Below are 134,112 nucleotides of genomic sequence, written 5' to 3'. Positions count from 1 at the left end.
TTCTTTAATTTTTTCTCAAACTGACATACCTACTGATTGGGGCATATCCATGAGATTACGACACAAAATAAAAAACAGAGACAATGCAGTTCGTTTGTAAGCAGCACAAAAGAGCCTTGCAGCATACGCATTAGGTAAAGCGCCATCCACATGGCATGGTGCTGCTGGTGAAACTAGTACATTTAAAAAAAATAAATAAAAATTGAGAAAAACAACATTGGAAACCTCAAGGAAGAGGGAGGAGGGACAGTTTTCCAGAGAAGCTCTCAGCCTTGAAAAAGCAGCTGGAACGGAGGAAACGTCTTGGAGAGAAAAACACTTATTTCATCACTCATCATGGAATCCCAAATTCACAATGTGAACGCACATTCGCACATTCTTCCACGTTCTGCAATCGCATATGCAGTTCAGGGCCGCAGTGGTCAGGATCCTCCCGTTAATGGTAAATATTCCAAGTTGTCTGTTCTGCACATATGTTTCAACGTACCATCAAACTCCCCAGTTATGTGGTGTTTCTGGTTGTAAAGGTCCTTCCCCTACATGTTGTGCGAGCGCACGTGTGCGTCTCCAAGATGAGGACGTCCTAATCCTCCATCGACCACTGCAGGAAGTGTTCTCACGGTTCACGGGACCATTGCCTGCTTCTCGTTTGTTTAAAAAAAAAAAAAAGAACGATTAAAAAGCAGGGACGAAGTGCCCGGTGCCTGTGGCCGAATGTCTTCTGTTTTACCGTTTAGGGCCTTTTCTTCCCAGTTCTACTGTCGATCGAACCTTACACAAAGCGTACAAAGACATTTGATTGCCTCCTGTAAATCCGAGGACACTAGACAATTTCCCCGGCAAAGCGTTACAGCGAGTTGGGACCAAGAGCCGGGTCGAATTACGATGCTCTTATCGTTTATGTTCACACAGGCGCGCAGGTTGATTAGAGGACACATTAAAAGGACAGGAATATATATTTTTTTAAAAAAAAAAAAAACTTGCTTGACTTCCTAGCAACCCCGTTCCCTTAACTTTGGGGAGCGAAAAGGACCAGTGTTAGGCTTCCAGAGAAACGTCCGTATTCCACACTGCAGCTGCTGGGGCCTAACCAGCGTTTACGGAGTAATTTTGGTTGTTTTCGGAAAAGAAGATTGCATGATGGCACAGTGAGTGCCGTTGCTGTCTCAGCGCCTGGGTGGTGCGAAAGCACACGGGTTCCATCCCTGCTATTGTTTGTGTGGGTTTCCTCTGGGTACTTTGGTTTCCTCCCACAGTCCAAAGACTTGCCGTTCAGGTGAACTGGTGACTCAAAAAACACCCATTGTGTGGTAGATGGATGAGAGACTCGTTATTAGTCACTGTTGAGAAAAATGTGTGCTAAATGAATAAAGGTAAATGTAAGAGGTGGTGGCCTGTTTTTTTCCAATGTGGAAAAATAAGTGAAAGCATCTCACTGCCTACGACCTACAGGACAAGTTAATTTTTCGACCTTTAAATACAGAGCAGGCTGCTCTTGGTGAGGAGTTTGCTATTTTCACGCAAGGACAAATTTCACTGAGAGATTAGGCCAAGTGGGAGATGCCAGATCAGGCGACTGATGATGCTTTTGGTAGGGAACAATGGCGGGACTCCAGATGCCAAACTAACACCAATCTGAGAGACTAATGGAAACAAGCGTTTGTGCTTGGTTTGTTTTCCTGAATCCTGAAGATGATTTTTGCCTCGTGCCAAGATGAAATTGAGAAATTGTTCAATACACATTTATTGATAAATGAGTGGTTCTGCACAAGGGTTCGTTCCAAAATGAGGGATTCTGGGTTCCCTCGTTGCTGTTTCCGCTGATTAAGAAATCTGCTCGGTTCAGTTCAGTTCAATTTGCATAAAGCTGCTCGGTGGTTGTGGGACTGAGTCCGGCACAAGAGGACAACAAGAGCCGAAGCCAACTGGCTGGCATTTCTCAACAGAGGGAGCCAGAGCACTGAACAACTGAGTACTGGAGATACAGAAATGATTTTTCTTTTAAAAACCAAGAGAGAAACACAATGCTTTTCTAAGAGTATATAAGGCCACCTGCAGCTGAGAAGAAGAAAACAACAAAACTCCCAATGCAAAGAAATGGGAAGGGAAAAAAAAATGTCAAGGAAAAAATAAAACCCCAGGGCACCTGAGTACTGGGGCAACCACTCCTGCCCAGCATGGGTGGAACAGTTGAATTCTCACTTTTGAGAGCTTCGGTAGTGCCGGAAAACAAAGCTCGGTTTATGTTGGTCTGGGTTTCTCGGTTGACCGCTCCTTGGGAAGCACAGTCCCAACGGGTGCCAATTTGCTTTCGTGCACGGGGTCATGTTACCAAGTAAGCGACTTGGATGTCACAGGTCCAAACCCAAAGAGCCTGACAAGTTTCCTGGGCACATTTCTCGAGACGCTGTGAAAAACCAAACCTGAGAGACATCTCGAGATTTCTAAAAAGGGTTAAAAAGGGAAAGAAAGCCTGACGGGATATTACTGGGAATGGATTCCTCCAGCTGAAGAGATCCTTTTCTCACCATTTCTCTGCCCCTTCCTCTCGCTCTTTTTAGACATTTTCTGGAATTTTGTGCAGCACAAAAGAGCAGCTGACTGAAGGATGAAGAGAGAAAACGTGTTCTTGAGGACTAATGAAACCCTGAGCAGCAGAGGCTCTGTCCGTTTTCCATTCTGAAAAGACACTCCCTCACAGCCGCGCCGGGGACCTCTTTACAGTCGTCTCGGCAGCCGAAAGGAGTTTAGTCCCAGTTGAAGAGGAGCGAGAAGACAGATTGAAGGGGAACAAGAGGACTCCCTGGGGAGAGGTGAAGGACCTCTACACGTCTTCAGCAAGAAGCTGTGTGAAATGCTCTTTGTTTCTCTGACGGGGAGGAAAAGAGTCCCCGGTCATTTGGGCGAAGCGGAGAGTAACTGCAATAGGACGTAGCTCCGTCTCGAATCTGGGAAGCGTGAAACTGCCCTTGGACGCCTTTCCGCATATTCTGTGCTCTCCAATGACGTGGATTCAAGACTCAGACCGTTCAAGGGATGTGGAGGACCTCATCAAATTCATAAATCCATATGGATGCGAATGTGGCCTTTAACAGATTAAAATGGAAAGTATCCTTTTTACATTTTTACTCATTTGTATGCACATTCAATGTTTTAATTCAATCTACACCACATCCCTATAGCCCCAACTGTGAAAAAGCCCAAGAAAAAACCTCAAGACGATTATTATTATAAAATAGTGTACATTTTATGGGTTGTTTGTAAAGGTTTGACATTCACGTGGGACATTAATATACGCGTATAGTACACGGGTCCTCATCTTATATACACAGTTGGCGCCAGGAGTCTATTCTTCATTTCTTTTGTTTGCAACTCGAGCACTTCAGAGTGACAATAACGGATTAATCATAGACATCCCTTGGTTTATTTCGAGGTTAGCTTCTTTAAAAATCTCAGACATAGCTATAATAGATTAAAAAAAATTCTAACATTAACGTTTTCATTAACTTCAAGCTACCGTGAAAGTAAAACTAATTTTAATCCTCCACACACTCCCATTCAATGCTGACTGTTGACCCACTCATCGCATAAGCAATGAACACTGTAGAATTGAGAAGAATTAAGATGATCCCATATTCCTTTTGGGTTTGGCCACTTTTTCCTGCCATCTATCAGCTGGTTGCACAAATACAGGTTGTATTTCTTCTGCTGCACACTGAAATTTTCTAAAGTCTAAACACAATTAAAAAGTAAACTGAAAATGTATCTAATAATTTCCTATCCAACTATTTGTCACACAAGGAGGTTGTGTACAAGTATTCAAAGCGCTCAAACCTTGCAGACCTTGACATCTCAGCCTGATGATGACTCTAATTTCACCCGTACCATGTTCTTACAGTTCCTCACGATTAAGCTCTCTCTATCACCTGGACCTGGTTCTGTTCAATCTGTGTTGCCAGGAGTAAACAAACAAACAAACAAACAAACAAACAAACAAACAAACACAAGGCAACCTGCCTCTTTTGGCCCAGTGCTATCCTTGTGAAAAGAGTTTCCTCGGGTCTAAAGAAGCTCACCTTGATGAAACATCAGTAACTCAGGGCAGTGGCCGCCCATATAGTGTTTTCAGTACCGAATGGGCATGTTCGGATGTCATTCATCTCCCCATCAAGCCATCATGCGTGACATGGAACCCACAGTCTCCACTCCCCAATCTCATCGCTTCAGGGGCCTCAACATCTACCGCAACTTCCATCCCCGCGCAAGCAGAGGGTCCTAAGCAATGACTTCAGAGCTTCCTCTCCAAGAAAGCTGCCGACCTTCACAATTTGAACCTTAGATGAACCTTGGTCTTCTAGCAGTGTCCCAAGATTCCTCCTTTACTTTCAACTTCTTATAAAAAAATGAATAAATTATAATTAAAAAAAAATTGCATTGCCCTCCAACCCAAATTCTCAACTCTTACATCTTAATTAAACAGAAGATTTGGGGGGTAACAAAAGCACCTTTTCCATATAAAATATTTTAGGGCTTATGCTTTTTGCAGCATTTTTTCTTTGAATTTTTCAGTACTTTAATTTTGTCCAAGATGAAACAGATGGAGTATAATGTTATTTAACACCCAAGGGCACAGTTGTCAATTTGCTGGGGAGAAAGTGTGGATTATTGATGCGACGGTAATGAAGACAGGTGGGATCAGTAGCTCAGCTTGTCTGTATGTCACAGTGATGCTCCCGCTCTACCTTTTTGTGCCAGGAGATAAACTTGGTCAAGTGCAGCTTGACCCCCGTAGTAGGCCAATCAACCTGTCAGGTCTTATTCCTGGCTCAGTTGAACCGGTAAGGAGACTTAGAGCAGCAATCGCAATCCTCTTAGCCATCCTCAACCTCTAATTCATCAACTTTGGTGTTAACGTGCGAAGACCCATCACAGGAGCCCAGTTCTCTCTTGGTGGTCCTCCCTCACTATTCTAGCGGTTTCCAGGTCACAGCGCTGACCTGTACTTTGCGAATTCTATTCAAGTGTGGTTGCCCTATTTTTTCTTATTTTGAAGAGCGATACTCATCCTCAGGCAACGCAAAACGGAGACCCCCAGCAGAGGCAAACTTGCAGGGGAACCGAGGTTTTCAAAACTCAGTATTTATTGTTGCCATGCACTTCGCACAAAACGTGAACACTTATAATAAAAACAAAAAAAAAATGTGAGCAGTTCTGGAGGAGGTGTCCTTCCACACACTGGCAATTAATGTAAAGAAGTGGTGGCTGTCAATTGACAATGCCAAACAGCAAACAGTATAACACGGTAATCTCATCTCCCTCAAACCTTGTTGCTGATTATTTTTCAAAACGTGACATTGATCTAGGGATTATGGGTTAATACACTCATGGGGAAAATAATTAAATCTTTAGTAATGTCAGTTGTTAATGTCGATAGTTTGCTATAAGATGTACGTCCATTTGGAGAAAAGTGCTAAATGAATAAATGTAAAGGTTAAAAAAAAAAAAACCCTTAAAAATAAAACACTTTATTGTGCTGAGTCCACCTGTCAAGAGCTTAGTCACACATAAAAACAGACCATGAAACTCTCATTATTCAGCTCTTTGCTTGTGGCAAATCTACAAATAATAAACACATCAGTAATCTCCCTAACATTTGCATCCCTTTACATAAAAGAAGCTGCCCTCAACTTGCAGTGCCAGTACACTTATGTTTGTACGCAATTATTTCACGGGCTTTTGGCATTACACCTTCCACTAGTACAGTCAAACTACACTGAAACTAGTCTCTTCGAACGTACCAAACCAGCTGATGAGTTACTACATGCCTTTCTTTAGTAACAACTATTGAATACAACTCACTATTACTAAAAGCTCAGATAAGTACTTTTGTCCATCCCACATGTTTAGGTACTGTATAATTTTTAACTATAAGAGCTATATTTATTAGATTACTGTTTCTAATAGGGGGCACAGTAGCACAGCAGGTTTGGCCGGGGCCTGCTGCGTGGTGGGTCTGAGGTTCAAGTCCTGCTTGGGGTGCCTTGCAATGGACTGGCGTCCCATCCTGGGTGTGTCCCCTCCCCCTCCGGCCTTACGTCCTGTGTTGCCGGGTTAGGCTCTGGCTCGCCACTACCCTGCTCGGACATGCCGTTGTAGGCATTGTGTGTTTCTAATTTATAAGACAACAGAAGTCATCGGTGATTGAATTACAGCACTCTAAAATCAGACACTAATTTGAGGGCTTGTGTTAAAGCTGCTAAAAATACAACACATTCCATGTAAGACTTTGGGTGCATTTCAAACTACTTGACCGCTGTCACTTTTCCCTTAAAAGTCTGAATTTTGCTGTACCCAACAAGTGTACATTAAGTAAAAACTTGTGGTCAGGTGACTCACATTCAAACAATTTATGAGCCGTCAACACGACAGTAATAAAAACAGCAACTTTCAAAGGTCCGAGTGACCTGGAACCTCAAGTTAAATAAATATGTAACACCATACCCTATAACCAACAAAAAGTCAAACAAAAATAGCTGCATTTATTTAAGGAATTTGTAATGCCAGCAAAGCAAAAGAGAAGCGCGTGGGGTGCGCTGTCCCAAGCCTACTTGAGGGCGTGGCACCGATGCGTCAGTGTGCGAGGGGAAACATCCAGCAAGACTCTTGCCAAGAGTCACGAGGAAGGCTCTGGCCTCTCCCAGGGCTGCACATCAGCAAGGAAAAACCCATCACAGAAGCCAAAGCTGTGCTCCTGGATGAGAGGCGTGGCCTGAAGCTCCTGCCAGGGGTCTGGCTGTGCCAGGTACGGAGCCACATCCTCCACGTGGGTCTGCTGGGAGTCTTCCAGGGTGCTTTCTGGCACCTCGCTCGACACGCCGCTCATTTCTTGGTACCTGCAAGCCTGTTCGGCCACGTTTCCGCGGCAGTGTCCCCTGCTGGCTGGCTGTCGAAGCTGCACAGATGCATCCGTCTCGCACCCCAGCAAACTCAGGGCCACGTTGATGTCCAGGTCCTCGAAGTTGCTCGCTCGGCCGTTCGGGATGTTGTCAAACTCGGAGCCCCAATCCAAGATTCCCTTCAGCAGCTCTGACCGCCTTGATTCGGGCAATAGCAGCAGCGAATCAGAATGCTGCGTGTACTGTGCGGTGCATTTGCCTCTGGTTCGTACCCCAGCTACTGTGCTGGACCTACGGCGGACTGTCTGACAGTTCCCCCCGCCTGATGTGTGGCATCGGCTGTACTGTTGCCCAGCAAATTGGTTGGCATCCTGGAGAAGGGGTCGAGGGCTCCTCCGTCGCCAGGCATTGCGGTGGCCCGACAACATCCGGCGGCACTTGAAGACACCGTCGACGAACATGTGGGAGCACTGGGGGTCGATCTTCCAAAAGCCTCCCTTTCCTGGCTCATCCTTCCCCCTGGGCACTTTCACAAAGCACTTGTTGAGGGACAGGTTGTGGCGAATGGAATTCTGAGGGGAGAAGGAGCTGTTAGCATGGAACTTCACGAATGCAGGGGCTGAACTAAAAAAAGATGTGTGCACAGGTTCCCGGAGACGCCCGTACAGCCGTCATAAAATTATCCATCGGTAATCAATAACTGCTGGTCCAGTACAAGCTTACAGCAGTCCAGCCTCTCCCACAATCAAATGCTGTGAGGTAGAGGGTACGGCCTCAATGCAACGCCAGCGTGACGCAAGGTAATCGCACACACTCATTCACTTTCACAGCCACACACTACAGGAAAGTTAGAGTTACCGATCCACCTTAAACACATCTTTATGGGAGGAAACCAGAGCACATGGAGAACGAGCAAATTGCGTACGGGCTGAACCAACGTTGAACCTACATCTGAACCCAGAGCTCAGCAGTTGTGGGAAACCGGTGCTACTTGCTGTGAAACTGTGCTGCCCTCAGATAAAAGCGGGGACTGAAAACACCTGCCGACCCAAACCGAAAGGAGACCGAACAGCCTGTGTCGTTCTCTTGTTTTGTCTGGGCTCTTAGCAGGCACTTCCTGCCTCTGGTCGTGAAGATAAAGTCAAATTAATCCAGCAAATCACCCCGAATGCATTCAAGCATCTTGACACTAAGGCAAACACAGACAAACACATTTTTTATTGCCCTGTAAAGATGTCTCTTTTCTTCAGCGCTCCGACTCATTTTTTCCAGGTCGATTACACCTCGGTACGCGTTACGTTGCTGAGAGGGACTCGTGGTCCCTGCTGGGAAATCAGCGTCATGCTCATCAGCCACATTTTCTTGTGCACGAGAAAGTAAACCAGGTAACTGGCAGGTGCAGATTCCGCGGTTTCTCCATCACTTCCCGCTGACAATGGCTCCTACTTCTTAAAACCCTCTCAAGCCCAGCTCCCCAACAGAACCCCTTGCGGTCCTCCTATAGCCAGGTGTCCCCCCCCAGTTCCATATCTATTCTACAGAAATCTTGATTTTCCAGAAGACATCAAGTTCGTTTGAAAACAGGCGGTTTTAAACACACCGTGTCTCCAGACTTGATGGAATCGCTAACAAAACAAGTTCATTTCTAACTATTATTCATTTCCTTACAGTGGCTTCCCTCACAATAATGGTTTCTATATCTTCTGAACTATTTTGTGAAAAACTCACACCGCTACTGGGACAAGGAGGCAGCAGGGATATTGATTTCACTTCCTTTGGCAGGATGCAGGACAAAAGTTCATATTTCCGTGTTCACAATCAAAGGTCATCATCCATCATCCAAGCCCACAAATACAGTATCTTTCCTCCCCCAAAGACACGTGTGTGTGTGTGTGTGTGTGTGTGTGTGTGTGTGTGTGTGTGTGTGTGTGTGTGCGTTCAAATCTCCATCCAATCGCACCTGCACTCATTCTAATATGACGATGCTGTCCGGAATGAGAAATGCGCCTGGCCTCCCGTGTGTATTTGTGTGTCTGACAGTCAAGGAAAAACCGTCTAACTCCTTGCGTTTGTCCTTTTCGAAAACGCGGGCACATGCAAATGAGCGCCGCTTTTATTATGGTTTCTCTATGCACATTTTTACGACACGTTGCAGACCACAGAGGGTTGAGTCTGGGGAACTCTCTCTTTAAGAGGGTGCACTGGGGGTCCCTGGGTACCCAGTGAATCGCTCATCTGCAACCTGACACACCTTCTGCCACGCTCCCAGCTCACACACACCTGCTGTCGTGCACCACCTCATCCATTTTTTAAGAACATTCCTCACTTTGAGCACCTGCAAGTGACAGATGGCTTATAAGAAAACCGGGCCTTTTTGTTGTTCCATGAGAACTAAACAGATGTCAAAAAAAAGTACATCAGTCAGAGTGCAGCAATACTGGTCTAACAAAACATCATCATCCTGAACACACAGCTCAGCTGAACTGGTCGACAGGCCCGGTCTAATGTCAGGAGAGGCCAATCCCAGGCTGTTGGCCCATTACTATTATTATTATTACACTGTTAATTCATCTGATGGTTGTCTAACAATACCGTTAGCAGTGTGTCTGTCACCGCTGAGAAAAAGTAAAACACGTACACCGATTATTTTTAATTAGCTTTGATCACTAAACTACTCGCAGTGATTGACCCATTTATGGGGATGAATAATTTACACTGTATTAACTGAAGGTAAATACTTTGGTCTAAAGTGACAGCATGGCGGTGGCTCTAATTACTGAGCCACCTGTGGCCCACATATTGCAGATTTACCTTCGCTCGGACAGAGAGGGCCACGGCGAAGCGCTCTCCTTGTACGTGCGGTGAAGTGCAGCCACTTACCTGCCAGCTGGGCTCGGCGTGTCTGTAGTAGCAGAAGTTGTCGGTGATCCAGCTGTAGATGGCTGACAGCGTCACTTTGCTCTTCTTGCTGGCCTGCATGGCCATGCAAATGAGCGTGGCGTACGAGTACGGAGGTTTCACCCACCGGTTCGTCCTATAGTCTGCGAGCGGCTCCGGCTGTAGGGCCGAGGCGCCGGAGGCAACGGGGTCACCCTGCTGGAGGGACGTGCCGGAGGCTGCCGTGTCCCCAGCGGGTGGGCTGGCGGGGGACTCCGTGCCCTGGCGGAGGGAACGGCCGTGTGCCGGCCTCTCCATGGCTGCGCTCAGGACCGAGAAGTTCTGCAGCCACTGAAGGCAGGTCAGGCTGTCGTCCGGGTTCTCGGAGGTGCCACCCTCGCCCGGGTCACGAAGGAGCCACTTCTTCTCATGCTTGCTGGCACCGTCCGGGCTTGTGAGGACAGGCATGGCAGAGCAGAGCGGGACCTTGACGTCAGAGGAACAGGGGTGTCCTGTCCCAGTCCAGAATGCAAACACACGTCATGAATTTACAACAAATGTGATACGAACTGTATTTAAAGCTGTGGTCGCCAGTGAAACCCAGCGGTGCCCATTTCTGCACTTTCCACTGTCACTCGCAGCTTCCGACTCAGAGTAAACAAAAGTGCATCAAGAAGATAAAGACCTTTAGACTCTGACAGCTCATCAACACACAGCTGATCTGTGGTTGGTTCACAACCTTTATGGAGCTGCCTATAGAGTCACAATGTGAACATGAAATTGCTCATAATCGCCATTTAAAAAGCACAGCATTTGTTTTAGCTTTAGCTGTTATTCACTTACAACCAACTGAGGTACATTTGCAATTACACCTAAAAGTGTACATTTAACTGAGTTTTTTTTTTTTTACATATTTGATCGAGTTTTTCCTCTGCATTTCAGGACAAAAAACACACCTGTGAAGGCGAGAAATTCTTCAGTTTGGCCTCATCCTTTGGTTATGGAGATGGTCTCTCCGTGTCATCCTGCTGAACACAAGGTGCGAAGACTCACCTGTGCGATTCGGCTCCGCACCGCCCCGCGAAAGGTCCGCAAACTGCTGGATCAGTGCAGTGACTATGGAGAAGATCACGCGGTCCCGTGCAGAAAGCGTCGTCGGACGGCAGTACCCGCTCACCTCTTCTGCGAAGAGCTGCCCTCTCTGGCCCTTTAAAGAGCGTCCTGGGCTCTCATTGGCTGCGCGCGCCGCCCGCCCGCCCGCCTCTCACCTTCAGTGTTTTCACGGCTCCTCTAGAGCCTCTAGTAGTAAATATACGTGAAAAAGCTGGAAATCTCACTCGTGGCGCAAATCTCAGCCAAGGAAGGCCCTTAATGGCAGGTGCCGGAATCAAATCAAGTATCAGACTATTTTCTCTTACTTATTTAAGGTGTGTGGGCTCATAACACAACACAAGTATCCGCTGGAAGTCGCTTGCTAAATAAATAAATGTAAACGTACTCGTAAATTATCCTTAAAGCGCAAAAAATTATTTATACATTATTCTTTAAAAGATACTGTTTAAGCAGCTCATTAAGAGCAGCTCTAAGGTTTAGAGAAAAATTCCAACTTTTTTTTGCGAATGTGGTCCCGTGTCAGCGTTTGTCTCCGTTAAAACGGTTAAAACTAGGAATAGCCGACATGCTTGCTGCGGGAGGTGGAGCGCGCGCCAAAGCGCGCGAAAGTCTCGCGCCCTGGGCGTCGCACCGCGCGCCAACATTCCGCAGCTATTGCAGAAGAGGAGAGGAGAAGGTGTCACTGTTCAAATGCAATACAATACCACGGTAAACGGCGGTTTCTATATTGAATTGTTAATGCATTGTGTGGTAAATTCGAGAAAAATGTGTGGTGCCTGTTTTCCTCAAAATAATTTTGGTGCTCGAGATGTTACATTTACACTTTAATGTTACCAGCCCACACACCTTATTCACCAAGGTGACTTACACTGCTAGATACACTACTTACTGGGTCACTCATCCATACATCAGTAGAACACACTCTCTCTGCGTCACTCACACACTAGGGGAACCTGAACAGCATGTCTTTGGACTGTGGGAGGAAACCGGAGCACACCCACGCAGACACAGGGAGAACATGCAAACTCCACACAGACTGAGCGGGGATCGAACCCACATCCTCTCGCACCACCCAAGCTCTATGAAACAGCAGCGCTACTCGCTGTACCACCGTGCCAATATGAAAAAAAATCCTCACCAGATCTCAGTTCAATGCAGAATTATTATTTTTTTCCAGGTTATTTTCTAAGCAGTCAATCTGCAGAAATTCATGTCACCTTTTCACGCTCAGATGAAGTGCCTTCATCTGTTAATTAAATGTGGTTTTGCTGCCACCTAGTGGCAACTCGAGGAAGCCACAGCTCAGTTTCGTTCTTGTGTTCTTGATACTTCAGGAATAAGACGATCTAAAAAAAAGACAATGAAACGTGAGCAAACCAAAGACTCTCGGGTAATTTTGCCACATTTTACAATGAGAAAACGGCCACTTCCGGACAAACCTAGACTTCCCAAGCCAAAAGGAGCAATTAATAGCAGTTTACTACTTCAAAGTAGTTTTATTTACAGGAAATAATTTTACTCAAACTGTATGAATTTTCAAAATATGACAGACACTCTAAAATAACTTGTGTGGTTAATTTAACAAGTGTAATACAGTGAACATCTTTGACCAAACAATCAGAATCATGATACCATTGTGCAATATGTATACTCATTTATTGGTATAATTTTACATATTTAACACAATTAAAAGGAGTTTTAAATTCAACGTTGACCCTTCATTTCAGCACTTCCCTTAATTTTCAAATGAACATTATTTCCAGTTTCCTACTAAGAAAATATTCAAAGACTGATCAATATTTTAAACACAAGAACATAAGTTAACATGATGTGAAATTTGTAAGGCCTTTAAAAAAAAAAAAAAAAGTCTGCATTTTGCTGCTTAGACATAATGAGCATTTGCAGTTTATACAGCTTATACAATTAACATGGTCATAATCACATGAAACACTAACCATTTTCTAACACTAATTAAAAGGTAGTGAAATTCTGCTCAAAATTGTTCATACTGTCATCTGTTACAGAAACTATCTACTTGACCAAAACAATCCAGTAATATTGTTTTCTTGTTACGATACTGCACCTACATTTAAGATGAATGTTATTACTATTAATTTGGGGGTTTGAATTAAGATTGCTCTTCATACATTGTAGTTTCTGAGTGAGGATTTTAAATTTGTGCTGTATGTTATGATTAATGTAGTGAAATTTATATTACTGGCCATTCCAAGTGTTTTAATTAAATTCTATAACAGTGAAGGAATGGATGTTTATTCTGAGCAAGATCATGACTGGCATCAGACTTATTCCCAAAGTGCAATATTTACATAATGATATTGCAATAAAACTACTTGTACAAGTAATGCTAAAGAGCCTGGCAATCTAACAAAATATAAATATCAAGGAGCGCAACCATTTTACATCCTCCCTCCAAAAAGATTGCTGATGTTAGCGCATCAGACCTCACGTTATCATTACTATAGTCATAATTATTCTGAACCCTCAAAATGATGGGTAGGTGTGGAATGCAACTTTTACTTGATTACATCTGTTTTGCTGTAAATAATGGTGGTTAAATATTAAACGAATCTCCAGAAGTACAAGAGTCCCAGCGCAGCACTTTCTCCTGGATACCAGGTCAACAGTTCACACTCAGGACACAAACAAGGCACAGGGTTGTATCATTAAGCTGCAATCACGTAACCAACGGAAGAAAAGAAAGAGGAAGAACGAGAAGCCCTCACATGTCTTACAAGCAGTGCAAAAGACATTTCCCAAAGTTGAACCTCTGGCTGAAACACACACACATGCAAAGCTACTCTCAGCTGCTTCACAATTTTTTTTGCGAGTACCAAAAAGCATTTTGCCACGGCCCGACAGAGCCAAAACAAACGAGCGGCCAAATAATTCAATGAGAAACCGAGTACAAGTTGAAGCTAAAGCAATCGCTGCACCTGAAGCTGCAGTCAAGACACCTCGCACTTTTCAAATGCACTGAAAACATATTTTACCTGGAATATGAGTACATGGGAAAGCTGCCCAACAGAGCATCTTTAATCTAGAGTAATCTTTAAAGCATCTTGAAACCTGGATTGTGTGGAATTAGTCACTTACTGAAAGCACTGGGTGGATCATTTGCATATGGCCTCTGCAGAAAGACCCACATCAAAACAGCAAGGCAAAAAGTCAGGACTGTTTCCCAGCAACTGGGATTCATCATGTCTCAGAAGGCCTACGTGACAGGTGACCGTGTTCTTGGATCACTGAAGGAAGGCACATGCATCCGCATGGCGTTTCTAATGACTGTAGTGTGTGTTACAGGAACACCAGGAGGCTACGCACGCCACGATAACCTCTACCTGCTTAATGCAAAGGGAGCAGGGGGGACAGAGCTCTGGCCAGGCCACGAATCAGTTCTTTCCGTCCACAGTCAGCAGGTTTAGCATAATCTTATGTTTGTGAGGGGCAATTAAATGCCAAAATCCTTCTTCATCTGTATATTAATCAGGACATCTGCGCACAACAGAACCCTCTTTCAGTCATAAAACTTTCTTAGTGTTTAACCAAGCAAAAATTTAACAGAAAAAGTTCATTAAAAAAGCTGTCGCTAAATGAGCTCAAGTCACGATTAAAGAGATTTGTCTTCCTGGATGCTGTACGGTTCAGTCACATTAAGGCTAAAAAGCAATATATATATATATAAGCTGTGAAAGCAGTCAGTGTGCAGCCATTACAGTATGAATTCAATAACTGCACAGTAGTAAAAGTGTACAGTGCAATAGCCACTTGTGCCATTCAGGGGAGATCAACACGAATTTGTTCAGTTTCTCAAACACCCTCCTTAAATGTTTACCTGTCGAAGGATTCACCCTGACACTCGTTGAGACCATATTGGAGAGGACAGGTTCTGCAAAGTACATTGACAGTTTTGTTGCAGTCTCGAAACGGCTTTGCAGAAACGTACACGGAGAAGCACCAGACACCAAAATATAACACTACATTGTGGCTGTCACACATTCAAGTACTGTAAAATTACTTAAATGGCCATTTGGAAACCCAGGGGCTGTGGAACGGTAACGTGTGGGTTTATTGCACCATTACATGCAGTCCTTCAAACTGCTCGTTCCAAAGTGTTTGTGCTAAACTTGCAGGCCACGGTTCAAATGGGACAGAGAGTGCTGGATCCAGAAGAATCTCGGAGCATCACTGCTCAATGAACGTTAACGGCAGTGTGAAGAACAGCAGCCAATGGGAGTGGAGAATGCCCCTCGACATAACCGGTAACTTCTTCACTTCAACCAGTCGATGTGTGTGGAAAAGCATGTTGGGGTGATGTTCTGCTGGTAGGTGAAATATGAAGAGGCAGGTGGGTGAGGGGGCAAGGCAAGCGCATGAGCACATGTGCATGTTTGAGTGCGTGTGAGCATGTGCTTGCCCTACGGCCCCAGATGCTCATCCTCAATGTGCAGGCTGCTGGAGGGGCACAGCAGGGGCTGGCTTGAGCTATTGGTGCTCCGACTCTTCAGGCTCTCCGTTGACTCCGAGGACCCTGGGCAACAGTGGAGTGGCAGGTTGTGAGGCCACATCTGCTCTAGCAAGAGCAAAACTCACAATGCTAATCCGACATGCAGCCGCTTAACACGTAAGAAAAAGAAAGTAGTTGAGTTCCTCAAATACTGGACTGGTAAATGAAAGTGCCTGTGTCCCTTTTCCTCGTTTCACACATTCACTCATTTAAACATGAGCCAAAAACACAGCTGCAGTGCAAAACGTCTTTAGTTGTGGTGGAGTCTGGATGAGCAGAGAGATTAATCACAAGGCGAAGGCCACTCGCCGTAGAGCACGCACAGCACAGGCAGTCTGGGAGGGCGCAGCCGACATACCATAGTTAATCCTTAATGCCAACACAGCAGGATTCAGGCTCAAGGGCTGCCCGCAGGGAGGTAAGGGAAACAGGCAAGCAGGGTAAACAGAGGAAAGGGTCAGGAACAGAGAACAACAATCACAAAAAAGGTTAAATGACACTCAGGAAAGCAGAAGAAAGGAACGCAATTAGTTATCAAAGAACTACAATCACAGGGGTAACTTTTAAAATGCCCACATTCATTACAGGTATTTAGCACACAAAGCAGTATTAACAGTGTTAAGGGAAGTTTGAAATGAAGTTCTAAAGAGATCCAAAAGCCACTATGACGTATTATAAACGAAAATAAGTTAGACACAATGAACACATACTAACAAGTGTGTTCAAGTATCGTTGAAAGTGAAAGGGGTCAGAGGTAACAGACTCACCTGGGAGGGACAGTTCCACCGGCGGGTCGCTCTCAGTCTTGGTCAGACTGCTGTGCTCACTGACGCAGTCCTGGAAGATGTCCCCGACAGAGCGGGGCCTGTCGTCTGCGCAGATCCAAGACAGAGGGGGCAGGACCACCGGTCACAGATGGGTAGAACCACACACTAGAATTATGGGACTGAATGCTGCAAAGTCTGGGGCAAAGCTAAGCTCTTTTGGTGTAACCTCCTGAGTTTTTAGGCATATATCTAGGATTTCTAGGATGCTATCCAAGCCCCATCTACAAACACGTGTTCTCACTTAAAAGCACACAATGTCCACTATGAAGTGCATCACATCACATCACATCACACACACTTTCTGAACCGCCTGTCCCATACGGGGTCGCGGGGAACCGGAGCCTACCCGGCAACACAGGGCGTAAGGCCGGAGGGGGAGGGGACACACCCAGGACGGGACGCCAGTCCGTCGCAAGGCACCCCAAGCGGGACTCAAACCCCAGACCCACCGAAGAGCAGGACCCAGTCCAACCCACTGCGCCACTGCGCCACTGTGCCCCCCTGCATCACATCAATATTTTATTATTTACAGACTGGGAATAAATAACATGTCCTCTGTAGTAGACAAAACTGAATTGCTAGGTCTCTGCAGGTAATGAAACACCTTTTTGTGGCCATCTCCATTTTTGTAATTTATACAGGCTTCTAGTGACCCCAACAATCAGTCAGATGTCTGCCAAAGCAAGATGAAACAAGCTTTTAGCAACAGAATGGCACGACTCACCTTCGTCCAGGGTAACAGACTCGGCAGGTTCTTCTCCTGCTGTGGTCTGCAGGGCAGCAAAATAAGAAAGACACCACTAATATCAAGCTACCGTCAGCAGGGAAGAAAGGTCAGACGTCCACGGGAAGTGGTGGAGAGGGAGGATCTCACCTCAGTCAGAGTTGGACTGCCCGAGAGTAAGGGGCACGGCTGGCCCTCGGACACCTCCAACATCTTCTCTTCGTCCTCTTCTCGGATGGGGGACGATGGTGACTTCAAAGTGCTGTGAGGACATAATGACGGAGCTCGTCAACGGCTGTGATAACTCGCATTTGTATTACACATGGCAGGCAGCACAGTTGCTAAGTTGCCGTCTAATCAAACAGCAAGGCACGTCGGCCTTAAGAACAGGACAAATGAGTGGAATTTGAGGCACTTTAAGTTACAGTGTCCAGGAAGCGTGCCGCCTTTCTGCTTCTCTTGGTCCCGAGTTCCCTCACCTGTCGGGTGACTTGCTAACTTTGCCCTTCTGGGACCCAACGTCAGTGCCGTGCTCCGGGGACCCCAGCGATCGACCGGACAGTGGCGAGGGGTCGCCACCGAGGCCCCCTGAGAAGTTTATTTCTTCATAAAGGGGAGCGGAGGGGATGGCGGGAGATGTGGAGCGCAGGCCGTTGAGGGCCTCCAGGAGGGAAATGGGCTCAAAGCCCGGAGGGACACTGTCCGAGCTCTGGGAATGAAACCGCCGCAAATCATGGAATTCACATCTCATTTATTCCCAATATTATGTAACAGGATCTCTTTTTCTTGGGTTGGACAGTCCAAATAACATGAGGAGACAGAACTGCTACCAATGATCATATTCGTACAGACCTTGCATGGCATGCTTTCAGAACCCATGCCCAAATGATACCTCACTACCTCAATTACAGAATTTCTCCCATTCCAGCAGAGCACTTTGGTACTGAACCAATGTGCCTCTGAGCAGAGGGAGTCTAATAACCAGCACGCACTGAGCAGCACTGATTTCCGCAGGCCACAGGAAACTCCACCCACCTCCCCAGTACCCACCGAGTGGTCGTCATTTTCCATGGTCTGTGCCAACACAGGGCTGAAGGAAACGGGTGACAGTGCCCCCGGTTTCTTCTTCAAGGCACGGATCTGAAGCAATGCGCGAAAGGCTGAGAGAACGACGGGTGTAATTATAATCAATACACAATCTATGTAATACGCATCGGAATTTACAGTTTGTTAGTAAATCAATAAAAATGTGATAAGGTATGAGAAGGAAATTAGTATTTTAGTAACACTGACTCCAAATTTTTTTGTTTTTTTTTTTTTTGTTTTTAAATGTGTGGCCTACATGGTTCTACAGATGGTATGCATGCAACTCACGCAGTCTGCAGATGGGGCAGTTGTTAGCCTGATAGCGCAGAGTGTCAGCGCAAGAGTTGCACAGGCACAGGTGTCTGCAGGGCAGGATGAGTGTGTCGCGCAGGTCGGACAGACACACCACACACTCGCTGCTGTTGTCGCTGTTTTCATCGTCAGATGGCTGCAGTAAACACACACACTTTCTTTTAGGTTGAAAAACTGTTTTCACCTTGTTTTGTCACACACTGACAGCTGAACAGAGCAATTCACATAAAAAGTAATCAATGTCAACTCTTTTGCAGAGCAAAAGGGAAAGAGAACCTTGGTTTCTTGGTTGTTCTTGTTTTCGATGCCATAGATCTCCTGCAGCAAGTAGCTCACGCGGTCCACCTGAGGAAGGTGGTGAGAGGACCGGTGACGTCAGCACACTGTGACTGTGTCCTGTCATTTTACACTCAGTCTGAGGATCACACGGAGCTGTGCTCTGCTGACTGTGAGTCGCTAGGCACCCAATGGATAAAGGATGCATCTCACTTAACTATGTGAACTGCTGCCAAGTCATATGACATCTGAATGAACACTAAAAATTCACACATTTACACAATAAAGAGTGGAAATAACATTATGCCAATCTGTTCTGCCAAATGCAGTCATTTTCCCTATTTGATGAAGATTCTAACATAAACCAACTGAAGCATTAATATCCTACCACTTTCCAAAGATCTCCTATGGCTATAATGCATTTACTGCAGGATAAATGTGGCAAGTCATCTCTACTATTTATTTAATTTCTAGGATATATTATGAAAGTCCAGGGTTCTCGGTTTTGGCTAGGAGATGCTAAATCCCTCCTGGCATTTGAGAAGGCTCTCAAAGCCATCTCTTTGAGACCCATTTTTCTCCTGACGGATACATAATTGAGTCCAACACCATCTGCTATGATTATCTAGGTATTTGCTATTTGAATGTCACTTCTACAGGCAGCTATGAGTGTCTACAAGAAGTCAATACTTTCGGTATAAACAAATGCAGAACCAGGCTGAAGATTAACCGAGGTTCCACCCACACAGCCCAAAGGCAGAGAACAAAAGCTCAATGGAAAAGTTCCTTTTTTAACCTCTCACACATTGTTTAAAATAAATTTAAAAATCCGATGGCCAAAGAAAGTGTAGATTAAGGAAACGGAGTATAATCAGAATCAGAATGGGTGTTCCTTGGCAAAGGAATGTTACATTAATGTTTCACGCAGAAGGAAAAAAAAAAAAAAAAACAGCACAAAATCTAAAGACTACAAAAATGACAGGATTTCCTCACCACTTGCTTCTGCTTCAAGGGCTTCACCGAGTAACTGCCGTCGACATGCTACCAACACAACAAATTTCTCATTTAGTTTTAGCACAACTCAAAAATAAGTTGCAGACATGTTCACATCGTTACCACCCACCTATGGACTGTACACAGTCATTTTCTCTCCCTTAGAAACTCTTTTAGAAATTCCATTTGAGGTAATGACCAGAGACACTTGACACCAAGTCTCCTGCGGATCGTTAAGCATGAGGCCTTTGAATAAATGCCGATGACTTTGGCAGGTTGGGTAACCTCTGCAGGATGTCACAGGTCCCAAAGAATTCATAAAAAGCGCTCAATTCTCTGCCCTGCGAGATTGGCAGCAAACGTGTTCATTTAGACCCAGCTACGCTCCTGTTGCCCGAGGCCGGACTGCCCACCTCCTATTTTGTTATCCATCATTTGCACTGTAAAGAGGGACAAGAGACAAGTTTTTCTGCGATAAGATACACTTACCCGTTCGAAAGCAGCCAAAAGCACGTGTGAATGACCCAAGCTATCTATAGCAGAAGACAAATCAATAAGCCAATGAACAAAATTAAAATTCACAAGGGGAAACATGAGCGAAGCATGTTGGTAAGTTAACATACTGTTTGCAGCAGCGAGTCATTAATTACGGTCTCTACAATTGCCGATCAGAAAACGTACCGTCCCCTTCGTCCACCACAGCCTGGATGACCATGGGAAAGATTCCTCTGTCTAGGTCAAAATTGAGCTGGTAAAGAGAAAAAAATACACAGTTTAAATTACAAACATTATCGCATACACACACTTCTGACTACAGCATTTCTCGATTTTCTCCTTCTTAAATCATCATTTAAACGTCTCGCAGGGCTCATGCAATGGTCCCACTCACTGACAAATCATTTAGACAAAAACCTTCCTATATTTACAGGGATATTTACCTTCTCAATCTTCTATTCAGCTAAATTATTTACAAGCATGATAGAAGCCTTTGTTTTAAATTTAGCATTTTAATAAAAAGTACACAGCATCTTGATTACAACTTTCTTTAGCCCATCACACTACGACAAGTATTACTAACACATCCATACAATACACAATGACAGTTACCCAGTTACCATGTCATCAGCATGGAACCACAATGCCTTCTTTATTCCCAGGTCTGCCAATGCTCTGTGTCATTTCTTACTCATATTAATCAACACAAAGGGGAAGTGTACAGATGAAGACAGAATAAAGAAGCTTGCTGTGTAAAGACCAACCTGACACCCAGTATGATACAGGGTCGTCAGGTGAGCCCCCCCCTTGTCCGATTTACAGCGCCACTGGCGTACGCACCTCCTCCTCATTCCACTCAGAAAAGTCGATTTTGAAGGACGGGAGCGAGAACTGCTGGCTCACTCCTCTCTTGTAGTGCACTGTTTCGGAGACCATGGCTGGAATCCTCGGGTTGTAGCTGTGAGACAGAGGAAACTCTTCTCACATCAATGGCACAGGGCAGCAGGTCTGACTTAGAGACTCAATCCAAAACAAAGCAAGACTTGACAGAAACTTGGCTTATTTTTTGTAATTCAATGAACACGTTCCAAGTAAATTCTTAAGCATTTCTAGAGGGATGACTCTGAAAATATTATACCTCCATGAAGCCAAATGTACTAAACTTGTTTTCCTGAACTATACCATTATTAGTAATACAAACACGATGGGTAAAGAAAGGGATTTCTCACAGTCTCTGGTAAGTTGTGACGGACATATTATTACACATCAGGCCCAGATGAATGCTCAATGCTATAAAAACATCTTTTCAACATCTCTCTTCCATTTAAAATGCAAGTTTAAAAACATGAACGCAGTAAGACATGCTAGTGCATTTCTGCACTCCAGATATCACCATTTGCTGTGCTATATTCCAGCTACAACAGTATCCATGGAAACAGTTGTCAAGGCATCAATACCTTACCATCCTATCAACAAGCTTGGCCCTCTGTGGCATCAATTTACGCTGTGACAAGGAAGCCAATGCATAACCAATTTTAAAATTTGTCATCTTGCTTAATACATATTTTTTCCTCTAAGAGTATCAATTGTGTATTCGCTCGCTACACCCCAAAAAGACTGCTATGCTCCTCCACCTCTGCCCGTTTGGTGATCCCACACACCAAAGGTCCAAAATCATAAGCACAAAGGTTTTTGGTTCTGGCTCTGATGAGGTGGAATGACCTCCTCCTCTCACTCAGAACTGCTGAATGTCTCTCTATATTTAAGAAGAGTCTGAAAAGCCACCTCTTTTGGACTCTCTCCTCCCCTGATTTTGTAAGTGTGTGATGAACATGTACGATAAATGTATGCTTATGGTTAACAGTTTTTTAAATGATAATTTGCTGAATAATGATAAGCCTTTATGCAACTACTCGTGTGATGTATACTTCCTGACATGGCTGAATGTGAGAAATTGATTGTACTCTAGAATTGCGTGTCTGCATCCAAATCTCTCATTGTGTTTATGTAATTCACTCTTTCCAGTTTTTCTCTGAGGTGTATGTCGCTTTGGAGGAAAGTGTCTGCCAAGTGAATAAATGTATACTGTTCTCCTTCCTGTTAAATGCAATGAAATAAATAAACCCAAATTAATTATACCGACCTTGTTACAATATTTAATTTGTGCACATTCAGTCTCATCATTTATTGAATTCAAAGTAATTTGCTACATGCCACAAATCCTACATTTGGCATCAAATCCATTTTAAACTACTACTTGCAGACCCACTTTTGGGACATTAAATTGAATATAAAAAGGAATATAAAAGAAGAATGGTACATAATAACGATCACACATTAACTCTATCTGACAGCCACTCAAACTTGGAGTCATCTACCCAGGGTCTGAGCATTATATCACAGGCCACTGGCCAGATTCACTTCCAAATACTTGTTAAAAATGGTGACAAGCAGGCTGTCATGACAGACTGAATCAGATGTCACATTCCTTCTTTCTTCCAGCAAAAACCTTTCAATGTAAAAAAATTCATCAATTTCATTGTTCAAGATCATCACACCCACCCACACTGAACTCTGAGACAGACTCACGTGGCCATTCCGTTGGAGAACTCCTCATAGGCCTGGCAGTAAAGGGTAATGGCTACGCGAGCATCGGCGTCAAACGTGAACTCCACACCGTACTGCACCCTGGGTTGCCCATCTTCCTCGATGGGACTGTCACCATCTTCCTTGTACCTGCACATCAATTGATCCTGTAACTGCTCAGCACACTTTGAGGACTTACACAATACATGCTCGGACACATCTTAGCTAAACGCGTAGTATTAACACCCCGAACTTCCAGGCACAGCAACAGACTACCATGTGGGACTTCAACTGACAATCTTCTTGTTACAGCCGCCTCCTTTAGCTACTACGCTACCTGGGAGTTTTCGTGTTCTAGCATCTCCATGGGCTCAAAGTGGTCACAGGAAGAAGCAAGGCAGTTTGAGGCTGTAAACCCAGCGATCAAACACATCGAGCTGACGTGCACCTTCAATCATCCACTGCAGCCAGGGTGTGAAGTGGCCAGTGATGCTCACCTGACCAAGCGCAAAGAATCCTTCCTAATGTTAACCAAGCTTCTCAGAGTCTTTACAGGCTCGTGTGGGGCAGGGGTCACATATGGAAACTGAGGGAAAATCAAAGACAGTTGAACTCAAAAACAAGGACATGCATGCAAACCTCCTACACTTCAGTGCATTTAATTCTACCCATTTCCAGATTAATGTACACAGTGCATAAAAAAAGACCATTACCCCCGAGCGGTTACTATAATTTACCATCTCTAGTAAAGATAATCAAAAACCATCAACAGTTCAATAAAACCGATAGCACAGGGATCAGAAGAGACTACAATGTAACACTGTCCACATCAAGATGAATGTAAAACAGTTCAGAAATTTCCTGTCAAATCTATGGTGACCAGTAATTTATTACCTGCACAGGTCTGTTCCCAAGAAAGTTGAGGTCCATGTTTTCCCCAAAGAGATAGCCTTCTGGGTGTGGTGTGTCAAACTTCTCGCCTCCCATGAAAAAATGACTGGCAAAATAGTTTCCTGGAAGCGAATGGAGAGGCAGTATGACAGAAAAGAATGGCTCAGGTCTCAGGGTGTAAAAGTCATAAATTCCTGTTATCGACACCAGTGACTTCTTATCAGCGTCTTTCATCTGAACGATTTGCTTGCATGCATAGAAAAGGAAAACTTCCTGAAACTCTGGAGCTCATGCTGCGATACAGTGAGAGAATTCATGGAAAATTCACAGCGAGTTGGATCCAGACAGTACCTCGAGCCTAAATTAATTCTCACAACGCAAGTCACGCAAACCGTTTTCAAGGAAACTACAGAGGATGTAGTTTCCGTTCAAAATATAAATAAAAACCGGCCAAATGTGAAGGAAAATTAATCTTTTGCGACAGAAACCATCTTTTTCTGAAGCTTTCCTGACTGTCCCTTAATATCTTTTACGTTAAAGCACATAAGGTGGAACAGTACACATCCGTCCCCCATTTTCTGATCACACATCTCCAGTATGTGATCAACAGACCCCGTTCCATTTTTTGTACCACATTTTGTTATACTATAGAATGGATTATGAAAGCATAATGCTGTGCTCTGGTATACTGTATGACACAATGATGGAAAGCAGAGTACCGGTGGTACGAAACACCGGACCGAATGAGCAGGCTGTTGTGGGGGTTTGTATGGAGCTGCAACAAAACCAGACAGGGAGATGGAAACAGAGATGGACATAGAAAAAACTGAGACACTTTAGAAAGAAACATGTAACAAATGCAGGAAAACAACACAATGAGAAAGGGAAACGGGGCCTTACCCTTAGTTAGGGCATAATATAAAAACAACAGACACCATATGATACTGACAGTCACAGACAGACTTAGGGTATAATAATAATAATAATAATAATAATAATAATAATAATAATAATAGAAGAAGAAATAATACCAGAAACTAAGAAGGTTGCTGTAAGTTAGCCACGTAACAGACACAGAGCACCTAACTAACTGACCACCGCCTGGATAAAACAAAAATATGTCCACTTACAGAGGACAGACAACAATAACAAACTAGTAGCAAGGAAGGAAGCAGTAATGTGACTAAGTGTTAATAGCTAAATACATAACATGATGTAAAAGAGGTGAAAAGAAGGAGAAGCACGTCGCCGGTCGTACCCGATTTCGGCGGGTATCTATACGCCGAGTTGGCCTGTATGTCTATATCCTCGACCCCCGCTATCCTGCGAGTGAGAATCGAGCCCATCTTTATCAGCTCGAACAAAATGTTCATATATTCATGTCACAAAAAATTCCGCCGTTTCTTTTAGGCAGCGCGCGCAGCTACGCCGTCGACGATGTCGGTCCCACTCTGACTGACAGACTCTTCAGCGGCACCGGGTTCGTCCAGCTGCCTTTTTCTTCCGTCTCCCGACGTCCCCGGACTCGGAGCCGCCGTCACCCGCCCGCTTCGTTTTCAACAACTCCAACTAATTCACAAAAATAGCAATTATTTAAAAACCATAAAGCCGAGCTCGCGGAGGAAAACACCTCCGAGGGCGGAGCGGCTCGCGGTGGCGTACGCGTGACCGGCTAACGCGGTATGACGTCACGGTCGTGTGGCGACTTTTGGCGTCAGAACTGAGCGGAGGAGCTCGTGCTGAGGTCGAGCGGTGTGGTGTCCACGACTGTGGGTACTGAAGCACTGCACACGCCGACCTTTCAAATTGTCAGCAAGGGCAAAATTGCAAATAGAAAGGGCTTTGAACTATGATATAAATATGCAAAGATCCTCTGCATACTTGCCCGAGGGAAAAATGGGACCCGAGCGATGAGGCTACGGGCGCAAGGGGGCAGTATACACAGTATAGAGGTATACTATCGATCAGAATGGGTTTGCATTTGACAAAATGTAATAAAAAGCACAGCAGATTAAATTCACAAACAAGTAGAAGCAATGTTGTAGAAATAATGTTGTTAAAAGTCTACCAGCATAGTACACTACCGTATCTGCGGTAAAGAGTGTAATACAATAATGCGAAAGTAAGACAGGTAGGCTACAGTAAAATCGGTGAAATACTAAAGCAATTGTGGCATAGTTTACAAATGAAGTAACACCTCCAAAAATAGATCAATGTTACAGACAAAAATAACATGATGTAACAAGAACCTAGGTGGCTAAAACTGTATCGTTATATTTTTTTAAATAATTTCAGAGATAATTTAGTAACACTAAATGCATAGGTTATACAGCGTTCCGTTTACATGATACGTCATTTAAATGTTTAATAAAATCATATTTATAGTGCGTACGTTAACACGGTTCGATACTGAAATGAGAACCGACTGTCCGTTTCTACCGGCGCTTGAAGAGCTCGTTTCCTAATTTGGTAAGACGTTAACAGAGCGCGCCTGGCGATTGGACGAGGCCGCTGTCAGTCAATTTCTACAACCAATGCGTGGGCTGTTGGGGGTTGAAGTTCAGCAGAGTACACATAAACCTTAAATCACTGTGTACGTATTATAAAATCTGCCAAAAGTACTACATTCTATACATTTCAAGGTTTGTAGGAAAATTATCTCAATAAAAGAAAGATGGTACAGTGCTTTTCAGCCGGCTATAATAATTCACAGCAAAAATATGTAAACGAGCATTCTTGCACATATGATAATGATTATCTGGGTTGGTGCTTATTATACTACAGCCAGAGGCAGGACTCAGACCTGCAATTTCTAATTCCAGAAGCAGCAGCCGTAGCCGCTACACCGCCTTCCTTCCCTTGTGTGTGTTTATTTGTTTTATTTTTCAACAGACCTTTCAGTGTGTAAATATAGAAAAGCTCCTTCTTTCTGAGCCTCGCTGTCCATGTGCCCAAACAGTTTCGAACACGTTACGCTTCCGCGAGTCCCATCGACGATCCATCGTCCCCTGCGCACGCCTCCTTGTGACGTCACGTGCCAATCAAGAGAGGCCCAGCCCACTCACTGGAGCTCTTACAGTAAATATTTGTGTTTGCGCGGCCGCCTGCAGCTGATGGTGGATGATTCATAAAGAGAGAGAAAGAGAGGAAGAGAGAGGGGAGGAGAGGAGAGGAGAGGAGAGGAGAGAGAGGAAGAAAACGAGCGGAGGGAGCGACTCCCTGGGGCTGAGCGCCGACACCGATCCCCGAAGCAGCGATCGGTCCCGCGAAGATCATGGACGAACTAAAGCACCAAGTAATGATCAACCAGTTCGTCCTGACAGCTGGATGCGCGGCGGACCAGGCGAAGCAGCTCCTGCAGGCGGCACACTGGCAGTTCGAGGTATATAACGACACGATCAACTTATGAGTGACGACATGTCATGTATGCAGCCTACCTTCTAGTGTCTGCATGCGTGTACTGTTTACATTACATGTGTCACGGGTGGTCTGCGCGTGCCCTGGCGCTGTCTTCACCTCTGCATCATTAATGAATTACCCCCAACATAAGATGAGCCTGTTTTTCCCTTACACGAAAACACAGTGCTCTCGCTGCATATTATGTGTAGTAATTTATGTAATATCCGCAGCATTTCTTGCGACAGTGAAGTATCTGGGTTTTCCGTGAGTACTATAATCCATCTCCATTAATCTACTGCAGTAATGCTCTTATGCAATAATGTCCCCACCGCGAGGACCTGCTACACGCTGTACTTTATAATATTGTATTTAGTCTAAACACACTGCAACATGGACAATTAATGGATATAACATAGCTTTCATACAGCACAAATTATATATATAATCATGTTAGCCAAAATGTAAACGATTGTTAAATACAGTGTACCGTCATGCATCGATTGAAACGTGTTTCTGTGAAATCGGGGTTACGCTTACAGTCTAGTCGTATAAACTTCCGAGAAATTGCGAATTATTAATTAAAGCCGACCTTTCTTTCATTAAACACTTCTTCTTGCCCTTTTTTTGTTGTACAGACTGCGCTCAGTGCCTTTTTTCAGGAGAGCAGCATCCCATACAACCATCATCACCACCAGATGGTGAGTATCACAGCATTATCGTTATTACTATTACTGTTATTTCAGAATGGGGATCCGATCTGTGCACGTGTGCACATGTCGGCCATGTCGGGCACCAGGCTGACATGATGATGATGATCATGATGATGAACAGTAACAGCAACGGTAACAGTTACTAACTCAACTGTACAAGAAAAACAGACACACGGTATCGTCTTCGGCTTCGACCTTTTCCTCCTCTCCGAGAGCAGTGCTTCTGTGGTATTTTTAAGACGTCTTACAACCCTTGGGGGAGGTGCCGGGAACATCGTTTCGAAAGTGAAGTTTGAACCCTCCTTCCCCCCCCCCCCACCGTTGAGAAACACGCCGCGGTCGTTCACTCCACGCGGCATCTGAATTTATTTTAAAGAAAAGTGGTCGAGTGGCTAATAACCCGCTCAGTCCTTACGAGAAGGTCCCCACCCGGTTTTGTGTTTGTGTTGATTTTTGTGGATATAGTTCCTGTTCTGAGCGAAACTCGTTGTTTTATGACGCAATACGAGCGCACAGGGCCGGCGCGACACGTGCGCGGCGCTCGAGCTGCATCCGCGCGCGACTTTTCCGAAGAAGACACAATGTATCGATCGGGTTTCCTATTTAGTTGTGTCTTTTGTCCCATTTCCAAAGAGACAGAGAGACTCCTTTCGTTTCATTCACTATTGGCACGTCTGATACTGATAGATAGATGATAGATAGATAGATAGATAGATAGATAGATAGATAGATAGATATAAGTTTGATCACTATGGCTTGTTAGTGTAGACGCTCTGGTGTCAGTCATCACAGTAATAGTGTTGACAGTTGCGATAAATTTATCTCTACTACTGTGGTCACTTGCTGTTTTCACATACAGACATTTCTTTGTTTTAAAATTAAATTTATTTTCTGGACCTTTGCGTTAATGTAACAAGACAAGGGAGTTATTAAGCATTGCGTTTATTCGTGTGATAAAAATGTGAGTGAGGAGAACAAGAAGGATTGCTTTGGGTTTAGTGTAATAAAGGGAATGTAAAGGCCTCCGATGTGTAAAGCTGGGTCAGTGGGGGTGTTGGCAAAGAGGCGGAATCTAAGAGCCACCGGGGCAGTCGGGGTTTAATTCCACTGACTGAAAGCAGACTGTGTGTAGGGAGGTGGTGGGGGTGTGCGTGTGTATTCGGTGCGTGGACTCCACATATGGGCCGATCCTCCGTGATTAAGTCCTAGAGTAACGGTTTGCTGAGCACAGCAGCCCCTGTGCAGTGCATGTGCACCGCACGCCCGCAGACAGACGCGTACACGGCGCCTCCCCCTGCTATCTCTCAGCCGCACGGCCCTAATCCAATTTGTCGCACGCTCGGCCCGGTTGACACAATTCTTAATGACCGAGTTAGAGGTGCCTGAGCTTGGGCCCCGGGGGACGCAGAGCATGCGGCACACAGGAGAGGAAGTGTCTCAGAAGTCACGCCTGCGGTGTTGTGAAACCTAGACCTATACGGACATCTCCTCGGACTTCCTCTTCCCGTGAAGGCTTTTAATCAATGAATTCCTCTCCCTTACCCGTCTGCAGGTCACAGCTTGTCAATATTTACTTACAGTACAGCGAGGTAAAACCTTGGTTAAACCAGGGTGTAGTTAGGGATGTGTATCACTGAAGGAATACTGCCAGATGGCAGTAACCATGCCATGTGGTAAATCGCCTATCATTCTACACCCTCCCCTTTCTCTCTGTCTCTCTCTCTCTCTCACACACACACACACACACACACACACACACACACACACACACACACAGAGCTTACCTCCTGTTACACCTCCTGGACCATCAAAGCAAGTTAGCTCTTGGAGCGAGGGGGACGCAACGTGTCTCACTGGGCTCCTGTCTGATGGACCAGGGTGCGAGGATCCCAGGCCTGGGTCTAAGCACGTTGTCCAAAGCGTGTGCCTGCAGTCCAAACTGCGGTGTGGGTCGGGAGTCTTGTCAATCAGCATCATTGCCAAAAGCAGACCTTGAGGCCTGAAGTCCTCCACAGAGAGGAGTTATGATGCAGCTAGCTGTGGAGACTTGGCAGGGTGTAGCACGTGTCCGAGAAACCTGGCGTGGAATTGGGCTTCTCTCTGAAGATCTACACTACTGTTTGTTGAGAATGTCACATTGACTTCACTTCATTCTGAGAAGACAGTCGCTAGTGAACACACATTTACCTCTCTGCCATTCTCAGTTATGATATGGACGATGGTGCAGAAGACCACCGTAAGATATGATGAGCTAACTTTAATGGCCAAGTAGGTGCGCACATGTCGCTCCTTCAGACGTATTCAACATACGGAACGACGTAAAAGTGACACAGTGACCATATCGTAACACATTTCAAAGAGGATTCAGTAAATAAATAATATATTAATGTGATCTATACTGTGCACTTCAGAGGTTGATAAGGACATGACTTCAACGGAACTGCACTGCGTGAGGAAAAGTGCCATTGGATTTCATACAAGAGCAATGAACAGATCAGCAGTTTGCTGCTTTTGCTGCTGCGCAGCTGTAGCTGTGCTTCTCAGGGACTGGAACTTGCGCCATAAGCAAGGAGAACGTGCTGGAAGCGGCAGGTCCGTTGAAGCTGTGCAGAAGTGTGTCGTCCTTCTCAAAGGAGGAAGCAGTGAATGGCGGGTAAGGGCACCGTGCTCGGGGTCTGCAGGGCAGACAGAAAAGGAGAAGCTCCCATGACGACAATAGACATGTGGGAACCATGAATGAATGTTAGGCTTGTGACCGGAAGGACACACAGACATCACACTGCTTACTCTAGACATCATAATGGAGAAGCAAGGGCCAAGGGACCAGAGCCAGGATTCTTACCCACAATCCTTGATGCTCAACTCGCCTCATAATCGATCCGATGCTTACAAGACACCATCTGTAAGCAGGGGGCATAGTCATTAGAGCCAACCGAGGAACCCGGGTTCAAATCCTACCTGCTGTAAATCCTTGATCAGGGTACCTGTCCTGAATTGGTAGAAATTACCCTGCTGCATGAATTGGTAAATCAGAGTAACAGTGTACAAAAGCAATATAGTACATCACCTTGGAGAGAGGAGTCAGATAAAAATGGGGGTAATAATAATAATACTTTTCAAATAAAAATGTGGTTGGAGATGCTACACAAAGGTGAGGAGTGAGGGGAAGTAAATAAGGAGGGAATAGCTCAGTTACCACTGAGAATTATGCGCGCACACACACACCTCCCTAAGCAGTCTAAGGTTAAATGAGGTCACTGCCTCTGTTTTGACTAGAGGGGAATCTGTAAAGGAGACCCTGCAGGGTCAATAGCCAGGGGTCAGGGGTTAACCAAGCACATTCAGAGCAGCACTTACCCGGTTTCAGGAGTTAGTCGAAGACTCCGAATATTTAAAAAAAAAAAAAAAAAAAAAAGTCCAAAGTCACATTTTACTTAACTGCACTGACCCCAGCTCCCCTTCCCGCTTGCTCGCTGATCCATGGCTGTCGGGGGACAGATCAGACTGTGTTTGTTCTGGGCTGTTGTGGTCGCTACCCCTCTGTCGCCAAATGATGTGGGAATTGCTGCTCCCACGAGTCACTGGACTGTTTGAACGCTTAACCCAACCAAGCGTTTATCCCCAGGTTCATCCAGGACACGCTGGGATGCGCTGTGTACGCGGAGCCGCTCTGTGCACACACATCTCTGTATTCCCTCGCGGTCCACCAATGTGGTCACAGGCCTATGTGAAGCGGTCGAGGGGCTGCCGGGAGCTATTGCCCCGTAATCTTTCAATGGTAAGGTCACACAGCTCAAGGGGCTCCTCTTCTCTTGCCACCGAGGGCTTTTCTTCCATGTACGTTCTGCAGCCGCCTTCTCCTCTCACCCGTGTTTACGCGTCCCGTTCGACAAACGCCACCAAGACGACGAGACGCTCGGAGTGCGGTCGTGGGTTTTGAAATAAGCAGCTGGACAGCGCAAACTCGGTCGTCCGGCATCAGATCGCAGCTGCACGACAGGATCGAGCGCTGTGAATAAATGTCTGGAAATGTGTGTTGAAAGTGCCAGCGTTCCGGTGACTTCCACACAGACCGTCGAGAACGCCAGAGATAATTGGGTCAGGCCGGACCAATACATCACATGGAAACAGTTCTTCACGGTGTAGAAATCTGCACCCCTGGAAACCATGACTCTCTGTGTGTGTGTGTGTGTGTGTGTGTGGCTGTGGATTTGGAACGCTTGAGTCTTGATGCTAGTCACAGCATGCTGCTTCCCACCAGCTGGGAGGATTCAGCTCAGCACCTCAGCCATCCTGGGGCTTTCCTGAACTCTAAGACTACCCTTCTGAGCAGAGCATCCCCGGTGTGTGCTTTGAGTGTGCGCTTCAAGGTCGCCGCATGTTTTGTTTCACAAACGCCCCTCCCCCCACGGATAGTGCGTTACTCGGAATAGGGGCTCTCCAAACACTGGGGGTTTGCCAGCGGGAGGGAGGACGGGGACCAGATGTGTTTACGCAGCAGAGCTCTCACAGCTGCACCCAACCGGGGGGAAACAAGACGGAGGGAACACAGGAGTCTTCTGTGAGACCCATCAGAGCTCGTGTCCGTGCGGGGTGGGGGAGGTCAGGCTCCACCGGACATGAGCACCACAGATCATACAGTATCCTCCTAGTTACTGTAGTGCTGCTGTTGTCCCAGTTTCCACTATAATTATTGTTATTATTATTATTATTATTTCTTGTATTTGACACTATTATTAAAAGACAAAAATGTTAGCTCTGCACACTAAGCCGCCAGCAGTGATTTACCAGTCTATACGGCTGGGTAATTTTTACTGTATCAGTACAGGGAAAGTACTTTGATGAAGGGTGCCATGGCAGGATGTGACATCTGAACCTAAGTCCTTCGAGCATAAGACCACTGCGACCGCTACCCCCCGCTGCCCGATCACGTTATCCATTTGCTTTGTATAAAGGGAAGGTGGGCGTTGAGGAACAAGGGAAAAAAAACCATCCCCGCGTCAACGGAGCGGCTGTTAATGATCAAGCTGATCCTTGAGCTCTTTCACCCCCAAGTGCACTCTGTGTAACTGTTGGACTGGATCCACAGGCATAGGGCAACATTGTGTAAAGTTGCGTTCTGTTATTTGCGAACAGCAGCGACTTCCCAGCAAGTGAGTCCGGTGGGAAGCGTTTCAGGACAAGTCATCAGGGACCTCCTGTAAACCGGGTGGAACGTATGAATACTTCTGCGGTCATTTGTCATAAAGCCAACTGAAGCATATGGGAGGACAGCGTGCAAAAACTTTAATAAAGAAGGATTTAAAAAGGACGGTAAGAAAGAGGTCTGTCTTACTCCGATAGACTCAGGCATGTGGTCACATGACCATGTACCAGGTGCGAAGCAGCAACACGCAGCGGAACACCTTTAATTATGGGAAATTTACTTGTGGGATTCCTCAAACCCCGGATTATATTACGGATGATGAGTTTAGTGGAAGGAAAGTTAGAGGCATCACCCTGCACTCAAGTCCTAAGGGTGGAATCCCCCTCATGCAGCATTAGCCTTGATCAAGGTCCTTGCCCTGAATCGAGACAGTAAAAATGGCTGCGCAAACGAGTAAATCAGTGTAAGTATCGTAATCACGTAAGACGCTTTGCAGAAAAGTATCACATAAATTAAGTTTTTATTATTATTATTATTATGAGGGGGGCGTGGCGGGTTTGACCAGGTTCTGCTGTCCGGTGGGTCTGGGGTTCGACTCCTGCTTGGGATGCCTTGCGGCGGACTGGCGTCCCACCCTGGGTGTGTCCCCTCCCCCTCCAGCCTTGTGTCCCATGCTGCTGGGTTAGGATCTGGCTCGCCGTGACCCTGCTTGAGACAAGCGGTTGTAGACGTCCGTGGTGGCTCTTTCGGTTAGAGACCCCATCAAGGATGCTGCAGCCGGCTTAGTTAAAACAGCATGTTAACAGGCAATCAGCGCGGGTGTGTCGGGCAGCATGTCCGCTGGCTAAACCCAGGTACGCACCTGTGCCCCGCCCACGGCTCTGCTGGCTCCTGTTGCCAAGCGTATGCCAGCGCACGGATTAGCGCGTGCCTGCCTCAGCATGGCTCCGACCGACAGCCCTACAGCCGTACCATTTATTCCCATTAAAACAGAAAGCAGCCCAATGCGCTGTTCCCCCCCGTTCAAGTCTTTTCATCCTGCAGCATCAAAGTTTAATGTGTCTCTGGTGTAAAATACAGTGTGTTATTTATCTCGCATCCCGCTGTCTGTAATCCGGCGAATGCGAGCTGTTTCGGAGTGCGAAACCAGCAGGGTGACCCCGACTTCCAAATATGCGCAAACCACAAACAGCCATCCGGCGAGCCGCTCCAAACCTCTCGCGCGATTTACAGGCGAAGGAAACGGGGTTTAAAACACGCAAATACGCACGAGACACTCGAAGGGAGCTGCCTTTTAAGAGCTTTCTGCCAACTCTGTTACTCATTACTAGGCCCATCCTAAGGAAACAAAACGTTTCCATAGCGACGTCGCTGCTCCCAGGCCGCACCGCGCCCTTCCGTTTCCACGGAGACTGAGTCGCCAACCTTATTTCATCATCCAAAACCTCTGCCTTTCTAAAGCCAGGCCCAAGCCATCTTCGTGCGAGTGAGGGGTGGACGGCAGGGATAGGTTGGGGGGGGGGACTTCAGCTGAACGAGGACTCATCTCCAGACTTAATCATAAATTAAAGGACGTTCTTTTTTCCAGAGCTCTTTATACAACACATGGAGTAAAATGCCCAAGGGCGGAAGGCTGCGTCCCTCTCCCCGCATCGTGTTCCCCACACGGTACCCTCTTCAATGTTTATTTGCATCGGCTTCCCAGCTCGTTACCCAGAAAGCTGTTCCTCCTGCTGTTAAGTTTGGATTCAACTGCTATTGGCTGCAAACTACGATACCTTTTTTTTTTTTTTTAGCTTGTCATTATTAGAATTTCCACACCAGGAAATAGAGACCTGTCCCCTCAGCTCACATTTCCCCCCCCCATCACCTGCTTTTGTAAGTGCACACTGATAACATGAAACATTAACATGCATATTCTGGGGTGAAACAAGCTTCGGCCAGCTGGCGTGAAGCACGTATTCAGCAATCCATAATGGGAATTGGCCTGCGCCAAGCCTTTGAGTAAAGAGTACTGCCTCACCCACCATTGGACTTTAAAGTGAACTGTGTATAATTACCTTATATTATAGGGCTGGACTGATTATAATGTGTAGTCACAATACGCTTTGGGGTGCTCTGGAGGAATGCTACTGTTGTCTTTATTGTTCATCTTCAGGTGCAAAACAGTTGTCTTCTTTTAACAGAAGCCACCTTACAGGCGGCATGGCGGCACAGCGAGTAGCGCAGCTGTCTCACAGCGCCTGGGCGGTGCGAGAGGACATGGTTTCGATCCCCGCTCAGTCTGTGTGGAGTTTGCATGTTCTCCCCGTGTCTGCGTGGGTTTCCTCTGGGTGCTCTGGTTTCCTCCCACAGTCCAAAGACATGCTGTTCAGGTTCCCCCATAGTGTGAGTGACACAGAGAGAATGTGTTCCACTGATGTATGGATGAGTGACCCAATGTAAGTAGTGTATTTAGCAGTGTAAGTCACCACGGTGAATAAGCGTGTGTGGACTGGTAGCACTACATAGAGTTCACTGGAAGTTGCTTTGGAGAAAAGCATCTGCTATATAAATAAATGCAATAAAGATGTAATGAAATCTTCCCTGTATAAACTGGCATACTCTGACTTCATGAGCCAGCACTACCCTGTTTACAAGATTTAAAACAATTACACAAATTTTAGGGTCGGACAGGGAACAAGAACTAGAAGGTCCCGATGCTAACCCTGAGGAGAAGCTCTATTCTCCCCATGAAGGACAGGTTTCCTTTATTTTTTGCTAAGCCCACATTTTTTGGGTTCTCTGGTTAAGTTCGTGGTCTCAGCCAAGTGTGCGATGTGGGGGTCAGGGGGGTAGTAGGAAGGGGTCAGGGGATTCACACAGGGCATGTAGATTCTCAGTAACACAGTCTGCAGCTATGTATAGTGGGAGTCCAGATGGTCCATTATGTTCTCCTCACACTAACACACACACACACACACACTGAGACCGCTTGTCCCGAGCACACCACAGGGGTCATGGTGAGACGGAGCCTAACCCGGCAACACACGGCGCGAGGCTGGAGGGGGAGGGGACACACCCAGGACGGGACGCCGACACCCCAAGCGGGACTCGAACCCCAGACCCGCTAGAGAGCGGGACCTGGCCAAACCCGCTGTGCCACCGCACTCCCCCTCACGCTAACAGCCAAGGCAAAAAGAGCTGACGCAGCACCTATATTTATATATAGCTAGAGTGTTCTGTGTGTGCCTCCATGCAAATGAATATGTGCAGTAACTCATACCTTTTCCTTCCCTCTTTTTATGTAACACATTGTGGGAGCCCGATCCGAGAACTTCCCTTGCAGGGTCACGTTCCTGCATATGAAAAATGAACGTGGGGCCATTTCCTCTGCATTGTTCCCTATACGATTCCATTGTGCCCTCAAATAACACGGTTAATCGCTAATATGAAGGTGCTGAATTCTGCGCGCGTGACGGGGGGGCTGCTGCTGGAGGTGAAGCCTGAGCAAAACCCTGTGGCAGGGAAGGTAGCCCTGGATGGGGAGGGCTTGTCCTTTCCTATGCTTTCCAGAAACGCCGTTTCTGTGGAAGGGTGCGCGGCTGTGCCGTGTTGAGGGTTTGTGCAGTAGCGCTGATTTTAGCCCACAGGGTCTGTCACTAATGAAAACAACCCAAATTCACCAAAAGATGGTCCCCGGAGGTCGTGTCCTTGCTGGATTTCGCGGATTAATGTTGTTAACGGCTTCTCGGAAAATCCTATAAGAATCTGCGACGTTATGCTTTGGGTCCACAGTAAGAAGAAGGTACAATAAGTCCACCTGAGCTGCTCCTTGAAGAGTGAGCACAAATAGATGGGGTGCTGCACCGGAATGCGGGCATATGCTGATGGGTACTGTAATACTGTGTGTACACTAACACGGCCGTTTCCTGCCCGCTCCCCCCATACCGGCAGATGTGCACTCCGGCCAACACTCCGGCGACACCGCCCAACTTCCCCGACGCGCTCACCATGTTCTCCCGTCTCAAGGCCTCTGAGGGATTTGGCAGCGGCGGTGCTCCCGTTGCCGTGGCCACTTCCTCACCCCCCCAAGGCAGCTGGGCTGCGAGCCCCCCCGGCGCAGCTCAGCAGGGACTGTGGACCCCTCCGCTACCGATGACGACGACGACGACGACTCCTGGCTGGCCCGCCGCCGTCACCCAGCAGGCTTCGAACGAACAGAAGGCCGGAGTGGCCGTGGAGGCCGAGAGATGAGGGCGCGGTCCCGGAGAGACGCCCGCCCAGCGACGCGGACAATCGGCCCAGGAGGGGACATCAGTACACCGCTAAGGACGAGTAGCAAAGGATCATCAGTAGCGCTCAGAGCCTCCGTTTCCTGCCACGTCCACGCAACCCGGCGCGCTTGGATTCCGAGCCCGCGGTACAGCCGTTACCTCTGCGGTCCTGGGACTTTTTGCAGCCAATCAGGGATTGTCCACACAGGGTGACACAGAAACCATACACCTGTCTGCTCTCATATCCTCTGTCAGTCTATTCGTAACACGCAATAGGCGTTCCTTCTTTTAACGGTCAGCGGTGAGGGCGTATGCATTTTTTAACGGTGTTTTTTAATTATTTTTCAGGAAAGAGCCACACGTTGTTTTTCTTATATGGGCGGGGATACAAAGTACTGCGTAAAACTACTGTTAGAAATGTTCGTACGTGAATTTGTCCCTCCGCATCGCGCGTACAGATGTTTACCACCTTTTCGTGACAAACACACGCGAAGTCGGCGTTGCATTGATGTTGCTGCTGGCAAGAAAAAAAAAAAAGAAATCTAGATTTTAATGATGTGTTAGAATATTTAATTATTATGACTTATTACTATGACTTACATTCTTTGCTCCTTAATTTCTAAGGGGAATGAGCAAGATGGAATTTAATGGAGATACATGGACAAAGGCGACACCCCAGATTTAACGCACAACTTTGGGGTGCTTCGTTAAAAAGGATAAAAAAAAGGGAGGAAACATCTATAATTTGATACTTTTGTTTGTGTTCAATCCTGCGCCGTCTCCTTATCCTAAATGTATGTAAAAAATGTATTCTTGTATGTATTTTTTTTCCTCCTTGTATAACTGTATTGATACTGTTCCCACAATATTTGTGGAATACCTTATAATTAACTTATCATTTTTTTGTGTTCTAAATAAATACGGAACATGGAACAGCCGTGTGAGCTTCGCCCTCAGTCTGACCTCCTGCTGCAAACTACAACAGGTACGTTGAGGAACGGAGGAATATAAAATGCTGTCGCCGATGCAGGCACACTTTACCAGAAGCACGGGGTTCGGGATCATCCAGGAAGGGTGGCCCCTGGGATCAAACGGCGTGACACGGCCCGTTTAGGGAAAGGGAATCGTGTTTTCCGACGGCAACCTGCAGAACAAGGCCCACAGACGAAGAACCGTAGACAAAGACGCAGGATTACGGACTCGCAGCTTCTCTGTCCGATACCACGTTTCTGGTCCACGTCCCTCAAGTTGCTGCCTGCGGAAGTGACGTTCAAATAGCAAATGCATGGATAATTATAGCAGATGGTGTTGGTCTCATATACGTAGCTGTGAGGAGATCAGGAGAGAAGTGGGCATCGAAAGGAATGGCTTTGAGGCCCTTCTTGAATGTGGGAGGGATTCAGCAGCTGTGAAGGACAAAAGAAGTTCATTCATATCGGTGAAAATTGGAAAACTGATTGACTTTAAATCGCGGGCATCCTGTGACTGAGACCCCCGAGTGGCCGGAAGCGGAGGAGCGTGGTGTCCTCACCAAGGTTGTATGTATTGACCTTTGACAAAGTATTCAACGGATTTTGAGCGGGACATGAGTGTACTTCGGCCTCCGATGTTTTCGCCCTGGGTTGGGCATTGCAGTGCCCGTGGAATGCATTTCCCCACATATACAGACGGACGCGCGCTCAAACAAAATGATCTGTCGGTCAGGCAAAGCGAGACTGGTGGTTTAACCGTACGGTCTGAACGGTCTCATCTCGGGGTATGAGCCAAGCACAGCAGAGCTGAGCCTAGGACAGATCGAGTTCTGTGTGGGCGTGAGAGTAACAGTAGCGTGAGCGTGTCTGTGGCATAAGGGGCGGATGAATGCAACCAGTGACCGAGCCCTGCCTGTTTGAAGCCCACGTAAACACGAACAAAGACTATACCCAGAATGCACTGGGCCAAACAAACGGCAAGGATGACGGGTGGATCGTACCTTTCTTCGGCGCGTCCTCGCTTCACCCCCTTGCCCGCCGGCCTCTCCCGACACGCTCTCTCTCTACGTTTCTGTGTTTTCTGGGTGTGTCGCCTTGGCAACCGTAGCAGTGAACACAGCCAGACGAACTCACGGCACCCCCCTGTCCGTCTATCCAGGTGCCACTGGCTGACCGGGCTATCAGGCATAGCTAGCGCCCCGAGGGAAACCGGAGGTGCAGTTAGTGTGCATTCGTAACGGATCTTGGATGTAGTGAGAACTCGGCCCCAGTTACTTTTCTGTTCACATTTATTAATTTACCCTTTTCTCTATAGTAACCTACAAAGTGATTTACCCTTTTTGTACAGCTGGGTAATATTTACTGTATCAATCCAGGGTAAGTACTGTGATCAAGAGTATATCAGGAGCAGGAGATGGGACTCAAACCTCAGTTCTTTGAGCGCAAGGTGAGAACCCTAAACACCACCTGCTGTCCCAGTTTATGTGAATTTTGCTTTAATTAAATTAATCGAACTGATTAATTAAATCTCTCGGGATTACCTTTCCAGTTTCTGCCTTGTCCCCACTCCTGTTTGTGGATTTCATGGACAGGATATCAGGGCACGGTCGAGGTCAGGAGGGCATTCTGCGTGGGAGTCGGAAAGTGACGTCTCCGCTTTTTGCGGATGATGTCCTTTTAGCGCCGTCACATGGTTGCCTCCAACACACACTGGAACAGTTTACAGCCAAGTGTGAAGCGGTTGGGATGAGGATCAGCACCTCCAAGTCTGAGTCCTTCGTTCTCTCATGGAAAAGGATGGCATGCCCCTCTCAGGTAAAGGGAGAGAATTTGCCCCAGGTGGAGGATTTAAGTATCTTGGGGTCTTGTTCACAAGTGAGGGGAGAAGGGAGCGTGAGATTGGCTGCAGGCTGGGAGCAGCTTCAGCAGTAATGCGGTTGCTGTACCGGACTCCAGTGGTCAAGGGGGAGCTGAGCCATAAGGCGAAGCTCTCCATTTATCGGTCGATCTACGTCCCTACCCTCACCTATGGTCATCAGCTCTGGGTGATGACCGAAAGAATAAGATCGCAGATACAAGCGGCCGAAATGAGTTTTCTCCGCAGGGTGTTGGGACTCACTCTCCGTGACAGGGTGAGGAGCTCGGCCATCCGAGAGGAACTCAGAGTAGAGCCGCTACTCCTCCACATTGAGAGGAGCCAGCTGAGGCGGTTCGGGCATCCGGTAAGGATGCCCCCCCTGGGCGCCTCACTTTGGAGGTATACCGGGCACGGCCAACCGGGACGAGGCCCCGAGGTCGGCCCGGGACCCGCTGGAGGGATCATATCTCCCGGTTGGCCTGGGAGCGGCTGGGGATCCCCCAGGTCGAGCTGGAGGAAGTTGCGAGGGACGGGGACGTCTGGGCGTCTCTGCTCTCCCTATTGCCACCGCGACCCTAGAAGGGCAAACGGACAAGAAAATAAATGGATGGATGGATGGATTATCCTTAAGACTAGAGAGACAGGCAGGGGTCAAAAACAAATGATTAAACATTTCAACAAGGTAATGTAATAATGTAGTAAAATGTAGGGGCACCAGGTGATGTAATCATTCCATAGCCTTGCACTCGAAGGACCAGGTTTGAATCCCACTCCTGCTGTAATACCCTTGATCAAGATACACACGATAAATAGATACAATAAAAGTTAAATAAAAATTACCTTGGTAAATAAATGGGTGAAAATATCTTAAGGTATAACATCGTAAGCATCAGATAAAATAATAATAATAATAATAATGACAAAGGTGACATACTGAGGCCACTTCCTGGGCAAGAGTACAGTTACCCTCCTGCCAAGAGTGCCCTGGCAGGCAATGGATCCACATTAATCAGAAAAGCAAACATAGAGACAATAGTACAGTGAACAAACAGGGTGTGATGTCATTTCCCTGAGTACAGTGTGTGCTGTGTGCGAGCAGCGAGCATCGACCCCAATGCGATGCGTGTATGTCCTGTCCGTCGGAACCCTAACCTCAGCTTGGTAAACATCTGCATGAGCACCTCAGTGTCTACAGTGGGTCTCATTAGTACAGAGGTATTGCAAGGGTGTAAAGGGCCCAGGGCCAAAGAGTTTGTTCGGTTTCCACAGCGTGTAAAAGCGTGTGCGTGTTTGTCCACGTCAGGGGGTTGGATTCCCTAGGGAAGGGAGCAGTTAGATGCTTCTCCTCTTGCGTAACAAGGGCTCTGCTGCTGCTGCTGCTGCTGCATCACCTCCCTACCCCGACTCTATGCGAAGCCATCGCGGTTAATTCTCTATTGTCCAACGGGAGGCTCCCCGCCGTAGCCACCCTTTTCCCTCATCGTCTCTTGGCGGAGGGTGGCCGACCGCCCGGGCTCATTAACATGCGCCGAGCTGGGTGCCACGTTGGGCCGATGCCGATGGGAACAATGTGCCCATTCTGGACTCCAACGGGGCCCCTCTGGGAAACACAGTTTGGATTAAGAAGCAGCAGAGGGCCTGACCTAGCTGCCCCCCACTAAGAGCATGCTGGGAAAGGACTCCCACCCATGACTCATAGCAGACTGAGTGGTTTACCTCTCTGGGGCTTTTTACCATGGCTTTTATACCATTTTGAAGAGTGCAGTTCGGCTCTCAATGTCTGTCTTGATCTCACGCTGAACAAGAGCCGTGGAAACAGTGAGACGGTGGATCAGGAATCGGGGTGTGCGCGTGCGTGAGTGTGCGTGAGAGAAAAACACGACTGACGGATGTTCCTCAGAGAGTTCCGTCTAGAAGCCCATTCGTTGCCCGCTGCATCGGACCCTGCTTTAGCACCGTGTTACCACAGTTCGCTACACTGGCCGTTCAGCGGCGGTACCTTCGGAGCAGCACCCTTGGACCTCTGCCTTTCCCGCGTTTGTACCCTGGTGGCGTTGAGCCTCCGCTCGCCTTACTGGGAATAACACTTCCGTTCTTCATAAATGGGAAGTCAGGCCTCAAGGTGCGCATCAAAAGGGGCGGGGCTGAGCAGAGGGGGCGTGGCATAGAGTCGATGCTCCTCCTTCATGGGGACGTACGACGTGAAGTACTTCTCAGTCGCAGCCCTGAGGTCTCGAGCAGGTCAGAGGGTTCTGGCGCCACCTAGTGGTAAATCTTTAAAGAGGAGAACAGCGCCTCTTATTAAAATATGACATAAAGGGAGGTAGAGAATAAAAAATATCTGCGGCCAGAGGGTGGTATATAACGGTGTAAACACGTATTATAGCATTATCCTCATTGTAACCTATTTTTAAACAGATTGGTAATGTGATAAAAGCCTGCAATTTATTTAATTACAGGGAATGACTAGAATGATATTTATTATACTTCTAAAAGATGCCGGTTATAAAAATAAAATGTTTTGGCTTTTTCCCCATTACACTGCCTTTGACTCAGTAACAGAGAACAACCCAGGTTAATCGGTAGAGCTCACCTGCTAGTAGATGCCCAAACATATGACTGTTGTTCCATGTAACAACTGGAAATATTTAATTTTTACTTAAACATCAGACTACCTGCTCAGAATTTACACACAGGTTCGTCAAATGTGTCTTTACTGTTTTTAGTATTATTGTTATTAATATTGTTGTAAATGCACAGCGGATATTAACCATGTGCAGTGACTGTGATACGAACCCGTTCTGTGGAGCTTTATGTATTATTATTAATTGGCTGGGCGCGGGGGATATCTACGGGAACGCGCTCCGTGACGTCAGAGATCCCCGTGAGCGCGCACGGACAAGGGCCGAGATTTACGGTGCGCCCGTGGGCCTGTGTCCGTGACAGCGCGCTACCGCGTCACCTATAACCGTAAAAACAACGCGGGACCAGAACAAAAACCCATAATAATAAACGGTTCGAACCACCAGGGCGAGTGCGCAGGAGCGCGCATCGCGAACCCGCTTCGCTGAAGCGGAATAATAACAAGGATGTTCTGTGGACCATCAACATCGCCACCGGGAGCGCGCAGAGTTTCTAGAACAGGCTGAGACCGGACGTGAGAGCGCACAGGTAGGTGACAATAATAATAATAATAATAATAATAATAATAAATCCGAGTGTGTTCCGTACGAGCTGTGTACTCTGGTTGATGCTTGTTTACACCACTAGCCAGAGTAACACACGCACACACACGGACGGAGACACGGCGTCGTCTAGCCCCGCGACTCAGCTGTATGTATCGTATGTCTCGCGCGCAGCACGTTGTCCCGCGGAACGGCTCGTGTCGCGCACCGATCACACTGACACTGCTGATCAGTCAAGACGAGCGTCTTTTTTCGAGGCCGCGGCTGCGTCGAGAGCGTCGACCGTCGTCGACGCGGACGCGAACGCGCACCGTTATTTTTATTTTTACAAGGACGGAATCGGGCCGGACCGCGGAGCGCGCGTTACGCAAGAGGGATCATCTCTAGTCGCACACACACACTGGTCTGGAACCATAATAATAATCATCAGCGTCATTAATATATTGTAATACCGACAGATGGACAGACGAGACGGCCTGAACGGTGAGGATACACCACTGGCGTCCGTCCCTATGGCTCACTTACAGTACAAAATTACTACTGTGAGAATACGCAGCAGCAATTTTAAATAACAATAACAACAACAAGGCACTTCAGTCAGCTGCGGCCTCTCTACCTTCCAGCTTTTTAAATTGTTATTCTATCAAATATTTCATCATGTGTGATGATGAAATATTTGGTGGAATAAATAAAAGACAATGAGTGACGTAATAGCACCTACTACATACTTTTAAATTGTTACTGTAAGACCATTTCATGTTTTAAAAGTTGATTTTATATGTATTAAACCAACTTTTAAAACATGAAATGTATATAGAAATATATATATGTATATGTACATATGTCTGAAATTTCAAGATTGCTGCACTGGTTAAAGGGATAGTGCCGGATAGAGGCAGGATGAAGAACACGGGTTCTTTTTTTGACAAAGGAAGAATTCTTTTCTTCTTAGAGGTGTACATATGCTTGTTTCCTTAACATGATCTTTCTCTGTCCAGTGACAACATTACAATAAACCAGCACCCTGTCAAACCCTGCATTTTCACTGCTTTTAAGTACTCGCTGCAATGGACAATACCATTTTCATCTAGTAACACCAGATGGTAACATCTTTCTGGCCCTCATTTCACGCGGGATTCCTGTAGGTCTGAGTCATTCTGTAAGACTCTCGTCACCTCCCGATCAATCGCTGTCCCTCACATCACACTCTGTGGTCCACGGTAAGAGTCAGTGATCAGCAGTCAGTGGCGATCAAGTACAGACAGTGGTCCACGGTTAGAGCCAGCAGTCAACTGTTGGAGCCTAAAATTCATAAAACACAATCATTTCTGCAAGTGGTCATAATGACTTCATAATCGCACTCCACAAAGCAGCTTACCCACTTCAAATTGCTTAATTAATGACCGCCCTAATCGCTGCTGAATATTATGCAACTGACCCAAGGAGAAGATTATTCTGGCAGTTCCTACCGTGGTTATTAACAAAGTCGCCTGGAGGAATGCAGCCCGCATCCTCTTCGAAATGCTGCCGATTTGAAGATACCGCGAGGTGATAATTCTCTTTCCCCCTAAAGTTAAAAATGTTCTCATTCGTCTGCATTTCTCAAAGCGCAAGATCACGTTCTTGCTGAGTTCACAGAGACAAAAATTAATGTGGAAAAAAAATTGTTTTCCCACTTTCAAGTAAAGGTGGATCACGGCGCCGGTTTCAAACATATCAGCTAAGTGAATTAATGAATAAAAAAAAACACATGCAAAGGAAAGTCATATTTAAGGTATAATGTATAAGATGTATCCGAGGTAACGTAAAAAGATGTGCAGCTAGACCCACGTTGGGAAACAATACAACTCAAAAAACAGTAAAAAAAAGTGTTTATACACAATAGTAGTAAATATACAAACCAGTAGACAAAGCAGCAGAAGCGATTCCTGCCCACTAAGCAAGAGAGTGGGACTTACCTGAAGTGACAGTGCACTCGATATAAAGTGTAATAAAGCAAAAGCAACCTTTAAAAACATAGCACATGGGAATTTTGCCGGTAGTTTACAGGTACATCATTTTTGTAGTACAGAACTCTATGTATCGTCTACAGAAAAGACGTGTTATGAGTCGTGACATTGGTGTATATGAGGAAACCTGCATTTATTTCCCAGCTGAGTTTGGAAGTTTATTTGCTCCAAAGGTTACTAATTACTGAGTTATGAATTTTTTAACTCTAAACTTTTAATTTTCAGTAATTATAAAGTAGTTTAATTTCCATGCCTTTTAAATTTAAAGAAAAGTTTTACAGAGCAATTCTTTCTTACAGCTATATCTGTAATCGATATTTAACTTACTTTCAAAAAGAACTGATGGATATCGGTATTATTAAGATTTTAATGTTGGTGAATCAGCAGTGACTTTAGAGTTTCCAACAAAAAACAAACTTCATGTCTCAGTTGTGTTCTAACACTGATAAGCCAGTGTACTCTTAATTTTTCCCTAGACCAGAGGAGGAGTCTGCAAAGCGGAGACCAACCTGATTGGTGAAACCACCTGCCCGTCAAAGAGGTGTCCGTGAAACATACACTCATCTGATTGGTGGAACCACCTTCCCATCTGTATCATTGTTTACAGGTAATGAATTCCTGCCTCAAGCCAAAAAGATGCAGATGTTTGACATAAAGCTTGGACCTCTGGTTGGGAACTTACGTGGCACCGTTCAGAGAAGCTCTTGGTGTCATTTGTAAGGAGACAGCAGATGGTGCTGTAATGTTAGAGCTGCCATCCTGAACTCAAAGGACCTGGGTTTGAATCCTCATCATGCACTAGAATCCTAATCTCATCACTAGATGACTTAGCGGGTCATTCCGTGTTGAGCTGGGCGATGACGGGTTGTTCCGACTTGCAAGTCTCCGGTCGCCTGCCACCGTGCCAGATGGTGTGCTCCTATCAGATGGCGCTCTTTGAGTGTTTTCTCATCAGGAAACGCTGAATGGTTCCAAAGAGCAAAAAATAAAGGTACAAATCCTTATTCTAATTCCATTGCTATGGAAACCGATTTGGATTTAAACACCTCCGTTACGCTGACTTGTGAATGTTGCTATAGAAATGGCTCCTCTCACTCTGCTGTGTCTTTCTGCCAAGAATGCGGTTCGCGCACCGTCAACCCATTCCTTACCCGTCTTTACGCGCTTATGTTAAGGATGCCCCGGGGATTCGGGTCAGCAGTGCAGATTCGCTGGTCCAAGGTTGCGTTGCCTCAGCGGTCCTCACAGCACATCTCCTGTCCCTCTTCCAGACCTCATCTGTCACAATCCAGCGAGGATGTCCAGTGACCCGCCGCCGCCGTACCCAGGGGGTCCCAGTGCGCCCCTGATCGAGGAGAAGAACGGGCAACCGCCCGTCTCTGGTACCGGACTATTTCCACCGTTTGTACCTCACTTTCAGTCAGTCGCTCTTCTGTACAGCTCTCACAGGGTTAGACAAAATGAGGCCCAGCAGATAGCACAAGGGTTATGGCTACAGCCTTCCACTCAGAGGACCTAGGTTTGAATTCCACCTCTTGCTGCTGTGGCTCTTAACAAGGTGTTACCCTAAATTGATGCAGTAAAATGACCCTTTGTGACCCCCGGATACAGGCAGTGCTCCAGGGCCGACGGCACCCCCTCAGGGACAACCCATCCCACCCGAGTACAGCCCGCCACCCTACGAGTTCAACCCGCCCATGGGCTTCTTACCCCCGCACGTCCCAGGAGAGGGGCCTATGCCATACCCCCAGGGTACGTCCAGTATGCGTGTGCTGTCAGTGTGGTATTGCGAAATGAACTTGTTCAGGTCCCAGCAGTGGACTTAACGTGAACTGCCTCTAAAAATATCTAGCTCTGTCAGAAGTGCACGCTAAGAAACCGACCGAATCAGTTAAGGACAGACTTGTAACCTGAAGGTTGCAGGTTTGAGTCCCACTGTTCACTCCACTCATGGTATGGCACCCTTGAGAAAGGCACTTACCCTGAATTGCTGTACTAAAAATATCCAGCTCTGAAAACAAGTCAAATACTGTATCAACACATTAATAATAGTGATGACAATGGTTTGCAATAACGATAATGGCAACAAAGCCTGGTATCAATCCTATAACCATACACTGCCTTTTCCCTGCAGCCACATACTACGCACCTGGGCCCTATCCCCAACCCATGCCGGGACAGTATGGGCCCTGCCCCGGTCAGTTCCCTCCCCCGGGAGGCCACACGGCCACAGTGATCGCACCCCCTGGGGCTGCCACAACGGTCACGGTACTCCAGGGAGAGATGTTCCAGTCGGCGCCGGTGCAGACGGTCTGTCCGCACTGCCAGCAGGCCATCGTCACGTCCATATCACACGACGTGGGTCTCATGAACATCCTCTTCTGTCTCTTCTGCTGCTTTGTGGGGTAGGAGACCATCGTACACAGCAGAGCAACACTATACACTGGCTGCTCATCTTACAAATGGAATTGGGATGGCAGCGTTAGAAAACGAGCAAAACGTTATTTTTGAAAATCCGTAATTTGACTGTTAACCACAGAAAGAGCAGGTGTTCATATGACAGTATTGTATGTAAAATACATTGCATTTCAGGGCACCCTCAGTTAGTTCAACTACAGTAGATTTTTCAAGATAGCCAAGTGCAGTGTGCCTTAAATGTTAAAAATGCAAAGTATAGCAATTTCTCATACGTTTACAGATTAACAACGGTTTTCAACGCCTCTCTCTGCCCCCAGATGCGACGCCGGGTGCTGCCTAATCCCTTGCTTCCTGAACGACCTCAAAGATGTGACACACACCTGTCCGTCCTGCAAGGGCTACATCTACACATACAAGCGTGTGTGCTAACAGCGCCACAACCACAATGCCCACACCCAGACACAACAGCGTCCTCACCGCGTCCCCTGCTGGAAGGTTGTAGTCTACTCCGTGGTAGCCGCTTTTCCTTTCCTTTTACGTTCTCTGCTCAGAGCGGCGTGCGTTGTGCACGTTGACAGTGGGCACGTTTTGTACACACTCACCAACCATGTATATATATATTTACACACTCATATTTTTGTACAGGAAGAGCTGTTTCGTTTGGCTGTGGGCACAAGACTAACACTGGACAGGAGTCACGTAGGAATGAGAAAGCAGAAAATGCGGGAACAGGGAAACTGAACTGTCACAGAGTCAGCAGTTCAGTAGTTTTGAAATGTCCATTAATTCACACGCGTGAATTTTAAATACGCTGGGGAACAGCACGTGAACGCGGTTACTGTGAAACTCGGGGAGGGAGCCTAACTTCGTATCAGTGTTACTGAAATCATTTTTGTAACTTATTTTCTAATTTATTTTAAAAAATTCATATTAAAATCAGGGTCTGGTTTTAGTTAGCGTGTGACATACATGTTTTCTTTCCATTTTAATATGTAGCGTGTCTCGAGCAGTCCGGTACAGTTCTGATAAATCAACTCACAACAGCTGACAGAGAGAAATGTTGAAAAACTTATGTAAAAGGAGTTTATATTGGATGCCTAGTATAAGTGTTTTTCTCTCCCTATCATTTAATCTGTTGATGTACATAACGAAGGTCCCATTTAATGTGTACACTGCTGAACTGTATGTGTTGTAATGTGCATGTGCTCACATACCATCCTACCCTGGAGTCCATCTGACATGCTCTCTCTTTGTTGACTGTGCCCGTCCGTTCTCTGCATTAACCTTGAACTTAATGCTAATGTCACACGTGAAGTACAAGTACATCAAAACTTTACTATTAAATTTAAGCTGTAGTCTTGACTGTTCTGCACTTTATTTAGAATTATTATTTTTAAGAGTAGTACTACTTTGTAGCTTTGAAAGCCCCCACCCCTACTAGAGATAGTTTCAAACCCCAAATATTAAGAGTTCTGCATTACAAACATCCTGAAAGTCGGTTCTTGCTGATAGGCTGATTGAAATATTGTCACGTTCCACAGATCTAGATGAGAGGTTGTGAAGATGCAGATGATTTTGTTGTTCTGGCTTGTTAAGTAACAAATGGTCAGAGGAGGTACTTAATAGTGTGGGGTGGGGTGGGTTGTTATTTGTGCAAAATCCTGTGCCAGTGATGAAAAAAAAGATCAAACCCCACATGGGGTCCAAGCTGCATGTTGTGTGGTGTTTGATAGAGGAGAAAGTCAAGAGCTCTTTACGAGAATGAGATGGAAAGGAACGGCAGGGTCGTTTTAGTCACTGATGTGGCTTTAAAACACCATCACTAGGGAGTAAGTGGTGATCTATAATTTATAACTTGAAATGGGCAGCTTCTGCTCCCAGCCTCTGACTATTCAACGCTTGGCAATCTCTTTACCAAGAAAAGGCACACAACATTTTTTTCAGATGTCACAGAACATCAGTAATACATCAGGTACACAAGTGTCAGTGAGGTATAGTGGCACAGTGAGCAGCAGTCCATATATTTATTTTCACTGGTGGAGAGGCAACACTGTGAAGGAGAACATCTGAAAGTGACAAGGTGGTAGTTTTAGTCAGCACGACTGCTTGACAAACGATTGGATCACGTGCTACACCTGATGTGTACCAGTGTTAAATTTAGGGTTGCTGTTAGATTCTCCTTTATTTGCATCTTCAGATAACTGTTAAAACCATCCATCTACTTTAGAGATCCCACAAAGAAACCAGTCCTAAACAGTCTATAAACTTGTGGATCTTTAAACATGAAGGCTCTTACCTGTTAGTAGACTGGTAAAATACTTGATTCATTGTGTGTCAAATGCCTAAAAAAAGGCAGATTTTTTACAAAGTGCATCGTGCTTTCTAGATAAAGGTCGACTTTTCAGGGTGATGCCAATTAAAAGTAGCAGCCAGCACAATCTTGCAAGGCTAGTCCCGCAGTTATCTGAGGTGAATGCAGACCATTGGGAATCCTGTAAAAGTCTGTTCCTACAATCGTCCGCCAGTGCATGTGCGAGCTTACTGTCAAGTGTCTGCAATTCGAGGCTGGTGCGCTTTGAACTCATGCCCTCTAAAACCTTCTACATGCAATGCTAAGTGGGTGAAGGTGGTGTGAGAAGTGTGCAAGCTAACATGCCAGTTGAGGAGGTGCTGCAGGATTATGAAAAGGGAAAGAGTTCACCTTCTGTACAACTTAGTCCATGTAAATGATGTCTATACTGATGCTGTGAGTCAGACCACTTGTTGCATTCAGTATAAAATCCTTTTAACAATAAAAATATAAAAAGTAGCATTTTTCTTTTTGTGTATATTCCTTTTTAATCAACTCGGTGCTATTGTGAAACAGCCTGCATCCCTTACGGAAGTGAATGCATGGCATCTGAGGAGAGCAAGCACTTCTGACAGCTGTGATGTCATGCATTAGAAAAAAAAAAGTCCATTTCACAGTAATAAAAATGTTTCCCCAAGGAAATTTCATCTCTTCTTAGGATGAGACACAAAGCATTTCAATTTCAACATTACCAGAACTCTGGTCTTTGCCACACAATCCGTGGTAATTTTACAGTTCGTTGGCATTAATATTATATATCCACCACTTGCGTTTAAGGGTAAACTTATCCTTACAGAAGGATTTTAACACGGTGCACTGAAGTGTTTTGGTGGTAGCAGGAGCAAACACTGCTGAATCCACATGTGCACAAGTTCCCCAAGTCACCTTGAGTGGCCCTCTGGGATGGAGCCAGGAAGCGGACAGCGCACAGCTTCAGTCTCTCCAGCGATGGCCGCACTGCTGATTGCAGCACTTGTAGAAGGTGGTCATGGGCTCGTCGGCAGAGCGCGTCTGAATCTGCATAAAGTACGCTCGGGGGTGCTCGCACTTCGGACAAGTTTCTGCGAATAAACACGGTACATGTTAAACGTTAACTTACTATACAATACAGACACTCACCTTCCCTCCACATAAATAAAATTAATCATGACTTCCCAGTGAGGTTTTTGAGAGTGAGATTTTTTCTTTTGCTGCTCAAAATTAAATCTTGCAGCCAGGTTCTGCAGTTGTAACGTATACTGTAGTTATAGAGTGTAGGACAAAACCCCATTAGGACAAATAATTAAAATTTTTATTCTTCTGATTATTTATAGTCTATGAACACTTCTCTGAATTGTAAAATACTACATTATATAATAAGACTGCAATAAGGAAGGCATTAAAAGTACTATATTGTAGCATACATTAATACTTGCATTATAAATTGAGTTTACTTTTTACAAGATACATTTTTACAATAAAAAAAGCATAATTAAAAGAACATTATATTGTATCTTTGAAAGATAAAAAAAGCAATATTAAAAACATCTTGAGTGTTAAGGTTTATTTAAATTTCATTTAATACCACCTGATGCTGTGTCCTGCGCTATTCAGAAATGAACCAGCACAGAGAAAGATTATTTTCTTTAGGATTACTTAAGTATTAAGTTACTTAACTTATATTTTTCTTCCAGTTATAAGGGTATTAAATGGCATTAAAGTGCAAAAACAGGAAAAAAAAAACAGGGGCTTTTGTCATTTTTTAAATTTAATTTAGAAGGTTTTGCCCTACTTCGTGTTTCAAAAGACGGGGTTTCGTCTGGACCCCATTGAGTGTCGGACAAAACCCGCCTAAGGGAGCAGAAAAGTAGACAGGGGGATGGCAGCATGGACAGAGGCAGCAGAGCTGGTAGTAAAGTGGACAAAGGTGTGGTAAAATGGGCACAAGAGTACATGCAGGGGTAGTAAAGTAGAGAGAAAGGCGGTAAAATGGACATCCTGGGGTAGTAAAGCGCTGTGTGGCTGAAAAACCAACAACTTTTCCATCTGCAGTTGTCTTGCAGTAATTGTGTTTTTCTGCAAGATGTAGATCACTCTGGAGAAAGGCATCTGCTAAATTAATAAATGTAAATGTAATGTTTACCTGCTGTGGAATCCACATTCTCCCAGGCAGCAGCACCTCCCAGGACATCGTCCACCTCCTTCAGCTTAGGGTACTTTCTGTTGGTTACCTGAAGAGAAGCAAAAGAGCCTTAAAACAGAATACAACATTGCATACGAGCTGCTACAAGAGATCAATCCCAGGCCAGTGCAACACCATCCAGCGGGCACTACTACCTGTAAATTATCACCTCTACCTCTGGATTTCTGGATTTTGTTCATTTATTTATTGCGTTCATCGACACAAAACTTAATTCTACTAAAGCCAATGGAGAAACTTGTGATAATAAGGCAGACAATAAGTGTTTTACTGGATAGGAAGATACTAAAGCACTAAAATAACCATCAATTGAATTGTGTTCCGTCAGGTCTTACCTTCCTCGTGATGTTGTGCACGTAAGGACATGTGTTGCAAGCGAAGCGGTAACATTTCTGACCCTCCTCCACAATCAGCACGTTGCCACACGTTGGGCAGAACAGTAGCATTTTCTTTTGTCTTCAATAAAGTAGATATTTCCACAGTGCTTCAGTGGACTTCATTCCTCAAATCATTATCTTCCCGTTGTCTCGCTTCTCAGACAGCGAACGCCGGATACGTCCCACATTACTTTACGTCCGATGTGCAACAGAGCGGAAGTTCGTCTCGTATTTAATGTCTAGAAAACGTCACTGATGTTTTTTTTTAAAAAAATACATTAATCTGCTCGATCCTTGCACAATTTATGAAATAACTAAGCTATTCTGACATTTTAAATACGTTAATATACATTTAAACCACTTGTAAATTATGACGATAAATTGTTTCAGTGGGGAAGTTGAACAGAAATGCACAGACAAAAAAAAATTTCCGGTTCCCAGCCGGAAGCCACCCGGGATCTAAACAAAATATCTGAATGGAAGCTAAAGTTGGGGATTAAATGCCTGCAAGTATTTAATTTATATTGAATTATATTACATTAGTTATTGTCATCTCCGACCCACTAAAACGGTAGGTACAGATGAGCACTCACTCTCTGCGTCAGTTAGTTTTTATTGATATTCTACACAGTTTAAGATATTTGTATATAGTGAAATATTGATTGAACACTTTCAAAGTGTAAACTCACTCCATGGATAGACAGAATTCAGGTTTCACGCTCAGCTTTGACATTTTATAAAGAATGACCCTACATTGTGTGTGTGTGTGTTGTGTTTTGTTGTGTAGAAATGATGGCAGATTCAGAAAATCCCCCACATGGGACACCTATCAAGGGACTGAAACAAGAGGAGGAGGAGGAGGAGGCAGTTGAGGCCCAGCCTACCGTGAAAGACATGAAGGAGGAGGAGGAGGAGGCGGAAGAGGAGGCGGAAGAGGAGGAGGAGGAAGATGAGGAGGAAGATGAGGAGGCGTTACCGCACTCTGAATTCCTGGATATCTTTGAGGAAGGATTGGCCCGACTGGTGCAAGATCCACTGCTCTGCGACCTCCCTATTCAGGTTTCCGAAAGCTTTGTGCTTTAACAGCAGGAGGTGGCATAGTAGTTTGGGCTGGCGTTGGTTCAAATCCCACCGCCTGCCATAGCACCCTTAATCAGGGTAGGAATAGCCTTCCCTATGAATGGGTAAATCACCGTAAAATACTTTGGAGAAAAGCATCAGTTAATGATAATATAAGTGCAAAAAAAAAAAAAAAAACAGAAAACAAAAAGTGTACAATACATACGTAAATATGTAAGTATATATACTGCAAAAAGTGTTGATATGATAGTTATCTTGTGTATCATTTCCACTCCAAGTGACTGACTCATCTGCTCTGGTCATGGACTAATGTGTACAAACTTGCACCCTCTCATGGAAGTATTTTACAGTTTTTACTCTGTTGTTTTGTTTCCAAGTGTGAGCTGTATACTTGCAAATGACAGATCCCAGTGACAAATTGTTTCCCAGGTGACCCTGGAGGAAGTGAACTCGCAGGTGGCTCTGGAGTACGGCCAGGCCATGACAGTCCGTGTGTGCAAGGCTGATGGAGAAGTTATGCGTGAGTTATCTTCTCTTCCCACTGTCCTTTTCTGGCTTCCTGGGAGCAGGTTTGCATTCCAGGGCGCTGTGCCCAGGGATGAAGGATGAGCCATCATTTATGCATGCCTCTGCCCCTCTGAAGCCTTCCTTGCACAGGAATCGCTTTATAAATTGGATGGGGGGGATATGTGGATACTGACCAGGTGTGACTGTGTGTTTTTAGCTGTTGTGGTGGTGCAGAACGCCACAGTGCTGGACCTGAAGAAGGCCATCCGCAGGTTTGTGGAGCTGAAGCAGCAGCGCGAGGGTGGAATCAAGCACCTCAGCTGGTAATGCGTCTCCTTGCGCTCGCACACTCTGGCTCTTTACCCAGAGCAGTGTGAACGAAAGGGTTTATCTGTGTAGCTTTAACATATAAACCCTTTCATTCTGCTCCACTCTGGGAACTTGAACTGGCAACATTTTGGTGATGAGTGCCATTTTTTGCAGCTACTGTTAGTGGCTCATACTCCCTTGTGAGTTTTCTTCTTCCCCACCTCTGTCTTTAAAACTGTACTGTCACATTTTTCAGCTCAGACTTTCCAACACGTTTAAATACATACATTTTAAATCAATTTCAGCATTATCAAAATAGCACAAGACTTTTATGAAAAAAATTGCTCCTCAAATTGTGAACAGTTGTTCAGTTGGTGGGTTTCTTTTTAGTGCATTACGAATGCGAATCGCTGTCTTCTGTCTTAAAGGAGGTACGTGTGGAGGACGTATCATATAGTGTTCAACGGTGCGAAGCTGGAAGAAGACAAGATGAAACTCAAAGAGTGAGTAACAAGTCTGTACACGCACTTCAGATGATTTCATCATATTCTCCACAGGCATCTAGACACACACTGTAAGACTGATGGCTGTTAGTGTGTTGGCTCAATTTGCAAAATGGCTCAGCGGTCACATCTGATTCCAACAAAATGCTGGGATCGTTGCCTTTCACCAAACATTAGGCACAGTGTCACCTGTAAAGTTAGCAGGTGGTGTAGTGGTGAGAATTGCCACCTTGCACCCAATGGACCCAGGTCTGAATCCCACCTCCTGCTGTAGCACCCTTGGTCAAGGTACTTCTCCTGAATGGAAACAGTAAAAATTACCTAGCTGTATAAATGGAGAAATCATTGTAAGTTATAAATGTAATATCTAAATAAATGAATCCAAACATAATTTTGGCTTGATATTCTTTCACTCTTTCATGTTCACTTTATGCTGTTTTTCTATTTAGCTATGGGATAAGAAACCGAGATGAGGTAACATTCATGAAGAAACTGAGAAAGAAATGACTTTGGAGTGGAGGTACGCTCTGATAAATTACTTTCTCCCACATTTAGTATATTTCCTCCTTTCACCACGATTGAGGTGACGTCTACAAAACATTTAGAATGGTGTAAACCGATTCGCTACCTGTGTCACTGACGTAAATGACTGTATTTTATTAACAGTAAACAAACAGACTTGGCTGAATACTGGAATATTGAGCAGTTGGCTCATTTTGAGTAGGTCATGACAGGATGAGACATTTTCATATGATGACATATTCAAATCAGTCTTCTGTTAGAACACCGTTGTCCTCTGTACAGTATGGAAAAAAGTCAGACTTTGAGTTTTCCTTGCGCTGCCTTGCAAATGAGCAGCGCCTTTCGATAAAGGAGTATAGCCATAGGAGGGACTAATTCAGGCTGTAAATTTTAATTTAAAAATGCAGCTGAATGCAGGTTAGACATCATTATCCCTGGGTTGGTATTGCTGAAACCAAGAGTGAAAACATCTTGTACATTTATTTTTCATTGTTTGTGTTTCAGGTGAAGAAAGATTTGAATAACTGTGCTGACACTGGTGACTGAAGACCCCAGTCTGCGTAGCACTGTATGCTAACAACATAGCTACAACAGTCTGAAAGCAATCTGTTTCTACACTGAAATTCTGGTCGTCATCATTTATTTTTTGTACATATTAGGGTTTTTTTTTTTAATTCCATGAAACTGTCTCAGTTGTTATATTTTGTGGATAAACTGCAAATTTAAAAATTCAATAAATAAATATAACGCTCTCAGTATTTTTGTGTCGTGTGGTTTAACAGTATTTCCGTATCAGGAGGTTATAAAAAAGAAACCGAATTATGCGCTGAGCCAAAAACCACATGCTTTAAATACAAGCCTCTCCTTCCTAGATAGACCTGTTTCCTGCTCGCTGGGGCATTGTGTGGAGTTCTTAAATTAACCGTTCACATTTTCCGACTCACTACAGTCGCTGTCAACATTTACGGGTACATTATTGAACATCTTGACCACTTGGGAGTTCTGGATTCATAAGGGGAGTAACTTTGTTTTGGATAAGTTATTTCATGTTGCTAGTAGCTTAATGTGTCCTCAGAATAGTAGGCATTTGGCGTTGGGGCTACAAACAGATCTGCTATGGGTCTCTATTAGGATTTCCGTAAAACTGATGCTTAATCTAAATATGAAGTGAGACTGCTTGTGTTAGCTATTGATATCATATTACATATCGGTGAGTTTTCCTGCAGATGCATTTTCTGCTTGATGTTACAGAGAAAACTTCTTCGGCCAAGGGTCACAATCATTATTGTGAGCTGGTCCAAGGGTTCCATGTATAGCAAGCGGCATACAGTATTGACTCTTGCATGTCTAAATTGAGAACTTTTTTCTAATTGTATTTAATTTGAGTGTGGTGTGTTTTCAAGTGAGTAGCTAACTGTACAATCATTTGATTCAACAAAATTTAGAGTATTTATGACATGTAAAGTATATAGTACATACTATATATTTTGTAATTTTACAAATCTTTTTGCGGGTCACACTGGATGAAACCAAGGGGTAGCGTGTTGGACACCCCGTTACAGAACCTGAGATTATGACTGATATGTATACCTGACTTTTTCACAGGAAATGCTCTTTTTAAAGCTGAAGAGTTGCATCAGCTATTATTGTATGTCATTGCATGCACGCTAGAAATGTTGAAAACCTCGTTAGCTGTGTTATGCCGAGATTTCTTGTAGCCGCGGCAGAGCAGGACTGCTTGTTAACAAGCTTGAGCACTGTTTGGCATGTCCTCTGCTTTATGGAAACTTGCGTGATTGTCCAAACTGGGAAACGCAGACGAGCCTTACCTGATGTTTTGATGCTGGAGCGAGACCGAAAAAAGATCTTCGGTATCAAAATCCCGCTATGAAAAATCAGAAACAAGCAGCATTCCGAACACCAACTCTTGGTGATGCACGCTGTAACTTTCTGAGCGGGAAACGGTGGTACCTAACCTGGCCCTTGCTGCCGTCCTCCAGGATGTCGAGTCCCTCGGGCACAAGTGAGCTGGAAAAGATTGAAGAAGATCTGCGCCATGTGGCCGCTCAGATACAGCAGCTCAGAGACCGGCAGTCCATTCTGGAGATGCTGGAGGAGTTCAGGAAATCTAGCCCCCAGAGCATAAAAGGCACAGAGACACGGTCTAGTAGGCTGGGAACCCCTCTCTGTGTAGCTGGCGTCTATAAGACCCAAATGAATCCTGCTCAAACATGTGACATGTTGGGAGATGGTGCTCTCTGACTGTTGCTTGCTGTTCTTCCACAGCGGCAGCTGAGCAGCAGGCTGAGATGGAGAGCATTCAGAAGACCTTGAGGGAGCTGTTAGAGAAGCAGGAACAGCTGCAGAAGCAGAGCGATGGGACCCTCTTCCCAAAAACCAAACGGGAAGGTAAATCACTTGCAATGCACTAGCAGCTCTCACACTCCTTAGCCAGTGCGTCTGTCCTAGATGGCTCTTATGGATAGTTTATCCGTGCTCTCCAGTTTAAGCAGTTTGTGCAAGGGTGCTACAACATCACCCTTCGCTTAGACTTGTACCACTAACCTTTTAGTACCGTTCGCTCATTCGGTTGTCTACCCGTCTCTCTCCACAGAGATTCAAAGGATCATCAGCAAAGGCGGCGTGGCCGTCCTTCCTCCCCAGTACGGCTTCGATGTTGTGGCTCCACCACCTGTTCCTGGTGGGTCATAAATACGGATCCTGTGCTGAAACAGGAGTTTGGGAAGTGGCGTTTAGTGTGTGTTGAAACTGAAGAAACACATTGAGGATTTTAGAGGGAAAAAATAGCAAAAGTGTTTTGTTCCCCAGGTTAAACATGACAAACTACTGTAGAAAGTTATGGTGAGTTCTCAGCACAGATGTGAACTCTGCTCTAAATCCAGAATGCATTATGCACATTTCATCTCAGATGTGTGAATTGAATTGAAGACTTTATTGTCATTGTACTGCTGTGCAATACAACAAAATTATAGTGGTACTCCCTCAGTTCTTTAGACAACAATATAAAACACAAACAGTCAAGTATAAAAATAGAAAATTAGACAGTTTAAACAGATAATACAGTAAATAAATAACACACACACCACTTATTCCAAACGGGGTCGCGGCGAGCTGGATCCTAACCCGGCAACACAGGGTACAAGGCTGGAGAGGGATGTGACACCAGTCCGTCGCAGGGCACCCCAAGCGGGACTTGAACCCCAGACCCACCAGAGAGCAGGCACAGGCCAAACCCGCTGCACCACCATGCCCCCATACAATATATACAATGAAAATCAGGCAGTACTCAGCTGTTTCACAGCTCTGGGGAGGGAGCTCTTTTTCATTCTTGTGGTGTGTTTGTGAATTGTCCTCTATCGCCTTGCAGAGGGGAGCAGTTTAAAGAGGTGGTGTGCCGGGTGAGTGGGGTCCTTGATAATTTTGGAGGCTCTGCTCTGACATCTGGACAGATAAATGTCCTTGACTGCCAGTAGCTGTGTGCCAATAATGTTTTGAGCCGTCCTGATGACCCGTTGCAGAGCTTTCTGTTTTTCCCCTTGTGCAACTCGTGTACCGTGCTGTAATGCAGTCATATGAATGAATTTAGCTGATCTTCAGAGGCTACTAACCACTGCTGTAACTAATATGCTAACATATGCTTCAGCTAGCGTGATATATCCGCTATGTCTGATGTGCTAACATTTTATGGACATCATGCTAACATCTTATAGAGTTACTGCCTTTGGATCCAAAGGCTGCAGCTTTGATCCCCACCTCCGGCTGTAGTACCCTTGAGTAATACAGCTGTACAGAGAACAGTTGCAAGCTTACAATTATTTACTCATTTATACAGCTGGGTAATTTTACTGGAACAATTTAGGGTAAGTACCTTGCTTACAGGTACTTCAGCCAGAGGCAAGATTCAAATCTGTAACCTTTGGGTCCAAAGTGAGCAGCTCTAACCACTATGCTACCAGCTGTCCCATGTGATGGTTTGTCTTTTGCTTTATCTGTAATCTTGCAAATGCACTCAGTCACTATATTGGAAAAAATTGTATTATATTGTATTTGACCATGAAATTTTCTTGCACTGTTAGCTCCACAGATAATCACGGACTTAGAGAACCTGCCCGCTTGTCCCACACATACTGTGTGCCCCTCGTGCCAACAGTACATCATCACAGAGACAGTCTCCAGAGTGGGTGGAATAACCTGGATGGTTTGCATCATGTGCATTCTGATTGGGTATGTATTGGGCATATATCTCCTGCAGTGCATAGTAAATTCTGACATAGTGAAAAATCATGATAATACCTTGACCTCGGGTTTCAACCTGTTTCCCTCTAGGTGCGTCGCTGGCTGCTTTCTGCTCCCGTTTTGCATGAAGAGCTTCAAGGACACTGTGCACAGGTGCCCAAAGTGTCGTTCCGAGATCCACACCACCAGGAAGCTGTGAGCTGCTTTGCATGCAGTGCTCACGGACTCTCACTGTTGAAGGGCTTTCTGGGGACCCTACATGGACTTGCTGCCAGAATGGACTAATTTCACCATGAAGAGTGAATTCAACCTCAACCAATGGGATTCACACCCCCATCATGAAGAAGGGGAAGGCTGAGTGGGTGAACTGTGGAGAGGTGTAGAGCTACAGAAATTTTTCCTGTGACTTCCTAGGATAGCAGACCCCTTGAGCCATGTCTTCATTGGGTTTGCTCTTCTGCTGTGCTCATTATACTTTTCCTTGACCAATCCCAGGTTCAACCTCACCCTGGGAACCCGTATGTACACTTTAAACAATAATACAGCATTTTGGCCCATGACCAGAAGCTGCCAGATGACTGCTTTTCAACATCGAGAGTGTTCAGCTCTTCTCATGAAGTGTCTAAGAGTGGGCTGTGATTTCTGTTTAATTCATCACGTAGTTTCCCTCAGCTTTAGATGTTTCCGAAGCAGCAGAACAATATCCGCAGCAGTGCAGTCACGGTCCTTTATTACATTTATTAGCACAAGAAGGCTAAGATATATATAAAACTGTTTATCCATTTAAACCATCAACAAAAAATAGTTGATATGGTACATATGTATAAAAATATGCAATACATTTATATATGTATAAAAAATTATATACATAATGTGCAAAAAGATGGCATCACAACAATGTCTCAGAGGCTAACAAGGGGGTATAAATTTGTAAGAAGTTTCGATTGCACAGTGCAGCTCAGTGCTAGCCACTGCTCACATGAGCAATCTTTAAGGAGTGTTTGAAACACAGGAACAACATTTTGGGAAATGTGGTGCAAGACCAAAGACGGTGGACAGATATGGATTCTGAACACAGGCTGAAAGAATGAAAAAATGGATTAGGGTAAATGAGCTACTGGCGCACAGTGGAACCTGCCTTTGCAGTGACAGGAATGGCTCCTAGTGTGAACCCAAGAGGTTTCCCCTTGAGGGGTAATGGTAATGGTACAGATTTTGCACATATGGGCAAATAAATTCTAGTTCATCCTTGCATGACCAGACTAATGGGAAGAGGAAAGGTTTGTTCATGTGACTGACCTTACATTCCAAAGCATCATACATGTGATTTTTTTTCAAAATAATTTTGACATGAAAGTAATGTTATTATACGTAAATGAAATGTTTCAATGCAACATAATATGGCAAAAGACAAAGCAGCTGTATTATAATCAAATAATAAAATTAATAAATATTGTACAGTAAAATTTGTTCTATTTGACTAATAATTTTTTTAAAGTTTTCTTTTTGAAAATTCTGGAAAATATATTAAAAAAACAATATTGTGAGGTACAGGACTGTCTGGTTATTTCAATATCTAGTCACAGAGGTCTGGTCATGTACAGACAAACTATTTCAATGCATCCAGATCATTTTGCAACTGCACTCATTTAGTAATGTGACCAGTGGATATTTAATGTAGGCACAAGGAAACAGTGCTTGTCAGACCATGCTATTTGCCTGCCAAAAAAAAGCAGCACAGTTTTATGGTGTTTGTATTGTTTCATTAACTCTCATAAAAAGGCAGGTGGTGGCCAACAGGTTTGGCCTTGCGAGATGTGTCTCTGCCCTGCTATGAGTCAGAGTTGTCATCCTCCCCAAGAGATGCTGCAACTTCCTCGTTGCACTCACACATGTTATCTGTCTGGTGTCCCACTCATCTTGCCACGTGGGAAAGGAGGCCTTGGCCCTGCCAAAACATACGAAAATGCAACCGAAAAGGAGCGGGTGACAACCCAAAGGGTCACACAACCAAGCCGAATATGCCGCATAAGGCTCAAGTGCCACTGCATGAAGAAAAAATACAGGTGTTAAAGCTCTTTGGCAAAATCACTATTGTTTACTGGATTTGAAGTACAGACACCTCTACTTACGTAAATCCAAATTTATGTAAAAAAATTCTTGGCATACACATTATTTACGGCTAGTGCTTACACAAAACATCTGAAATACGTTAAGACCAAGTCGGAGTAGCCAGACAGGCCAGGAAGCTGCATCTTCCCAGTTCTCGCGTATTTTGAACCGTGAACACATCTCCTCTCCTTAGCGTAGTGCTTTTTTCACATATTTTTTACCCATTCCATTGTTCATGATGCCTGGTGGTAAACGTGCACTTGAAGGAAAACAGAAACCATCTTGCAAGCGTGCAGCAATCGATTTGGAGATGAAATTGAAAATAATAATTATATTGTTTAATTTTTTATACCCGTGTTTGCAACAAATGCCTAGGCTAGGCTAGCCTATATTGAGTGGTGGGGGAGGAGGGGGAATTTGACATACGTAACTTTCGACTTACATAAAGGGTTGAAGAATGGTCTATTTGCGTAAGTCGAGGGGTGTCTGTATATTATGAAAGATTTTCCTTCAAAATGTCGAACTTGGCCACCAGACCGCAATATAATGTTAATCAGGCTAAAAAAACAGAGCCACACTTCAGATAAGGTTGAGGCATTCATAGCTGATAATGGAACAAAATGAATTGTTTCATATAAAGGCATCTAGCGATACAGGACACTATTTCTTAAGAGTGAAGTTACTGTTAGCTGCACGGTCCTGTAATGCGGATAAGACCTAGTCCTCTTGCTCCTGCTGTAGCACAGAAGCAACATGCTGGCAGAGAGCCGTAATCTGCACCACTCAGGGTGGATTTGTTTTAATTCCCATTATTGTAGCTATACTTTATTTACTTATTGGACCGTTTTATCCAAATGGACTAAAATGCCTTAAAGCCATTTGCTGTTTATTCAGCTAGTTTGTTTTTTTTTACATGCAGTTCTGCTTCCATTTCCCCCACCTGGGGCTTGAGCCCACAAACTACAGATTTCTTGGCTTGCCTCCTAGCTCTGGCATATGTGAGGACATTCAATGTGAACAAGTCAGAGAGCAAATATGCAAACAAAGACAAACAGGGAGGTCCTGCTGACCTGGAGACCCAAATACTTCTGGGAGTTAACAAAGCAATGAGGAGTGAGTGTCTGTCGCAGATAAGGCACGATGCGGTCATTTGGAGCAACCCGGGACATCCTAGCACCCACACAAACAAACGCAACCTGACCTCTCTCGATCAGAAATGTGCAGCCAACAACCGACAGAGAGTGGAACAAAGGGGTTCAAATTCAGGTCAGTGTCTCTGTCTGGATGCCTAAATACCTCCGCAAAGACTTCTGTCTCTGGTCTCCCGAACGTACACATTTGACGTGGTGAGACAGAATGGAGAGGAAATACAAAACAGGCGCCCAGGAGAATGTAAAAGAAGTGTCTTCACTTCTACTGTAAAAGCTAAAGGAGTTTGCATGCCACTCAACACTCACCCTGCAGGGGGAACTTCTGAGCACACCTGAAAATGGGTTTGCAAGGAGATTTGGAAGTAGGGATTGCACTAGCAGTACTGTAACAAGGTACCTCCGACCTCTGAAACAGTCTTGGTGGGGAACAGTAAATCTTCTGGCATCTCATTACTGTTACCTACCCGGAGGAGGGGACTGATCCTGAGCCACAGTTGTAATAATGCCGACTTCCACCCCCCCCATCCCCCCATTCAATGTTGTGACCTGTAACACCTTCTGCCATCGTCCTGGTCCTGCAAAAATTAGAGACCGTACAGCAGCTGCAATCCGTCGTCGGGCTACACGTGCACGTTTGTCCAAGAGGTTCCCGCACTTGTGAAAACATATATAGAAAAAACATTCACATGTTGTCACCGCTCCAAGCTGGCTCTGTTACCACGCTCTCATCCCTGGGCAAGTCGAGATCCAAAAAGGCCGTGCGTGAATGAGCAATGAAAAACACAGTGTCTGCAAAAAGTGTTCAGTGCCCCAGCTTCCTGTAATTACACACTTTTCATAAAAAGACAGTAAAAAACAGTTTTATCATACAAATCCATTTAAAATAATTAAAATGCACAGCTGAGAGAAGGCCTATAGTTTGTTTTGTGTGTTACAGCAATGTGCCACTGACACGCTGAGCTAACATGCTGACCTTTGACCTGCTTGGCCTCTACCACCTGTCGTAGGACACGGAAAAGCAAAATCACCTCAGGATTTTTTCCGCTGGCCGATGACCAACCCAGAGGAGACGTGAGCTGTGCCAAGGCTTCACTGCATTAAGCAATCGGAGAAAGGCCAGTGTGACTTAAGCGAAAAATCAGGAGCCACCTCACCTTACGTGTCCCACGGACTATTTGGACAGCAGATGGTGCTCCTGCGCCAAGCAACTAGGAAATGCTTTTGCAGACGAATAAAAAAACGCCTGTGTCTTGGTTCAGCCTGTTCTACACAACGATTTAACAAACCAAGCCCAGACAGGATGTACATTTGGCACTGAGGTACGATAAGACACGGTCAGTCTGCAGTACCGGCAGGTTCTCTTTGGTCGCGGAGCGTGCTCTGCTCAGCTGCTCCTTCGTGAATCTATGGCCTTGTTTCCTGTTCAGCTCCAGTGAAGCTGGAGGTCATGGGCGTTGTCGAGGAGTTCCGAGGAGAAGACACCTCCCCCTGGGGGCACCTCCAGTGCCCCGAGAGACCCTGGGGGCACGGGAACTGTTAGGTCCAGCCAGTCCATGCTGTCCAGGCGGGTGTCTTGGAGGTCAAAGGTGGAGGTGGGAGGCGGCTCTGCAAAGTTCAGCTCCGAGGTCTCCATCGGGGATTCTGGTTGCTCCAGTAGGTCCTCCATCAAGCGCAACCCTGGTGACTCCGCAGCCTCCAGCAGGGCCTCCAGCTGTTGATCCGAGGCCAGCGCTGTAAGACGGGATGGAGGGGGTGCAGTCTGCACCTGAGCCGGGGGGCGAGACTGCGCGGTGGCGACAGGCAGCATCGTGATGTTGGCGGTTAGCATCTTAGTCGAGCAGGGTGGTTCCTCCTTAATGAAGGGTGAGATCTCTGTGTCGGAGGAAAAACTGTCAGAGCACAGGGTCTGCAGGGCTCTTCATCGTACATTCATATTTATTTATTTAGCAGACGCTTTTCTCCAAAGCAACCTCCAATGAACTCTATGTAGTCTTATCGGCTCACACAGATTATTCACCCAAGGGGGCTTGCACTGCTAGTACTGTACAGCACTCAGAATGGGTCACTCATCCATACATCAGTGGAACACACTCTCTGTGTCACTCACACACTATGGGCGAACCTGACCAGAATGCTTTTTGGACTGTGGGAGGAAACCCACGCAGACACGGAGAGAACATGCAAAGTCCACACAGACTGAGCAGGGATGGAACCCATGTCTCCTCCCACCACCCCGGCGCCGAGACAGCAGCTCTACTTGCTGTGTCACTGTGCCGTCATACAGCTAAAACAACAACTCAACTATTCAATCAGACAGACAGCTGCATTTGGAATGATGTTGTTTGAGACAGAAATGATAGGTTAGAGGAAGGGGCACCAACATGAAGGGCGAGCGAGGTGAGCGACAAGCTCTACACACCTCCACTTTCAATCAGTATATCAAACAGGTCATCCATCTGCTGGCTGGTGGCTGTGGGAACCTGCAGAGATTAATGCCGAAGAGAGAATGAGCACCTCGATGTCTCTAAGTCTGTGTGTGTGTGTGTGTGTGTGTGTGTGTGTGTGCGCGCGCGTGTGTGTGCAAGACCACCTGTACAGATGTCCGGAGTCCACGTGTCTGCCTGACGGCCTCCTCGTAACGGGGAGGGTCTTTGCTCTTGGGAGTGTGGCTGGTGAAAGCAGGAGGCGGGAGGTTGAAAGCTGGTTGGGAGGGGGAGGGAGGCTGAGGGAGGAAGAGATAGAAGTCTTAAGAACAGCACTCTCTATGGGTTGTTTTTACAAATGCAAATGCAAATTCACAATATATTCTCAACAAACTATCATATGTGGCTTGTTAGCACAATGTGGCTACTGTCCATCCCATCATACCATACCTTATTTGTGGTCCCATTGAGGAGTGTATGGCTGGGAGAAGCTCCTGGAGAATGGCGGTGTTCCGGGGGGCTGTTGCGGAAACCCTGGGGAACCTCTGTTCTGGACTGGCACCGGGTGGGGCTGTACTGGAACCCGGAGCTGGAAGTGGTGCACACTTGGAACTCCTGTGTGGGGAAGGGAAGCAGACAGCTGGAACGCGTTGACTTATCTATACGTGACTCATGCAGACCGATTACTGAGCTTGTTGGAGCGTGACTCCTCCTACACAAGGTCCTTTCTTGCTGTAAGCAGCACAAGTAGATGCTTAGGGCCCCAAAGCCATCAGGGGCCTCCTCATGGGGTTCCTTTTTCTTTCGCAGTTACATTCCCAATTGCCTTTTCGTGACAAAGCTTACTTCAGTACGTGGTTCGGGGAAAAGTTTCGAAGATTTTTGTCATTCAGAAACTGAAAAGAATCTCAGTTATTTTTTATGTATTGTACTTATTCAGAAGTTCAAAGGGTTCTTATTTATATTTTGTTATATCTATAATTTTGGATTTTAATTTTTTGTTATAGTTTTTTTTTAGTATTTATATTGTATTTGTATTGTATTTATTGGGAGGCGCGGTGGCGCAGTGGGTTGGACCACAGTGTTGCTCTCTGGTGGGTCTGGGGTTCGAGTCCCGCTTGGGGTGCCTTGCGATGGACTGGCGTCCCGTCCTGGGTGTGTCCCCTCCCCCTCTGGCCTTACGCCCTGTGTTACCGGGTAGGCTCTGGTTCCCCGTATGGGACAAGCGGTTCTGAAAATGTGTGTATTGTATTTATCTTATTGTTTATGAAATTATTTTACTGATCAAAATTAATGAATAGTATTTATTCATTTGGGGGGCTTAGTGCCGAAAAAATGTTCAGAAATGGGTATGTTCACTCATATTAATACTTTGTTGAGACAACTTCTGCTCTAATAAAAGCTTTAAGTCTTGTTGGGTAAAATGTACCGGCATTGCACACTATTTAGGGGTAATTCTGGTATAGTCCTGTAGGCACATTTTCCCCAGGATTTTCAGGATGGTTTCACTTGTTCCAGCATAAGGAGCTCATCGAGGGATTCGGCCAAGGATACACTTGATGTGACGAGCAGAGGAGCTCATCACCCAACCTGCTCTGCTGTTGTCTAGGCAACTCTGACACGAGCTGCCAGTTAGAGAGAGTGCAACAACAGGGTCGTGTTGATATGTATCACAGAGGTCACCTAGGACCCTTTGGTCTCTTGCTCTAAAATCCAAAGGAATAATAAAAGGCCCTTCTAATGATCGCTGCAGACACTGATCTAACACAAATACTTACGAGTCCTCTTGTTTAAAACCCGCCGTTGCGCAGGAATTAAAGAGAATCTGGCAGAGGACTCTGTTTATCTTAGTGTCTGGTCTTTGGGGTCATGCATCTTAGAGTGTGTGAAAATATGTTGACATAACCACTAACAGCATGTTTATAACGCGGCGTAGGCAATCCATCAACTCAGAATACGAGCAAAACATTGTCAGAATCTTCTCTCGGTTTTATCAACATGAGGGGACCAGTTTGTTCGCGACTTTCTCAAATAAATATGGCAATTCTGGAACAACTGTGCTGATCCGACAGGGCCTCAGCCTGAGAGGTGATGCCTTTGGGGTTGACGTGGGTGGCATGGAGGCACAGCAAGTAGCGCCGCTGTCTCACAGTGCCTGGGTGGTGCGAGAGGATGTGGGTTCGATCCCCACTCAGTCTGTGTGGAGTCTGCGTGGGTTTCCTCTGGGTGCTCTGGTTTCCTCCCACAGTCCAAAGACATGGTTCACCCATAGTGTATGAGTGACAATGTGTTCTACTGATGTATGATTGAATGACCCATTGTAAGTAGCAGTGTAAGTTACCTTGGTGAATAAGGTGTGTGGGCTGATAACACTACAGAGAGTTCATTCGAAGTTGCTTTGGAGAAAAGCGTCTGCTCAGTAAATAAATGCGAATGTACTCACCTGAGCCACGTGATGGGTCTGGCCAGGTGGCTGCTGGGCTGTCAATGTTTCACTGTTCTGAAGCTGGAGGTGGGGAGAAGACGGCTGGATGAGGGCTGGGTTTGCCGAAGAGATGCCAGCTTGGAGGACTGGTTGAGCCTGTGTGTTAGAAAAAAAAAGTTTTATTTAGTTGAGACACTCATTTCACAAAACAGAAAGCAAGGCCATTCCAAAAGCAAACTGCCACCACCTGCTGCCAGCCACCAATTTATTTAGTTACATCTTTGCAGTAATGCTAATGCTAACACTGAAGCTAATGGCTTAGGATCGGTACCTGCAGACTGATGCTGTTGGAAGACAGCTGGATGGTGCTGCTGCTGGCTGGTAGGGAGACGGGCAGTAGGATCTGTGTGCCAGACTGGGTGGCCAGCAGTGCCTGGGGAGGCCTGAGGACTTGCGCCACCTGCTGTGAAGTGATGAAAAATTGTGGTAATGTGGCCGACTGGGATGCAGGTGGCGAAGGGTGAAGGGGCTCCTCTAGTTTGATCCCCATAGGGCGGGCAGGGCTGCCCTGGGGCTGGGCAGGGCTTCCCTGGGGCTGGGCAGAGCAGCTCGAAGAATTCCTGTTCTCCTCTTTGATGGCAGGGGGTGGGCTACCCTCGGGCAGCAGTGACACCCCCTGCTGGGTCCTCTTCTCCATCTCCAGCTGCATCTTCAGCTCCTCGACCAGTCGCTGCTCCTCCTCCAGCTTGCGCATTAACTCTGCAATTTGACGCTCTTTTTCATGGAGACGCCGGTCCTTCTCGGAGAGCCTATGCTCTCCGCAGGCTGAATCATCCCCCAGGACTAGTGGGTTTCTGAAAGGGCTTTCGCATGAACGGTCTGCCATCCCCACCTCTTCGGCGCTGACATTGGAGAGCTCAGAAGGTCCTGGGGACACGGGGGGTGTAGTGTTCATACTTTCCGATGCCCTCTGGTGGGTGTCTGTGGTGGCTGCGGGAATTGTGCTCTCCTGGTACGGTCTCAGTCGTTCAATTAAGTCCATCTTGGTGCCCGACACAGGAAGACCCCTTGACTTCAGCTCCGATTTCAGGTCTGCCACCTGGAAAAGAGAAAAGTTTCTAAAACCACAGCCACTTTCCGGTCTCTCTGGCACCCCCTTTTCCGTGGTAGGTCAGCAATGCAGCATTTCAGGCACGGTGGCACAGCGAGTAGCGCTGCTGTCTCACAGCGCCTGGGTGGTGCGAGAGAACGTGGGTTCGATCCCTGCTCAGTCTGTGTGCAGTTTGCATGTTCTCCCTGTGTCTGCGTGGGTTTCCTCTGGGTGCTCTGGTTTCCTCCCACAGTCCAAAGACATGGTTCACCCATAGTGTGTGAGTGACGATGTGTTCTACTGATGTATGATTGAGTGACCCATTGTAAGTAGTGTATCTAGCAGTGTAGTCACCTTGGTGAATAAGGTGTGTGGGCTAGTAACACTACATAGTATCCATTGTAAGTTGCTCTGGACAAAAGCATCTGCTGAGTGAATAAATGTAAATGTAAGCAGACTTGAGAGTCACCTTCAGTTCATCCAGGTTGCCCAGGATGGGACCAGGTTTGCGACCTGGCAGAGTCTGGTTGGGATGGGATGGAGTTGCTGATGGCAGAGACACCACAATGGAGGTGGGCTGATTGCTTTGACTGCTCACGGCTGCACTGTTGCTATTAGCCTGCCCGTTCAGCCCTGCCCTGCAGAGGACATGTGAGCGTTTGATTTTGGGGAGAGGGACTTCCTCAACTCTGTATGGAACAAAGAAGGTAGAGAAAAAAACTACCAGATGCCAACAATGGATATGAAAGGAGCAGATACACTAAATGGCACACCAACCACGCAAAGACTCCGCTTGACCTCAGTGAGCCATGTTCTGCATTAATTCTGAATTTATGAGAATAACTGAAATTCCCAGTGGAGATTTTATATGGATGCCAGTAATCTTATTGAATTATTGCTTTTGTTACACTGAAGTAGTATGGTCTTTTACTTATTTTAATATTAATGGAACATTCACAAGGTTTGTAGAATTTTTATAGAAAAAACATTTTGAACTGAACATCTATTCCTTTACACCTGAACACTATGTTTGATTTTTATACCAGCATGTAAAGCCTTAAATTGGAGAGCTCTGACCTGAATGTGAATTTACTTTCAAATTTTAAACATGCACATTATGGTTTTGTTTTATATTGTAATGTAAATATGAATGAATATTGTTAATAAATAAAGAAAAAACTCCATGCAAGCTCCGAACACTGTGTGTGACAACACCTGTGTTTCTGACAGCTTTATGCACAATGGGTTATTCACGTATAATTATATTATGATGACTAATGCACATCTGCTCCATCAGTCTCTATGCAGATGGTAACCACTATGGTTCTCATCCATCCTGTCTCACAGGCGCAATATTAAGTATGTAACAAAGTGTACTTGAGTGAAGTCACACAGTCCTTAACTGCAATATAATATCAGGGGCAACAAGGGTTTGTGTAGAGGCGGAGTCAGGCTGGGGGCGGGGCCATGGTGACATACTTTGTTGAGGCTGGCGGTGGGATGGTCTGGTAGTTGTAGTGCTGCTGCTGTTGACTGAGGATCTGCAGCTGTAGGAATAGCTGCTGCTGCTGCAGGAGACGTGCGTAGGAAGAATCCATGGGCGCTTCGCTTGCCTCTTGCTTCTGATCCGGTGGGATGTACTGGTGGTACTTGAGTTTCTTCACGCGCGGCTTGACCTCTTTGCTTCTCTTGCTGCGGTTCTTGTCGCCAGGTAATTTTGGCTGACTTTGCTGTAACAGACAAAAGTTATTTCAATGCTACATCCTCCTTCTAAGTTCTGGGTAGAACAGCATTGTTCTTCCTGGACTATACCCAGAACCTTTCACAATTTAAAACTCCACACTTATGAACCCTATTGGGACCAGAAGTTTGTTCTTAACTTGATTTGTTCATAAATTCAACCAATACATCACAACGAATAACAAAAATACAGATGTCCCTTGATTTACTCACATTTTAGGTTCTTTTAAAACATCAGATAAAGCAACAATAAATTAAGTTTACTGTAAGACTTTTAGTTCATTGAATTTTCATCAAGCACTCATTCTATATAGGGGTACTGTGATCCAAAGTATATCTTGGAAAGATAGAGCATAAGGCAGGAATGCAGCGGATGGAATGTAAGTATGTCATCGGACTTTTATTGTATTATTCTTTATAACTAGAAACTAAATGTGGAACATTTGTCAGCATCTGGCCATTTTCAGTTTGCTTATTACCTACACAATGCACAACAGTAATAGAGATGTACCTTGATTTATTCACAGGATAGTTTCTACAGAAGTCTTGCATGTAAGTATAGTAAATAAAAAGAGACTTTGAGCCACATAAAAAATAACTCTAAAAACTGAAAATACACACACACACACACACACACACACACACACACACACACACACACACACACACTGGCTGAAACCACTTGTCCCACGAGGGGTTGCGGCGAGCCGGAGCCAAGCCCGGCAGCACAGGGCGTAGGGCTTGAGGGGACACACCCAGGGCGGGATGCCAGTCTGTCGCAAGGCACCCCAAGTGGGACTCGAACCCCAGACCTGCCAGAGGGTAGTACCTGGCCAAGCCCCCCAAAACTGAAAATAAGAATATCTAAAAAAAAAAAAAAAAAAAAAGCTGACTGATGACTCATTTATCCTATAAACATGTGGAGTGTTGGTCTTTTTCTTATTAGGTAGCTGGTAGAGTAATGGTTAGAACTGCTGTCTTTGAACCCAAAAGTCACAACTTTGAGTCTCACAGCCAGCTGTAATACCCTTAAGCATGGTATTTACCCTAAAATTGCTCCAGTAAAAATTACCCAGCTGTATAAATGGGTAAATAATTGAAAGTAGCTTAATACTGCAAGCCATGTTTTCTCAGCAACAATTTTTTGAAGCGAAAAGATAATAAAATACAAGTAAAAATAAACAGGTTTTTTAAAATGTTTTAAAATTCGTAACTTTAATATTCTTAAGCTGAAGACCCAGTACAATTCTTATGCTAATGGATATTTAGTTACCTAGGAGGTACCTTTACTCAAAGGAATCTGCACTGGTTACAAATGAACCTACAATGACAAGAGCCTTGAAGAAGCACAAAACCACAGCCCTGCCCTGTTAATCACACGTTCAGGTCTCAGATGCCAGCTGTCCGCCAGTGGATCAGTGCTCCAGCAGCTGGGACTAAGACACACTGTGGCCGTTATGCTTGACTGGCATCTCAAAACACTGCCATATCTCTAGAGCCAGTAGAGGAACTCTCTAACACTGAGCCGTTTTAGTGTCAGCAGCTGAATAGGTAGGAAATGTTTTCATTGTGTGCTCCAAAGGGTCAGGATGTAGGAACAGGGAGTTCCAGAAAGCGCTATGACACCGCGAGTCATGTATGCAGTTCCAGGAGGTTGTCCGTTTGAAGCTGAACAGATGTTGCGGTGCTGTATCATGCTGGCACTCTCTGAACAATGTGCTTGAACCCTAGATCACACCTCCTCTAGGCTTCATACAAAACAAAGGAAGGAACACATCCTGAAGGGGGGTGGCAAAGATCTCAGCCAGATAGGACATCATTTTCAACGGTTAAATACTACCTCTAAGGAACAGAAATTCTATTGGAGATCAGGAGAATGGAACCACCTCTGTATCTTTACAAAGGAATGTAAATGGAATAAATCAGAACAGTAAAGTCACCAGAAGTACGCAGCAGTAAACTGTCAGACCAAGAGCAGTGCAAGTTGCATTAATCGATAGGTATGGCTTTACCTTGATTAAAGTAGGCCCAGGCTTGGAAGGCGGGGCTGTGGTGTTGATCGGCTGAGGAGTGGTTGTCACTTGGCTTACTGGCTGCTCATTGGCGGAAACCTGCTTCGCGTGGTCCGGGGCAGGCTGGGAGGCAGGCGGGTGGTACTGCGGTATAAAAAGAAGCATTTACATTAATTTATTTAGCAGTTGCTTCACTCCAAAGCCACATATAATGTTGAAACTGCAAGATTACATTTACTCATTTAGCTGACGCTTATCTCCAAAGCAACTTACAACGCTAGGTTACAATTATTTACCCATTTATACAGTTGGGTAATTTTACTGGAGCAATTTAAGGTAAGTACCTTACTCAAGAGTACTACAGCCAGAGGTAGAGATCAAACCTGCGACCCTTAAATCCAAAGGATGCAGCTCCAACTACTACACTACCAGCTGTCAGATTAGCACAGAGACATGGTGTTATGACGTGATGTTCATATGGTACATAAACAGTTTAATCAGAAACTAATTGGAAAACAAGTCAGCTATTTTAGCAGTGTGCAGTTTAAACCACTATACCTCCTAGTTTGATGAAATCTGTAAATATTCATGTATGACTGTACTGTTCCAGGAGTACATATTTCCAGGAGTACATATTTTGTGCATGCTGAAGAGTTCACCTCATCCACTCTAAATTATTCAGATGCGGTTATCATAAATGTATTTTCGTGGAAAGCCTTTTATACTGGATTAGACTTGATTATGCCCCAGTCATTCCATTTTCAGATTGCCTCGGTATCGTCACCGATATTGTTTTCATTGGCGCCTTTCTGTGGGAAATTACACCCTCTGTGATTAGGGGCAGGAAATTACAAGTACAGCTATGTAATTATTCCCGGAATGGCTTTTGTGACGAGATAAATAAGGGAATGCAATAGCATGACTGAGGGATTACAAAAGTAGTGGCATGTCTCGGGGGTGAGGCTTTGAGGTACCTGTATGGCTGAGGCTCCAGTCGGCGAGGAGGCATCGCTCGGCCTAGGACCTGCAGGAGATGCCTCCGATCCCTGGGACTCCTGACTGGCGGGCTGCTCGGGGGACAGGGCGTCACCGCTGTCATCGTCAAAGGTGTACACGTCTCGAATCCTGGGGTAGTCCACCTCTCCATCTGTGGGATCAGAAAAAAGTCATTTACATGTAATTATCATTCCTTTACGACTCCAAACGTGCAACAGCGTCTACTAAGTATATCATGCCCAAATGGACCCGTGCTCATTTGCGTGAGTGTGCGTAAATGCCTGTGAAGTTATTTGAAGTCTGGTTATTGTCTTGCCCCCCCCAGGGGTCGAGGGTTATGAAACAGGGGGCACAGTGGTGCAGCGCACTCCCTCACCAATGATGGCCTCCTTGACGCTGGAGTCCACGGGTAAGATGTTCTTCTCTACCAACTCCATGGGGCCAGGCCGCTGGGCAATCTTCTCGTTGAGGTCGTCTGCCAGCCGTGCCCGCTTCAGCTTTAGCTGCGTGGCCTGCAGTGAGGGCTCCGCCACCGACTCTAGGAAGAGCCAAAAGCAAACTCACAGTCTGATTGCTTCAGAGGAATATGATGAGGGCTTCCACAGGTCAGCTGTACCTGATGATGTCTCTCCAGGATGTTCTCCCCAGTGCCCTCCAGAGGTCCACAGCTCCTCTGACACTGTCATACAATGTGCAATGATCTCAGAGGCGCTGTGGGTAATGCCAGTGCCCCTGAGACCTAGCCATTCACCTCTTTTTTGAAAGTGTTATCTCCCAAGCTGTATATGTGACACAGCTGAGTCCTAATGCCTCTTTCAGAGGATGTTCTATGTTTTATATCATACCATGTTTAGTGGTTGGTCTTTGGCAACTTCTTAAAAAATCCCAAATCCTCTAAATTAAATCAAAACTTCTTTGGTTTTATTGCTGGGTCTCAGAAGTTGACCTGATCTGCCTGTTTTCATCACCTGTCAGCCTTCATTCTGTACTTATACTTTTGCCTCGACGAGCACACACAGAGGTGGAAAGATACGACAAAAGAGCTAAACAAACCGACAACATGTAATCACCTTGCAGGATGTGCATTCGAACCAGCTCCGAGCGCTCTGGACGGCTGCGGATCTTGTGCTTAAGGAAGTTCTCCGTCTGCGGGACGCACAGTGGACAAAAGGGCTTGAGAAAACAGCTGAGAGGAGGAGAAGGGACACAAAGGACAAAAGCATGAGGAGGACACCAGGGGTTGGCTTGGAAGGATAAAGGATTGCAAGCGGATGGGGAAGTCATCCAAAGTGCAGCAAGTCATCACCTTGATGAAGAGGTGATATGGCTCAGTGGGTGGGGCTAGCAGAAATAGAGAGTACCCTCTGCAGGCGGTACTCACCCGGGCTCTCTCCAAGCTCCGGATCTGCCCGTGGAAGCTGGCAGGGCTCTTCAGTGCTGGAGGAGGACAGAGAGGATCAGACGAGTAAGGCGTCACGGTGAGGAAACGACTCCACACACACACACACACACACACACACACACACACACACACACACACACACACACACACACACACACACACACACACCTCAATACAGTAGTTGAGCTATGTGAAAGCATCTGTTTTGAATAGTAGACATTTCATAAGAGATAAGCAGCTCAGATGCAGGTAAATGCGCACTTGATTAAATTTTGGAACAGTAATAACACTGTGTGCCAGCTGTGACCTGCCGACCCAGCTTCGCTGTTATGTGACGGACCCGCGCCAATCCACACTGGGAGGCACCCGGCTACTGCCTGTTATCTTCTGGACAGAAAGCTGACTGCACACATTTTCGTCCACTTTGTGGATGGATGGATGGATGTTTTCTTTCTCCACACCCTTGCTGGGGGGGGGGGGGGGGGGGGACAGTCTGGAGAGCGGTGAAGCATCACAAGTTTCCATGGTGTGACTGGACTCCACAGGAAGTGACAGATGACTTGGACGGGAAGTGGTCTGCAGTGTTCAATCATGCAGCAAGGCGCAGGGATGAGACCCGCACAAAGGAGAAAGAAACGCCTCGGGCAGACAGCATTGAGTCATAGCGAGGGCAAATCGCCCCACTGTTAGGCCACACTTGCATTCATCCTCCGAATAAACAGGGCTTCCCAGAAGCATTCCACAAGGCAGGACTGAGGGAGAAGAGGACGAATCGCTCAATTTCAAGCAGAGCACTGCTCATCGAGACCTGCACACGTGTCCCACGAGCAGACAAACAGACGTCGTGGAGCTACAGACACCCGATGTGGCTACCGAGAGCAAAACTCATGTGGCTCACCACTTTTGCCACATTGTTTATTCCTAACGCAAGTACATATTTTTCTTCTTAATATGTTAATTAAGGTTTCTGAACTTTTTAATACTTTATGTACCCAGACTTCAACCATGAAGTATATAATTATGTTGTAAACTGGCCATAAACTTTATTAGGATATACAAGTGGGGTTTGAAGGGTGCTGGTTGGACTCCTCTCTTTTTAACATAGGCATTGGATGAAGTCAGATATTAATGGAAGCAGTTTGTTTATTAACACGGCCACACTTCTTCCATAACCTGCTGTAGGCTTCCAATTTCCTGTCATACTATGAAACTGAGCCAATCACAGCCATTGATTTTTATTTACATGACACTTTTCTCCAAAGAAAGTTACAGTGTTATGCTTCACTGGTGTTTCACTGATGTATGGATGAATGAGCCAGTCTAAGTAGTGTATCTAGTAGTGTAAGTCACCTTGGTGAATAATGTGTGTGGGCTGATAACGCTACATTGAGCTCATTGGAAGTCACTTTGGAGAAAAACAGCTGCTAAATAAATAAATGTAAATGTAATGCTAGTTACAGTTATTCACCCATTTATAAAAAAGGGTAATTTTTTACTGTATCAATTGAGGCTAAGTATCTCCAATCAAAAGTACTAGAGCAGGAGGTGGGATTCCAACCTAGTGTTTTGAATGCAAAGCGGCAGCTCTAACCACTACACTACCTTCTGTTCTGTATTAATTCAAATTTTTCTTAACAATTTTTCAACATGTTAACTATTATTTTAGTAATTAAAATTGCTTTAATAACATTAATACCTTACAGTAATGTGGCACTTAGGTTATACATATCTTTATGATCCGTTTTCTATTCATATTTTAGTATCTAAATGCAAACATGCAAGAAAACCAACAAACTAACTTTACACAATAACCACAGCATCACCTGTATGTTAATAATCACTGCAGCACTGCACAATCAGTACATTGTCATGACTGTACTGAACGCATGATGCTCAACCACTTAAAAAGGCAGTACCTGATCAGTTTAAGGATAAATGAGGTCATTGAGCCCATAGCATGGGGTCACAGACTTTGAGGGGGTGAGGACTAAATGGAAACCAGATGTGAGTTATCAGGGATGGGACAGCTCAGCGAGACCAGGCCAGAGGCTGACGCAACATAACCAAGACCACACACATCACACAGCAACCTTCCCTACAGCCCCCCTCTATCTCCATTCCACTCCTGAAAATGCAGGTTCAAATGACGTCACACTTCTTCCTGGGAGAGGCTGCTGAGTTTTGAAGCTGACTCACTGTTTGTCGACATGCTGAGAGACTTCAGATCTTTTTGAATACCAAAAACCTTGTTATTGATCACCAATACTCAGGAACACCAGATACAAGCTGTAAACCGCAGAAGTGAGATGAACTAGGTGGCCTCACACTCCTGTTTGGTTTGGATGGTCTTCACTGCCATCTGTCAGCTTGGTTGATAAGTGCAGGTCACACTGTAGCTCTGCTACAGACAGAAGTTTAAGGAAATTGATCCCAGATCTGATGTTCTCTGAGATATACTTTGCTTTAGAGAAAAGTGTCTGGTAAATGAATAAATGTAAATGTAAACAAAAGTACATTTTGTTGACCGATGGAGAGACACAGATGCAGACATTCGAGTCTCGAAGTATAGTCGAACAGGAAAACAGAATTAAAAATAGATAAACTGGAAGTATTGGAAAAATTCATAAGTCAGATATGAGCTGGTGTAAACCATCACTTTTAATTTCTGGAGATGAAAGCACTGGATGGCCACTGTATGAGTGGATTTTGCCCTGAAGACTTTTTCACAAGACAGCCTGATGTACGATAGTGGCTCCACCAGACAAGAGCAAAGCCTTTAGGAGCTTCCGATGAACCGGCAGACTCCAGGTGTGAAGGACTGCAGCGGACCGGACATCTCTATCTCGTAAGGTCTGTTTTTGCTGGGGAGCTTAGGCGGCTTTACTCACGTGGCATGATGCCCTGGTCCACGAGCTGCTCTCTTGTACGTCTCTGCTGGAGTCGGAGCTGGAGGGCTGCAGGGGGAGAAAAAAGGGAGGTCAGGCTGACGGAGATGCACAGTTACACACACTACACCCTAGCTGACGCAGGTATTATCGCTGCCTTCCTCTTGCATGTTCTCCAGGCTTCGGGGCACCAGCAGATCCGCAGACACATTTCATCTCAGTCCACACAGACTCAAAAATAATGAGGGGGAGAGCATACCACCCAGCTAGAGGCTAAGAGATGCTTACATTTCATCTGAATGCATCAAATGGGGAAAGACGGCAACACGTCTGGCGACGTGCAAACTCCTAAATAATGACATCAGGCTTGAGAGGATAAACAGAGCTGTCCCGTTTGTGACGTTACTGTGGCTGAACCCTGCCTTTCACAAGTATGACCCCTTAAAAAAAACATTTGATGAGCCCAAGTTGGTCTGGATCAGCGTGGAGTCAAAATCCATTAAGAACTGGAATATCAACACAAGGCTCAGTCTTTCGACAAGGGCTTCACACTCCGAAACACACCCGTTTGAGCCAAATTTAAACATTTACAAGGACAAAGCAGCATGGTGTTCAAGCAGACCAACGCAGTCCTACAGCAAAATGCCTGAAGAAAGGACTGGGACAGTGTGTGTGTGCGCGCATGAGTGTGTATGAATGAGGATTCCTCCTTGTCATCATTATTGCTACTTAGCTTGCATCTTGTCTCCCACCCCCTTCCCGGATGGGGGTCCAAGGGGTTCCCCAGGGGACAGTACTCTGCCTGACGTGGACATTGAGTCACCCAGGCGAAAATAAACCTCACAGCTGTGAGAAAAAGCCCTGGGAAACACACATCTGAAGGAGCTGGAGGGCTACAAAGGAGGGTGGTTGATGTAGCAGGGGAGGGGGAACCCCCTGCTCCCCCCAAGGCTCCAGTGGCAAGGGGATTATGTCCCTTTCCCAGAGACCCAAAAATTCAACCTCTAAAGCTTTTCCACAGCCATGAACACGGCTGTGTGCCGTTCACTGTTGACCTCTGCTCCCCATCGGAGGAGCGTGTGGTGCGTAGGTTATGAGTAAAAGGAACTACAAAACTTTTACAGATAAAAATAAAGAAGAATTAATTCAAACTTAGCACTCAACACTGAAGCTAGACATGGACTGTGTGAGCAAAGTGAGACAACTGCATCCTAAAAAGCACCACTGCACAGGTGGTATCTTGGCCAAAAAAATGAGCAGTTTCTAAGCAAATTTGCATCAAAAACAACTTTCACTCATTTAAAAAGGTGGATATTTAATTTGGTATGTGGGCACAGCAGCCTCCTGGTACTTGAACCTGGAACACCTAGGAAGGCTACTATTAGGATGCCTGCTATACACTGTCCAAGGGATAAACCTTTAGAATGCACTGCACTTCAGTCCGACAGAACATCTCACACTCGTACACACAGCTGCTGCAGCCGTGCCAGTTTCCAGTTGGAACGTACCAGCTTGTTAAGCCATCTGGGATTTAGTCATTTTTCCATGTAGAGCTCACTTGCAGCAATCACACCACCTGGAATCATCTGAACATGAGCCTGAAGGTTTCTATCTACCGAGGATTTACAACACAAGAACTTTCCAACATCATGTGTCAAGAATTGATGGTCTAGATGTTCTTAGAAGATCTCTCTGGAGGGCAACCAGGTTTCCTTGTGGGCAGACCTCATGGTATTGACCCTCCTTTGAACTTTGCACATGTGCACCAACACTTTTGTCTACTTTCAGATGAATGTAGGGAGTAAAACTGCAAGATTGAGGAAAAACATTAAATTTTAGACCACAGGGTTTTGAAAACAAGTATAAAAATTCCTCTGGCTGTTTCCAAGCTGCATGAATGATTGACACACTCTTAGCCACACCCATAATGAATAAAAAGATGGGGGCTGCATTATATACATTGTTTGGGCCCGAACAGAGGATTCACAGATTTGATGTATCCTTCATGCTTTTAGGACCCACAGAGGCGAGTAACATTGTCAGGGCATTACAAAGGATTAAGACGATAAACCAAGTCTAAGATCATAGCTTGAAGAAAAAGGCGCCAGAGCTTCTTTGTTGGCACGACAGGGATTATCAGCATTTCAGTAACATAGTTAGATCTTTTCTAAGCAGATTTGAAGGAGCATCAGGCAAGATCCTCATCGATACAGGCATGTGGACATGTACATCACATTTGGATGGACGTAGGGAAGGTGTCCCTCAGGGCTCAAACCAAGGTCCCAACAAAATAGTCAACGTGTGGAAAACCCTGTGGATTAGCTCTCCAGCTTGGTATGTGCGCTCTAACTCAGCATGAGGCCTGGGTAAGGAACTCTCCTCTCATAGAGGTAGAGCATTCTATATGCAAACCGGCTACTGAATACATAGATTGCCATTTCCAAGTCCAGGTGGAAGCACCTACATGAGGTATCACCTCTCAGGGAAAGAAGGGTCACGCAACAAGTCCAGAACCAATATTAATTTTTTCACTGAGAAAAAATTAAGAATACAGAATAAAAACTGGTAATGATGGTATGTGCTGACAAGCAGAAGACAAATCCACGTTCCAGCTGAAAAACTCCTTCTTAAAATACACAGACATTAACCATTTTCTGAAAGATGCCAGCTGTCAGGAAGCGAGGTGATGTCGAACAGCCAAGGCCGACAGCAAAAGTGACAGATGGAGAGGAGGAAGGTATGGAGAGATGAAGATAGACAGCTAAAGCAGCACCTGATCTGAATTTGCCCCTGCAGGCAGCCGGAGGCTCCACTTCAAGGCACGCCATGGAGGTGACCGATGGATCGCTTAGAAGCTCTGAGTGAGTGTCCGAGGGCCGTAAACCCACAAACCAGCCTCGAGGTCGGCAACGGTTGAGGACAAGAAGAAGTCAGAGGGAGCAGCCTCCACCTGGGCCATATCGCAGTCCCTTCTGACACTCCCTTCCTCACACTCGGGGTAGGGTGTGTGTGTTTTCTCACAGCTGACATACCGCTTGCACTTGGCCAATCACAGACCAGGGGCGGGGCTATGGGCGTGCCACATTAACCCCTCGCTGGGACGTTACTACACTAGCTAAGCTGGACCATGTTTACGGGGAATCCAAACCAAAAAAACAAAACACAAAATTACCAAGTATTTTTTCTAATTTTGTACTATCTCAGCTAAAAAGTCTGCGAAATGTTTGATTATACTACACAGTGTTTGTCAGGCCGATATGTTATTGTGAGCTGAGACAAAGGTGACTCAACTGAACAGACTGACAAAACAGAATTAATATTAAAAACACATCTGTAAACCACAGACTCAGTTATTTGTTGACCTTGCTGTAATACTAACTTATGACAACCCTGAGACAGCCGCAACCGTGTGACTTTTTTTGTTCTTATCACTGTTGCACAACTGAACAAAAATGTGAAAACAAACAGAGGGCGACCCCGGGGACGAGTGCTGTTTGTCCGCTCTGTGCTTCCCAGTCGCAAAGAAAGCAGTTCTAACATGTCGCACTCGGCCGGTCCCGTTTTCGGCCTTTTTTTTAACACAAAACTGCACACGGTTAAAGGAAAACGTTCATTGATCCAGTTTTTGTCAGTTGTCCGTTTTCTGCCACTGACTTCTTCATCTCTTTTTCCACATAGTTTATCATGGAGATTAACACAACATCACAGTAAGAACAACAGCCTTGTTAGCTAGAAAAATTATGGCAAATGATTGGAACACGGTAAAACTGAACGCAGGACAGTCAGTCTCACTACTGCCAAGATTTTGGGTCCACCTCAGCAGTCTGCCATTAATTGCTTACTTTTATTATGTGTCATTCGCTGTTTGGCACAAATAATGACACATAATAAGAATAAGCAATTAACATGTCAACAGCAAGGGAAGCAAGTGGTGAGAGCTCCTGCCTTCCACTTGAAAGACACAGGTTGGACTCCCACCTCCTTCTGTATTACTCTTAACCAAGGTACTTATTCAGAATTAATATAGTAAAAATTATACTGCTGTATAAATGGGTGAATCAATATAAGTAGCTTAACACTGCAAGCTGCTTTCTAAGAAAATGGCAAATAAATAAATGTAAATGATGACAAGGTCAAGAAGAAGAACTCTGAGATAAATCCGCATTATCTGTGACAGACCAGCATGAGAATGACGTACGGCCCAGTTATGACAAAACATTTACAATAAGATTGGGCTCCCTGTTCCTCTTCAATCTCTGACCTTCTGTCCACGGTGACCGGGGAAATATTCTGTGCAACAGGAACATTACCAAAACCTTTCACGGATCTGCCTCGGCTGTCAGGGATGGAACGATCTCCTCTCCTCCGTCTGGACTTCACCTCTCGAAACCCGAAACTCAGAGTTATTGTATATATATGTCAGTTATACAGACCAGTATCTGTTGACTAGCTGTTTGTTTACCAAGATAAAGGATACTCAGTTATACTTTGAGATTGATTTATTTTTCCATGATGTGCAAACAAACATGGAAACAAGGCTTAGCTCAGCTGGTCACACTTATCTAGTCTGTCTGCAATTATGACCTCTGCACTTTCCGTGTCCTTAAATTAACAAGTTGCTATTTAACGTGAAAAATAAATAAATGTGAATGTACATATTCATATAGCGGGTGTGGTGGCGCAGTGGGTTGGACCGGGTCCTCCTCTCTGGTGGGTCTGGGGTTCGAGTCCCGCTTGGGGTGCCTTGCAATGGACTGGCATCCTGTCCTGGGTGCATCCCCTCCCCCTCCGGCCTTATGCCCTGAGTTGCCGGGTAGGCTCCGGTTCCTCGCGACCCCGTATGGGACAAGCGGTTCATAAAATGTGTGTGTGTGTACATATTCATGTAAATGTTTGAAAACAGGGAGTAAATAATGAATGAATGACTGAAATGGGCGGAAAATCAACACTGAGTACATAGAGTGCAATCAGAGAGATTTAACTGGTGTAAAGGGTAGACTGGGAGGGGCTTTTAAAATGGGCAGGACTTGTCAAGGCAATGACACTAGAACAACCAGGAGGTTTAACAGTTGAAGGGGAGCGTCAAGGCAACCGTAACTGACAAGCCAGGAAGTTCCATAGTGGAAAGGGCTTCTAAAGGCAAAGGTACTCAACTGGCTGGGGGGGTTCCCAAGTGGGAAGAGCTTCTCAAAGTATTCAAACTTAACTGGACAGAGGTTTCCACAGTGGGAGTGGCTCATGTAACTTACTATAATACAGTTAGGTAGTGGCTTTGATGCCTTCTGGATTGCAGGACTACATCTTAGATCTCATTTGCTGTGGGTGTGCAACTTTTATACATCATGTCAATTAAAATCTAACCCCTGTCAAGGCAGAAGTGCTTAGACGGGCTACATTGCACTGAGCTCACTGAATCTTACCATTCCCTATAGAGATCTAAAGGTCTGAGGACACAGATTTTAAAGGAAAAATCTGCAAGTCATACACCACAGCACATAAAACACAGCTTCTGGATAAAAAGAGAAATGCCATCTGACAAAATCACAGGAAGCACTAAAAAAGTCAGCTGGGAGGGGCAGAGTGTCTGAGCAGAAGGGTGTGTCAGGAGTAGAAGGGGCACTGGGCAAGAAGGTTGCTTTGCCCCTACCCCCAAGATGCTCCGCCTCTAGATGAACCCCAGGGACCCTGTGAAAATGTCAGCATGACACTCGGTGCAGGTCACTACCCGTCTGCATGTCAGTGCACCCACATACCCCTCCCCCCGTGCCCCATCGCGGCCTCTCATTAGCTTTCACATGCCAGTAAAACATTTCCAGACTGGGTTCCTGGCCGGGGCTGTGGGAATCAGGAAAGGCTGAGGGGATGGGAAGTGGAGAAAGTTACCAGCAGGTCAAAGTGGGTAAAAAACACATCAATGCTTGCCTATTTGCCTGTCTGGGGAGGGAGAGTGGGGTGGGGGCACAAGGGTGCAGGGTGTTACTATAGGGTTGGGTTTACCAGAAGAATCCAATGTAGAACACAAATGCAACTCAACACTAGACTCACTGGAAAACCACAGTGGATGGAACCCAAGCAGATCTGGAAGCGTACACATCCACCTGTTTAACTTGCAATTGAACACAGTTAACAGTAATTCTGTGTAATTACGATGTAATTCCCATCTTAGATCATATTTCCCAGATTTTCCAGGTGCGAAAGCTCCACTGCCCTATAGAATGAGTATACACAGTGTATATATTGCCACCACATTTTCACTGCTTTGCAAAGGAAAAACAACCTGTATGTCTCTACTGTAAGTTTCAACTATTTTCTTGGAATATTTAATTAAACTGGGTTAATTGCCTTTATTAAAGGTCCAACAGCATTGTTTCTTGGGACTCAAACTAGCAAACTTTTGGTCATGTTGTTCAGTCCTGATGTGCTCAGGCAGTGCAGGATCACCTGGGGCCTCCAAGAAGACCGTGCACAGAGTCCACGGTCTGAAACCCACCGTTCTTGCGCTCGTTGAGGGGTGGCAGGTTCTGGCTGGGCTGCAGCGACAGCTCCTGCAGCTCATGGGCAACAGCCTCGCTCCGTGGGCTGGGAACCAGCACGCCCAGCACCCTGTTGTCCGCCTCCACTCCCAGCATGCCCTGGAGCTCCATCTCTCCACAGAAGGAGGGGTTGCGGGTCACCCGCAGGAGCAGACAGAAGCAGTGGGCGTGGATTCTGCAGGAGGAACCGATCACAGGTCCGTCAACATTCCAGGAACTTCCGAGTTGAGCATAACAGGGAATTTCAACATGCCAGATTCAATATAAATATTAATTATAAGAAAGCACTTCTAGTTTGGTCATTTGTTTTTCTAATAGCTTAAACAGAGGCTGATAAGTGGTTTACAGTCTTTATGCAGAGCTGACTTTGGCCTGAGCTTTTGACAAATTTAGAGTTCTGGAATTCTGCAATGAAAATTATTTCTTGAGAAATGTTCCAAAAGCTTACTTAAATATTGACGTCTTTCATCAAAACTTCATCTCAGGCACTGCAGTCTTAACACATCATGCCGCTCCAGTCTGGTGTACAGTATGTACAGCACTAAACTATCTGTAAACATTAGGGTACGTCTTAGAAGGAACTAGCCTGAATGACGATTTCAGATGACTTGAGAGAGCAAAATTTGAGTGAAAACAATATCCAAGAGCTCTTGTTCTTCACCATACGCAGTCTAGATGCTGGGAAGGGAAGAACACATAGAGCACATCGGGTCTACCTGACATGTGTTAGAAGTTCAAATGGTATGAGAACCAAAGTGTGGAGATACACTGCTTCCTTTGCTGGGTTCAGAGCTTAATGGAACTCAGCAAAACAAAGTGACCCCCCCAAATTACCTCCACTAATGAGACAGCTGTCAGATCGCAGCTTCAAGCTGTCACCCGCTAAGTGCCTCTGGCATCTTCATACGGAGCATCTTGAGAAAAACTGTCTCCATACAGGGCATCTTCACACAATAAAAAATTCATGGAGTAGTCCACATTATAACACGCAACCTCCTCTTATATAACCAACCCACTTTCATTGTGGTTCCTAGGCCCAAATCTAAATTAGAAACAGGGCCCTAAATAGGGCTTTCACCTTCTACCTAGTACCAGCTTACGTGCTGTGGGTCCTTGAACCATCCTTCGGGTGTAGTACCATTGCATGTGGACCTTGCAAACAAATGGATGTCACAGGTTTACCAGACCCAGAGAGCTGGGTCACGAGTGCGTACCACACTACAGGCAGTGTATATTTTCTAGAAGGTGGCAAAATAAGCAAGCTAAGTCTGCTAAATCCCCGAGAACAACAATAAACAAGTACTGAGTCAGAGCGTCAGCGTTCATCTTGAAATAATCAGAAGACTCCTGCGTCTTGGGATGAGGAGCAATTCTGATCCAGAAATGACGCCATTTCCAAACTTGCCATAGGAATCTTAATGCAATTGGAAGCAGCTAGTTTGCTGAAGGCTTGTGCTGACTGAGTGCAGCACGACCAAACCAAAAAATTACTTCTTAAATAAGAATTGCAGGTAATAATCAAAAATTGAAACCCCAGAATCCCAATTCAATTAAGTGCGATGCAATCATTCAGTCGGTGGGGAGGAGAAAACCTCAACCAGTGATTTCTTCCTCAGCTCATCTGCGCCAGATTCTTGGCTGCTTATTTTTCCCTTAAGGTGATGCTCACAGCCCTACAACCCTACACCACCATCAATTTGTCAAGAGACAGGGGAGCTAATCAAGAAACAATGACCAACTATGCCAAACCAATGATGTCATATCTACTGTAAGCGCTTTTATTGGAATACACAATAGGGCCTTGTAAGAAAATACTACTGATGTGCATGGAAAATGACCCAAAGTACTCCACTTTGACAGAGGAAAGCGTAACACGTCATGCAGTTACTCATCCCCGTTGGGGTCTGCTATTTTAGTCACTTCATAGATGCTGAGGGAGCTTTAAAGACTATGGTGCAGGCTCTTCATAACATCAGGACTTCAAACAGGTACTCTTCCTCTAGGCTCTGGATTAGCGGTTATCTCCTGTTTCAGCTGGTCGCTGGAAATGGCTCAGCGTCAGGGGTCCGAGCAGCAGGTCACCCCTGGTTTGATGGAACATGTGAAACGGAGACTGTCCAAATTGGAATTTTTGATGTATTTGAACTCACTTTGAAGTGTGCATTTGTGTAAAGTGATGCTACACAGCTTGCTAACCAAAGGCCAAGAGTGTGGCAAGGCTGACCTTTGACCCCTGTGACTCCTCTTCCTAAATCATGGAAAGACAGCAAGGTACATCTTGTCCTCGCACACCCTTAGTCCCCTGAGCTGCACAACTGCTCTGAATGAAAAGCCGAGACTTGATTAATATCGATTGCAACCACAAGAAACAGTCATACAGCAAACCATTGCTGCTTCTGGCTCCCAATTAAGTACTATGGACTTAAAATTCCCAGAAACATGAGATGAAGCACTTTTGTGCTTATCTGAAATAGTCTGCTGTTGGCAGCTGCATTTTCTTCCACTGGCTCATCTATGGGAGAAGTTCCCTGGACAAGGAAGAGCGTTGGCATATTGGTGGTCCCACTCACAGTGTGGCTAAAATTGAAGGTCCATAGGTCCACAGTCTCCATCTGTCCCTCGGAGCTGCCGAGTGCCTGAAGAATCGCAGCGCACACTTGCTAATCTATGCTTAGAAATTGCTTGTGCATATGGGTGTGTCTGACAAAGGAACAAGCCTCAAAACTTTGACCCCAGTGCCACCATCCATGTCAAAACCTCTGCAACGCAGAATGCACTGGAAGGAAAGTTCCTTGAAGATACGCACCATGCTGCCATGACTTTCTAATTGCTCTGAGGCGCCTCTGGCATGACAATTTGCCTTTTTGGAAACAGCATGGGTGGGGGCAGGGTGCTGTTTCCTGTGCCTTGGGGGCCTCTGTGGCTGTGAGAAGGGTGTCCAGCCCTAACGTCTGGCTTTGGGAGCGGATTGCGATAATTGAGACCTGGTGCCACTTAACTGTAACCAGCTTTTGCTCTCGGAGACAAGCCCAGCTACAAAACATGTGTGTCCTGCAAGCTTTTCTGAGTCCATCAGTGCTCCGTTATCATAATTCAATAACCAAGATACTGCGTACCTGCTTCTGCAGTGAACACCAAGCTGAGAAAAGGCGGAGACGTGCAAAACGTTTGTGAATTATCTGTGCAAATAGTGCTATATAGACATACAGGGTTGTATAGTTAGAGACTTAGGGTGTGGACTTCAATTGATTCTTAAGTAATTGTCATACAGTACATTTCATCAATGAGTTTTCACTGCATGGATTTTAACTTGACATGACAAGTTTTAAATATTTATTCAAGTTTTTTTTATTTAAACGTGATGAATGGAGAGATCATAAGGTCATTTTGGACATTTGGTTGAGGTACCATACACCTTTTAGCTCTTAAAAATTTTTTAGAACTATTAAATTCAAGTAATAGAATCAGTAAAATGTCAGTACAGAAAAACATTGTGTGTTATCGTTCAGCCTTTTTTGGTTTTAACTTTTGATGGAGTTTTTACCCCGAGTTTGCTCCACTGCAAGATAATCAAAAATTATACACAAATTTGAATTAGTGTGCCCGTCTTTGCTGCACAGTTCTTCGCCAAGCCATATTTGTTTTCTCGGTGAAACGCTGTTATCTGTAAAACACTGGACCAGCCTGGTTTGCACAAAGACAAAAACTATCTGTGCAATGGCATCATGAATCACTGTTAATAACTGATGAAATGCTGCAATCATGAATGAGGGATAAAAAAGAGAACCTACAGCTATGGCTGGAAACAGATGTTTCACAGGGGAAGAGGTGGATGCTGGGCCAGGTAACAAAGCCAGGATCCTGTGCTTTTCAGTGCCACCAAGGCGGCTCAGTTATCAATTATCAGTTTCGCTGAGTTCTGTCATTTCCTTACGGGCCTTATCACTGGCAAACAGTGCTTTTCCTGGTGCAGGCTGGATAATTGCAGTCCGAGGTTTGGAACCGTACATAGGGTGACCTGTCCGCAATGTGGGGATTCACTGTCTTTCTGTGCTGCTGTGTGGTAATGGACTGACCGCTCTTTGCAAGCCAAACCTGTGTGAACAAACAGGAAGCGGAGCCACGGAATGACCAGAAGTCCGCAATTTGCGTCCCCGACGATGACCCTTTGATGTGCTGGCAAGATACGGCTGGACCCAACTGACTTGACCAGGTCTTCCTGAGAAACTGACTCCCTCCTGGCAGCCTGTAGGCCTACCCCTGGCTTAGCATGGACCAGCAGAGGAACTGTGCCTTCCCTGGCTTGTTCTCCTTTCATAATGGAGCCTATTAGGGCACCTACTATTCTGCAACATTAACATGGTAGCCAGCTTGCGGTCTGAGTGTCAAGCCACTGCCTTCTGGTGCAGAGCCACTGGCTGCAGAGCTATCACTCGTGTCCATTTCTGCAGCAGTGGCTGTTGGTGTAGCGGTCAAACACGTGATGAGGGCACCAAGATCGATCGATCGATCTATCCAAACTCACCGACTGTCTTGGTGAGAGGCGACCTACTTCCAACAAATTTGCGTACTCTACATGTGTGGGCTGCCGCACGTGCAACCGCAGAAGCGTGGCACCGTAATAACGGCTGCACTGATCCATTTCCATGTTACATAAAGCAAAACATGGAATCAAGACGGAGCTAAGTGCGGCAATTAATAAGACTGTAACACGTCCCAAGTGCCAGCACGAGCCGGGAGATGGTGAGAGCCGGGGCAAACAGCGCTCGGACCCGATTAGAGAGAATGCTCACTGGAAACCTGGACTGTAGATTTACAGCACCAAGCTGACGGAGATTCAAAAGACTCCACAACCTGTAACACATACGAGTACAGGAGACTTGAGGAGGGATGTAAGGGGACACTACTCCCTGTATTTCACCGTGATTCATTACAGCTATAAAATATTAACACTACGAGCTCTTAACGCAGTGCCATTCATTATTTGTGGTCTTGAGTAACTTGGAGGGCTGATATTAAAAGGTTGGTGAAACTGGGGCCTCCCGTGTCTTCGTACACAGCGTAAGACGGTGTGCAAAGCACAGTAAATCCTGCCCTAGTGTTTCAACAGGCAAAGGAGGTCTTTTTGAGAATTACTTTAAGCAATTGGGCTTGAGGCCAAAATCTCACTAGTCTCAAGACATCATACAGCAACATTTTTTAATGAAAAATGACAGCACCACGAAGGGAAAAGATAAATGACGACTGAACAAAAGGTCCTTACTCTCAGTACTTTACGTAACGTCCGGAAGAAAGTCCGACACGGACACGCGTTGCTGTTACGCCCAAGCATGGACGAAAAGTATAATGACCCCACGCGCAGAGTGTATTTATAAGTGCACAGTGCAAACTGCAGAGTACAGTGTAGAGGTGAAACAATGAACGCATGACAAGGAGGCACACGGTGTATTTTCACAAAAGTGAGCAGTGAAACCCGAATCTGTGAGTAGGACTTGAACACAGAGGTCTGATGAAATACTGGACTGGAACACGGGACCACGACTGGAGCACAAAAGGTAGGAGTAGACAGGACAGGCACACACACACACACACACACACACACACACACACACACAGTGTGCAACTGCTTTTCCCAAGCGGGGTCGAGGCAAACCAGAGCCTAACCCCGCAACACAGGGTGCAGTGACACAACCTGGCCGGGACAACAGTCTGCCACAAGGCATCCCAAGTAGGACTCGAACCCCAGACCCACCATAGAGCAGGCTCCAACCAAACCCGCTGCGCCGCTGTGCCCCCCTGAACGTACACACCTATGGAACCAAACTGGGGAAACAGGTAACTAATGATTGCCAAGAGAGCACAATGAAACGCTAATTAAGAATCTGCGACCTATCCTCGGCCGCTTGCTCCTTTTATACCCCACTACCCACCAGAATACGAACAAGTGCACGGGTCTGAGCTGGTGGCACTGAGTAGAGGGGTATGTCCATGTGGACCGTGACACTTTAACACACAGTACTATCAATATCTTTATCAAAAGGGATATTTATGTCACCTTCCACTATGGAGAACAGGATGTTCGGGTGGAAATCTACCGTGCATGTCTTTCCATGTTGTTTACAAAATAAACGAAAACCTGTAATTTATTGAACATTTAAAGTGAAGCTGAAACGTAATATTCACACCGGTCGGCTAAGGCAACAGAAAGTTTTGCTTCACATCTCCTCAGAGAAATCCCCCAAGAACTTGCTCCTTTCTCTCCTTGGGGGGGGGGGGGGGGGCAATCCTCCAAACACGCCCAACCCCTGGCCCCCCCATGGGACTGAAGGCAACTGAGGGCAGATTGTGGGAAAAGATTGGGGGATGTGGAACCCCAAGCAAAGCATTAATTTCCCTCTGAAGTCAGACCGAAACTAAGCTGGACGACACTAAGAAGGTTGTGTGTAGGTGGACACTTGGAGCGCGCGCGCACACACACACAAACACACACACACACACACACACACACAGTTTCCAAACAAAGGAGGGAAGGGGAGTGCACACAACTGATTTTCACTCAAGACACAAACTGATGGGCAGAAATTCAAGTCCAGCCGATGGCATAGCAGTTACCTACCTTAAGTAACTGAAACTGTTTCGGCAAAAAAGTTTTTAATAATAAACTATTATCCAACTGTATACATTTGCGAACCGCAAAATATTTTGATGTTTGAAAACAACAGTTTACACACTTACAGACACATTAGTGGAACGGCATAACATTTTCAAGCTACCAGTAGACGGCACTGCAGGAAACCATCTCCTGTTTGCATGTGGAAAGTACCTAATCATTTCCCACAAATTTAAGTCTGGCCATGTCTCCCGACTGTTTATTTCCTCCACGGTTGAAAAGAGACAAACAGAGCAGGAAACACCTGCTGTGCTCTGTTGCTTGTCCGTTGAATGGCAGGAGAGAACCGAGAGAAAGATCCTCAGAGCACTTGCGAAGCCTTTGAAAGGTCTTTGAAATACTTCATAACTCTTGTTAGTGTAGTGATATCATAATGGGGCAACGGGCTGATGGAGCGATTAAGAATATGATGGAGTTATTATGATTTGTAACCCGAAGGTTGTCGGTTGCTAGTCCCATTCCTAACTCCTGCTATAGTACCCTGGATTGATGCAGCAAAAACACCCTGCAGCATATAAGAGCGAAACATCGGAAATCTCTTCGGACAAGAGCATCAGCTAATCCACAAGACAGTTATCCCCTGAGATACCCTTATTGAGGTTATGAGAATCTGACTTTACAAGTACACGCACATTTTCAGAACCGCTTGTCCCAAACAGGGTCGCGGGGAACCGGAGCCTACCCGGTAACACAGGGCGTAGGGCCGAAGGGGGAGGGGACACACCCAGGACGGGATGCCAGTCCGTCGCAAGGCACCCCAAGCGGGACTCGAACCTCAGACCCACAGGAGAGCAGGACTGTGGTCCAACCCACTGCACCATACCCCTACTTCAGCTTATGTGACATTTTCCTTCCGTTTATGACGACCGAAAATTTGGATTTCGTGCCTCCCGACACCTGAGTGGTTCAAGACCAGAGTCACCATGTGGTCTTCCTCTCAGTTATAGTTTGGCTCATGTTGCGTTCAATTCTCAACCTTCACCAAACCTTGTTCGCAAGTTTGCTAGTTTCGTTTCACTGTATACGAGCTATATAGAGGAATGACAATAAAAAAACCCACTGGAAGTTGAACTCTATATTTACGGCTACCATCTGGACTGTCAAAACCACTAACCGGTATTAACTGTACTTTAGACTAACGTGTCTGCATCCAAGTCTCTTCTTCTGTTAATGTGATGCACTCATTGTGTTTTTCTCTGAGACGTATGTCGCTTTGGAGAAGGGCATCTGCTAAACGAATAAATGTAAACGCAAACCACGTCAGTTTGTTTGGTGTATTCATTCGCATTAATTGATTTCTTTGAGTTTTTCATTGAGTCTTCACTGTTCTTTTTTCCACTGGGTCTTAACTGTTCTGTTTTTTCCCATGAAAGACTGAATTAAGACTGAGTTTCACATGCGTGTATGCTTTGTGAGCATTTTAATTGCACATAACAGCTATGAAAGAGCTGAACGAGTGTAGGTAAACAGCCGTACAGTATTATGCCAAAATTAATGAAGAGAAGCTGCCCTATTATATTGTGTTACAATAACTAAGATTAATTATTGAAGCAATTGTGCCCATGTTAATGGCATTGGGTGATATTTTTACATGCAGGCAGCTGATAGCATAGCGCTTAAAGCTGCTGCCTTGAGATCCAAAGATTGGTGGTTAAAATCCCACCTATTGCTGTAGTACTGAACACGGTATTTATGCTGAATTGCTCCAGTGAAAAACGCAACTGTATAACTGCAAGTAACTTAACATTTTAAGTTATTCTGGAGAAAAGCGACTGTTTTGGAAAGGTGTTCAGTGAAAAAATGTATAAGTACGCTAAGTCCTCCCATTGAAACGCAGCTGAATGAAAAATAAAAATAAATACTAAATATCTTGATAAGCGTGGGTGTGCTCTCCCATTTTTTTCCCAAACTTATATATACCAGGGAGTTCCAAGCACTCAAGCTCCTAACTTTTTCTTCATACCGACATGATCTTCTCTCCTTCACAGCACAAGTAGGTTTCAGTTTTGGGGCTCAGGAACCCATAGGCATTTCTAACATTGAAACTAACAGCAATTATGTCTGATGAGAATTCACTTTATGAAGGATTCTTCAACAATAAATTACCTTTGTATGGCACAGGAAGACGGTATCATAATATGTTTGAACTACTGATTTTTCTGTTATTGCAACCAGTGGGCGGCACAGTGGCATAGCAAGTAACACTGCTGTCTTACAGCGCCTGGGTGGTGCAAGAGGATGTGGGTTCGATCTCTGCTCAGTCTGTGTGGAGTTTGCATGTTCTCCCTCTGTCTGTGTGGGTTTCCTCTGGGTGCTCTGGTTTCCTCCCACAGTCCAAAGACATGTTGTTCAGGTTCCCCCATAGTGTGTGAGTGACACAGAGAGAGAATGTGTGTGTGTGTGTGTTCCACTGATGTATGGATGAGTGACTCATCGTAAGTAGTGTATCTAGTGGTGTAAGTCACCTTGGTGAATAAGGTGTGTGGGCTGATAACACTACATAGAGTTCATTGGAAGTCGCTTTGGAGAAATGCATCTGCTAAATATTTAAATGTATTTTTGCAGAGGGTGTTAAACTTTGGTGTCTGAGGTAAAGACAATATATAATATACTCAGCCCTCATGCAACAGGGTCCCATACAACAAAAAACAACTACAACGGCATAAGAAAATATTACGTCTTTTTCATACAACAGACTATTATGTAGTGCAATGGTATTTTTGGCCAGTTATAGAATCATTTTACATCCACACCGGGTACTTTATTCACTCCCTACTACATCTTTCAGTCTGCAATGCAAACGTACGCTATGCTTCTTCCATTGCAAAACCAACAACATACTTCTTGAAAAATTTTTCTTTGTATGTGATTTCACTAAACCAGCTGACACCATCATGTAAGGAATAGTTGCAATTAGTCACTTATTAAATTAAAAGCTTAACTTACTTAGTACAGAAGAAACAGATGGGAGACTTTGTCTCGTTCTGTTGCTGTTGGTCAGTACTAAGTCATCGTGTAAGCCCTGAAAAAAACAGCAAGAAAAACATATTATTATATACTTAAATTGTAATACTGTTACTTGATTAACTGACTTACAGTAAGATCAGTCTATATCAGTCAATATAACCAGTCTGATTGTGAGCATGTTAAAATAAAACAACATAAATTAATGCACAAGGAAGCCTGATCATTAGGTTTGAGTGACTAACACCACTTGTAACTAAAGCAATGTATGGTGATGTATAAGTGGCGAGTCGAAACGACTAAAATGAGCTGTGATGAGCGTGTGATTGGGCCTTTGCTTAGAAGGACCATATCCTGCCCTCTCAGCAGTCGCCAAGGAGACTGAAACTGACCTCTGCAGTGGTGTGGCGGTGAGACAACAGCAGGACGGGTATTTATAGATGCTACAGCCTCTCCACTAGACACCTAAGCCTTGACGCGTGACCAAGAAGCACATCTGTGTACAAACAGGGTAGTGATCTGCCAAAAAGCAGCAAATTTACCTTCATCCTCCAGTTTTTTCGTTGACTTAGTGATATCACCCTGCCAAATGGATTACAGCCATGTTGCATCAAAACTGCTGCTCTGCATTTATTGTTAAGTCCTTGTTATTGCGTGACACCAACACCAGATTTGGTGCGACCATTAAAGAAGTGAATTCACTACACACGTCTTAATTGCCAAATACGATGAAAAAGTAAGTAGAGAATGTCAAACAAGCCCTGACTGCTGCGGCCAGCTTTACTGCAGGATGGCAAGAGATGGCAGTTTCCTGAGGACTTTCCAACACAGCCAGTTTCCATCAAATGCAAGATCATCGCATGGATGATTATTACTCTGTTGCTTTGACTGTCTGCAGAATAACCAACTGCTTGCCAGATGTGTGAGGTGCATGGAAAGTCAAGGCCTTCATCAGGTGTTCAAATGACTGTGCAGCCTTATATTGCTCTTTAATACAGATTACAAAACTTAGCCCTTCGTTGGCACTTTCCTCCAAACCAGCTTACAATGTTAAGATACCGAAATTATTCACTCATTTATACAGCTGGGTAATTTTTATCAAGGGTACTGCAGTAGGAGTAGGGGGTGCGGTGGTGCAGTGGGTTGGTCCTGGTCCTGTTCTTTGGTGGGTTTGGGGTTCGAGTCCCGCTTGGGGTGCCTTGCGACGGACTGGCGTCCTGTCCTGGGTGTGTCCCCTCCCCCTCTGGCCTTACGCACTGCGTGCCGGGTTAGGCTCCGGTTCCCCGCCTCCTGTATGGGGCAAGTGGTTCGGACGGACTGCAGTAGGAGGTGCAATTTAAACTTGGGTTCTTCCGGCTCAAAGATGGCAGCTCTAATCATTACGCCACCTACTTAATGCTCTCTCCTCATGGAACTGGGAAGAACACTGCGTCGTCCTCCATGACAAACGTTTGCCACAGATTAAGAGGACACAGCAAAACGACTGCGTTTCTCGGGTACAGGGCCAAATTTTGTGCCATGTTGCTGGGTGTATTAGAGAGAACAGGGCAAGACCTTTCACACAACACCCCCCCAACCCTTCCTACGTTACATCCTCTCCCCTCACACTAGGCTACTCCACACCGCTGCCGTGTCACATTCTCAAAAAGCTGGCACTTCCACAATGACGCAAGCACAAGCCAGGTATTGCTTTACCGCGTTGCGCAAGGCCAGAAGAGCACACCAGAATGGCATGGAGGTGCAGAGAATGGAAAACACAGCAGGATGGGAGGAGTGATCCAGCTTCCTGCTTTCGGAGTTAAACGTAGCAGGCACGCAAACCTGACTAAATACAGTTGGAGACCGGTGTCCGACTGAGAGGCCGAGCAAAACGTTTTTTTCCTGGAGCAGCAGTTTGACTCGGACGATGGTCTGACCATCCCAGTGGATCACGGGTCAACTGGCATGTTGCTGAATGCAGGAAGTTATTTACCATCTGCTTCCACTAAGATAAATGAAGAAAACACTATAACAGCAGAAGCAGAGGAGAATATGCGCATGATTTCAAAGCCTGCAAAAACAAGACGGCTGTAAATATTAATAGGTAAAAGGGAACTTTTAGGGAGCGTCTCCGCATCCCGTGGAGCATATGCTCAGCAGTCCCCCGTGCTGCCAGAATGATGGTGTGGCAGCAGCCGTCTCGACACCTGTAGAGCCGCTGAAGTCGGTTCAAAGCTCAGACTCGAATGTCTGGAATGTGCTGCGGATTTGAGAAAATGGACCACTGGTGGATACATGACTCACAACAGGACTTCAGATAGAAACGGTGATTTGTCAGACAGAGAGGCTGGATGCGCATGAAATGATCTAAGGGTGTTTCGGGTTCACCATTCATAAGTTAATCGATTTCTAATTAATTAATTCTCCACCGTTCGGGTATTTATTTTCTCCAAACCAGATTGCAGCTTTGCCCGTCTGGTTTTTAACGGAGGCGATTTAGGTCCGAGTACCTCGCTGGAGGCGACAAGGGTGGGTTATAAATCCGTTTTCCATGACTTTCTGTGTCAAGTTTCGCAGTTCATTATCGTCCGTAATGCCCCCCGTCATCTTTGCTGCTATTTGCAAACATTACCTCACCGCTACTAACCCAGAGGAGGTCAGCTGTGCGGCTAAGATTAGAACAGCAGCTCAACAACAGGGCCGGCCAGAGTAAGCAGGGTGAACGCAAACTCCAGATCTCTGTTTCTGGAAGGAACGAGACCCCAGAACGTGCTGCTTTGCGGGGGAGGGGCGACGCTGTCGCCGTTCTCGAGAAATGAGCGCGACTCGTAGGGGCCGCCGCATTCCCATAAATCCCACGCGGTCTCGCGTCTCGGGAAACCGGACAAGAAGTTTTAAAAATAAAGACAAGGAAAATACTGAAAAGCAGAACTCAGCGAGGGGTCAGAACTGCGGGGGCAGCTTGGCCGCAGACAGAAATAGAATGCACAGCGGACTTCTGGTGAATAAGGGTTTTGCGGGGGAGGACTGCTGTCTTAGTAAAAAGCTCTGGCCGCGAGTACAGCGACGTGGGACAGCTTTCCAAAAGCTGCGTTTGCTGCCCCATCCCCAGGTCATTGTTCAGCTAACGCCGTTTCATTGTGGCAGCGCTAAGCTGCGAGATTGCTGAAGGCATGCCAACGTGTCAAAAAGCGAGCAGCCCAGAGCGGCGCGGTGCGATGAAACACGAGTTCCGATACACCCGGCTCCACTCTTCCTGTTTTGAGAGAAGCACAATTCGCAGGAGCGGTACTGCAGATGGTCTTGTGATCAGTGACTTTCCACCGCTTCTCTGCGTGAATCTTATCGGAATGAACCATTGTTTGATTTCAACTGGGGGGTCCCTGTAGCATTTACATTTATGCATTTGGCAGATGCTTTTCTCCAAAGCCATGTGCTACGCATTGTAAAACAAAAATGCGCCAATGAGAAATGAAGAGCTTTAGACACAGACGCAGGATTATACATAGATGGTTTGTTTGTCTAATACCACCATGTTGTTGGCTCACATCCCTCAAGTACCGGTATACTGAAATGAGATTCTAACAGAAAACTCACAAATAATCCTAGAAGATGGTGTTGGACTCCTTTATGTAGCTGTCAGGAGAAGTGTCTCAAAAAGCGATGCGTTTGTGCCCCTTCTTGACTGCTAGGATAGAGTGATTCTCGAGAGGTTCGGCAGCTCTGAGAGACAGCAGGAGCTCATTCCACCGCATCAGAGCCACGGGCGGCACGGTAGCACGGGGAGTAGTGCAGATGTCTCACAGCACCTGGGTGGTGTGAGAGGATGTGGGTTCAATTAACACTCAGTCTGTGTGGAGTTTACGTGTTCTCCCCCTGGGTCTGTGTGGGTTTCCTCTGGGTACTTTGGTTACCTCCCACAGTCCAAAGACATGGTGTTTAGGTTCACCCATAGTGTATGAGTGCCAGAAAGAGTGTGTTCCACTGATGTATGGATGAGTGAGTCAGCGTAAGTAGTGTATCTAGCAGCGTAAGTCTCCTTGGTGAATAAGGCGTGTGGGCTGATAACACTACATAGAGTCCATTGGAAGTTGCTTTGGAGAAAAGCATCTGCTAAATGAAGTAATAAAAAACAGAACCTACAGGTATTGGACCCTATGTGAGCTGAGCCATTAAGCTACCAGATGTGAAGGAGCACTGTTCTTCTGCTGGGGTATAGGGAACAACAAGGTCCTGTAGGTGCAAAGATCAAGGTGCAGATCCTTTCAAAGATGTAACCAGACTCATGAACTTCATATGGGGAACAACAGGAAGCCAAAGGAGAGAGGTGAGGAGGGGAGACATGGGGAACAGCCCCTTTATTTTCCCATACAACTGACACAGCACGAACTTTATCTTTTAAATCAAATGCTAACAAAGAGCAGAAATACTGAGCACTGAGGCCGCCTGCTTTTTTTCGTAAGATTAATCTTATGAGCCGGCAGGAGGCAACGCCTCAGCCTCAGTGTGATAACCAAAGAGGTTTGGATTATGTGTTTCATGACTGATTTGCTGGCCCAAAATTCCTACCCGCGGGCCATCTGCTGGAGAACTGTGGCCCTTTTGGACCCAGCTAGATGCTGAGATGATGGAGTAGCAGGGGGAGTTTATACAGAACGTCATTCTGCAATGAAGTGTGAGGAAAAACAAAGCTACAAGTCATCCTGCGGACTTTATTCTGAGCGTTTTCACTCTTGCATGGTGCTGCTTTAGCGGTGACTCACTCCCAAACTTCTCACCAGGGTACAAAGGTTTCACAAGATGTTGCTCAAATAGCTGTTACGTTTTGAATGGGACCGACGCTGTCAAAAACCTGCCTTGTCTAGTCAACTGCCACCATCGCCTCTGGCTGAATGACAAGACAGACTACAAATCACAGCCCACATGCCCAGCACACACACACCAACCCAGAATGCTGTGGAAGCCTCCGCACTCACACTCCAAACAACCCAACTTGCGCTCCCTTTAACACACCCTACTCGCCACCATGAGAAAACCATGCTCGTCTCTGCTGGCACATGCTGTGTAAGGGATGGGGAGACCGCTGCTGCCAGCTCATTAAATTCTGTTTATTGTAAGAAAACATCTCCAGGGTGCTCCCACACAGAGAACGGTGCTTAGAATGAATGAAGGACTTCATCAGATTACCTGCGAAGGGCAATATGGAGAGAAAGTGGAGATACAGGTTAATGGATGGTCACCGACCTCTGACCCCGTGGTGAAATACAATCCCGTTCAACAAAAGCAACGTCCCCGTGTCATGACGACAGGCTGACTGGAGATAGACAGGTAAGTAGTGGACCCAATTGCGGGTAGTTTTATTCTTTTGACAGGGTTCGTAGGGCAAGACAAACTCGAAGGTGGGTACAGGCGAAGGTCTACAAGGTGCAAACGTCACTATCCAGGCAAGGTGATACTTTGTGGTTGAGGAAAACAGGGGAGGGTCGAAAACCGGGAACAAGAGAACAAAGCAAGGCAAGATGAAAACGCTGAGACTGCAAAACCACAAGGACAACTGCAAGAATCCGTGTCGTGGTGTGGGCACGGAGCTCCTTATATCCCGGGAGTCATCAATTAGCCGCAGGTATTGCCGCTCCGCTTGTTCCGGGGGGTGTGACACCTCGTGCCATGTTATTCTGTTTGTAGCACTATCAGGTTAGGCATGGGGTAAATACCACACCAAGTTCAAAACCAAGAGTTCTTAATACCAATGGAGAAACTTTGACAACAATTAAAATAAACACTAAAGGTTCTGCAACGGGGGGGCGGGGGTGTGGTGGCACAGCGGATTTGACCAGGTCCTGCTCTCTGGTGGGTCTGGGGTTCAAGTCCCGCTTGGGATGCCCTGAGATGGACTGGCGTCCCATCCTGGGTGCGTCTCCTAACCCTGCGCTGCTGGGCTAGGCTCCGGCTCGCCGCGACAATGCTCGGGGCAAGCAGTTTCGGGGGGGGGTTCTGCAGCCAGCAGCAAAGACATTTAGCCCAGTTTTGCTTACCATTAATATTCATTTGAGCATCAGAAAAAAAAGGGGGTTTCTGTAGCCATGTAGACATCCTTGCAGGATGCACACTGGTTACAGGGGAAATGGATGGTGAAAACTATGGCTTTTTCAAAGTGTCTCATAAATGGCACTGGACATACATCATAACACTGGACACTCAGGGGTATAAGGACTTCTCAAGCATTGGGAGAGGCAAAAAATATCAGCAACAGCACTCACAAATACAAGGGGGACATTAGCCTTGCTTGAAAACTGTGCTGGAGGGATGGGGGGCATGTCAGAGGGAGTTATTACCAACATGAAGAATGACACAGAATGAAACGATCATGTCATTTCCAGTGGTGAAAACCACACCCATGTTTACATTTATATTTCTTTATTTAGCAGACACTTTTCTCCAAAGCGACTTCCAATGAACTCTATGTAGCGTTATCAGCCCACACCCCTTATTCACCAGGGTGTTTACAATTTGTTCAGTTCCCAATGAGATCTGTCTCATGGTGGAACAACAGAAACGGGATACAATGACAACGATTAACTCCTGAAAGGAAACCCCCAACCGCTGAGCAGGGCGCACAGTTCGGCTATCATCTAACTATAAGTGGGTGGAGCGAACCACTGAACAACTCAGTACAACGTTTTGCCTGCAAACAGAGTTGTACATCACCTGAAAGGCAAAGCAAAACACTGCATCTGTCACGGCTAAACCATCACTACCACACACACACACACACACACACACACACACACACAGTGTCCTAAACCGCTTGTCCCAAACAGGGTCGCGGTGAGCCGGAGCCTAGTCCGGCAACACAGGGCGCAAGGCCGGAGGGAGAGGGGACACACCCAGGACGGGACGCCAGTCTGCCGCAAGGCACCCCAGGCAGGACTCGAACCCCAGACCCACCGGGGAGCAGGCCCTGGGCAAACCCGCTGTGCCACCACACCCCCCCCCCCACTACACTCGAATCAGTAAAATACTGCAGAGGGCAGCACTCTGGGTTCGGATGGGGCAAAGGACGACGCACAGGCAGCGCTGATGAGAAATGTTTCATCAGAACATCGGCACACAGCGAAATAATGCTCTCGGTCCGAAGACCCCCTTTTCCTCCAGCCTGCCTAGTGCCCCCAAGCTTTCTCCCTCTCTTGCTGGCAAACAGTCACCCCACTACTTTCCCTCTAAGTCCCCCCTGTGGCCGAACACCTATATTTTTCCCGCAATTCAACTATTTACAATAGACCCGCTTCCTGTCCAAATTCTCACTAACAAGGGTCGTTACAATACTGTAAAACTTCACTATAACACTACTATTCTGTATCACTGAAACAATCACAACTCATCACTGAAACACTGACACCGGAACCCTATTATCCCATCACTGTATCAATGAAACACCACAACACTATAACATTTCATCACTGTAACACTGCAACACTACTACAACGCTGCCACTCTGTATCAATGAAACACCGCAACACTATAACATTTCACGTCTGCAACGTTGCTACACTGTAATATCGCATCACTGGAACACTGCTACAGTGTAACGTTTCATCACTGCAAGACCAAAACAATGAAAGAGCGAAACAGCAATGCCGAAAGACCGAATCACAGTAAGACTGAAACACAGATACAGTCACTGGTAGACACACTGTAACACCTTAACAATGAAACACTACTCCTGTGTACAAACCTGGTTTCCAGCAGTGAGGCTCCGGTGAAGGAGAGTTTATTTGTCCCTCTGGATGGAGCCGAAGTTCTCAGCGAGCGGAAGATGGCTGCAGCTCATCTGGGCTCAGTGATGTAACCATGTTAACCCCTCAAAGTCTGTACTCTCCACACTGCACTGAAGTAAAACCGTACTATCCAACCCTGGAATGCACACAACAGTATACTATAGCATAATGTATTACATTACATTTAACTAACACTTTGCTCTAAAGTAACTTACCATTGTTCACCCAGGCAGGTAACTTTACTGGAACCCCTGAGGGTAAGTACCTTACTCAAGGGTCAGAGGTGGGACTCAAACCTGCAACCTTTGGGTCCAAAGTCAGCAGTGCTAACAAGAATTAGGGTACCAACTATAGCATTACACACCTTTACCATGATTCTACACCACCAGCAATCAACTAAACAAGAACAGCAGCAGCAATATTGAATATATATAATAATAATGCTATGTAAACAGTTTCAGTAATCAGTACATACTAATCAGGTTGGAAAAATACACTTCACTCATCTTGACTCAAAATGTCACTTCATTCACACGCAGCCCAAAAATTTCCGATGCTTGAAACTCTTTCGTTCTAATAGTAATTCAGCGTTCAACACGGACGCTCAAATTCTCAGCGAGAAAACGGCGACGTTCGCGTGGCTCTTTTCTTGGACGGCAGCGACACCTAGTGGACCGCGCGGTCACCCGTTCCTGCAACCGAGTTGCAACTGAGGAGAGAGCGCGAACTTAAGGATGATGATGATTACACTTCTTGTGCTGCACATGTGAAACATGGAGACTGTAACTATGTGCAGTTATAGGATTTTATATAGCTTTTCAAAAAAAAAAGAAAAACAGTGAAAGTATTTTTTTTTTAACCCTTGTGCTTGTAATCGTGGCGGTGCGATGGCGCAGCAGGTTTGGCCTGTGCCTGCTCTCTGGTGGGTCTGGGGTTCGAGTCCCACTTCAGCTGCCTTGCGGTGGAGTGGCGTCTCATACTGGGGGTGTCCCCTCCTCCTCCAGCCTTGCACCCTGTGTTGTTGGGTTAGGCTCCGGCTTGTTGCAACCCTGCTTGGGACAAATGGTTTCAGACTGTGTGTGTGTGTAATTGGACATCTGAAGAAGTTAGCAAACTACTAATAAGAAGATGCTCAGTGATGGAAGCTGCTCTCTACTGGCCAGCTTTTGGGTTACAATTGTTGGATGCACAAATAAACATTAAAATAATTTGGAAGGAAATATTACCTAGAGCTTGTCAGGACACCCAAAATTTTGACAGATTCAGTGCCCAGAGACTTTTGCAGGAACCTGTACGCAACAGGTAAGAAGAAGAGCTGAGAGCAGGAGACGGTATGGGCCTGGTACACCATGGAGTACAAAATCCTGACAAATAGGCTCTCGCTCAAGGAAGATCACTCATGCATGCCGCTCACAAACAGAGACAAGAACTAGGCTTGTCAACCCCTGCAGAAGAAAAGAAGGGACACTTGACTTGGAATGTCTTTCTCTTCGTAGCTAATGTATACATGTAAAAAAGAAGTCTCTGCTTGACTGAATTAAATGCTAAAATGAATCTGAGACATTTTACTTTTAGCTCACTCGTCAAATGTAGTTTTATACAAGAAATGTACAATCCATTGGTTAAAATACATTCTGTAATATATTTTGAAAAGTAAAAGGGTGTGTAATAGAATACACAAAACAACAGCTAACAATATCAGCATCAGTCGAGGCGGTGCAACAAAAAAACTGGAAATTGCCCCTTGGGGGGTCGTTCCGTCGATGATTTTCCGCGGATGCATCTTGTTTTACGTCGCATAAATCTCTCTTCCAAACAAAGCTTAAATTACAGTTTGCCATGTCGTTCTCCCTGACTTTGCTAAGCTATCGGTTCTCTGTCTCCCATTCTTTTTACTTTTCTAATCGTTTTCGTTTACGAGGTGGACTGTTAGTAGCCATGATGACATCTAGTCATCTAAGTAGCTACCTGCCTTGACCCCTCGCGGGGGGTCCCTTGACCCTTGACCCCTGACCCCTCCCACACTGTCAAATGTTGCAACAACCAACGACAGTCGGACTCGCATATGCAGCACAGCTGTGTTTCACATACATTTTTGCGATGTTTTCCTAATCTTCTTTTAACACTTAATGCGAACTGCGAGCTTTATTTATGCAGTAAATATATATGTAATAAATAAATTTAAATGTCTCTGGGTGTGAAAGGTTAAAATACGGGGCAAACCGTGTTCGGTATGGTTTTAATACGGAACGATTCCGTATTACACGGCGGTAACAAGAAAATCAAAGGAACTTGAAAGAACCACAATAACAATAACCTCACTGGCAATTCCAGCAAACCAAAACAGTTGCAAAGCGCATCACTAATAAAAACTGACAATCTCAATCAAACAGGACCAAACAGTGGGCTTCTTCTGAATCGATGCACTTTTTTTTAAAATCGGATTGGGAAACTTGAAGAGCAGCCTTTTTTGGAGATTTATGGAAACGCACGACGAATCACATTTTATGCAGCGAGTTTTAAAGGATTTTTTTTTTCCCCGCTAGAAAAATAGTAGGTGCGATCCAGTGACACAGAAATTATGACAGCATGAGTGCACACAGTAGTAAAGAGAAGGTTAAAGCGGGATTTTGGTCATACAACGATTGCGTAATAGTGTGTGAATCATGGAGCTGTTGCTCTTTTTTATTATTCTTCTTCACGTTGTTTCTATTCCTGAAGAGTTGAGGATCCAGAAAAAGCCCACACTGCTCTTTCATCGGAGGTGCAAGTCTCCATGGCAGCCTGGAATAGCGTTGCCCTCCCCCCCTCCTGCCCCAGGTTTCCGAAATGGGGATCTGTGAGAAATGAGTCATCGCCGCCGCTGCTATCCGTCCGTTTCCGTCAGCTTTCGGCGGGCTGAGCCGTTCTCTGGCGTAAATGGTGGGTGGTGTGCGGAGGAGGCCTGGCGTATGCCAAGTGAACGTAAAAAAATCTCGGAAAAGTAGTTGTGAAAGAAGCGAAAGGAGGACGTCAAAGTGAGTGCAGCGAGGAAACGTTTCCACTCAACCTGCGGGCCACATTCAGATAGATTTTCTACATCATAACTCCTCTCCCAAAATAAAATGACTAGACCGTTGGAACCTCACACTTTAACACAACCGTTTTCGGTCTGCGATGCAATCTGATCGCACATGCACGTTATAAAATCATTATCTAAGATACGACGGCCTAAAAATTGTGTATTTATATACACTGTGTTGTAAGAAGTCCCGTTTTCTCCCAACTTTACCGTAAAGCCCTCGTTTTGGACCACACTGCTCTGAAACAAGTCCTTATGAATCCTGATGTAAAGCATCACACACAAATAAACACCCACATCCCCCCCCCGACACACACATTCCCTAACAGCGCTGAATGTATACAGGAATTCAGTTTAACACATGCAAAGTGGCAACTGGAGTGCCCTTAACTCCCAGAAAGATTATTTTTTTTTGTGTGTCACACATTATTTTTTTATTTTTCAAAATTTATACTGAAGACAAACTAAACAAGAAATGGAAATAAAGCCAGGGCCACAGAAACGTTTCCCTGCGCACTGCTGAGTGTTTCTGTGTGTCTCAGCTGAAGCTGTTGTCTGTCCTCATGGTGATCTGTAATGTGTAGAGTGAAAAAAAAATCATACGTTCTTACCACTATTATTTATTATTGCTTTGGACTTCAGATCCCAAGTCATTCTTCATCCACGCACTGTGCGCACAGACAGCTGCTAGTATAGAGGTTAGAACTGCTGCCTTTGTGCTCAAAGGTTACAAGTCTGAATCCCACCTCTAGCTGTAGTACCCTTGAGCAAGGTACTTACTCTAAATTACCCAGTTATAAAAATGGGTAAATAATTGTAAGTTGCTTTGGAGAAAAGCATCAGATAAATGAATAAAATGTAATGCATAATACCCCTACTACTCACAATTAACTTTATTATAAACACTGTAGATTGACCATGATTTGGTGCTGACTTTTTATAGTAAGGAAAAGTTCAGGCAGTTGGAAACAGTGGTCAGAGGCAATGCTTTTGGACCCAAAAGTCACAGGTATGAATCCACAATAAGCTGTAGCACCCTTGAGTAAGACACCAGCCCCTAATAGGCTCCAGTAACACTGCCCAGCCCTGCGATGGACTGGCGTCCCATCCAGGGTGCGACCGAAACCCCCCCCAGCCCAATGTCTCCGGGATAGGCTCCGGCTCACCGTGACCCCACTCGGGACAAGCGGTTCTTGAAATTGGTCGGTTAACACTGCCCAGCTATAAAAAATGGGTCAATAATAGGTAACTTAACACTGTAAGCATCAGGTAGATGCTGCCGATGGAGCAGCTCCAAAACAAAGATCTCCCACCGTGTCTGCATCTGAAGTTCATTTACCTGCTCAGCTCTTTCATTCAGACTCCTACAGTGAAGTCTGTGCGTTGCCTCCTGCCTTCTTTGGGATCCTTCCTCAAGTCAGACAACACAAGAGGGCAGTAGAGCCATGCTGCGCGTGTCCCAGCAACCAGAGGAGGACAGCTTTGAGCGTTCACTTTATCTGGGACACATTATAAAATTAGATGCGATCTGTTGTTCAGTTAAATTCAACCAGAACAAAACGATTGGAGGGAGACGTGCTGCTGTGGGCCGACGTGCCGTACTTCCAGTCCGAGAGGAAGTGGGTCACGAGTGAGGGATGGGCTGGGGTGGACCAGAGTGGACCGGGGTGGACCGGGATGGGTTGCGGGCGTCTTGGCCTTGGCCGCCAGCGCTTTTTTGGAAGCTCTTGCGTCGGCTTCCCATTCACTAAGTCGTGTGATTTCCAGAAGCAATCGTTCTAGAGGACTACAGATATTTCAGTCACGTCTCCCCATATCTCCCTTATGCAGAGTCAAAGCTGATAATTACAAGATTTGTGCAGAATAAAAGAATAAGCCTCGAATTAGCAGGATATCTCCAGCCAGACGTGAAAATGTGTTAATCGAAGCCATCTCTTTAGGGTTTTATCATGCCCAGGGTGGGTGGTGGATTTCTTCCGCTGTGAAATCAGATGCGCCGATTACATTTTACTACATGCATTTCTATGCAAATATGCGAGTCTGCCGAAGAAATGGCACCGCTGGTCATACGGCATTATGGCGACATACAAATCGGGACAAAAGAAATTAGCGTCGCGCTCAAGGACACGTGAAAGGGCCTATTGAGGTGAAGTGCTGTGCTGCGCTTTTAACGGGAAGCAGTTGAAGCCATCGTGAACATCTCCGCTGTGGCTGCAGGCCCGGCCCGCATTTCACTCCGAACGGTGATGCTTTCAGTGAATTTTTTTTACAGTTTTGGGGTTTTAATGATAATTCGAAGTTTAATTAGGTTTTAGAGTGCTGCAGAGTACACTTGTTGCAATGGTGATATTTAAATGTGCACCTTTCACTGTGGCTTTAGCTGTACGTATTACACAGTGACCGGAACAGCTAATTCATAGAATTTGCTCTCTAATGTGTCATGAATGAATGTGTTCTGTCTGAGATTGGTTTCCAAGGTGGAATAAGTGCGGACACAGTTTTTTTGATTTGTGAGACAGAAGGCGTCTCACAGGTATCAATGCGAGACAAATTACTTGTAATTTGGGGTTCAAATCCTGCTTGGGGTGCCTTGCGACGGACTGGCGTCCCGTCCTGGGTGTGTCCCCTCCCCCTCCAGCATTACGCCCTGTGTTGCCGGGTTAGGCTAAAGTTCCCTGCGACCCCGTGTGGGACAAGCGGTTCAGAAAATATGTGTGTGTGTGTGTGTGTGAGTAGACTTTCGCAGCGAGTTCGGTGTTCCTCGCTGCCTTCATCTGGAACGGTGCCTTGGTCTCATTTTTGACGCTGTCGTGATTTTAAGCACTGTAATTAAAATGAAAGAAAAGGTGGTGCCATGACCTGGCATAATGCGAGACTCACGAAAGGAGCTGTTCCATACTGTTGTTGCAACAGCCATTCCTAGACCCATTTCTGTGGTTTCACTGCCTTTCAGAGGGATGTTTATTTAACCATAAGGCAACTTCAGAGTGGGACCCTCCAACAATCCCCAAAACCCACTGAGGTTGAAGCCCCAACAAGCTACCGGGAAACAGTCCGGCTGGCGGCCACGCGACACGCAGAAAACGCAGCCGACACTGGCCGTGGCGCTGTCCCCGAAGGCCGGACCTCCAAGTTCAAGCTGTGCTTCCTCTCAAGGGTGCTGAACTGGAAACTGCCTGCAGGGAAGCAGAAGCCACACAACACAACCCCTCTGAACTCTGCAGACCAACACGGTCTTCAGAGGCACCAGAACTTCAGGCCACAACGTATGTCCAAACTGTTCCGAGTGAGCGAGTGGAGACGACACGGGGTGCCCCATCTCATCTGCTAAATCAAAGCGTCCTCTTTAAACCGCAAGCTAGAAAGCAGCAGCGGCATCTCCCACTCCTAACGTAAGGTAGCTTTAATGGTCGAGTAGGTTTCAACCTGTGTGGAATGTGACACGGTGGTGCTCTGGAACGGAGAGGGAAGGGCGGGAACGTGAATGAGGAAGCAGGTCAGGGACGTAGAGGCCGAATCAGGGGGCGGGGAGTCGAACAAGGCAAACAAACTTTGAAGAAAAATGAAATAAATAAATAATATCCTCCACAAACTGTACAGACAGCAGCAGCCAGATTAAACATAAATAAGTTACAGCTGGTGACACATTAATAAATATATTATTTAGCCTGTACATTATGTTGGCAGTTGAAATTCCCAATGGCATTTGGTTCAGACACTTGCAAAAAACATTTCTACTAGTACCCCAAAGTAATAACAAATTACTATGAATTACCCTAATCTCTGAATTGCAGCCAGTGGGCCGTGATAAAAGACTACAGGTTATTAGCAGAGATGTGCTCTGTGTCTCAGTGAGCGACAACTCTGGTGCTTTAAATAGTGACGTGTTATTAAGTGTTATTATTAAGGCACGAGTTGAGCCCTAAACCAATTATGTGAGCCTTTGTTTGCGGGAGACTGACCTGACAAACTGCCGGGTTCATCTAATTCAGACCACAATGGGCTGCGGATTTTTACAGATTATGGGCGCGAACATGTTAGGCGTATGATCATACAATTATTTCACAATTCTGCCCAAAAAACATACGTGTCTGAAATGCTTTTTTGGTGGTGCTGCGGGGGTAATTTGCATTTTGGCCATTTAAGTGAGAAAATTAGTATTAGAAAGAATTCTTTACTTCCAATGCAATATTCTCAAATGAGGATTAGGGTGAAATAATATATGGAGTTTTTAATGGTATTAGGCCAATAGATTCCAATAGCCATTACATTTAAATTTACTTTCATTCATGTAGCAGATGTTTTTCTCCAAAGCGACATAAAAGAGCAGTAAAATGTAAGAAAACCCGGTGGGAATGTATGATCAACATCAAAATGTCCATTCGAACCTGGGCCCAGGATAATGTCGGTTAACCCTGTGGGAGTCAATCACATTGCAAGCTTTAAATTAGTTCATGTGGATGTCAAACTACTTTCAAAATACACACACACACACATTTTCGGAACCGCTTGTCCCATACAGAGTCACGGGGAACCGGAGCCTACCCGGCAACACAGGGCGTAAGGCCGGAAGTGGGAGGAGACACACCCAGGACGGGACGCCAGTCCATCGCAAGGCACCCCAAGTGGGACTTGAACCCCAGACCCACTGGAGAGCAGGACCCAGTCCAACCCACTGCACCACCGCACCCCCCACTTTCAAAATAATATTCTTTTTTTAAGCTTTTTATTCTCTTTGGTTGCGTCATAAGGCACCCATTTGTTTCCTCAGTTGTACGGTCACTGAACCTCCCACTTCTCTCTCCATGGGCTTTAATTTGTGTACCCTGGGGCAAATTCATCACAACTTAGCGTGGTGTGGAGGGAATTCAAACTTAGACCCCCTGCTGTCAGATGGCCAGCGATTATCCAACTAGCAGTTCCTTATTAAAGTGCTAATTCTGAAATATTTTGCATTCCACAGGAGCTATGTTGCACTGCAAGAGGTCATGGGATAATTTACAGCATTTTTTTCCTCTTGAGGAAAGTCCTTTTGGGCATTTCTCTATTTTTGATGGCGGAGCTGATAAAGTCAGTTAATTTTGCCATTAACAGAGGCCGGTAGCAGGTAGGGTGTGGTGGGAGCAAGGTTGCCTATAGTCCGAAGAACTCAACCACCTTAGGTGACCTTTTTAATTTCATCGCTAGGTAAGTCATGAAAAAATGTTTTCAGTCAAATGCGATACCTCTAAATTTCTGAACAAGAGAAAAGAACTTAATAAACAGTCATTTTTTTATGCAGTGTTCCCTTAAAGCCGATGTTCATCACATGGGCATGTGAAGTTTCTGCTTTTCCACCTGTTACTGGACGGAACTATGCAAAGATCTGCTTCGCCAATGGACTACATCAGAATGGCTCATAATAACCCACTTCACAAAGAAACGTCTGATACGAGGGAAAGCCTTGGGAATGAAAGTCGGGCAAAACTGACGGATGCATCAAAGGCAATAGTTTTTTTTTGTCATGCGACATGCGTATTCCTCTAACATCAGAGGTAGTCGGAACAAAAAGGGATCCTTTATAATTCCACATCCCATCTACGCACGAGTTCCCCTGCTTCGGCAAGTTGCTGTTTACATATTCAAACGCTGCGGTGCTATAAAAAAATAAATAAAAATTCGGAACTCTAAAAGCAGAGAGCAGCTGGGCTGGAAAAGAGTCGCCCCCTTTTAGCTGAATTCACGGCTTTGGCGAGAATAACAGGCTTCGCAGCAGTCAGATTCAATTCTGCAAAACAGAGCGACTTTGGGAGAAGCAATGAAAAGGAAGAGCCGAGGGGGCTGTTTGGGGGGGTGATGTACGACTCGAGAAAGAAAGTTTGTGGAGCGCGGAAAGCCATGGAGAAGGCAGTGGAAATCCCCAGCAGCAGTAAAATATCACCGCATGATAGAACAGATGATGAGGTACGTAACGTTATGAGGTTTGCCAGGCTCCGATGGGAGATGTGGCGAGATGTCAGCAAACCCTGGTGGCTGCCGCTCATTAAGAGGAACTGAGGAGAGGAAGCCGAGGGGACATGAATTAAGAGAGCAGAGGACAATCTCTGAACGTCAGAGACACCAAAGCGACATGGCTGGGGCCGCCGAAGCACAAGCAGCTGATGGACAAGGAACATGTGTGTTTGGAAGTGACAGCAAAACACTCCCCCAGTCTAGTGGTCCAGTCATTTGGTACATTTTCACATTGAATTTTGCCCAGCCATCCATGCATAATCAATCATGTCCAGTGCAGGGCCATGGTGGTACAGAGCCTACCCTGGAAGCATGGGGTCAAAACCAAATGCCAGGAGGCAGGAGGTAGGAGCCAAGTGTGGGTGCAATTATTATAAATCCAAAGGACAAGGTGAAAACTGTGGTCAGGGACAGGCGTGTTCCAAAGAACCGAGGGGTGGACGTTGATCTGAGGGCAAATCCACGGTAGATGTCGAGGAGCGAAGCAGCGGTCAAAGCCGATGGAATCAGGATGTAGGGTCGGGAGTCTGGAACGGAGAGGGAAGGGCGGGAACATGAATGAGGAAGCAGGTCAGGGACGTAGAGGCCGAATCAGGGGGCGGGGAGTCGAACAAGACAAGGTTTCCAGTCGTGTATGCAGAGGGTACGGGTGCCTCAAAGAGATTCCGCCACTTGGGAGTGGTGATGTGGCTCCCTGTATTCTCTGCTACGCTGATTCCTGGCAGGTGTGCTGGGCTGGGGTGCGGTCGGAGGGTGTGACACATAGGTAAGGTACACGTGGATGTGACGGGGACTAGTCTGCTGCAAAATTGATCTTTGTGTTCATGATTTGGAGCAAACGTGTAGAGTTAATACTGAAGATTTCTTAGATACAATTACCCAGGCTCTTCCTGGTATGAAGGTTTTGTTATAAATGTTCAAAAATACATTTTCCAGAGTATCTATCTATCTATCTATCTATCTATGCAGCAAAACCTGTGTTCTCACTTTCAGCTCTCACTGGCAGTATTTGAATGGACCTGCCTTCATTCAGCTCCCTTCCACAGTGTTTACAGCTTGTGTCTGGTGTTCCAGTGACAAGATGAGTAACGCAGCACATGTTTATGGGATTAATTAACCAACAAACTGCATTAAATAGGTGTGTGAAATTTGTGTGATGATGCATTTCTACCTTTAGAATTAGTTTTAATTTAGTTTTAATTTTGTGTGACAGTTAGTACTTCATGTAACTTTGGACTTACAAACAAACCAAATTATGAACAAACTTCTGTTCTCGGTTCAGTTCCTAAGTTGAGGAACCAGTGTGGGTTGACTGCTTGGTCGTTGCTGTTTGTACTGGGCTGTACTGCACACTTTTACCTCTGATTCCGGTCTCCTTCAAAGGAGGGATGTAATTGCATCACCTGGACCCCCAAAAGACCAATGTACAGGGGAAAGTGGTGGAGAGGTGCTCTGGAGAAGCTGTCAGGATGAGTCGCTGCACTGAGGAGATTTGCTTGAAGGTCTGGGCCGTGTCCCACCCAGGTACCCCCGAGTACTGTTTCCTCTGTTGACCATGAGAGGACTGGCAAAGACCACCTCCTTGGCAGCTGTGACAGGCTGTCAGATGAAACATCCTCTCCTAAAATGTGAGGGCAGGTGTGATCGGAGCCTGAAATACGTATCCCCAGCTTTCATGATGTTCCTGGAAAAAGTGCAGCGATGAAAAACAAGTGGGTCGCAAACCTGTACTTTGGAGCAACGTCCCTCAGACGTCGATTTATAAAAAGTAATAAAAAAACAGAGACTAAGTTCAAAGTTTCCAGGCTATTAAGGGAAGTTTTAATTAGATTAATTCCTCTTCCTGATAAGAAACAGTGGATTAGAACTATAAAGAGCTGATTACACTGCTAATTTATTTCTGTCATCACCTTGCTGGGTGTGAACTGCAATACCTCAAAATATTTCAAACATTGATTTGCATTTAGCAGTGAATAATAGGTAGATTACGTATTGCTGGATGTTGCTTTGTGGGTGTCTGAGGTCCCATGACTTCACCACCTCACCTGGGACCTGACTGATGCAAATATATGGAATCGTGATTTCATTTTTAATATGATAAAGGAGTTGAAAAAGCAGCAACCGTCCTCAGTGACACTAGAAGACAGTAGACAAAATCTGGAGCTGGAAGACAACAAGATACAACATGAAACAAAAGAGACAGAGAAAGTGAGAGAACTTGTTAGGTTTTTACTGTCATTATTATTACATTTTTATTCAATTTTTACTATCTATTATCCTTATCAGGATAAAGCCTGTCTTCCTGTCACAATCTCTCAATCAAACTGGACAACTCACTCATTTTGCCTACCTCCTTGGCCAAGAGTCTGGGAGTGATGACTGACTCAAGTGTATCTTTCTCTCAGCACATTGAAGCCACAACCCGGACGTGAAGATACATCCTGCGTAACATCTGCAGGATCTGTCCTTACCTCACAACAGACTCTGCCAAACTACTTGTCCAAGCCATGGTGAATCCTGCCTGGACTACTGCAACTCTTTCCTGCCTGGCCTTCCTGCTCCTGCCATCAAACCTCTACAGCTGATACAAAACGCTGCTGTCCGAGTTGTGTTTGAGTTGTCGAAGTGTTCCCATGTATCTCCTCTACTTGTTTCTCTGCACTGGCTTCCTATAGATGCCTGGATCAAATTTAAGACCCAAGTTATAGCCTACAAATGCATCAATAGAAGTGCTCCTAGCTATCTACAAGACTTTATCATCTGCCACACCCCTACGCTCTTCCACATCTGTGCGCTTTGTGGTCCCACAGGCAAAAGGTTCTCGGTTCTGGCTCCGTTGTGGTGGAACAACCATCCCCTCTCACTCAGAACTGCTGAACCTCTGTCCACATTTCAAAAGTGTCTTAAAACTCACCTCTTCCAGACTCACTTCGTCCATAATCTCTTAAATTTTTGTAAGGTGTAAATGTTCGTGCGCTATAACTTTAAGATTATCCCTGGATAAACCTTTACGCAGCTACTCCTGTAATGTAACGTAAATGTTTATATATGTGTCCAAAAAAAAAATTATTACAAAGAAGGTGATTTGCAATCGTGGATATTCAAGTTTTATGCAGCTACTTGTGTGATGAACATTGGTTCACATGGTGGAAAGAAACAAACTAACTACACTTAAGACTCACACGTCTGCATCTATGTCTCTCTTTCTGCTAATGTAATGCACACATTGTATTTTCTACGAGATGTACGTCATTTTGCAGAAAAATGTCTGCTAACTGAATAAATGTAAATGTTATCAATATCATCATTACTAATACTACTACAACGAAGAAGAAGAAGAATCAAGATACACAGGACAAGATGTTACACCCCATGCGTATATTCCAATGGCTGTACAGAAGGACCCAGTCCAACCAACCTCACCATGAAGCCGCAGAGAACAACATCCAACATTACCAACATACATCTCCATGCATCCTTGCATATCAGTTTGCTCAATCAATGGTTTGGCAATAGAAGTGTACGAAAATTTGTCATGTCAGTGAGCCGCATCAGAAGTGAAAACTGAATTCAACTGAGAGTGGGACGGGTAGATGGAGAGAGACGTATTTGATTGTTAGACTTACTTTTATATTTTTATCATTATAACAGTTTCTTACTGTTATATTTTTATTATTGTATTGCATTTTTCTTTTTACTATTTTTATTATTACTATTATTATTTTTTTAAACCACATAATCTTTTGCATACAAATGTTGAAGAAATGCTTTTGGTACAGAGTGTATGCAAATTTGTCATGCCAATAAAGCGCATTAAAACTAAAAACTGAATTGAGAGAGACAGGGAGAGGTGAAAGAGGCAGAGAATGCCCTGAAGACTTCACTTCAGGACACCAGGTGGTTCATTAGGTTTTTCTTTGCAAAAAATTGCACACACCATGAAAATAAAAAGAGAGCAGTGTCCTCCCTCCCCAGCCCGGCACGTCCGGGGAGTCCCACAAAATGTCAACAGCCCTCCAGTCCCTCCAGTTAACAAGCTGAGTAAGCACACGCGTGGGACCTGGACAGGCGGGGCTGGCGGCGTTGGGGAGGAGGAGGCGAGCATCGGTTTTGTACGGGAGATGCGGCTCGTTGACGGCCCACACCTTCCTCCCGCGCTCATGCCTGAGGATGACTAATCGCATGAGTGGGGGCCTCGCTGTTAATGTCGGCTGAGCTGTGGGCTGCCGCCCGACCCGTCAACGCTTCCGCCTGTCTCTGCCAAAAAAGGGCCAAATGCATTCAAAAAAGTGAAAAAAGAAAAAAACAAAAGAGAAAAGGAGGTGAGCGGTTTGGGTCCGGCTGTATGCTATCCATGTAATGGTGTCCGCTCGCCTGAGTCGGCCTGCATCTCCAATTTTCCTCTCAGATTAAGCTTATTCATGGGTGCTCTGATGTCTCATCTAACAGATGCATGGGTGTAAAAACACTGACAAGTGGTAAATTCGGTTCATAGTTTAAAAAACACAATTGTTGTGTCCCAGGTGTGACATACGCTCAGATGTCAACTAAGGATCAAACTGCAGGTGTCTGGCCCACGGTTACCCTTGCCGTTCTTGCGTTGGTAACCTGAGGTGGGAGGTCCATGAGGATGAACTCAGAATGACGCAGTGAGAAGCACACAAACATCAGCTAATATTCCACAATCCTTAGGCAGTGATCACAGTGAGGCATACTGGGACCTGGAGTGCTTGGGGGGTGGGGATACATGATGCTGCAAGAAATAATTATTGTATTATTATCTTGGATGGAATAGAGCAGCAGCACCACCTGTCCCCATATCTGTTGACAGGATCAAAACAAACTATTTAAAGCCTCTTCTCCCAGACAGAAAACTTTTGCCGACCGGCGATTCGGATTCACACTCATCTCCTGCACACTGAATGCAGCTGACGAAAGAGAGACAGATCACAAGGAGACATGCCAATAAATAAGTGTCTATAAATTACGTAATAAGGTAATATGTGAGACAGATTTGTTATCATTCATTTTAGCACCAGTCGCTAATCAAATTCATCCTTCTTGCTATAATAGTGTCATTAAATGGTCCTGTGCAGATATCAAATTATGAGTCCTTTTAAATGCTAACTATACATGTTTTTTGTGACTGAAAATATTTGTACTGCAAATCATTTTGCTCAGCTGCCAAAATCAGGAGCGAAGGAAAGCCAAGACAATGTTGATTTCTAATCAGTTTGTGTATATAACTGGGAAAACACATAACTCCTCCGCACCTCATGAAACATCATTGTTTTATAATAAAAATTTATGCGTTTTTTTGACTTACGTCGCAGAGCTGTTTGTGACACTGTGATCCTTGGGGTTTGGCCATGAGCCAGGGGGGCTAAGTGGCTAGGTTAACAGGAAACCATGCGGCCAAGCTAACAGGAGGCTAAATGGCTAAGCAAACAGGAGTCGATGGATCCCCATCTGGTGCCCTCCGCAGCCAGATGGCGAGAGATGGGCAGCGGTCCCTGTGCCGGGGGCATGGCCTACACCCCCCAAGCCGCTACACCCCACCTTGAAATCATGAGTAATGCTGCTCAGCGATCTCAGAGCTGTCGTGAGGGAAGCGTGAATTGGAGCCAGCCATGGCCACCTGACTCACACGGACATGTGGGCTAATTAAAGGGAGATTACTCCATCGTACACGGTGCGCTTCACCTGATGTCTCATGCAGCAGAGGTCTCATGCAGCTCAAGTCCCCATGATGAAATCCTTTTCTCTAGCCATGAGAGAGGCACTTAACCTCTTAACCTAAATTACTCCGGTAAATATCTGGCTGTGTAAATGGGTAGAAGGAAAACAGTTCTTAATTAGACTACTGTAGGCCACTTTGGATTAAAGTTAATATCATGAAGATGCTGAGCGAAAGGATCGGCATCATGTGGCGAAGGAGGCCCAGCGCATTGTCAACATGGAGCTACCCAACTTGGACACTACCTATGCTTAGTCGAGTGAGGAAGAAGATTGGCGGTATCATCAAGGACACCACACACCCTGGTAACACCCGGTTTGAACTGCTGCCGTCTGGCAAATGGTTTGGGATAATATGATCCCGCACCAATAGACTGAGGAACAGCTTGTTTCCCAGAGCTGTGGCCTCCATCATACCAATCCCTGCCCAACCGAACAACTGATTACGAGAGCTAGCTGCAGCCTCCATCACTCCCCCACATTCACCCCCCCAAGACTGCAAAGGTCTGAGGACTTCAAAGTTTTATTGTAAGTAGTATTTATTTATTTATTTTAGGTGTTCTTTCTACTGCTGTTTTCTGAGGGTTGCCACACAAATTTTCATTGTATTGCACACAATAACAATAAAGTATCTTATCTTACAAGTCATGTCATGTTTCAGATGCAAGACACTAGAGTTCCATTTGACCAAACTTGATATTAGAATCAATTCCATTTTAGCAGAACAAACAGCAAAATTGTAATATTTCTATTACTAAAGCTCTCATCACGATTTTGCTCAGGTTCTGCTGTAAAATGAGTGAAACAGTTGTGATATCTGCTTTCGAAGTGTACAGTATCACTCGTTGAGAATAAAAACTAAAATTCACTGAAAAACTATTGCATTATCGTGGTAGATTTTTCAGCAGTAGTCAAGCCAGTGAGTTGAGAGATTGTAGTTTGTATATGTGGTTGACACAATCCCTATGTACAAAAAACCAATCAGCCTGTCTGGGAGCACGATGGGAGTGGATGCATTAAGAGAGACTGTGGATCGGTGAAAGGCCGTAGAGAAGCCTATGGAGCTGATCACTGCAAGAAGAGAATGGGTTTTCACAGCTTCGGAATTCCTCTCCGTTCCACTAACACCCAATTAGGACATATTTACATACTAATAATAATGAAAGATGAGAATAATCTAGCAATAAAACAAGAGAGCACAAGCCTGTGTTGTATAAATGTATACAAATATGAGCATTTGAAGTCTGGTGCCCTGAGGATGTTGAGTTGTTTGCGTTTGAGACCTACTCAAGCCACACCAGGTGGCCTTGCCATAGTGACTCATAATGCAAAAGAAATCCCAGCTTTCCCTCTAAAAGAGGGGCACTAAAGCAGTTGTGCAAATGTGCCCCAAACTCAATTCCCTTTCAACTGCTCCGCCGCGACTCGTCTAATTTGTTTTCCGTTCTCTGTCGATGAGCCGCCGTTGCCGTCTTTGCATCAAAAATCACTTGTTTGAGGAAGTACACCCATGGGGCGCGGGGGTGCAGGGACCACAGAAAATTTGCATCGGTTTGTCAGAGCGTTAAAGCGAAGATCCAAAGGCCTGTGAAACTCCCACAGGATTCTTTGCCTCGGTTACACAGAGCCTCAGTTTGCTTAGAAACTCCCCTCCATTTCCACGTTGATAAATACATTTAAGAGAAATGGAATGCTGGAAGGAAGGGGTGGAGCTACTTGTGGTAGGGAGTGACTTTGGAACTTGCTCAGGAGGTGTGGCTACTTGTGGGAGGGGCTTTTTGGAACACTCAGGAGGTGGAGCTTCTCGTGGGTGGGAGGGTCTTTTTGGGATGCCCAGGAGGTGGGGACACTTGAGAGTGGGACTTTTTGGAATGTGAATATGGTGGAGTAACTTGAGGGTGGACAGGACTTTGGCAATACTTAGGGGGTGTGCTTACACAGTGATGGGAGGAACTTTAGAATTGCTCATGGGGTGCTTCAACACAGGAAGAATGTGTTTTTGCAACTTTCAGGGGGCGGGGCTACTTCTGAGTGGGAGGAGTTCATCTCTTTTGCTATTTGGTTTGGGCAATGCAGTAATGGTGGCATAATGGATTTTGTTAGTTGGTTCAGCTGGCACAGCAGATGAGCTTACAAAATTCACAATTTAGCAGAAACAATGCACTCAGCAGATGAGTAGACCAAATCCCCGTGTACACATTACATAAGATTGTGTGGGAATTTAACAGACTGGAGATCATCTTCATCTTGTAGATGAAGGCGATCGGCCCTCTTCAACTCATTCCTTCGTCTCGCCAAGCCTTGAAGCTTATCTGTCTATGAACTGAAGAGGCGGATCTGCATCTTACATAATGGGGCTAGAAGAAGAACCAGCTGCACGTGCTGGGGAGTTTCACTTTCAGCTTGTAGTTTCAGATGGAAGGCAGTCTTCCTGAGCTGAAGCTGTGTGACAGTTGCTGGTAATGATCAAGTTCTAATTTACCCAGCATTAACAGAGCAAAGAAATAATAAAACTAATAAAAATAACATATTTTTTCCCATTTAGACAAAGGCTTTCCTGTTAAGATGTCCTGATCAACCCAACTACCAAAAGAAGAATCACAAGGTTGACAGCAGTGTGAGCGATGCTGCTGATGCACACCAGAACGGTCCATTAAAACCCAGGTGTCGACAAAGAGTCCAGCGTGGCGCTCTGTTGACCCAGCTGCATTGAAGGGCTCTCTGTGAGTGTCTGTTAAATATTCACTGAACGGGCCAGTCACAACTCCTCACTCAGTGCAGCCTCCTTGGCTGCCCCCATCCCTCTTTTGTAGTTGCCTGGACTTTGGGTTCTCGTCTGTTGCCATGGTGACCCCCCCCCATCCTGTAGAGACAGAGACTGAACTCATCCAACCATCAGCACACGCCTCTTGTTTTGGTGTGCAGTACACGTAAAAGGACACGGCTCATTGTCTGCATCATGGGTACACAGAAAAAAGGCCCAAGCGTCATGCCTGTGCGAGCTGCATCCAGGCAAACAGTTCGCGTCTCAGTCGGGACCAACGCCGGGAACAACCATGCAGTAATACTGCTAATTTATGACCCTAGGCAGAGTGTGACCCAAATCACGAGTCGTGTGTCATGGGCCATTTCACCCGTCGTAGCAATTTCACAGGTAAGTACAAAAATCTGGCTGGTCTGTGGCTGTCAAGGTAATAGCTCAACGACTGAATATCGCAGATTTTCCACCCCCTGTTCTACTGGTCTAAAGCTCATAGGACACAAGTAGGCATAACATGGCCTCCACATAACCAATTAAGTCATTCATGCGCCAAAAGTTCCCCTTGAAAGCATATTCTCTTTCCATAGACAAGAGCTTACGTATTGCGCACAGGTTACAGAGTACAGGCAGTACTGGGGCAAAATGACACAGCAAAATAACACGTGAAATAGGGTTTCCATGAGATATGTGGAATTTCATTGTGGACTGAGCTCCAAGGCATCATACAGACCTCTCTCACTGTAGAATCGCATAGGTCTCATTCAGAAATTTTAGAGACATCTGTCCCTATATATTTAATGTTAACAGAGATGAAAACCTTTGAACCTGCAGACTTAAATAGTTAAAAATCATGAAACAATGATGAACAAGTCGTATGAAACAATCCTTTTACAACTCAGTATGCTTTCTGCCTTCAGACCACGCACAGTAAGTTTCTAATTTATGTTATTCTCTAAATTAATACAGGCTTTAAAATGCCAAAAATGAGATGATCATTTACATCATAGGCTAAAGCATCACAGACAACACAGGCCAAATATCATATAGTGATTTCTGCAAATCTGCATGAAACATATGGTGATGTCCAAGTCTGTATTGGTTGGGATTTACACTGAAAGCCATCTCAGGCAGCAACCTAAGTGTAAAAAAATGTACAAGAGTGTAAGTGTGCTAAACATGTTGAAAATATACTGGTAATAGGGATGTGTCACTATTACCAAACTGACGAAATAATTAAAAAAAAGATAAAATATGCTTTTTTCATGACGACCTCTTGGGTTGCCTTTTTCTACAGAGTAAAAATGCAACAGAGATATAGATTTACTCTGATTTTGTTTCAAGAATGACTATCCTTCCGTGTTAATTATAGAAAATAAATACAGAGTTCACCAAAAGTGCTTCATGTGACAAGCCAAGCTTTTATCTGTTAGCAGTGCAAGGCTTCTCTCCACTTACATAGTTTCCAGCTTTGATCTGTTCGCTCTCCCTACGTCAACATTTAAATGTTTCCCAAATATTTTGTGAAAATTAACACAAAGAGTCCAAATCAAATAATAATTGCGGCAGATACCCCAGAAGTTTGATTTCCTGCTCAACCACAATTCTATAGCTTTATGTAACTGAAACTGAGCCCTTCAACTGAGGTCTCGACTTTACATTGAGGTTGTTGGTTTGTGCCCTGTTAGCTTTTAACTATTAGCCAGTCAGCCATCTTGGACCTCTTTTGTTGACAAAAGTGCCATGAAAGATGAACCTCCTATTACGAAGCAAGGCTACTGAGCACAAACCATTCCGAAGCTTGACAAAGACTGTCGGTTGCTCCAGACACGGAATCATGGGAAACAGAGTTACGGACTGTACATCAAAGAATTGCCCTTTGCCGTGTTCTTCGTAAATAGACACAGACAAGGAAACCAAGTGCTCAAGGAGCACAGCAGTTCCAAAGGGTGCCATTTTCCTGGCCACAGCAGTCATGTCTGTCTCTGCAAAGCTGCAGGAATTTGGAGAAATTCTTTGAGAAACAACAGAGCTGGACTGATGACTGACAACACAGTCTGTCCTGCATTTACATTTATTCTTCTAGCTGATGCTTTCCTCCAGAGCAACTTACAATGTTAGTCTATTTACAATTATTTTTCCCATTTATACAGCTGGGTAATTTTACTGGAACAATTTCACATTAAGTACCTTGCTCAGAAGTACTATAGCTGGAGGTAGGGAGTGAACATGCAACCTTTGGGTCCAAAGGCAACAATTCTAGCCACTATGCTACAAGCAATGGATGGATTTTGTCATTGTGATTGTGAGTCTGTCCCAAGAGGTGGTTCCAACAGCTTTTCCAGTAGAACTTGAAATCAGAGTTTTCTTGCATTTTCCTTGCTCGGAGAACCCGAGCAAGGACTGGCAAACACCCGCTAACATCCATCGGCCTGTGTGCCCCTGCTCAACTGGCAGAATTTAACTCCCGTTCACTGTAAAAATTAACAAAGGTCTGGAGTTTGTGCTTCAGTGACACCAGCTTTGGGACGCGTAGGCCTAACGCTGAGGTCCTCGACCTTTTCACCAGTGTGGGCAGCACTCCCACATAAGAGTGCGGGCCCGAGGATGGGTCATGAGGAACGCCGCCCACTCCTTTTTAAGCGCACAGCTATTAAAATTGGCTCGTAAGTTGTGCTGTGTTAAAGCACAGAAGATAAAGGCTCTGCTGCCTTTTAGTGAAAGGTTGATTCTCTAGAGACACATCAAATCATGGCATTTTCATCGCTGGATACCTCAGCCCTTTATGCTAATTGCACCTCAGGCCAAAGAAGATGGATTTACTGGGAGTAACCAGGAAACCAGAGCTAACTACCTTAAAACATGAATTACAATCTTCAGTATCTACAGAAAAATGCATCAACAATAATTATTGATAGATTTTGTGATTGAATATGAGGGTAGAAATACAACACTTTACACGATAGATAGACACCTGTAGCACCTTTCGAATAAGAGTCCACACCTGTTGTCTTTCTCCCTCCTTCATTTAAACTGGAATGAATATGTTGCTTGTTTAAATAATCTACCACTGCTGTACCGCAGGTCATGACTGAACTGGATGTAACTGATAATTGGAATAATTTGCATGGTGGGAGGGGAGACAAAATGAGCTTTGGAGATTTTTAACTGCTGGGGCAGGTAATAAATCATACTTGTTTGTCACTCTTCTTGCAATTAATGTAACCCTGGGGACCGAGTGTATGTGTTGGGTGGTTTGTGTTGCCATTACTGCCAAGCTCACAGCCGGAGAGGTCTCTGAAAGGGCCCGAGATAAGGTTCAAAACCTATTCCTGGAACTTTGGCAGTGCAATCATTAAATTCCTGATAAAGAGGTTGTATCCAGTGGAAAAAGCCTCAGTTAGATTCTGAAAAACATGCTGCCGTGACAGAAGATAAATAATGAAAAAGAGAAGTGCTGCTAAGAGATACTGTGAATGCGACCAGCTGTGCTACTTGTCACCGATTTTTACTATTGTTATTAGACAGAGACTGTCAGCAAATGCCCTGCTTTTAAGTGAGGCCATCATCTGTCTTGGCTCTTTCTGAGGACAATCACGGCTGAGGTGTAACCGTACCCCTGGTGGTGTTCACTCGGATCAAAATTTTGACCTCTACGAATGATCTGAGGTTTCAAACAGACTGAAATCTGACATCACACTCTGTCAAATTTCTGGGGAATAAAATCATATCAGACTGAGCAATGTATGTTGCTTTGGAGAAAAGGTTCCGCTAAATTAATAAATGCAAATGTATAAAGGACGACGAATCTGGACAAGTATACCGCAAAGCACAGTAAGGTAAAGGTATTCATATCAAGGTATGGACTGAGTACCTGAGAAATATATGAGCAGTAAGAGAGAGCATCTGGGAGGGAGTATTCAAAACAGAATCTAGTTTAATTCCCCATTGAGCTGATTACTAATTTTTCTGTCTCTGTAGACTTGGGGCATGGGGGCAGGTCAGAACCACAGGGAGTACTACTCTGGAAGATGAAAAGACACATGCACATATTAAATCGATACCCTTGATGAGGTAGAGGACAGCCTCCCTCACAAATAGGGCCAGGACTCCCATGGGACGTTGCGCCAACACCAAAGGGCACCCAACGGTCACACACACCTTGTGCTCTTCAAAGAACCCTCCTCCCTGCGGCTGACCTCCTGAGCAGCCACCGGTCCTTCTTCACACCACACCAGTTCCCCCCAGGAACCCTGTGTGCCCTTTGTTACTGCTCAGTGGAAACAGAGAAAGAGCTCCTCACTTTAGCGGGGGACTTCAGTTGTTGCATGTTAGCAGCATGCTAGCAATCTTAATTAGGAGTGCAGATACAAAATAAAGCAAAAGAACATAGTAAGCATAGCGTGAAAAGTGTATTTGGGAAGCACCTTCCGTGGAAAATATTTAAATCCACAAAGGAACGTAGCTGGACCAAAGTTTCATACAACCTTCACGTTTCATTTAGGCAACACACGTCTCCTTCTGCGGCTTTAGTGTCTCAGATGGTGGAAAGTAAATCGCAGACATGCAATTCATATTTCCAAGACAGAACAACTTGTAAGCTCATTGAGATGATCCAACCTGTCAATTTCCCTCGTAGCTCAAATTGCTTCGCTGCTTAAGTGCCTTAATTACGGTAAGTGGCACACACATAAACATACACAGACTCTGATTTAAAACCATTTAAAAAAAAAGTCGCTAGAAAGACTTCCTCCTTCCAAATTTTTCTAGGAAAAAGTAAAGCAGCTACAGCAAACTTTGTGATTTTTTTTGTGGTCTTCCGTTTCATGAGGGTGCAAATAGGGAATCTAGATTTTGAATACAAATTAAATGTTAACACAATGTACCTGCTTCTTTAGATTGTCCCAAAAACCTTGTGCAAGAATTCACATAACAGGAAAGCTGAAAGGACTAATACTTAGGGCACAGACATTTCTTTCAATAACTGGAAGATTACATTTAGATTTACATTTATTCATTTAGCAGATGCTTTTCTCCAAAGCAACATACATCTCGAAGAAAATACAATTTGTGCTTTACATTAGGAGAAAGAAAAACATAGTTTCAGACATGTGATTCTTAAGTAAACTTAACTAGTTTCTTTCCACTTTATGCACCGATGTTGATTGCACAAGTAGATGCATAAAACTCAGAATAGACGATAGGTTAGATTAGGTTAAGTATGCATTGTATCCTTGAATTATGAACAGGAAAGCCACAGATTTTCTGTACAAATAATTTTCACATTGTTTATGGAAGTTCAGCTATATTTTCTTTGTGTTGCTGTTTTTAAAAATTTTGAATGAAACAAATGAAACCTGTAATGATGCTCTGAGCAGGTAGGTGGCAGTAAAGGGCACTTCAGCACTTACAACTCCTGCGTGTTAGAAATCAAAAGCAACATGTTTTTTGCACACTTTTCTGGGATGAACTGGTCAAAAACAGCACCGAACAGGATTTTGTGGAGACCGCACATATTTCATTTCAGTCATTTTAAATAACTTTTAATTTTCATGTAGCTTATCAAGCTATCTTTCAGTTTTATAGAATTCGTGAAGTTACTTGCAAAGTCAACTTTAATTGAAAGCTTATGCTTAATTATCTCGAAGAGAGGCCCACTACAGTGATAATAAGACATGCAGCACGCATATAATTTCAGGTATAGTTCAATAGGCCCAGGAAGAGAATATGCAAAAACAGCAGCCAGTTGAAAGAATGAAATTAAATTTTTTCTCTCCATCTTGCTTCAGATATACACATTAATACACAGCACTCTTTTTGAAGTATTGCTAAAATGGAACCTCCGTCCACGTCTGGGTAGTGACAAGATGACGAGATGCCGAGTTGCCCTTGGGCAGCTCGGCACACATTACGTGTTCAGCACAGCGTCAAAACTGGGCTTTTGTGACATGTGAAAGGGAGTAAAACTGATCCATGTGGTCGGACACAGGGTACGAATGTGTATATATAGTATGGCTGAAATCAAGGCCAGGTCTTCCTCCAACACACAGCTACATGTCACAGCTCCACCAACAACACAGGTCTGGAAGATGCGGCGTCCCACTCAAAGCTTCCAGAAAGAGCCACTCTAATCGTGACAGTAGATTTTCCTTGCTAATATTAGATCTGAGAACTTCAAAGTGAGAAATTATCAACACTTCTATATCTCCCCAAACCCATAATTCCTGCAGCTAATTTCTCTGTGGAAACCTGGACAAACCTTGTAGTGTTACAGCCAATGCATGGTCCTGCCCCTAGAGGTGTGCGGAACCTTATTCTTCAGTCGCAACACAGGAATTTTTATGGAAGTCTGGCTTGGCTTCTGGGTGAATATTGATAGGTTTTTGCTGGGCAAATAATATATTTGAGGTGACTTGAAATGCAGACATTTAAAAAACAATTGACTGCTATCCAGTGGCTCTTAGGACATTGACTCTAAGTTCTTCTTATTCCATTAATAGCAGTAAATGATGCATGAAGATTATCATCTCCTGGTTATTTAATACACACCCATTACTTGGAACTTGATATGTACAACTATTTTTTCAAAGGCTTTAACAGCGTGATTTTTTTTTCCACTAATTGCACATTAAGTAAAGTAATCTCCTTTTGATGTTATCTAACAAGTAATAATGCATACTGTTATAAAAGCATTAACAAATTCAGTCTAAAATATAATATTAACATTTAAAACAATTACCATTACAATTAGCATTTGAAGTATGAAATTACATAAACTGAGCTATGTTAAATTAATGTGAAATGTAAAAAATAAATATTAAAAACTATTTATTATAATAAGATTCTAAATGCTGGGTTCTGTTAATTAGTAATCAAGGAATATGTTGTAACTGAACTAATTAGACGTCTCTGAAATATAAGCATTGTTAATGTTAGACAACATTGTAAAACAGCATTGTTATTGTTAACGAAATTCTGAATTGATGCTTTACTGTTGATAATTAGATATATATATGTTCTAATGCTTAGGTGCCATCAGATGCTATATTTAACTAGATTAATTAATTGCTGGAACAAAATACAGTTTCAAGGAGTACCAGAGATTGACCAATAGCTGGGATAGGAACCAAACAGTTGGACAATTTGGACAGTTGGACAGCCATTCTGTCTGCTGGCTTCATGCATTTTACACATTATGTGCAATTCCTAATTAGTGATCCTTCCTTTATGTATTTTCATATATTTATTTATACTAAGGAACTGGTAGCTGCTGCCGCAATGATGGGATCATTCCTGGTGGTCCACGTTGACGGCAAACTTGGATCTGTGCCACTTTTATGAGCCACCTGCAAACACACACCGAAAATACCGTGAACGAACCCTGTGAAGTTTTCCACGGAGCTACTAGTTTTCTGCCCTTGATTTTCCTCAAGCTAAACACCAAAGAACGCGACTGGTTTTTTCCATGTCTCAGAGTAACATGAGAGCAGCACTGAAACAACAAAACTAATCTGATTATAGCATGGAAGAGCGAATTAGATCACAAGAAAAACAAAACTCGGTTCAGCATTCGAAATTCAACAGGGGAAATTGGAGTATTTCAGTAATGAGATGTTGTCTCAGCGTTTGGCGTGGCCGATACAACTGATGGAATTTGAGCAGATGTAAGGATGCCATATGTTTGGTAATAATTTGACAGGCAGGCTTCTGATTGGCTGCGTTACATTCTGAGCCCTATGTGGAGAGCTCTGATTGGACAATACAGTAGCTAAATTTTGCATGAACGCCAGAGGCAAACACAACTAAGATGTCTGGTCCATGCCTTGATTCCTGTCATGCCTCATCAGTCTGCATTCATGCAGAAGAGGACAATGACTTACAGAACAGGTATGTTTTTGGTGCACCTGAACCCACCAACCGCTGACTTGGACTTAACGGACAGTGGTGACACCAAAAAATTGGATTAAATACATTCTTAATGCAATAAGGTGCAAGATATGCCATCACGACACAGGAGTTCTGACAAAGTAACAATCATAATTTGAATAATTACTCATACTTCAGCGAGAATTATCTGCATGTATAATGATATGAGTTAGGACCCATATGCAGGACGTCAAGGTGACTCCTTTGTGGAGCACTTTTACACAGTTAAGTTTGAATGTTTGTAACTGGGGGTTACAAACTGGGGGTTTGTAACTGGGGGGTGCGGTGGCGCAGTGGGTTGGACCGCAGTCCTGCTCTCCGGTGGGTCTGGGGTTCAAGTCCCGCTTGGGGTGCCTTGCGGCGGACTGGCGTCCCGTCCTGGGTGTGTCCCCTTCCCCCTCCGGCCTTACGCCCTGTGTTGCCGGGTAGGCTCCATGACCCCGTAAGGGACAAGCGGTTCTGAAAATGTGTGTGTGTGTGTGTGTGTGTGTGTGTGTGTGTGTGTGTTTGTTTGTAACTGGTTCTTGAAAAAAAATCTTCTGGCTCAACAACTGACCTTGGTGTTGTACCATTGAGCAACCATCCCTCCAGTGACTCTGAAAATGCAACTTAAATTTTTCTTAAATTAAATTTAAATGTTAATAGTAAGGGGGTGGGCATGGTGGTACAGTGGCGCAGCGGGTTTAGCCAGGCCTGCTCTCTGGTAGGTCTGGGGTTCGAGTGCTGCTTGGGGTGCCTTGCGACAGACTGGTGTCCCCTCCCCCACCAGCCTTGCCCCCTGTTTCTGGACTAGGCTCCGGTTCACAGCAACCCCGCTTGGGATGAGCGGTTTCAGCCAGCGTGTGTGTGTGTGTTAACAGTAAAACTTTCAAGTTAAATATAAATTTAAATTAAAAACTTTTCAAAATTTTTACTTTTTTTTTCTAAATTCTGATTTTTTCTGAACTTACATTTTGCTTTATTCCATCTTAATGAGGAGAAATTCACTTAAAATATGTACCATGTTGACATCTCAAGTCCAGGTCTTGGGTTGTTGCACATCAACCTTATGTTAACCTTCCCTGCAGGCTTTTGTTTGGCCACAGCCTTCCAGTACGGCACAAAGCCCATCGATTGAGGAAGCTAAAGATCATTTTGTTCTTGAAGTTCATTTTAAGAAGCCACAATTGACAGAACCCGTTATGTCTTGTTTGAAGGAATATCCACTTTTCCCCCACAGTACTCTCTCAAAAAGGAAAAAAGAGGGGGCTGTAGAGAAGAAACCAACTCAGCACACAGCCCAAGATGTTTGTCATGGCTGCTTTTGATGTAAAGAAGAGATTTTTGTTCTAGCCTCCATTATGAAGGTGGTGTAGCATGAAAGCAATATCTGGACAGTATGAACAAAAAGAACAATGACAGGGCAATAATGCAGAAAAACTAATATGTAATTGTTTTTGCTTCAAGATACAAATGTTACAGCTAAATGATTATAGAGAGGAGACAGAAGGTAGACCAAGTTTTCACAACAATGTGAGCAATAAGAAACAGCGAAGAGTCTTGGAGGCCCCAGAAGATGAAGGCCCTTCCCACCATCTGTGACAATCAGAAGCAGCAAGACAAAGTGAATACATACATGAAAATCATGGACGATGCGCTCCCAAGAGAGGGGAAATGATAATGTGGAGGCGTGAGACGTAGAGCGGCTTCCTCGGCTGGGCTCTGTAAAGCTTGTTTCCCTTAAGTACCCTTTGAAAAACAATCCTACGAACCAGGAGAACATGCACCGTTCCTCATGTCCTTCATGAAAACCCTTTCGATCATCGACATGTTCAGTACTTTCGGCACGGGGACAGTTAAAGGACTGTGGTGATGCTTGGATCTTTGAATTCATGTCCTTTGTCTCAGCAGAAAGTAGGTGAGACATCAGAGGGGTTGACGCCTGGAGGACAACGAAAAGACCCAGTGGGTGTGAAAATGGACTAAGGCCCATCTCTATTTATGACTTCTGAACATCTTTACATCTGTACATCTGGTAGCATCAGCTGAACAATGAGTTTAGATTTACTTATCTAGTTGACAGTTTTCCTCACGAATTACGTTTACCTCTTTATACTGTTTTACCTATTTATAAAATGGGGTGACTATTAGTGCATCAATTCAGGGTAAGAACCTTGATCAACGGCATTGTAACAGAAGGTGGGATTTGGCTCTAGCCACTGCGCCCCCTGCCGTCCCCATGTATTCCAGTCTACACTCCAGCAGCACAGCACGATGTAAACGTGGTAAAATAATTACTTGTCAAAATTTTCATCAGAGGCCTATTTTAAAGCCATCAGGTGCTTTTGACTTTTACCCGCCCTTGCTCCAGAAAGCATTCCTCCAGGTGAAAGATTCTCGAGTCCCCACCTACTTTGTGGCACATAGAAAACTCCATCTACTCCAGTTTATTCCAATACATCTACCTGTTCCTCACCTACTGCTGTTCTAATGGGATTAACACACATGTTCCAGACTGGGCTACATCACAGAGCCACCGAGTCTGTGAAAAACTCGTTTTATTTTCAGCAGGAAAAAAAACATTGACCGATTTAGAGCATTTAGGCAACTGCTCTTAGAACAAGATGGCTAATGAATAAACCATTGTTTCAACTGCCAATCCTTAAACCCCGACAATTTGCACGGAAATGTTAAGAACATAATGCATGCACAAGAGCGGCCCTTCACGCTGTTGTGCATTAGCGCGCTGGTCTAAAAGTCTGCACGGACCCTCGTAGTTACTGTCACGTAGCCCAAAGAGTGCATACCTCCAAGAGCCCGGTAAATTAATTTGCCGGGAAATGAAGGCATTAGCTGTCTGAGGATACAAACAGCTTAGGGAAGAGGAACCACTGTTGGCCTACAAGAGTATGTGTGGCAAGTGTGTGTGTGTGTGTGTGTGTGTGTGTGTGGGTACAGAGAAAAAAATATGTTCAGCTTCCACCTGAAACATGATATACGTGTGTACACACAAACACACCCCCAGAGGATTTTTAAAAAATCTGCTAAGAAAAGGTCCCTACAATATTTATTATTATCAATTATCCAAAAACCTGAAAATTTTCTCCAGAATGACTTGGTTTGTACACTGAGCTACTTAAGTACCCACTTATACAACAGGGTAATTTTTACCGTATCAATTCAGGCTAAGCACCTGGATCTAGGGTACTACAGCAGGTGTGGGATTTAAATCCAAGTCCTTGGGTTGTAAGGAAATATTCTAAACTGCTATGGCCTTCTATGGTATACCTTGCTGTAACTGATCTGATTGTGTCAAGAGTATTTGGCAGCATGTAGGTCCGATAGGAACTACAGGTGTGTCCATCTGTGTGCAAAGGACTTCAAAAATTAAAGCTTGAGAAGATGGTTAACATTCTGTGTTGTGACTTAAAGCTTCGAGAGGGACACACATACCCTCCGCTCCCAGGCTAAGTGCTGCATGGCAGATGGGTTCTGATATGGCTAAGCTACGTGTGAGCGACATGCATGTCTCCTTCCCATCTCTCTCGTCCGGGCCTGAAAGGAGGAGCGTGGTGTCTCCCTTTCTGCGCCCACTCGTTTCTCACCTTTTGTCTCCTGTCGGAACGCGGTTGCGTGCCGTATCAATGAAAGCAAGCGGATAAAAGGAGTGCTTCTGCCCATGGTACAATAATAAAGGCACTACTGCGCACTGTGCTGCATTGTTTCCCTGGCCCACTTCGAGCACAAAGCCCTTTGAGTCGATGCATCAAACAACAATGCGTTACCTGCAAATAACACATCAGAACGTCATCGTGGTGCTGCTGAGTGTCAGCATATGATTACCAGCGACAAAGGAGTCCCAGGCCTACACACATTCTCTGTAAGGACTCAGCAGTGGTTCCTTTCAGCCTTTGCCCTCATGGAAACCATTTTGCTTTAAAAGGTTTGCACATGTAACAAATTATTAATACCTACGCATTCCAGAAAAAGTGCTGCGCACCTCCACCTCTTCTCATTTGCCCACTCAAATGGCAGTTGATTCTCAGCCTTGGTCCTGATGTGGTGGAGTGAACTCCCTCTGTCCCTCAAAGTTGCTGAATCCCATATTCAAGAAGAGTTTCCAATTCCTTTCTTTCAGAGCCTGATCTCCAGACAGTTACATAAATGAGTCCGATACCATTTGCTATGATTAGCTACGTATTTGCCATTTCAATGTCATTTCTACAGGCTGCTGCCTGAGGGATGTGAACCAGCAACATGGTGGTATCAGACAGAGAAGCTGTGTGTCCATAATCCTCTGTCTGTGTTTACAGGTCTTCATCTACTGATGGTGCATTTTAGTTTACGCACAACAGTTTGCTGTAGAAAATAGGGTAATAATAGCTGGAGAAAATAATGTACACAAAAATAATAATATGTAAAATATTTTGAGATATATATAAAAATGTATTTATATAAATATATACAGTATAAATAAAATGTATTCATATTTACAGTATATATATATATATATATATATATATATCCACACACAAGAAATGTAAATATTTCTATAAAATATATTTTATTTTGAAATGTCTTAATGTATTCTTGTATTTTACTTTCCGTGTGTTAACAAGATGTCCAAGTCTGACGAGTTTGAAATCTGGAGCTATCACATTAGCTAACAACATACACTGTGTCATGTCGCCCTTTTTTCAAGTGCGGAGATCTTCTGCAAATCTGTATCGATGGGCACCGGGGAACTGAAATTTTTGGAAAGGGAACGGAGAGGGATAAGACAGGACTTGGAATGACTGATCCAAGAGTGACACTCAAGAGGTAAGTATGGGTTCGAGGTCCAAGGGGCTTGGTTAAGGTCAAGCCATGATCCCAAATGTCATAGTGCTGGTTTGAAGAGCAAGGGTCAATGTCTGAAGGATCGTGGCTTTAATGCAAAGGTCGTAATCTAAAGAGTTGTGGTCGTGGTTCAAAGAGCAAAAGGTCATAGTTGTGGTTGCGATCATGGTTTAAAAGGTCATAATCTAAAAGTCTTGGTCGAGGTTTGAAGAACGAGAGTCGAGATCTGAAAGGCAAAGAACAAGGCATCAAGCTTAGCGCAAGGGGAGGCAAAGTTTCTAAGGTTTCTCAATGAGATTCTACAATTTTTGCAGGTAGGTCTCTTTCTTTTTAAGGGTGTTTAATGAGGTGCAGTTGTATAGCATTTATTGGGAATTAGCTACGATGACCGTCCCCTATGGCATTTTCCCCTAGGGTTGTGGTACACTGCCTCTGTGACTTTCGGTTCCAGTTGTGTTTGTAAGTCTGTTCGTAACTCATTGTGTTTGTAACTCTAAGTGACTTTTAGCACTAAGTCACAGTTATTGACAAACTGTGAAAAACAGCTGTCCCTTGACTGATTAGCAGTTACTTGAGCAGTTCCCAATGTAGAAGTGAGTTGAATAAAGACGATGCCACATTCACACTATTCTGTCAGAGTGTGTTTTACTGCCTCCTAACAGCTGTATGTGGAATTGCAGGTCACTTTTGCTCTACAACAGTAAATTTTAGAAAACAAACTGGTTAATAAAAAATGCTATTAAAATAAATTACACTGCTATTTTTAAAAATGTGTCACTTGAAAGGTCATAACTCAAGGATCCAGTGTAAATAAATAAAATTTTTATTTCTTTTATTATGTTTAACAATATTTTTTTATTAAACTTTGCTTCCATTTGATATTACACATTTTTAAAACTTTCAGTATGAGAGTATGCTCTTTAAGGACAGTGAGGTGAAAAGCCCTTTCCTCTCGGCTGGAGGTGGCGCTGTCCTTTCGGCCCACATCTTGATCTGAATATGTGTTTTAAGCTCTTTGAGACACAAATATATGCTGTTATTTTTATCTAGAAAAGCCAGATGGTTTCCGATGCTCCGTGTGGGAACTGAGGAACAAAGAGTGTGCAGATTTGCGTTTAACCTCAGTGTACTTTCTTTCAATGGACACTGTGGGAGACACTCATATTTTTTAGCTCATACGGTTCGATTTAACTACTACATGAGGCTGTTTTTCACTGGTGGAAATTCAATTCAAAATTATTAATAATAATATTAACAATGATAGATGAGTCAGCATGAACTGACTGCTGGGAGAAGGGTTCAAAGGCTTCAAAGAGTTCAAAGGGTTCAAAGAGTTCAATTCAAAATAATTGGAGCAGTAAAGAATATGGCTATATGACTGATTCAAGACTTTGGCTGCATGAGAAACTTTTTTACCTTTCTCGGGTAAATTTACACAGAGCAAATGTTTGGCATTCTCTCTGACAGGAGTACACAAGGTATGATGGATGGACAAAGACAAGCAGTTAAAGTGGGATTGTTGGAGTTAGGGTCTGTGTCCATTCTCACACAGAGGCATGACTTCACTTCCCATTGGCGATTACATTAAGACATTTGGATACTAAGGCGTTGTATTAGCCACGTCATATTCATAATCATCTACATAACTGAAAAGAACAAACAAACAAAGACTGTGATTGACTGGAAAACTATTCAGGTTGCACCCTGCTTACAGGATAGGCTCTGGACCACCACAATCCTAATTAAGACAAGGAGTTAATGGTAATTACATTTACATTTACATTTATTCATTTGGTAGAATGAATAAATGTAAATGTATTAGGTAATGAATGAATGTAAACAAACAAACAAATAAATATGTCACAGGTGGGGGGCCCGGAGGTGCAAAATTTCCCCATTTCAAAAGATGACAACATGACTGCTCATAAGGGCTAAATCTTAAATTCATCTTTGAGCGTGTGCTCATCGTTTTTGTGCAGAAGAAAACGTGTTGATTGCTGACGTGTGTGAGTATCTGTTTAAAAG

At 45.0% G+C, this 134,112-nt stretch overlaps 8 protein-coding genes across 17 annotated transcripts; 4 read left to right on the top strand and 4 right to left on the bottom strand.

Annotated features, from left to right (window-relative positions):
- Positions 1 to 6,073: 6,073 nt before the first annotated feature.
- LOC108937230 (forkhead box protein J1-B-like) lies at positions 6,074 to 10,632 on the bottom strand. The gene is made up of 2 exons (XM_029254308.1): positions 9,777 to 10,632; positions 6,074 to 7,468 (listed from the first exon to the last, which is right to left on the bottom strand). The coding sequence occupies exons 1-2, from the start codon at positions 10,239 to 10,241 to the stop codon at positions 6,674 to 6,676; spliced, it is 1,260 nt and encodes a 419-aa protein (XP_029110141.1). The 5' UTR covers positions 10,242 to 10,632; the 3' UTR covers positions 6,074 to 6,673.
- Positions 10,633 to 15,321: 4,689 nt separating this feature from the next.
- On the bottom strand, positions 15,322 to 25,437 carry LOC108937433 (E3 ubiquitin-protein ligase MGRN1-like). Of its 4 annotated transcripts, none has more exons than XM_018757399.2 (17): positions 24,860 to 25,437; positions 23,605 to 23,723; positions 23,208 to 23,296; positions 22,714 to 22,860; positions 20,965 to 21,082; positions 20,311 to 20,377; positions 20,119 to 20,162; positions 19,630 to 19,677; positions 18,637 to 18,705; positions 18,337 to 18,496; positions 17,998 to 18,122; positions 17,442 to 17,671; positions 17,113 to 17,224; positions 16,963 to 17,008; positions 16,179 to 16,283; positions 15,770 to 15,815; positions 15,322 to 15,435 (listed from the first exon to the last, which is right to left on the bottom strand). In XM_018757399.2, the coding sequence occupies exons 1-16, from the start codon at positions 24,972 to 24,974 to the stop codon at positions 15,775 to 15,777; spliced, it is 1,635 nt and encodes a 544-aa protein (XP_018612915.1). In that variant the 5' UTR covers positions 24,975 to 25,437; the 3' UTR covers positions 15,322 to 15,435; positions 15,770 to 15,774. The 4 variants fall into 4 exon arrangements, with proteins under 4 accessions (XP_018612915.1, XP_018612916.1, XP_018612913.1 ...); XM_018757400.2 differs by having other exon boundaries at positions 18,013 to 18,122; positions 24,860 to 25,435; XM_018757397.2 differs by lacking the exon at positions 15,770 to 15,815 and having other exon boundaries at positions 24,860 to 25,436.
- Positions 25,438 to 26,662: 1,225 nt separating this feature from the next.
- Positions 26,663 to 38,403, top strand: LOC108937404 (UBA-like domain-containing protein 1). 2 transcript variants are annotated; one of them, XM_029254252.1, is made up of 3 exons: positions 26,663 to 26,983; positions 27,636 to 27,698; positions 36,868 to 38,403. In XM_029254252.1, exons 1-3 carry the CDS (start codon positions 26,876 to 26,878, stop codon positions 37,090 to 37,092), a joined length of 396 nt encoding a protein of 131 aa, XP_029110085.1. In that variant the 5' UTR covers positions 26,663 to 26,875; the 3' UTR covers positions 37,093 to 38,403. The 2 variants fall into 2 exon arrangements, with proteins under 2 accessions (XP_029110085.1, XP_029110084.1); XM_029254251.1 differs by having other exon boundaries at positions 36,793 to 38,399.
- Positions 38,404 to 42,787: 4,384 nt separating this feature from the next.
- cdip1 (cell death-inducing p53 target 1) lies at positions 42,788 to 50,273 on the top strand. Of its 2 annotated transcripts, XM_018757390.2 has the most exons (6): positions 42,788 to 43,112; positions 45,612 to 45,742; positions 46,407 to 46,517; positions 46,747 to 46,887; positions 47,270 to 47,540; positions 47,871 to 50,273. In XM_018757390.2, exons 3-6 carry the CDS (start codon positions 46,433 to 46,435, stop codon positions 47,980 to 47,982), a joined length of 609 nt encoding a protein of 202 aa, XP_018612906.1. In that variant the 5' UTR covers positions 42,788 to 43,112; positions 45,612 to 45,742; positions 46,407 to 46,432; the 3' UTR covers positions 47,983 to 50,273. The 2 variants fall into 2 exon arrangements, with proteins under 2 accessions (XP_018612906.1, XP_018612907.1); XM_018757391.2 differs by lacking the exons at positions 42,788 to 43,112; positions 45,612 to 45,742 and adding an exon at positions 45,760 to 46,126 and having other exon boundaries at positions 47,871 to 48,665.
- polr3k (polymerase (RNA) III (DNA directed) polypeptide K) lies at positions 48,743 to 52,630 on the bottom strand. The gene is made up of 3 exons (XM_018757392.2): positions 52,418 to 52,630; positions 52,026 to 52,113; positions 48,743 to 50,964 (listed from the first exon to the last, which is right to left on the bottom strand). The coding sequence occupies exons 1-3, from the start codon at positions 52,526 to 52,528 to the stop codon at positions 50,837 to 50,839; spliced, it is 327 nt and encodes a 108-aa protein (XP_018612908.1). The 5' UTR covers positions 52,529 to 52,630; the 3' UTR covers positions 48,743 to 50,836.
- A 268-nt stretch (positions 52,631 to 52,898) lies between these two features.
- Positions 52,899 to 56,124, top strand: snrnp25 (small nuclear ribonucleoprotein 25). Its single transcript, XM_018757125.2, has 7 exons — positions 52,899 to 53,030; positions 53,247 to 53,518; positions 53,969 to 54,059; positions 54,264 to 54,369; positions 54,784 to 54,858; positions 55,308 to 55,378; positions 55,885 to 56,124. The coding sequence occupies exons 2-6, from the start codon at positions 53,249 to 53,251 to the stop codon at positions 55,363 to 55,365; spliced, it is 600 nt and encodes a 199-aa protein (XP_018612641.2). The 5' UTR covers positions 52,899 to 53,030; positions 53,247 to 53,248; the 3' UTR covers positions 55,366 to 55,378; positions 55,885 to 56,124.
- A 174-nt stretch (positions 56,125 to 56,298) lies between these two features.
- Positions 56,299 to 61,090, top strand: LOC108937287 (lipopolysaccharide-induced tumor necrosis factor-alpha factor homolog). Its single transcript, XM_018757111.2, has 6 exons — positions 56,299 to 56,348; positions 57,381 to 57,529; positions 57,667 to 57,789; positions 57,995 to 58,081; positions 59,478 to 59,625; positions 59,728 to 61,090. Exons 2-6 carry the CDS (start codon positions 57,382 to 57,384, stop codon positions 59,834 to 59,836), a joined length of 615 nt encoding a protein of 204 aa, XP_018612627.1. The 5' UTR covers positions 56,299 to 56,348; position 57,381; the 3' UTR covers positions 59,837 to 61,090.
- Positions 61,091 to 63,291: 2,201 nt separating this feature from the next.
- Positions 63,292 to 101,960, bottom strand: mrtfbb (myocardin related transcription factor Bb). 5 transcript variants are annotated; one of them, XM_018757333.2, is made up of 18 exons: positions 101,755 to 101,960; positions 94,023 to 94,098; positions 84,364 to 84,581; positions 77,877 to 77,942; positions 74,968 to 75,023; positions 74,657 to 74,732; positions 74,203 to 74,265; positions 73,963 to 74,124; positions 73,565 to 73,737; positions 72,591 to 72,734; positions 70,318 to 70,568; positions 69,308 to 69,527; positions 68,080 to 68,847; positions 67,767 to 67,904; positions 65,774 to 65,938; positions 65,491 to 65,622; positions 65,320 to 65,380; positions 63,292 to 64,772 (listed from the first exon to the last, which is right to left on the bottom strand). In XM_018757333.2, the coding sequence occupies exons 3-18, from the start codon at positions 84,515 to 84,517 to the stop codon at positions 64,324 to 64,326; spliced, it is 3,078 nt and encodes a 1,025-aa protein (XP_018612849.2). In that variant the 5' UTR covers positions 84,518 to 84,581; positions 94,023 to 94,098; positions 101,755 to 101,960; the 3' UTR covers positions 63,292 to 64,323. The 5 variants fall into 5 exon arrangements, with proteins under 5 accessions (XP_018612849.2, XP_018612850.2, XP_018612851.2 ...); XM_018757334.2 differs by having other exon boundaries at positions 69,308 to 69,476; XM_018757335.2 differs by lacking the exon at positions 74,203 to 74,265 and having other exon boundaries at positions 101,755 to 101,959.
- Positions 101,961 to 134,112: the final 32,152 nt, after the last annotated feature.

This window comes from Scleropages formosus, chromosome 8, assembly GCF_900964775.1.
Source record: "Scleropages formosus chromosome 8, fSclFor1.1, whole genome shotgun sequence".
NCBI classification, from domain to species: Eukaryota; Metazoa; Chordata; class Actinopteri; order Osteoglossiformes; family Osteoglossidae; genus Scleropages; species Scleropages formosus.
This window is presented reverse-complemented; position numbering and strand designations above follow the sequence as displayed.

What these genes read in the sequence shown, in the direction of transcription:
- LOC108937287 (XM_018757111.2), top strand. Translation starts at nt 57,382, where the DNA reads ATGTCGAGTCCCTCGGGCACAAGTGAGCTGGAAAAGATTGAAGAAGAT. An exon ending in TAGCCCCCAGAGCATAAAAG is followed by an intron (nt 57,530 to 57,666) that starts GCACAGAGACAC and finishes GTTCTTCCACAG; the next exon opens with CGGCAGCTGAGCAGCAGGCT. An exon ending in ATCATGTGCATTCTGATTGG is followed by an intron (nt 59,626 to 59,727) that starts GTATGTATTGGG and finishes GTTTCCCTCTAG; the next exon opens with GTGCGTCGCTGGCTGCTTTC.
- cdip1 (XM_018757390.2), top strand. Translation starts at nt 46,433, where the DNA reads ATGTCCAGTGACCCGCCGCCGCCGTACCCAGGGGGTCCCAGTGCGCCC. An exon ending in GCCTATGCCATACCCCCAGG is followed by an intron (nt 46,888 to 47,269) that starts GTACGTCCAGTA and finishes TTTTCCCTGCAG; the next exon opens with CCACATACTACGCACCTGGG. An exon ending in CTCTTCTGCTGCTTTGTGGG is followed by an intron (nt 47,541 to 47,870) that starts GTAGGAGACCAT and finishes CTCTGCCCCCAG; the next exon opens with ATGCGACGCCGGGTGCTGCC.
- LOC108937404 (XM_029254251.1), top strand. Translation starts at nt 26,876, where the DNA reads ATGGACGAACTAAAGCACCAAGTAATGATCAACCAGTTCGTCCTGACA. An exon ending in CGGCACACTGGCAGTTCGAG is followed by an intron (nt 26,984 to 27,635) that starts GTATATAACGAC and finishes TTTGTTGTACAG; the next exon opens with ACTGCGCTCAGTGCCTTTTT. An exon ending in ACCATCATCACCACCAGATG is followed by an intron (nt 27,699 to 36,792) that starts GTGAGTATCACA and finishes CCATACCGGCAG; the next exon opens with ATGTGCACTCCGGCCAACAC.
- snrnp25 (XM_018757125.2), top strand. Translation starts at nt 53,249, where the DNA reads ATGATGGCAGATTCAGAAAATCCCCCACATGGGACACCTATCAAGGGA. An exon ending in TCTGCGACCTCCCTATTCAG is followed by an intron (nt 53,519 to 53,968) that starts GTTTCCGAAAGC and finishes ATTGTTTCCCAG; the next exon opens with GTGACCCTGGAGGAAGTGAA. An exon ending in GGCTGATGGAGAAGTTATGC is followed by an intron (nt 54,060 to 54,263) that starts GTGAGTTATCTT and finishes GTGTGTTTTTAG; the next exon opens with CTGTTGTGGTGGTGCAGAAC.
- LOC108937230 (XM_029254308.1), bottom strand. Translation starts at nt 10,241, where the DNA reads ATGCCTGTCCTCACAAGCCCGGACGGTGCCAGCAAGCATGAGAAGAAG. An exon ending in ACGCCGAGCCCAGCTGGCAG is followed by an intron (nt 7,469 to 9,776) that starts GTAAGTGGCTGC and finishes TTCTCCCCTCAG; the next exon opens with AATTCCATTCGCCACAACCT.
- mrtfbb (XM_018757333.2), bottom strand. Translation starts at nt 84,517, where the DNA reads ATGGAGCTCCAGGGCATGCTGGGAGTGGAGGCGGACAACAGGGTGCTG. An exon ending in CTGGGCCTACTTTAATCAAG is followed by an intron (nt 70,569 to 72,590) that starts GTAAAGCCATAC and finishes TGTCTGTTACAG; the next exon opens with CAAAGTCAGCCAAAATTACC. An exon ending in TATACTGATTGAAAGTGGAG is followed by an intron (nt 64,773 to 65,319) that starts GTGTGTAGAGCT and finishes CCTCCGACACAG; the next exon opens with AGATCTCACCCTTCATTAAG.
- LOC108937433 (XM_018757397.2), bottom strand. Translation starts at nt 24,974, where the DNA reads ATGAACATTTTGTTCGAGCTGATAAAGATGGGCTCGATTCTCACTCGC. An exon ending in TTCTCCAACGGAATGGCCAC is followed by an intron (nt 21,083 to 22,713) that starts GTGAGTCTGTCT and finishes TCTGTCTCACAG; the next exon opens with CTACAACCCGAGGATTCCAG. An exon ending in ACTCGGTGGGTACTGGGGAG is followed by an intron (nt 17,672 to 17,997) that starts GTGGGTGGAGTT and finishes TTTCATTCCCAG; the next exon opens with AGCTCGGACAGTGTCCCTCC.
- polr3k (XM_018757392.2), bottom strand. Translation starts at nt 52,528, where the DNA reads ATGCTACTGTTCTGCCCAACGTGTGGCAACGTGCTGATTGTGGAGGAG. An exon ending in TGCACAACATCACGAGGAAG is followed by an intron (nt 52,114 to 52,417) that starts GTAAGACCTGAC and finishes GCTTCTCTTCAG; the next exon opens with GTAACCAACAGAAAGTACCC. An exon ending in GAATGTGGATTCCACAGCAG is followed by an intron (nt 50,965 to 52,025) that starts GTAAACATTACA and finishes GTTTATTCGCAG; the next exon opens with AAACTTGTCCGAAGTGCGAG.